This window comes from Diceros bicornis, chromosome 9, assembly GCF_020826845.1.
Source record: "Diceros bicornis minor isolate mBicDic1 chromosome 9, mDicBic1.mat.cur, whole genome shotgun sequence".
NCBI lineage: Eukaryota > Metazoa > Chordata > Mammalia > Perissodactyla > Rhinocerotidae > Diceros > Diceros bicornis.
The window spans coordinates 30,932,084-31,075,172 of NC_080748.1; the positions used below are offsets into that span (position 1 = coordinate 30,932,084).

Below are 143,089 nucleotides of genomic sequence, written 5' to 3' on the forward strand. Positions count from 1 at the left end.
GAAAACATCTTTTGCATGAAGCGAAGGCTTGATTCTTTCTATTGTCACTACCTGCCAGGATTGATCAATGAATTCCTTGTAAATACTGAGCAGACCAAGGTAGGGGTGGGTGGAGGGGGGGTTTGAAAAGCAGTGACTGTATTGGTTGAGACTTATAAACCCCTTTTTCACACCAAGTGTGTGTGGTTGAGGGAGCAATGGGGCTATAGGAAAAGTGTCAAATTTCCATGGGAATAAATAGAAACTGAAGAACTTGGATGCATCTGTAAAGGGTCTGAGGAGTCCTGCCTGTGTGTCTGACAAAGCCACGCTGTCCTCACAGTATTGGGCCGTAAGAGATGCTGGGTCTGCCTTTTGAATTAATCTAAGAATTCCCTAGATGGTCTTGCCTGCTTCAGCCTCACAACGCTGCCCCTGGTTTATCCTTCTCAACAGTAAATGTGAATCTATTATGTCCTCTTTAAAACTCTTCTGAGTTTTCCTATGGCTTGCAGGGAAAACATACAAATGAATTGGCAAGACCTCTAAAGCTAGCATCACTGGGCCTCAGGCCATCTCTCTGGCCATGCCTCAAAGCACTTCCCCTTTGTCCACTCCATTCCAGCCATGTGGGGCTGCATGGAGCCCCTGCAATGAGCCATTTTTCCTTTCATGTGTACCTATCTGTCTAAAAGGACTCTCTCACCCTATACAGGTTTTACCTGCCCTTATAACTCCTAGCAAACTTCTATTCATCCTTCAAGACCCAGTTCAAGCATTACCTCTATGTAGTTTTCCCCGACCACCAACCCCCTTCCAACAAGTGAACCAGTAGTTCCCTCCTTGCTGACACAGCTCTGTGTTCATACCTTTATTCCAGCACTTATCACATAGTGTTATAACTACTTTTCTCCAAGAGGCCAGTGGTTCTCTCCTTGATTACATAACAAAGTCATATGGGAAGATCTTTTCACAATGCCTATTCTTAGGCTGCACCCTTGAAGATTCTAATTTAGTAGGTTTGGTTTGGGGCCCAGGAATCTTTTTTTTTTTTTTTTAAGTACTCTAGGTGAATCTGATGTGCATGCCTGGTTGAGATTTATCTGAATTACTGTGAGCTCTGGGCCGTCCAGGACTGGGCCTTGTTCGTTTCTGACCCCCTGCCCATAGCAGAGTGGCACTTAGTAGGCTCTCAGTTGATAGGGAAAGAGAGGAAGAAAGAGGGAAGGGGTGGAGGGAGGAAAGGGGAGCAGGGGAGAAAAAAAGGAAAAAGCAGGGGAGTTCTAGGCTTATTGGATAAATCTCACCCTCTGCGGAAAAATACTACCAATTAATACAGGTTGTTTTATGGAAAGAAACTCCTGGTTTAGCTACAAGGACCAGATCTACCTCCCAAGAAGATATGAGCCAGAAGATAACATACACTTACAAAGAGGTACTGATGAATGTGTGGGCACAGCCAAACCATAGGAGTTATTCCTGGTCTTATAAACCCCAGTCTAAACCATCCATAGAAAATACATCAATCCGCCTCTTGAACTGACCCGTAGTACATCACCTCTCTTGTAATCTGATATCCAGCCTAAAAGATCTTCCACTTCTGTGAGTCACAAATTATTCCCCAGCCCAGCCAAGTGTTCCCAGTCTCAAACTAATTTTTCAGCAATCAGGTGCAGACCGCACGGATCAGCCCTGCCCACCCCAGAGCCACGGCCAGGATGATTTGCTCTGAGTGCAGAGATCTGCCCTCAGATGGCATCTTGTAGAAGAGGATAGGACAGATAAGAGAAGACTCCAGAGTGGGATCGGAAAGAAATCTTTCCCACCTCTCGAGAAATTTTCCAGCTGCAAGACAAGTGCCATCATTTTCCTCTGTACTGAATACGAGGATTCGGCTAAGCACTGCGCAAAACCAGCCCCCCAGGGCTGCCAGGCTCCGGCAAAAACAGATCTTTCTCAACTTGTGAGATCACTTGTTCACACACCTGGTTTTCATAATCATTGCACAACAGACCTCAGGATTTTAGCAGCCAAGATGCCCAGTATAATGAGCCTGGTCAGAGCTGACTGGAATTACTAACGACTGGGGGTTTTTGTTTTTAAATATATGCCCCAGTTAGGGAAGGAAAACTCATTGTGCAGGGCACAGCATTGCAAGCACAAGACGTGACATGAGGAAGAGTTATGGCTGCAGCCACCACAACGCGACTCTGCTTTGGGGCCCTGCCAGATTCCCATAAAACCCTCCTCTTCCTGGAGTCTACACCATGCACTCTTATGTCATCAATTTAAGAGGCTTTTATGAGATGCCAGAGCGTGTTACTTAAAGCATTCCCATTTATTTTGCCTTTCTTTATGTTTTTATTACATAGAATTTGAATTAAATCCATTTGGCAAAGTTTTAGAGTGGAGGGAGGCGGGGGTACGTCAGGAGGAAAGGAATTTGTTAGAGAAGGGAGAGCTCCCTTAGACCTAGGTGAGGGAACAGAAGAGGCCTCGGGGTGAGAAGTGCGCCCTCCCCCCAGTTTGGTGAGATATGGAAAGTCCTTCCCTCCCTCCTACAACCTGTGGTCATTTTTCTAAAGGCAACCTCTGCTCTCCATTGTTCTGTTCAAAACTCTCCAATGACATCACATTACCCTCAGAATAAAACCCAGGTTCCACATTTGATATTTCTCATCACCTAAGATCTGCCCTCAATCTGCCTCTACAACTGATTTAGGTTCTTTCCTCTTCTTACTTCTCACTCTCCAGCTAAACATGAACTGCTTCCTGCTGATCCTCCCACTCACCAGCCTTCAAATCCTACCCGAAGGTCAAGGTTCAGACAAAATATCACCTCAGCCTCAACATTTCACATAATCCTTCTGGAAGTAAGTGGTTGGTTCCTTCTCTGAATGCCTGTGGCATTTTATTTGTACTTCTTTGTGACAATGATCACTTTTTATCTTGATTTCTACAGTGCATGCTTCTTTTTTTTTTCAAAATCGTAAGTCTAGAACAACAGCTACCTGAATGTTCTATCTTGGACTCACTCTCAGCACGTAGTACAATGACTTGAACATCAGAGGAATCCAATTAACACCTGTTGAATGGCTGTGTATATGCTGGCCCCAAAAAGCAATTCCAGAATTAAGAAGCATTTGCCACTTACCTATAAATGGGTCTTAAGTGTTTGTTTTAGAGGCTGCTCCCAGAATCACATACCAACACCCCCCCCCGCCCCCGCAAAAAAAAGCAGGCCTGGCAATCACACGAACTAGCCTCATGGATCCATTGGTCAGCCCCACTCCAAGCCAGAGCCATGGCCAGGCTGACTGGCTCTGACGTCAGAGATCTGCACTCGGACGGCATCTTGTAGATGATTATTAAATACCAGGATTGGGTTCATCTGGTCGCAATAAAGAGGATCCTACTCAGCCAGCGCTATTAAAACAGAATTCATCCTGAGGATCCATAAGGAGCTGTAATCAGGCCAAGCCCCCTGGGGACACACCTGGAGTCTGGATCTGGGGACCTTCATTCTGGCCCTTCACCTTGGTCAGACGTGGCCACACACTTCACATCTGCTTCTTTCTACTGGGCCACAGGCGGGCCCTTCCATCTAGGCAAGGTCTCCCTGTGTCCAGCCATTCCCGTGTAGCTCTTCCAACCAGCAGGGAAATGCATCGTCTCTATCTTTTTCAGTTTGAATTTCTAAGCAAAGCAATTTGATCGGTCCAGCGCATCTCTCTAAGCCAGATGACTATGGCCCTTGGGTCAGGTGCCTTCCTTGGGGTCCAGTCAGCAGAGGCAGGGGCACAGGAACACCATGCACCTGTGGGTGTGTGCACTGGAAGCTGTTGGTCAGGCAGACACAGCACACCTGTGGAGTATCAATGCCCGCCCCCCGCCGTGACCTTGCAGCGAGGGAACGGTGAGGGAGGAGGCCTCTGCTCCCTGTCACGGCAGTTAAGAGAGACGCAGTGATCAGAAGATGTGGCAGCTAATTCAGCCAGATGTCCAGGCTCTGACAGCCTGAAATGAGAGTTGACGGGGGAAAATGAAATAAGTGCAAGGGGTCCCAGACTTGTTGGGAAATAAAACTAAAAACACACACAAGGGAGAAAGAGAAAAAAATGAAGTATTTTAAACACAATAATTAACATCCAAAGCCCGAGGACAGTCTGAACTGAGTGATAAACTCAACGCCTTATTAGAACCTTAAAGAGAGTTCATTTGTTCCTCCTGTATTTTAGATTCATAGTCTATCCTGGGTCCTCATTTTTAAGGCTTTGGACATTTAAAAAGAAAAAAACACATCAGAAGCCATTGCCAGATTCACACCTAAAACCCCGAGGTTTTTGATGTTCATTGCACGTTTCGCCTCTAGAAGTGGCTAACGCCCACTCAATTCCTACCTAACAAGCCCTCCATTCTCACATCACTCACGACAGTCCGTTATAATCACAGATGGAGAGCCGCAATCAGCTGTTCAATCTGGTGACCACAAGCACTAGTTGTTTCTTTTAGCAGATTCAAGCAATCACCTCCATGTATCTCTGAGAGAAGAGTCTGCTAAGATCTGATTACGGGGCACTAACGATCACGGGTGGCCGATGGCCTCCCTCTTCCCTCCTCCCGTTGCTTCTTGCTCTTTCTCCCTTCAGGAATGCTCTGGCTGAGAGGATGAATCCAATAACGATCATAAGAACCAACATCTATTGAATGATTAATATATACCAGGCACCCTTGTAAGCACATTCCATAACTACCTCATTGAATCCTCATGACAGCCCTATGGGCGGGCACATCCATATCCCTAATTTACAGAGATGTTTTCTATTTTCAGAGGGGGCTTCAGAAGCAGAAAGCAGTTAAGTAACTTGCCCAAGGTCGCAGCCCTGGTAGGAGGATGCCACCCAGGCAGACCCACTCCAGCGTTCCTCAATCTCTCTCAGAGTTCCTCTGTTTATCGTCTATGCTCTCCTCCCAATCTAGGCTGGGGATGGAGTTGGGGGTGAAGGGGAAGGAGGGTACCAAGAGATAAAGGCACAGCACCTGCCAGGCAGGGCAGAACTTGACAAAACTTACTAGATTTGTGACGTAAAGCAAGTTACTTAACCTCTCTGTGCCTTAGTGTCCTCATGTGCAGAGGTAACAATAGCTACTTCACAAGGTTATCAGGAGGACGAACTCTTGCCTGGAACAGACGAACAGCTCGATTCATGGAAGTAGATATAAGTACGACTATCACGTTATAATTCTCCACCCCAGTGCTATCTGCAGCCCATCCCAGAAGGGCCTTGCTTCCTGGGGCAGCTGTAGTACTAGGAAGCAATCCACATGGCTGACTTCCAGAGATGCATAAGAGGGAAGCTTTCTAAGGATGGAATTTCTGGATCCACAACAAGGTAATAAAATATTCTTAGGTTGTGACATGTAATATCAGTTTAATTTGCACAACAACTTCTGAGATAATAGATGCTTTTATCCTCATTTTACAAATGGGAAAACTGAGGCACAGCAAGATTGATCAATTTGCCCAACATCAAAATTGGGTAAGTGGAAGAGACAACATTCCAACCTGGGCACTGATCAAGTAGCTACCCCATCTCAGCACGCTGAGTTGCAATGAAAAGAGCAGGGAGAGACGGGAACGTATCCTAATGGGACGTGCATTTAATCAATGGATTAATTGATTAAATTAATTAATTAAAAAAGACCCCTGTCTTTTTTTTTCCCCATCAAGCAGACCTGCTGCCTCAGCTCCTGACCCTGGCCCACCCACAGCAGGGGTGAAGCCCAGCCCTCCCTGCCCGGTGAGCACCCCTCCTGCCTGGCAGGGAGCTCCGTTTCTTATCCTCCATCCACACCCCTCCCCACACACAGGAAAGAAATGTCAGGGGAAAGAAAAATATCTTTTTTGTGGCCTGGAAGATTTAGTTTTAGGAGTTAATGCTACTTCAGCACCAAGTCAACAGAAATATGTGATGATGATGGGGTACTTATTTTGTCAATTAATTTTTAATTTCACATTTTTTATTTACTTTCTTGGGGAAAATTCTACATTCTTCTCCACCGCCCGGTGGGTGGATGTCTTGAGATCTATCTCGTGTCCCTCTTATTATTTGCACTTTTATGCTTTTTTAAAAAACATTTTTTCACTTTGTCACTCCTTGGGGCTTGCATTAAGTCCTACCACCTCAATTATCACCTCTGCAGCATTAAAATTTACACCTGAATTCCAGCCCTCACCCGGCACCTAACGGGAGTTTCTCATCTCCTTATAGCCGGGTGGGCAACACTTCCTTTCTCTTCTCTTTCCCCAGCTCTGGTGACAGAGGAAGACAAATGTGGGGAGCTTGAACCTCTGAGGTCTGGTCACAGTCCTGCGTGCAGAGCAGTAGCTTGGCTGAGATGAGTTCAATATTCGTGACTTTTAGACAGCTGAGCGCTTTTTAAACAAAAACTTGAACAGTCATTTCCATCCCTGATAAAGAATTAAACTGTATCAAAATCACATTGTTTTTATTCTTCTGATAGAAAAATCCATAGGAATTTTGCCCAGGCATTTCAAGTTGAGGCTAATTCCATTTCATGCGAAATCTCCTCCAAGATAGGAGACCATCGGCCAATCAAATTTAGGGGCTTCACCTGCCCCCACTCCTACCTGGAAAGCACATGTACTCAGTGGTCCACGACAGTGATGTGCTTTGCACTTTTCCTGTAGTGAGGGAGGAAAAGCAGAGGCCTTCCACCCCAGACCCTAGACTAATTCATTATCCAACAGATGGTGAGCACCTCCTATGTTGCAGGCAGCACGCTAGGCACAGGGGATAGAAAAGAGACCCTGTTATGGCTCTAGGAAAGAAATCAATCATACTCCTGTTTCCATCCTCTGAGTTCAAAACCAACAGAGAGATACATTCAAGAATCTGACAGATAGAGATTAAAATATCAGCTTTATTATTGGTAAAACCTGGATTGGAGACGTGGCTTAGATATGCAGCCTCCTATTATTTCCCACACGTGCCCAACCCATTACTGCAGAGCCGGACTATCACAGCCTCCCCCAAAGGGCAGAGCATGCCCAGGAAGCTGGCTGCCAGGCTGAGAGCAGATAGGCATACCCAGCTCCTCCACAGGGGTTACATCTGAAGGAGAAAGGAAGGGCAGAGCCCGACATACTGGCACCAGGCCCTTCTCCAAGCTCACCAGTTCCATACACCAGTTACTCTTCTGCAAAGAAGGAATGAGTGAGGACGATAGGAGGGCCAGGAATGTGGTTCTGGCTGAAGCCCTTCCACCTGGAAGCACGGCACCAGGGAACTAGAGATGCCCCCTACAAACACGCTCCCTCCTCCCATGGGAGAGGACAGCCCAGTGGGGAGACTGGAAAAGAATTATAAAACAATGCGATAATTGCTTTACAGAGCAGGTGGCCTCTGGGCTAAGGCCAGAAGGATGAGCAGGGCCCTTGCCAGCTGGACGTGTTGCAGAAGGACTGGGATGTGCCAAGGCTCGGAGCCTGATATAAAGCGGGTGGGCACAAGACAAGGGTGGACATGCACATGCAGGACGTGACTGAAGCGGACTCTGTCCTCTGGATCTCTAAGGACCAGCTTCCTCTACCTCCATCTCCTTTGCAGGCAAGGAATAAGGAATTGAGCACAAGACTCAGGAGGCATGTGCTCCCCGGGGCAAATACCGGCTTCCTCGGTGCCTGGTTCACGTGGGTGCTCAGCACATATTTGTCCTTTGAACTCACACATACCCCTCTGGCGGCTTTCTACTCACCCTGGAGCAGGCCACTTTTCCCTCGTGCCTATTTCTTTCAACTGCAGAGACCCCAGTCCCAGTCACCTTCTCACTTCCCTGAGCCTCTGTTGTGAACATTCCAGAAGTGATGTTTGCACAAGGCTGATGGTCTCCGAAGCACGGCTCTCTGTAAATACACAGTTTTATTATTAGAAGATGATGAATTTTTAAAATGCCAATTCTGGCCTTTTCATCGTGACAGAGTGTAACTCAAGTCTGCGTACACTTTGTTCCTTCATCAGACAACTTGCAGGTCTCACCTCTGTGCTGAGGACACGACTTTGGGCAACAATCAAGGTCACAGATGCCCAGGGGAGCCAGGGAGGTCCTATGAGTGATAGAGACTGCCTGGCCTGAGCACGGCTGCCCAACTCTTGGGAATGTTCAGGAATATAGGTTCAGCGTGGCTTGTCAAGAGAAGGTGGAAATCTGTATTTTATGTGAAATCTCCTGAATTTTAAATACTGACCTCAAATTCAAAAATTAGAAAAGGACAGTATGAAAGCCTAACAGGACACGTCTGTGGGCTGAATGTGCTCCCCTCCTGCTTCCCCTGCCAGCTGGCTTCTGATCTGTGGCAGTTCAGCCCTGATGTCAGGTTTCGGTAGCTGCACCCTATTGCCAGAAGGAGAGCTCGGGTCTCGAGGAAGTGAGCCTGGGTCACCCAGGGGAGGGCGATGTCTGTGCTGTGCATGATATTTTAAACTACTGGTTCTTAACATTTTCAGCTTTACACTAATTTTTCCTTTAATGTTTCCAGTTGGAGGGCTTGCCCTAATTAAGGCTTACGCCCTCTAGCTCTGATTCGTAGCCAGACAGGGAGTGGAGTGAGGCACGCAGAGCAGAGCCTGTGCCGCTACACAGGTCCTGGTTCAAATCCTAGTTCCACCCTTTATTGGCTGTGTGATTCGGGCAGATCACTTAACCTTTCTGGGCCTCTTCTACAAAAGAGGGATGGTCAAAATCCCTATTTCAAAGGACAACTGCAAGAGATACCACAGGTAAAGCATCAGCACCTTCTCTGGCAGAGTGACACCCCAGATATAGGGTTCCCTTCCTATAAATGCCTTCCATTCCCAACACAGAACCCCGGGGGATGTAGAAAGCCATGTGGGCAACTCTTGGGGAGAGAAAAATAAAGAGACCAGAGTCAGCTAGTATTTTGGACACATTCGTAATTCTCAGCAAGTTGCTGATCTAACTGGGAAAAAATTTGCCACATGCCTAACTGGCTTCCTCTACTAACAGGATCAAATAAGCTTTCATGACAAAGTCTGGGGCACAGAGTCCTCTTAAGCTCTTGGCGTCTGCCCTCAGGCCCTCCGTGGGTTTGGAGTGATTCTTTCTCTCCGGAGGAGATTATCTCCCTGCCTCCTCCCGGGCTTGCACCAGAGAGCTTGTGTGTGACTCTCTCCCACGGCTTATTATTCCATCTCATCTCTCAGTTGTCTGTGGATGGGTCTCTCCCCCCATTAGAATGTAAAGTGGTGGGAGGTGGGTTGGATGGCGGGCTGAGTCTCCATCTCATTCATCCTTGTATCTCCCTCTTCCTCCATCACCTACCTGCTGGCTGTGAAGTAGTGCTAAAAAAAAACCCCAAAGCAAAACAAACAAAAAAATCTCCTAATTAAGGACTAGGCCAAGAAGCATTCCTATCACAGTGCCTAAATTCTCTGCTAATCCCATTCTAGCTTTTGTCTATTGATAGTTTTCACGTCCGTTTCCACTTTACAGCTGTCAATGCTATCAACTATTACTTCACCATAGGATTGTTGTCTGTCTCCTTCCTTACCTTAGAGAATCTTTGGGTGCCTGTACAACTTTGAACATAAAACTTTGGAAGTGATGAACTGTGAGGAATAGGAAGTGAGTCTTTAAAAAAAATTTTTTATTGAGACAAAATTCACACAACACAAAATTAACCATTTTAAGTGTGTAATTCAGTGGCATTGAATACATTCACAGTGTTGTGCAACCACCACCAGTATCTAGTTCCAAAACGTTTTTATGAAAATCCTGTACGTATTAGGCAGTCACTCCCTCTATAACATACACCCCAGCCCTTGGCAACCACTGATCCATGCTCTATCTCTATAGGTTTACCCATTCTGGATATTTCGTATAAATAGAATCACATAATATGTGGCCTTTTGTGTCTGGCTTCTTTCATTTAGCACGATGTTTTCAAGGTTCGTTTAGTATCAGTACTTCATTCCTTTTTATAGCTGAGTAATATTCTACTGTATATACCACATTTTGTTTATCTAGTCATACATTGATGGACATTTGGGCTGCTTCCACCTTTTGGCTATGATGAACAATGCTGCCATGAAATTCTGTGGAGAACGGGGTGTTTTTTTGTATTCTCAGTTCAGTAGGCTTGCAATAAATATTTATTAAATAGTTGGCTGGATAGTCAAAAAATGCTTGTGAAAAAAAAACATGCCAACGCAATAGATTTTAAGCTCTAAGCTTAAAAGTTCCCATTACCTCATCTCCAACTCCAAGGAGAGCAGCTGACACTGTTTGGTGCTTGACAAATGTTATGGGTGATGACGGCGATGATCGTACGGACAATAATAATGAAGAGGAAACCAAGGATGATGTTCATTCTAGAGCTGGTTCTGGTAGTAGCACTGGGCTTCGTAGCATCACAGAGGAATTTACGATGGCAAGATTGAATACAGACAGGCAGCCTGTAGCTTAGATGTTCCTCAGCTCCTGCAGAAATCCAGCAAAAGAAAACAAGAGGCCTAAGGTTAGAAACGAACTTCGCGTTTGCCCCACACCTGCACCAAGGAGCAGTGGAACTTCCGCCTAGAGAGCAGAGCTGTGACATGTTGGGACGCTGTAGCGACAGAGACAGGCCTGCTGCAAGACGATGGGCTTCGGCCAGCTCTTTTGAGGGAAGACAGCAAGCTGCTCTGGAGCCAAAGAGAAGAGGCTGTGAATAGAATACTGACAGGCCCTGGGAAAAGAGCGATGTGGTTGCATATCAAAGAACAATCACATTGTGGGAAGAAAAATTGGTCCTACGTTGGCCTTTTCAGTGACACCTGAGCAAATCGACAGTAACTCTTTTCAAGGTGTTTGTGTAAATATAAAGTACGTCCTGGACTGTGACACATTTTGAAGTATAATGAATTGCACAGTTCTGTCGTTTGACTGCCACTTTCTGGTTGTGTGGTATGCAGCACTAGAAATAACCAATGATCCCACATTCATTTATTCATTCATTCAGCAAACATTTATACGGTAATAACTACGTGCAAGGCACTGTGCTCAGTAGTACAGGACGACTGAGAGGAGCCCATAATCCATGGAGAGATGCTATTTGGTTTCAAAGATTGAATAGGAACTCACCAGGATGGGTGTGCGCTGGGGAGGGGAAGGCATAGGACTGAAAAATCAAACTTGGGGGAAGATGGAAAGATATGACCTAGGGACAAGGTTTTTTAAAATTCAGATAATGCAATGATCAATTTAAAAATATCTGGGATGATCTATAATGGGGCAATATTTGAAGAAAGTGATTTTGGAGTAAAACATCTTTTTTACTTCTAATTTATTAAACAATGGTTACTTGCCAATGTTCTAAAAGGAACTGAAGTGATTTACAATTAAAGTTACTTATCTCAGTGTAAGAGAGAACCCCGTTAACTAAGTGGCAGCAGAGGCTGTTGGCAGCCCACTGGCCTCACTGGCCCTGCACTCAGGTGGTTCCTATTGCCCCGTCTACAGCTCTGCCCGAGGGCTTGCTCAGGGGGCTCAGCCTGCTGGAAATGCCAGGAGGTAACTCCTCAGCAGCCCTCAGCCAACGGCAGAAGAAAGCTGGAGGATAAATATCCCAACTTCCTCAGGTGGGGTGACTCTGATATGCATTCTACACTGTCTTCCAGAAGCCCCCAGCAGGACGGGGCCCCAACTGCCCACAGTAGCGTCTTGCTCATTAATGCACTCTGTATTGGCTTCCATCTCTTCTCTCCTTCACTTCTCCATTTTCTTATGAGTGCTTCCTGGGATCACCTCCCAAAGAAACTATTTGCATGCAAATCTTTTTCTCAGGGTCTGTTTCAGGAGGAACCCAACTGTTGTGGGTTGAACTGTGTCTCCCAAAAAGATATGTTGAAGCTCTAACCTCCCCTCCCCAACCTGTGCGTGTGACCCTATTTGGAAATAGGATCTTTGCAAATGGAATCCAGTTAGGATGAGGTCATCCTGGATTAGGGTAGGCCCTAACCCAATATGACTGGTGTTCCTATAAGAGGAGGAGAAGAGTCACAGACACACACAGGCAGAATGTTATATGAAGGTGGAGGCAGAGACTGGAGTGATGCAGCCACAAGCCAAGGAACACCAAGGATTGCCAGCAGTCATGAGAAGCTAGGAGAGATGCACGGAAAGGATTTTCTCTCTCAGAACCTCCCGAAGGAAGCAATCCTGCCGACACCCGGATTTTGGACTTCTGGCCCCACGAACTGTGAGAGAATAAATTCCTGTTCCTTTAAGCCACCCAGGTTGTGGTCCTTTGTTACAGCTTTCCTAGGAAACTAATACACCAACCTATGACAGAAGTGAATGTTTCATTCTTCTGAACTTTCCAAGAGTCTGGGGCTCTTTGGTCATGTGCTTCTGAGTCCCTAACTGCAGGGGTCCACATTGTTCCTGCTCTGGGGTCAGACTGTGATGGCGGGAGAAATCAGGCAGAAAGGATGGAAGAAGGAGGCAAGTGGACTCTTCTGGAGTCCTCCTGGGTAGTGACAGCCAATGAAAATAACAATATGACCAGATATTACAAACAGAAAGGACTGGAAATGCCTGATGCTCTGTAACATTTACAGATCTTTTCTACACACATCCGCAAAACCCTACACTACATGTGACTGAGCTGGCACAGCTTGTAAATGCTAAGGCATGCTCTTTGCCATCTTTAGAAGGATCGTGGCACTAATGAAATACTGACACAAGAGATTGTATAACTTGAAAACTTGCTTATGTCAAGTTATACATCCCAAATCTCTTGGCTTTTTATATTTCTATTTGAGAAAGGAAAGAGAGAGAGACAAAGAGAGAGGGAAAGAGAAGGAAAGAGAGGGAAAGAGAGGGAAAGGAAGAAGGAAGGGAGGAAGGAAGGAAGGAAGGGAGGGAGGAAGGAAGGAAGGCAGGAAAGAAGGAGGGAAGGAAGGTAGGGACGAAAAGAAAGAAAGAAAAGAACGACACATGCAATCATTGAGCTCTTTTGAAAATTATCTTAGTCCTTTATCAAAACCCAATTCCGGAGGCCAGCCACGTGGTGGAGTGGTTAAGTTCACGTGTTCCGCTTCAGCGGCCCAGCGTTCGCTGGTTCAGATCCTGGGTGAGGGCCTACTCACCGCTCATCAAGCCGTGCTGAGGCGGTATCCCACATAGAAGAGCTACAACTCTATAACTATGATACACAACTATGTACTGGGGCTTTGGGGAGGAAAAAAAGAAAAAGAGGAAGATTGGCAACAGATGTTAGTGCAGGGCCAATCTTCCTCAAAAAAAAAAAATTCCAGTTTTCAAACCTTCAGGTGTTCCTATCTTTTTTTATCCACCTTTCTTGAGTCTGTTACCTCTTCTGTAACTTGGATATCAGCTTTCTTCTCTAAGAAATACATCTCCTTTTAAGTGTTTGACCTTGAGCCAAAAGATGGAGGAGGGAGAGAGGAAAATCAGCACAGCCTGATGAAGACACTGCAAACCCACTCCTGAGGCCGGGGAGACGCCTCGTATTTCTTTGGTAACTTTGAGTTTCCCTCCTGGACTTTCATCCCCTGGGCCAATCATCAGATACGTACCCAAACCTAAACGCAGAGAGGGCCTGTGGCTGGAAGTGGCCACACCAATTTGGAAGTCTCTTTTAAGGATTTGATCCTGCCATTCTGCAGACAAGGGTTGCCATGGTAACTCTCCAGGGGGCATTTTCAAGTAGACAGAGACATTCCAACATGCAGAGACAGTTGGTTAAGAAAATCTATCTTGACAAATGTTTGGCGTTTTAATTTGAGGCAGAGTCAGAAACTCTGCCTGCAGCTCTGAGTGATCCTCTGAGCAGGAGAAGCAAGTGATCAAAGTCATCTGTAATGTCTGTAATCAGACTGCCAGCGGGGGTGGGCTCGTGGGGCGTGGCAGGCGGGAGAGCAGGGCCTGGAAACCCTCTCTGGGAGGCCTCTCTGTAAGAAAGAGGCCCAGCTAGCTAAAGACCTTGTAAGTGCTGTTAAGAGCAGACGTCAATGATGTTGGTTCCTTCTGGAAAGGGAGACCAGCATTCTCTTTCTTTTGCTATTTAACTCTCTTATTCAATCATTCACCCTCCCCATCAACCTCCTAGAATCTTCCCACCTTTCCAGGTTCTTTTTCTCTTAGGCGACATACCATATTGGATTTTGGATTCATTTGAACATGGAGTTCAGTCCTAGCTGTGTGATCTTGTTACTTAACATCTCTGGACCATGATTTCCTCACCTGTTAAATGGAGATAGGCCAGTGGAGGATACTTGTAAACAGTAAATGAGATGATATCTGTAAATGGCTTAGCACAAAAGGAGCACTGAACATTCTAATAAATGTTGCTTCCTTCTCCTCTTATAACTTCTCTCTTTTTCTTTGTGGTCTTTGTGTAAAGAAGAGTGACTATAAGTTAGAAATAAATATGTCATCCCCCTAGTTCTGTGGGTATTTGGCTAGAGTAAAAGAGTTTGATGGTAGTTACTGTTCAAATGGAGGAGAGACTCTCACAGGATAAAGGCACGACATCCCAAAAGAGTTGGAATGGGATGAGCAGAAACATTGATGAGTCAACAAAATCTATCTGTGACCACTTCTAGTGAGTCAGGACTGCTGGGGGTGGGGGTAGGAGGAAGTACAAAAGTGTCCCCAATAGCACAATATGAATGTACTCAATGCCACTGAACTGTGCACTTAAAAATGGTAAAGATGGTAAATTTCATGTTATGAGTATTTTACCACAATTAAAAAAATGTGTCACCAGCCTGCCCAGTGGTGCAAGCGGTTAAGTGCGTGAGCTCCACTGCGGCGGTCCAGGGTTCGCTAGTTCGGATCCTGGGCGCTCACCAACACACTGCTTATAGAGCCATGCTGTGGCAGTGTCCCATATAAAGTAGAGGAAGATGGGCACGGATGTTAGCCCAGGGCCAATTGTCCTCAGCAAAAAGAGGAGGATGGGCATTAGATGTTAGCGCAGTGCTGTTCTTCCTCACCAGAAAAAAAAAAAAAAGTGTCACAAGTGATTTCCTGAGGATTTTATTCCAGGTGAAAAAAAAATAGTGCAATGAATGCATTAAACTAAGAAATAAATCTATTTAGGTTTTTCTTTACAAACAACATGGCATCCTTAAATAGGGTGAGCTCTGCAAGGAAAAAAGGCACTGTAAATTTTGAAAGCCAGTGAGAGAATGAAACGTCATTAAATGCCCAAGACAACAAACCTCTTTTCAAATCCCCTTGAACTAGGATCTTGGGCACACACAATACTGGTAAGTCTGTAGGCTACCTTTAAAATTCAGCTCTTGAGTTTCCTTCTAAATGTCTCCATATTTTACCCCGGAAGGTAAGTGAATCCACATGGAATTGCAAAGTCATGAAACCACTGTGTCTGGGATATAGCTGGGTTTGGTCAGGGCTGGAGAATATCCGAGGGCTTCTGGGTTCTCATGCTAGCCAGGCGCCCACTCCAGAGAACACAGCCTCCTCCCCAAAGAAGGCTGCTTCTCACCTAGGGGATGGGCTCCAGGGAGGCGCAGGGAAAAGTTCTGTTGTAAAGGTGCCTCAAAGGGTGGTTGTATTAAATCACCACTGAAAATGGCAAGTGCAGTAAATTATTTAATGAATCTTTCACTGCAGGGTGTCGGCTTTTGTTTTCTTCAAATTAAAAATGAGAAAAAAAGAAAGCAATTTCAGTGAGACTCTGCTCAATGTTTCTCAAGCCTGTGGAGTTTCATTCCCAGCTCTGCCTCTAGAAAAAAGCATGTCAATAACGGAGTTAGCGAGCTGAAATGAGGAAGAGCTTTCCAGGGGAGCTCTGATCCACGGCACGGGGACAGGCACCTGTGTGGCAGGGACAACTCTGCCCATCTCATACAAGGGGAAAATGGCTCCGAGTGAGTCAACAACATACAGAAGTTAACCCAGATGGTAAAATGGGAGGCCAGGAGGACTCCAGAGCCCTCCCTGCTTCCATCAAACCACAAGCGCCATTCAGCAACCTCGGAGGAGGGACCACAGCAGCATGAGGGAGAGGAGGTTTCAGTTTGGGTGGAGCAAAGAGGGGCTGGAAAGCAGCAATGAAACGCAGTGCTACTACAAAAACCCAGCAAAAACCCAGTCAAGGCCAAGCCCTAGGGGGCTTTAAGTGCTAGGGTGAGGCTCACTATCGATGTTGAGTAACTAATGGGGAGCCATTGAGGATGTGTGAGGAAGGGAGTGCTGGTGCCAGATCTTTAGGAAGGTTCCTCCAGCTGCAACCTGGGGGGCAGACCAAAATGGAAGGACTTGAGGAGAGTATCAGTGGTTGGCGGTGATGTAGGCTTCAGGGTTCGGCGTTTCTCCATTTTCTGAGTGGTTATACTCTCTCCCTTTCTGTGCAGATCTCCTCATGGGAGGAGGCAGCATAGTGAGCTGGTCATGAGCTCTACCAAGCTCTACCTCTTTGTAGCTATGCGATTTGGGACAAATTACTTTCCTCTCTGAGCTTAGTTTCCTCTTCTATAAAATGGGCATAATATTATGCGCCTCATAGGGTGACTGTGAAAGATAATGAGAAAACAGTCATTTAACCCTTGGTAGAATGTTCCATATCTATAAATGACACCTGTTAATGTCACTATTATGAATGCATGAAAGCGTTTTGCTCCTTCAATACACTTGGGCGAGCAGCTCTGATCAAAATCAAAACTGTGAAGTAAGTGAAATTAATCTTTAGTGTCCTTCCATCTCTACCATCTCAACGCCCCAAGCTCCAAAAACTCATTTGGTAGCAAAACTCCACCTGGAGTCAAGGGAGCCTAGGGATAGACTTTATCTTAGTGTGAAGACTCGTACATTTTCTGCTGAAGTGCTCATGTGTTTGATGATGGCGGCAAGGCTATGGTGCTCAGTTGTTCGGTCAAAGGCTAGTCTAGAAGTGGCTGCGAAGGTATTTTTAAGATGTAATTAACACCTGCAATCAGCGAACCTTAAATAAAGGAGATTACCCTTGATGATGTGGGTGGGCCTCTGTATTCCGTAGTTTGCTTGGCCTGCCATAACAAAATACCACTGACTGGGGGGCTGAAACAACAGACATTTATTTCTCACAGTTCTGGAGGCTGGAAGTCCAGGGGCAAGGTGCCAACAGGTTTGGTTTCTCCTGAGGCTTCTCTCCATGGCAGGCAGTTGGCAGCCTCCCCTCTGTGTCCTCACATGGCCTTTTCTCCGTGCACCCTCCCTGGTGTCACTTTCTCTTCCTATAAGGACACTAGTCATACTGGATTAGGCCCCACCCTCGTAACCTCATCTAACACTAACTATCTCTTTAGAGACCCTGTCTCCAAATACAGTCACATTGGGGGTTAAGTCTTCAACATAAGCATTTTGGGAGCACACAAGTCAGTCCATAAAAGCCTCACTCAATCAGCTGAAGGCCTTAAGAGCAAAAACTGAGGTTTCCTGAAGAAGAAGGAATTTTGCCTCAAGACTGTAACATAGAAATCCTGCCTGAGTTTCCAGCCTTCTGTCTTGCCCTGCAGGTTTTGGACTTGCCAGCCTCCATGGTCGTGTAAACCAATTCCTTAAATCAAATCTCTTTATATATATATCATATGTATGTGGTATATGATATATGACATATAATAGGATACATATATAATATGTGATATATAATAGGGTGCAGTGCCATGTGCACCTGTCTCCCGGCCATGAGGGCTCTTTGGGCCATGCTGTCCAGCAGCTGAAGGCCCAGAACCCGAGGAGGCAGGGCACCCTCCTGGAGTGAAGTGGGATTGAGGAGAATGTGGGCGGAATGGCAGTTCTCCAGAGCAGCTGGCTGAATACAAGTCCTTATTCGGTAGGGCCTGGCCCTGTGAAAGTGAGCCCCACTCGATTTCGTGGAAATGCTTTCATTTTATTTCCCTAGATAACATGTTTTCTCGGTCTTTGGTGATCGGTTCTTCCTGCCACCTTATCTCGTCCATTGGCCTTATAAATGATCTCAATTGTGACCCTGAGCTACTAATTGAGTCTGTTAAACACTGTGAGTTTTCTGCCTTCAGTGGTGCCATAGAAATCGAGGGTTTTGCTGCTAAGTGACTAATCTGTCTGAATATATTAATTATTGTATGACCTGTTAGAGCTTTGAGAACATTCTAAGAACGCCTGATAATAAAACATCTCCCTGTGATTGGTCTTTTCACAGTCAGGAGAATATCTCATACCAAATGAAAGCCTCACTCTGTGTTAGGCACATCAAAACAAGCCCTCAGAAACCGAGACTGCACGGATGTGCTATAACACATTTGTATCCGTGAGGACTGGCTAGGTTATACTGCAGTAACAAACAGCTCCCCAAACTCAGCAGCTTAAAACAACAAAAATTTCTTTCTTGTTCATGCTCCCTATCCCTAGGGGCTCTGTTCTGAGTCATCCTCATATTGGGACCCAGGCTGACAAACAGCCTCTGTCTCTGCATTTCTCATTACCGCAAAGAGGGCAAAGGGCACTCTGGGATCCCTCACACTGCGAGTAAATGCTCCGCCCAGCAGAGCAGTGCAGCCTTCCACTTACAACTCATTGGCTAGACCTGGTCACATGGCCCCAGTCCAATCACAGGGGCCGGGAAATAAAATTTTCCCATGTGCCCAGAAAGTGGAGTGCTGGGAATATTCAGTGGGTAGCATTAATAACTAATGTAATTATGTAAAACATAATGTAAAAGTACAATAATGTACTATGGTTAGTAATTTTCACATCTGTCTCTCACACCAGATTGCAGGCTCCTCAAGGCAGTGGGCTGTGTATTACTCCCTTTGTAGCCCCAAGACCCAGCAATCTTCCATAATTCCCGAAGGTGCCCAGTAAATGTTTGATGAATGACTAAATGAATATTCTTTCTCTTTTCCCCTCCATCTTGGATTTTTTTTTTTTTTGAATGAAGAGGAATGATTCCTTGGCTACATGTAGCCACCTTAGGTCTTGTCAGAGAAGTTTGGGGAACTATTTAAGATACAATCCAAAAGAGGTCCTGCTGAGGTGGCCACTCAAGGCACTGATTTCACCATCTGAATATGCCAGCCCTGCTCTATTCTGGCAACGTGTGGCCACGGTTGGATCAGGATCCTTCTTTGCAAACTTCTCTCTCTGGTCAGCCAGCGCTAGTGGCTGAAATGTCACCATTAAGAGCAGTTTAGGGGAGTTAGGGAGTGATCCCTTTTAATACTCGCCTCCTTGTTTGTGAGCCAACATATTTAAACTTTCAGAGGGGAAAGGTTGATCAAATCCTCTCCAGTGAGAGGGCACCCTCCTGAAGAACCAGAGACTATGAGAGCCTGGGAGAAGCCAATGAGTGAGAAGAGACGTCTAAGCACAGCACAGGGGTGGAAAGCATAAGTGAGGCAGCAGCTGTGAAGGTCCAAGCATCTAGGGGGCAGTTGTGGGTGGGTGCCTGGGTGGGGGGCAAGGATATGCCAGGAGGAGGCAAAGGGCACTATCCGGAAGACACAGGTCCTGATATGAATTGCGCCTCCCTCACAGTGATGTCAGGGCAGCTGTGGGCCAAGGCCATGTGCCAACAAGCAGAAGAGCACAGCCTGGAGATGTGGGGCTCCAGGGAGAGCACTGAAGGTGGGAAAGAGCAGACAGGCTGGGTTCTAACTCCAACTCCAGAACTTTCCTTGCTATGTGACCTTGGGTGTGTTCTTTATTTTCTCTGAACCTCAGTTTTTTCTTCTATCAAGTGGGACTAACCATATCAGTAAGGCTGATGTGAAGATTTAGGAGATGATACATGTTAAGTGGTAAATCACTGAGCTTGGTGCATGGAAGGTAACAACTGCTTGATAAATGTGAGCATCCTTTCATCCTTTCTCCTGCTTTAGCTTCTTCAAGCCCAACTCCTCAGACAAACACAGACAGACACACACACACACAAAGACAGAGGGCAAAGAGAAAATTCTTAGCTTTGTAAAAGTACCACTCTTACCTTTGGAGTCTTTAGACTAGTGTTTTCTGATTTTTTTGATCACAACCCAAAGTAAGAAATATGTTTCAACAAAACCACATGTGGCCTGGTGGAGGAAAATGGGTGAAAGTGTTGAACTCCACCTCACCATGCAGGAATGTAGAACATGCAGGAATCACAAACCCAACAATCCTCTCCTGTGTATCCACAGAAACTTCTCCGCAGGCAAGCTGAGGAAATAAAGGAGAATGTTCATAGCCGCACTGTTGGTAAACACCCAATCTGGAACCATCCCCATGTCCACTGGCCCTGGGGCAGTACATAAATCCTGGTGCAATCATTGGAAGAAAGCTACATGGCGGTGAAAATGAATGAACTACAGCTGCACACATCAACAGGAATAAATCTCACAAACATAACATGGAGCGAAAGAAGCAAATCCTAGAAGAATCACTATGAAGAGATCCAAGACAGGCCCAACTAAACTCTCTTTTTCCTGGTGTATATGTGAGTGGTAGAATTATAAAGAAAGCAAGGTGACATTTATCATACAAGTCAGAATTGTGGTTGCCTCTGGGCAGGGGGTCGGGAATGAGGTGAGGAGGGTCTCACAGATGGCTTCTATGGTACAGCTCTGTCCTGGCTCTCAACCACAGTGGTGGGATTCAGGTTTTGGCTTTATTCATCTATAAAATATATAAATCGTACATACGCTGCTGAGAGTTTAATGTATTTCATAATAAAAATAAAGGTAAAAAAATAAACAGAAAGAACATTTTATGTCCCACCCCAGTACATACATTTATATATCTGTGTGTGTATACACTAAAACAAAAATATCACAAAGAAAATTTCCCCTTCATTACATGAGGCATACTCATATATTTATTCCATTCTATTAGGTTCAATTCTCTTTTTTAATGCTAGATGTAAGCTACCAAACTGATTTCAAAAACCACTAGCAGATCACGACCTATAGTTTAAGAACACTGCCTTAGACTAATGATAAATACCAATATTCCACCTTGCCAAGAACAGAAAGGCTATTTGAAATATTTAGCAAAGCCCAGTGTGGCAAAGACAGCCCTTGTTCTCGGAAGAGATTTACCTCTTTTGCATTTCAACAGCAGAGCTTTTCCTCAGGGCTGCCTGTCCAGTGTGTGATTGCTGGTTATTGTACTGCAGAATCAGGCACCCTCGTCAGCTGATTCCAACAGCTGACGACAAAGAAGGCCAGATGCAACAGTTTGGGGGCTGTGTTTCTGGGGTAGAATAACAGCATTTCCAAGAGACAAACCAAAGTGTATCATCAGGAACTAAGCAATGGGAACTGTTTACAGTGCAGCAGGAAGGGAGAATTGCGGCAGCACATCTAGAGAAGGAGGAAGGCTGAGATGAAAACGGAGTGTGACAGAGCATCCCAGGGAAGGGCGTTCTGTTCCGGGGCTGTCCTGTGGTGGTTGGCATGTGACGTGGAGGGAGCGGCTTGTGAATGAAAGAGTGTTCGCTGGCCAGACAACAGAGCGGCAGTAGGAACAATCAATAGACAACCAGTGAGCACTCTTTTAGTGTCTAAATCACTCAGAACTTTCCTCTCCAGGGCTTCAGTGTTAGCATTGCTTTTAAGGTTGAGCGTGACCCCGGGTAGACCAAGCCAACTCCCATGACTCAGATTCATGTGAATCATGAGTTTGCTCTAAAGAGACCAAGCAGCTGCTCGGGGGTCTCACGCCTTTCAGGATCCCTTCAGTGAAAGCCTTGCTGTCTTCTGGCTTTCCTGAAGACTCCCAAGCTCAGCAAATGGTGACTCCCTCACAGGCTCCAGAAGCCAGATTGGCCAGATGGGGCTCCCACAGGATGCTGTCTCCAGGGACTCCAGCCCATCTAGCAAAACCCTAGATGGGCTATTTCAGATGGCCTCTGCCTTGGGCTGGTCCAGAGAGTGACGAGGGGAGGGTAGGCTCCGGCTGCTCGTAAGTCCTTTGGGACACTCTCTGTTTAAGCCTTGAAAAGATAAGTGGATGGAGCATCCAGGTGTTACTGCCGGGAGAGGTTAGAGTTAACTGCTGCCCTGTTCCTGCACTGAGCCACAAGAAGGTCGAAGCACAGATCCTGATAAATACCTGGCTGGTAGACGGGGTCAGAACCTGCGCCGTGAGCTGCCAGGAGGCAAGGAAATCATCTGGGCTCCAGATGGTCTCCGCAGTGATGCCGGGGCAGCTGGAGTCTCTCCTAATCATAGAGGTGGGTTGCCACAGGACAAGAGCAGGAATGAGAGAAAACGAGAATGAAGAAATGACAGAACTCGCAAGTTCCTCTGTTTTCTTGACAATCGTTGAAAATTTATTACCGGAATAATAAAACTTAGGTTCCCAGGTCCCGTTCATTCAGCATTCCTCTTCCTAAGTAGGAATGAGAAATGTTCTGCAACATTATTGGACTCTACGAACTCCTTATCATCCATGTGCAGAGGAGAAGACCAGCTCCCTGTGCCGTCAGTCCATACCCACTCAGGGCCTTCCTTTTCATCAGGGTATACAGGAATGCAGAAAATTAGGAACCTTCTGGCCTCTCAAAGAATCCACGAGGGAGGGTCTGCTGAGATGACACAAAATGTGTCCCCTTCGCCCCAGAAAACTGTTAATGCTACTTTGTTTGTGTTGTGGATAGAAGTGCAATATCGCAGCTGTGTGTGTGTGCGCGCGCGCACGCACGCACGTGTTTGCCCACAAATTGAAGGAGAACAAGCTTCTGAGAAAGACCAGAAACGAATGGAAACACAGTCTGTTAAGCAAATGTTGACATAATCAGGAGCCAGGTATCACCTTGCAGGGAGCCGGCTGTCGCTCAAGGGGCCCTCTCCCCAGTACGTGGGGCTCTTGGCTCTCAGCCCAGTCTCTTGATCAGCAATGCCTGCTCCTGACCTACTTTATATACGGAACTCACATATACATTTTAGATAGCCCCTAACAGGAGGATCAAGGATTGAGAACATAAATATGCCATGAAAGCTTTATGAAACAAAGACCGTGTTTCACGGTAAGTACACTCTTCTTGATAATAAGAGAAATTAAGCTGCTGTGGGTTTTTCCCATGCTACTTGTAAATGCGCCCAGAGGGTAATAAGCCATGAGCACATCCAATAACTCTAATAATTGAATAATAAATAAGCATTGACTCAAAACAGACTGTGTGAGGGAGCAATGCCAACAGGCTGGAGCAGCACCTCCGCGAGTGTCACAAAGGCAGGTTGAGACAGATCACAGAGAAGATATTAGGACTACCCTCTATAGATTTCCTGACCTTGGCATTTGTCCAGGACATGTGGCCACAAACAACTCCTAAATGCACACCTAGCACATACCACCGGCCTCCTTGCAGCTCTAAATGAGCCTGCTGAACACATGGTTGTTATAGCATGTTGTTTAGTGGGGTTAAGACAGCCACTGGCAGCTGCAGGGCAATTGCCAGGAGTACTTAGACCATCACAAAATTGGATGGACTCTGACTTCACCATCAATCAGCTTCTTCCCCGGAAAAAAAAACGTGTGTGGGGGGCGGGGCAGGGAGTTAGGTTATTGAGTTAGAAGAATTAACATAATGGAAGGAAATGAGGAACTACACAAAGTGTATGAATTCATTGCCAGATATAACTCACTTTTGGAAACATGTTCTTTTCCTTTATGATTCCTGGCGGATTTGGCCCAATGATTTGGGGCATGTCTGAGGCTCCATTTAAATCTGAGGTAAGGGAGAGTGAAGCTCCATCACTCGAGAAAGACTTACAGGCAACACACGAGTAGTGAAGGAATGGCTGGTGCATGTGATGAAATGCATAGTTCACACTTTTTGGGGGGAACTCAAGGAGGAGATGTTACCAAATTAGAGGGGCAGCATCCCTTTCCCAGGAGCTTCCATTAGGGAGGTCATGCCACCTATAATGGAAACACCCAGAACTTGCCTCTGGCCATGCTCCTTTGGACCTTGGGAGATGGAAAGGAACATGGAGCCAGCAAATTGTTGTACATTCTGTTAATGTTGTTAGCATGTCCTTCAAAGTAGTGACCAAGTACTAGGATATCATTAGAAATGGAAGACACAGTCTCTGTTTCAGTCCACAGTGTAAGACTAAACCACCAAAAACAGTTCTATGGATATACAGATATTGATCTAACAGTTCTCTGTGTTCATTTTACACACTTAGCATGGTACTCTTACACAGGGCCTTTCGTAAAGGTTGTGGCTGATCATTAGAGGAAAAGGAAGAGAAGGAGGAGGAGAAGGAGGAGGAGATGCTGATGCTGATGATGCCTTGGAATGGTCTGGTGGAATCTCTTCTGTAAAAGGCATGAATTAAACGATCTATACTAATCCTTGAAATCTATGAAAAACCACTTTACTTTCCCGTTCAGTCCAAAAATTCTATAAATATGAGTATTGTGCCTCTCAGTGCTGTGCACATAATAGTTGAATAAGAAACACCTATGGATTGATTTTACTAATTCATTTAATAGAGTGTAAGTGGAAAGACTAAGTCTGTTCCACCATCAGATAGCTTGTTAACAGTGGAGTACAAAGAGAAATTGATTAGGCAGAGTCCCAGATGGAGATCAGGTCCTTGAATAAAGAGCCCTTTGGATTCCATTGCTAAGTTCATCTTTTCTGCTGGGAGAGGAAGAGTAAGAAAGCATCAAAGTGATGATGTCAGGGATATCAGAGCCCACCCTTTTCTTAAGAAGGGAGAATCGCACACATCTATTGAACCATTAGGAGATTGAAAAATCGGCTTTTGTTTTTCTTAAAGAGCTCCAACTTCTTATTTTCTCTGTCAGTGGGAGTGAGTAAATTTTGAGTGTCTACTGTTCATTCATTCAATGATTTTTTTTTTACTGAACATCTGCTAGGTACTGTACATCATCAATGCCAAGCCAATTTAGAAACTGTCAGTGCCCTCAGGGAGCTTGTAAACTAGTAAGAGTCTGAAAAGTATTCGTTCTTTACTACAACACAAGGCAGGATAAGGTAAATGCCCTAGAGAGAAGCAAATAAAGGCTAGTAGGTGCTCTGAGGTGGTAGAGATATGGCAAGAGAAGAATCTACCATTTCCACTGTTGTGTGAGAACGGGGAGAGGGAAGAGCCATCAGAATGCTGACACCCAGCCCCCTGAAGCCTATCAGACACTGCAGGTATATGGGCAATATGTTGGCCTCCCTACTGACAGCCCCCTTCTCCCCTGATCTTGACTCACTATTTGCTACCTCTTTAAGAAACAGAGTGGCTTTTGGCCTTCTGCTTTGTGTTTCAGGATCTAGATGCCAGAGACTACTTCAAGTGGTCTTAACACTTGTGTAGTCAGGAGACTAAATCTCTGATTCCAAGTCAACAGTCCAAAAGAAGAACGGGTAACGCCATTATATGCTGACATTTCTGCAGTGTCCAGTCTGAAAAGTGCTGGCTGTTTCTAGGTTAGCTACACCAAGAGCACTCAGGGTGAAATGTCCCAGCATTATCAAGAAATAGCGTCATTTGGAGCCCTGCCATTATATACACTAAAAATACCACACCCCGTGGTCTGTCAAGGGGAAGAAAAACATCAACCTTCCTATGGAAACACATACACACCTGTCAAGGTCTCTCAGTGCTACCTTTGTTTATATTCCTGACTTCTTGTTTTTTGCCATTAACCCCAGAATCTTCTTGATGAATTTACATTAACAAACCTCAAAGAATTACAGTCTTTATGATAATTTGGGTGCAAGGGCCTCATATGGAATTAAATAACTGCTTTACCTGGCAACGGTTCCTAATCTACACTCTTTAGAAAGAGCTGTCTGGTATTGGTGTCTGCTAGGATATTCTTTTTTACAGGAGAGAGAAAATCAATCTGAGAGGTTACCATCAACTTGGATATGAAAATGCCAGTGGAGGGTGAAAAATAACAGAAATATTGCCAAGAACAATTTTCCTCCTCAAATGTCCTGATGGGCCTCAAGACTACACAGCACTCACCCTTCTAATCAAGGGTGGGCAGATCACAGGGCAGTAAATAACATCTAAGAAAGACATTTTCCCCTTATTTTTTTAATTCTATAGGTAATCATGTGCTCGACGTGGAAAAATAGAAAATACAGATACATAAAGAGATAAAACAACCAACCAAAATTCTACTACCCAGAGAAAATCCCTGTAAATATTTTAGTGTATATCCACTGCTATAGATTAAATATTTGTGTCCCCTTAAAATTCATATATTGAAATCCTAACCTCCAATGTGATGGTATTGGGAAAAGATTAGGTCATAAGGGCAGAGCCCTCATGAATGGGATTAGTGCTCTTATAAAAGAGACCCCAGAGAGCTCGCTTCTCCTTTCTGCTGTATAAGAACACAGTGAGAAGACGGCCATCTATGAATCAGGGAGGGAGCTCTCACCAGACACCGAATGTGCCGGCACCTTGATTCTGGACTTCCCAGCCTCCAGAACTGCGAGAAATAAATTTCTCTTATTTATAAGCCACCCAGTCTATGGTGTTCTGTTATAGCAGCCCGAACAGACTAAGACATCCAACAAAATTTTTCATATATTTGTGTTTAATTTTAATGGAATTAATGCTATATTTAATATTTTGTGACCTACTTTATCCCTTAATATATCATTAATATCTTTGTATATTTACATACATAAAGATATATATAAAATAAATATACAATATACAAAAATATATATATATTGTATATTATAATATATATAAAATAAAGATAAAATATCTTAATATATTTACATCTCCACTTTATTATTTTCAATGGTTAAATAATATTCTATTCTCAAGATGGACTATAATTCGTTTATTCCATTCGGTATATCATTTAGGACATTTAGACTGCTTGTAGGTTTTCAATATTAAAAGAATACCCTAATGAGTATCTTTATATCTACACTTTGCATAATTGTCTGTTGCCTTCTTAGGATAAACTCCTTAGAATGGAATTACTAGGTACATACACGTTTTTGAGGCATTTGCTATCTTTTTTCAAACTGGACTCCAGGACATTGTACTGACTTACACTTTTAGCAATAGTGTCTAAGACAGACTCTTTCCCTAGACCCATGATAGGCACCTTTTAAAATCCTGTGTATCATCTTTGCCCTTGGACTCCCAATGGGGACATGCTCCTTCCTGACAGCAGCTTACAGAGCTCTGTACCACTCGCATGCACCAAAGAAAGAAAGATGGGCAGGCAGGCGTAAACTGGAGGAATAACTGAGATAGGCTGTCAGGACACAGTGCAGTTTTGCTCAGGAGAAAGAAAAGGAGAAAAGAGCAAGTTGTCAGCCTCAGAGATGTGCAGCTTGGTTTTCTCTTTCCTTCCTTTCTGTTTTAAAAGCAGTAATACTTTCTATTTATACAGTATTGCTCTTCTGAAAAAGTTAGATTACCCCAACAAGGTTTTGGCTTTCAATCCTTTTCCAGATTCAAGTATATACCTGCGTGCTTTTACACAGATTGTTGCAGATTGTTGTACCCAATCCTCCCTGCTACCTTATTTGGCACAGGTATGATTATCCTCTTCACTATGGATTAGGACACTTGCTTAAGTGGCAGGGTAGAGTGTTGAACCTCTGGTCCCCAGTCTAGTGCTCCCTTTCAATATTTTCCTCTTTCATTTAATATTTAAGAGATTGGAATAAATACACATTAACTCTAGGATCTGTGGTAGAAATTGCCTTTTGACATAATTCCTGGTATCAACTTATGTTGTGCTTTTTCTTATTTTCTCCTAAAGAAGAGTGCAGCACAAATAAAGCAAAACTGAAATCTGGTCCCAGCTACTCTGTGGATGCCGTGTCATTAACTGCATTAATGGAACCCTATTCCTTGTGTGAGCGTCTCTTTGGGGTCATGGCTACCGACTTGTGAGGAGGCGCCAGTGTTTGGACAGTGCTCTAAGGGGCCCTGTGATGGTTAATTTTATCTGTAAACTTGGCTAGGCCATAGTACTCAGATATTTGGCCAAACATTATTCTAGATACTTCTATGAAAGTATTTTTTTCAATGAGCTTAACATTTAAATCAGCAGAATTTGAGTAAAGCAAATTACCCTCCACAATGTGGGCAGGCCTCATCCAGTCAGTTGAAGGCATTAGTAGAAAAAGACTGATCTCCCCTGAAGAAGAGGAAATTCTGCCTCCAGACTGCCTGCAGACCTGCCCTGCAGCATCGACTCTTCCCTGGGCCTCCAGTCTGCCATCCTGCCCTGTAGATTTTGAACTTGCCAGCCTCCACAATTGTGTGAGCCAATTCCTTAAAACAAATTCTCTCTCTCTCTCTCTCTCTCTACACACACACACACACACACACACACACACACACATCTTGTTGGTTTTGTTTCTCTGGAGAACCCTTTTACAGGCCATTTGCCAACTTGTGACAGAGCTTTCTGGTGAGAGTTTCTACCTTATCTAGTGTCACTTTCAAATATAAGAAGCAAGCATAGGGGAACTCTATTCCTTCCCACTTTTCAAAGACCTGGTCAAATAAGAATGATAATAATTAGTAATGTTCCAGGTACCGTGCCAAATTCCAACAACCCAACAACAGGAGGTTGGCCTTAGCACCCCCATTGACCAAAGAGGAAGCTAAGGCCTGGGGAGGCTGGGCTACCTACTCTAGCCTTGTAAATGTGACTCCAGCGAAATAATACGAGCAGCTCTAAGTGGCAAGCCTGGGGTTCAGATCCAGATTCGCCTGACTTGCTGACTCCCAAGTTCAGGCCTTTGACCTCTATGTCATCCTGCCTTGTTGTTAAAGTAGTTTGGCATTTGAAAAAAATATTCAGTCCCAACTGAGCATGCACAGGGCTCTGAATTCTCTTTACTACTGAGCAGGTGAAAACCACGCAAGGACAGTGGTTCAGGTTCTGAACACACAAAATGAGGTTCAGACGGAACGAGAGTCTTTCCCTGATCCAGTACGTCAGAGTTCTCAGTTTCTCCAGTTTGAGAAGGAATTAGATGCTCAAGATCTCCCACTGATTGTTTCCATATCTCTGTCTTCATCTCCAGCTCCAATCCCTCTCTAAGGCCCATTACACGCAGAGCTGGGCTCCAGCCCTGCTTAAATAGCCCCTGACTCAGCTCTCCCAGGCTCCCGGTGTCCCCACGGGAGCTGCCTTCTGGCCGAGTAGCCTGTTAGCTTCTCTGCTCCATGGATGAAAATATCGCTAGCACGCTCACCAGACCCACTTTTCTCTTTCCCTCCTCGCTGCCACATTCCCCTTCCTTCATCCTCTTCCTTTGCAGGTAAAAAGATCTGGAGACAGGGGCCAAGGGGAGGAGAGGAGGAGAAGGAGGAAGACCAACGCTATCCCTTTCCTCTCCTCTTCCTTCTCAAGTCCAGACACAGTAAAAACATAATAAGCATCTTTCAGCCATGTGAATAGATGCTGCTGTAACTGTCACAAGAAAACATCAATGTGTTTTAACACTCAAGGAGACAAACCTGTAAGAAAGCCCTGTCTACTGCCGTTTGGAGTCATGGAAGGGAAAATGACAATATGACAAGAGGCACTGGGCTCCTATTTGGTTCTAATATGAAAAACACCATTTGCCCTACATTGGTGACACTTCAAGTGCTATAGAAGTGTGTTCACCCAGAAAATATTCGATATTTTACAGTGTTCTTTCCTATTTTCCTGGGTAAGATTTACAGAATCATTCTGCCTCTTTATTGCTACTGTTTCCCCTTCCCCCACCCTCCGGATGCCAGAAGCAGCTGCTGTTGCCTTGGCAACATTACAGAATAAACTTGTTGCTTTTGGACCATCTGTACTCAACCTGGGCTATGTTGAGGCTGTTTGTTTCCTTTTCCTATTTGTCATCCACCAAAATTCAGACTTCACAATTCAGAGGCTGACCTTCCTGAATAGTTATATGAGGGCTAACAGAACTTCTCCTACCTATCTCAAAGTTAGAAGGGCTGGTTCATTCCTCTGGATTCGAGTCTTTGCCATAGGACCCTTAGTAAAATATACGCCTGTTGCTAGGGAGACAGGACCCCCAACACATTACAATCCAATGGGATTTGTCAGTGTTATTATAGAAAACAGAATCTCAACGGACAGAAGCACAGGGCCACCGTGCGAAAAAACAGCAGTGTTTTAAAATAATATGCTTTTTTTCCCTAACTATAGACATATTTTTACTAATATATCTATTTGGCCTTATTCCAAAAGGGATATAATGTAGTGATTATAAAGATAACATTTGTATCTTAAAATAGATTTGGAAAATAGACAATACTTATAAATCACTACCCATAGACAGTTACTATTTTTGGACATTTTTTCTTTTGTGCTGTATGTTTCTTTAAAAAATAGGATGGATTTGTTTTATAAATACAATTTTATATCCCAATTTTCCTAATTTAATATACATTGGGCATTTTTGCATGTTATAAAAATTATTTGAACTATGACTTCTCTCTCTCCTCTCCCCCATCCCTCTCTCTCTTTGCGATGTATTTGTTATTTGTTAAAGAACCCAGTCATTTTTCCTGTAGACTTTCCTACAACCTGGATTTTGCTAGTTGGATCCCATGTTGTTATTTATGTTCCTCTGTCCTCTATATTTCCTAAAAATTGGTAGCTAAATCTAGATGTTTGAACAGATTCACATTTGTTACTTTGGCATTGATCATCATTCCCCAGATCCATTATTTCATTAGGAACTTCAAAAAGGTGATATTCTTATTTTACCATCATTTCATCATTTGTTAACTGGAGTACTTCTACAAATAGAAACTTCTTGTTGACTATTTAATTATACGGAGGTACAGTTCCTAGAAGAAAGACAGGATAAATGCCTAATTTATTCCCATTGTTTGCCAGTTATCAAAAATAATGATATAAGTGCCAACAATGATCCAAAGGGAACTAATTAGTTTTTCTAGTATCATTATGAACACATAGATTTAAACATATTTGATGTGTTTTAATCCATTGCAGTTATTATTCTTAATCATGCTCCAATTGTTCCATCTTCAGCCTGTGGAAGCCTCTTCACACTGCTTTCTGAATCCTTAAGAAGACTCCAGCACTTTTTCTAGTACTTTTTTTATTGCATCCTTACTTTCTGGTGTGATGAGATGTTCCAGGCTCATCTTAAACATTTTCTGCTCCAGACCTAGAACTAACCACTTCTTCAAAAAGATCTAGTTGTTCTGTTTTTAAGTGGGAAAATTTATATAGAAACCACATTTTGGGTGTTAAGGTGCTCATTTTTAAAGATCTTTTCTGTCGACAGAATTAAGAAAGTTTGCTTTGGGCCGGCCCCGTGGCTTGGCGGTTAAGTGCGCGCGCTCTGCTGCTGGCGGCCCGGGTTCGGATCCTGGGCGCACACCGATGCACGGCTTCTCCGGCCATGCTGAGGCCGTGTCCCACATACAGCAACTAGAAGGATGTGCAGCTATGACATACAACTATCTACTGGGGCTTTGGGGGAAAAATAAATAAATAAATAAAATTATAAAAAAAAAAGTTTCCTTTTGCTCTTCCCCTTTTCCTCCTCCTCCTCCTCCTCCTCTGCCTGTTCCTTAACATAAAATACACCATTGCAATTATTGCTATTTGAATTCAAGACTACAGTATTTTTCTTTAACCTCACCAACCTTATACCTGTGGCTCCTTTCTCTTATGCCAGTGACACCAACATAATTACTCATTTGCTTCATCAACAATACACACACATGCAATTACTCCAAAACTTAGTGGTTCAAAGCAATGATAAACACTAATTATATTGCAGTTTCTATGGATCAGCAAATAAGAAGCAGCTTAGCTGTGTGGTTCTGGGTCAAAGTCTTTCATGAGATTGCAGACAAAATGTTACCCAGAGTTGCAGCTATCTTAAGGTATGACTGGGGCTGGGAGATCTGCTTCCAAGGGGGCCTACTCACACAGCTACCAAGTTTATGCTGGGTGTTGACAGAAGACTTCAGTTGCTCTCAGAAGGCTGCAGGATGGTCCTCACAGTATGATTTCTGGCTTCCCCCAAAGTGAGTTATTCAAGAGGGCAAGGTATAATTGGCAATGCCTTTGATGATCTAGCCTCAAAAATCACACGTTGTCATGTCTATCACATTCTATTGTTATAAGTGAATTACTGTGTCTGGCTCATATTCAAAGGGAGGAGAATTAGTCCCCACTCATTGGAAGGGGGATGTCAAAGATGTGCAGGCATGTTTCTTTCCACTCTCTGGCTGCAACTTGTTTACACTGCAAATGTAGAATACACTCCCCCTTTCCAAAGACTCCCCAAAAGTCTCATTCTTTTACAGCATCAGCTTAAAGTCCAGGATCTTGTTACCTAAATCAGGTCCAGGTGTGGAGGAGACACCTCAGGTATCCTAGAGTATAGCTCCTTGAGTACAGTTCCTCACAATCTGAAGACCTATGATCTAAAAAGAAGTTATTTTCCACCTCCTCACACATGTACACACACTTAACATACAATAGTGGGACAAGCATAGGATAACTACTATGAACCACCTCCCCCCCAACCCCAATCAAAATAGAGGAAAACAAGAGATATACAGCACCTCTGACCCATACCAAAATCCATCAGGGCAAATGTTGAAAGTTCCTTGACTAGGACTCAAGGCCTGAAAATGAGGCCTTAGTCCATAGCTCTCAGCTCCAGCCTCTGAGCTCTTGGTTCCACCTTCTAGATGATCCTTTCTTTTTTGTGAATGGTAGCCCATGTTTTCTGCTATAGAGTTTTCTCAGCTTGCTTTCTGCCTATAGAAGCTTCAGGGTCCAAAGGTCTCGTATCATTTTATAGAGATTTACTCCTTTCAGTCCAAGCTTGTGGTATTTCTGCCAATTTACTTCTCTTAAAAACTTGATGGATCTCCTATGATTCTTGTTGTAGCCCACTCAGACAAAACCACATTCAAAAATTCTTCCAAACTAAGCCCTTCTTGAACTTAGGCTTCTACTAACAGTCTTTTCAAAGCTTTTCATGCTTTCATTAATACTCTCAGCTTCTGTCCACTGCCCAATTCCAAAGCCACTCCTAAATTTTAAGATTTTGTTATGGCAGTGTCCTACTCTTGGTACAAATTCTATATTAGTTATCTATTGCTGCATGACAAATCATCCTAAAACTTAGTGGCTTAAAGCAACACTAAAAATTTATTATGTCACAGTTTCTGTAGGTTAGGAATTTGAGAGCAGCACAGCTGGGTAGTTCTGGCGGAGAGTTTCTCATATAGTTGCTGTAAAGAATTTGGCAGGGCTGCAGTTATCTGAAGGATTGACCAAGGCTGAGGGATCTGCTTCCAAGGTGTCTCATTGACATGGCTGGCAAGTTGGTACTGGCTGTTGGCAGAACACATTAGTTCTTTTCCATATGGGCCTCTCCAGAGGGCTAATAGAATGTTCTCATGGCATGAGGCTGGCCCCAGAGCAGGTGATCCAACAGAATAATGGAGAAATTCCAATTCCTCTGATGATCTAGCTTCAGAAGTGACACACAATCATTTCCACACTTTTCATTAGAAACAAGTCACTAATTAGAACCAAGTCACTAAGTCTGGCTCAAATTCAAGGAGAGGAGGATTAGGCTCTACTTTTTGAAGGTGATGATATACTTTTAAACCACTACAAACAGTACCACCAACAGTATAATTAATAAAAGTAGTTAAATTTTTTGAACTTTTTGTCCTTAGAGTATATCTGACTAAAGATTTATAGTCAAATTACTATGTTGCAAAAGTCACTTAAGATTGTCCTTTCTGTGTGCACATTCCACCAATCTGAAAAGCAGTTGATTTGTTTTTATGCTTTTTTGCTTTTGACTTTTGGGGATTTCTTTTTTGTCTTGTTTTATAATTTTATAAAATAATTTCAAGGTTTCAAAGTCAAACTACATAACAAGGTAGATTCAGAGAAGTCTAACTTTATCATCTGCCCCCTCCACCCACTTCCCTTCTCTCCCCAAAGTTATTTGTATGACTTTGTTTTTAGTTTTCTATTTATTTTTCTATTTTAAAAATGTAAATAACAAATAAATACATATCCCTCATTCTAAGATAAATATTTGCATGTTATGCACACTATTCCTCACATTTCTTTTTTTATCTACCAAGATAACCTGAATTCGTTTTGTAGCAGTATTTGGAGATAACTGTCATTTCTTCTTATGGCTAATAGTCACCACTATATGATGTATATAGTTTATTCAACCAGGCCCCTACAAAGGGATAATGGGGAGGTTTCTAGTCTTTTACTATTACAAATAGTGCTGCAATGAATAGCTTTAAACATACATCTTTCTAAATTTCTTCCAGAAACATATTTTTATAGCTATAATTTATTCCATGTTGTAGACAGAAGTACTTTAAATTATTTGTCTACTTCTATTGTGGACATGTAGATTCTTTCTATCTTTTCTAGTAGTAAAAATGATACAACAATGAATATCCTTGCACTTAAATCTTTGATGACATTTCTGGTTATATCATAAGAACAGATTCCTAGAAATTTAGTTAGTAGGTCAAATTTTATGAACATTTTTAGGCAGTTGGTGCATATTGTTACATTGTTTTCCAGAAAGAATCCAAAAAGTTTATACTCTCAGAGGCAGTAAATCTCAGTATCTGGCACTGGAGAGCTTTGGATTCAACCCTACCTTTAGTATTAACTAGTTGAGTGACCTGGATAAGTTAATTTTCCTGAGCCACAGCTTCGTTGTCTAGAAATGAGAAAAATAATACTTATCTCATGGGGTTGTTGTGAAGAGAAAAATAAGATATTTGACTACATATCTACTAGAGTACACAGGCCAAGTATTTAGCATAGTGCTAAATGTTTGTTATTACTACTTTAGCCTTTAAATGTTTGTTGTTATTATTTCTATCACCAGTAGATAAGAATATCAGTTTCATAGCAGATTCATCAGCATTGGATATTATTGTTTAAAAATAAAAAGTGCCGGGGCTGGCCCGGTGGCGCGGGCGGTTGGGTGCATGCGCTCCGCTGCGGCGGCCCGGGGTTCGCTGGTTCGGATCCCGGGCGCGCACCGACGCACTGCTTGGCAAGCCATGCTGTGGCGGTGTCCCATATAAAGTGGAGGAAGATGGGCACAGATGTTAGCCCAGGGCCGTCTTCCTCAGCAAAAAGAGAGGAGGATTGGCGGATGTTAGCACAGGGCTGATCTCCTCACAAAAAAAAAAATAAATAAAAAAATAAAAAAAAATAAAAAGTGCCAATTTGACATGTAAAAGATGCTATCTTCTTTTAATTTTCATTTCTTTGATTTCTGGTTCTATTGAACATTTTTCATTTATTTATTAATCTTTTTATTTCTTCTTCTATGTACTCTGTTTATATCTTTGGTCTACGTTTCTATATAATTTTAGTTCTTTAAAATGCACATACAAGAGTTCTTTATTAGGAATACAAATCTTTTGTTGTCATAATTGCTGCAAATATATCCATATTTGGGGTTTTTTCAATTTCAGTTGTTAGATGTTATTTTGACATTCAGAGTTTAACATTTTATGTAATCAAGTATTTCCCTTTGTTATTACTTCAAATAGACTTTTTAAATCTTCATGAAGTATTTCACTATTTCAAAATTCAATTATGTGCTCATCCACATGTTATTTTAGTGTTATTTGGGGCATATATCTTACATATAGAAAAATGCACTGGTCATAAGTTCACAGCCTGATATATTTCCACCAAATGGATATATTCATTGTATTAGTTTGCTAGAACTGCCATAAAAAAGTACCACAAATTGGGTGGTTTAAACAACAGAACTCTATTGTCTCATAGTTCCGGAGGCCAGAAGCCTGAGATCAAGGTGTCAGCAGGGTTGGTCCTTCTGAAGGCTGTGAGGGAGAATCTGTTCCATGCCTTTGTCCTGGCTTCTGGTGGCTTGCTGATCATCTTTGGTGTTCCTTGGCTTGTAGACATATTGCCCTAATCTCTGCCTTCATGTTCACGTGGCATTCTCCCTGTGTGCATGTCTCTGTATCCAAATTCCCCCCTTTTTTATAAGGACACCAGTCATATTGGATTAGAGCTCACACTAATGACCTCATTTTAACTTGATTACCTCTGTAATGACCCTGTTTCCAAACAAGGTCACATTCTGAGGTACTGGGAGTTAGGACTTGAGCATATCTCTTTTAGGGAAAACAATTCAACCCACACATTCATGAAACTAGAATATAGATCAAGAAACACACTACATCTAGCTTTCTGAAACCTAACTCACATCCCCTTCAGTCATAACCTCTTGTCAAGGTTACCACTCTCCAGATTTCCCGTACCATAAATTACCTTTTCTGTGTTCTTGAACTTCATATAAATGGAATCCCACAACATGTTTTCTTTTGTGTCTGGCTTCTCTACTTCAAAATTACATCTGTGAGATCTATCCATGCTATTGCATTGTTGCCTGTAGCAATATTTCTTTTTCATTTTTATGTAGTATTTAACAAAAGGAGGAAAACAATATAATTATGTTTTTGGTGTTTTTTTTTTTTTTTGGTGAGGAAGATTTGCCCTGAGCTAACATCCACTGGCAATCCTTCTCTTTTTTCGCTTGAGGAGGATCAGCCCTGAGCCAACATCTGTGCCAGTCCTCCTCTATTTTGCATTTGGGATGCCTCTACAGCATGGCTGACGAGTGGTGTATGTCCGCACCTGGGATCCAAACCTGTGAACCCTGGCAGCTAAAACAGAGCACGCAGAACTCTAACCACTCTGGCATGAGGCTGGCCCCATAATTTATGTTTTCTTTTTGATAGATACTTAGGTTGTTTCCGGTTTTTAACTGTTATAAATATGTTGCTATGAAAATCCTAGTACAAGTCTTTTGTGAGCACGTGCTCGCATCTTTGTTGGGTATATGGAGTGGAGGTTCTGGGTATTAGAACATGCATATGTTTGGCTTTACTAGACGCTCCCAAACAGTTTTCCAAAGTGGTTTCCAGCAGCGTATGAGAGTTTTGCTTGTTGCACGTCCTCATGAGCACTTCATGTGGACTTGGTCAAAAATATTTTTGATGAGGAGAAGACGATGATGATGATGATGACAATAACTTCTCATTTAAGTTATTATGAAAACCAGGCCTTGGGCTGGTCATTTTACCTATATTATCTCATTTAATCTTTAAACTCCTTTTCAAGGGAGTTATTATTAGTTTCATTTTACAGACAACAAAACTAAATGTCAGTGAGATTAAGTAATTTGGCCAAAGTAACAGTGAGTAGCAATGTAGGGTTTGAATCCAAATTTGTCTGATTACCAATCCTGGAGTCTTTCTAGCCCAGATAAAACGTAAATCTGTAAGTATACTCTGTGATGTTCACACAATGATGAAATTGCCTACCAACGCTCTTCTCAGAACATATCCCCCTCGTTAAGTCACACATGACTGTAATGAGTGGGTCCAGGGACTCATATCCTATAAAAGTATCACACTGATAAAGTTCTAAGCAGTTTAAATGTTGTCATCTTCCAGTTTTGTGCCAGTGCAATTATTTTAGAAAGTACAAAGTTTCCATTTTAATTGGTGCTTGGCTTATTTGTTTCTTAAAACATTGGTTTGGTTTTGAATTCAAGTTAAAACTTAACACCTGGGCTTTGTCCCGGTTTCAGTAAACCTGTGCATTTTTTTCCCCCACGTTTTAATCTATTGTTGGTTCAATTATCTGACCAGGTCACAGACATAGGTGTGTGTCTGCTTTGCATACATTACAACCCCAGCACTGTAGCCACAGCAGAGAGAGAGCCATTCATGAAGGAGCAATGGGCTCACACTCTGGATGCAATTCACACACTAGGCTGATCCTCACCCCAGGGGCACCGGGTCTGGGCTGACTTCTCAATAGAGAAACAGCCAAAGAAGAGAGGAGGCACAACACACTCAACTCTCCTGCTTTAGTCGCAAAGACTGGCTAAGCCATCAGATCTCGTCCCCATAAACCCTAAAACTCTCCCTGTACTGCTCAGGAGCCTTTCTTCCACTGGGTTGGTTTAGTGCCCCCGCCAGCCCCATTCTGGAGAGAGAGGGAGTGCAGTCCGAGGACTAGAATGCCCCCTGCCTGCTCCCGCACAGAAATGTGCTGCTGGCGTTCACAGAGACGAGCAAATGATGTGGTATGTGCGCTCTTAATCTCTATTTTAATGTCTCCAACAACCTAGTGGTTAATTAGCAATTTGCTGTCCACCAATATGCAAATGAATGACAAGCAAAGGCCCTCCGCATCTGTAATTATTTTGCTGATTTACAAGCCACTTTCCTCTCTGTGTAGGTTTTTCTCTGTGTGTGCATTCATGCATCAGGGATTTCATTATTTTTAGAAGCATACTCTGTGCATTTTTATGCTTTAATATTTTCAAGCTTCAATAATTACAGTATTATGGATCTATATATATTTTTTTTTCCCTCAACTCCAAATGTATTTATTTTTTAGGGATTCTTTTCTTTGATAAAGAGTGGAGAGTAAGATTTATCAAGGGGCTGAAATCCAAATGGCAGAGAGAGTCAGAGCGCAAGATTGAAGGATGCACGTTTCTGCTGCTGCCAAATCCTTATCTGGAATCGGAGGAGTCTTGTAATATTTGATTTTCTCCCAAGCAGCTCTGGCGAGTCGAGCCACAATTTGTGTTATCCATCTGCCTACTTTGGAGCAGGGTGTTTTACTATTTGGCCATTTAAATGCTTTACGTTTTTGCCAGAGCATTAAGAAAGGCTTTCATGTTAAATTAAGTCAATTAATAAATGGAGACACATTAAGCAATCAATTTTGTCAGCCTATCTCCCCAGCATTATGTATGGTTGGCTGTAATCACAAGATAAATGCAATGTGCTGATCTATGGTAATGTTCAATAATACATTCTCCGCCAGGCTCAATTCATCAGGGAGTTTCGGTAGGGGAGGCATTTGTTATTGGCTGTCTCTGCACCTCAAGGATAACATTTCTGTCCTTTTGATTGGCCGCCTCACTGCTGCAAGATTCTAACCGTCTTATTTTGATGATGAATATGAAGGCATGCTAAGCCAGGCTGGAGCGGAGTGTCTCAGAGGCTGCGCTCCTTCCAGAGCCCAAGGACTTACAGCTTCCTTCGCTGCTCCCTGTGCCAACACCACCCCCAAAAGTTGTGATGCTTTTCTTCACCCAGTGCTTTGGGGCTGTGTTAGATCTCATTCACCTCCGCTTTCAGCACTACAAGGCTAAACGGGTTTTCTCCGCCGCTGGGCAACTTGTCTGCGTCGTAAACCCCACGCACAACCTAAAGGTGAGTTGCTCTAGGTCATTTTATATTCACGCTGCTCAGGTTCAACTCCTTTCTCCGGGGGCGTCAGTGACTCGCCCTCGCGCGTGGGGCTCCTGGCAATGGCTCGTTCGCTGATACTAGGACGGTGTTTGGTACCCGGAGAGGTTGTCTCGCTGATCCTCTCTCTCTAGGTGGCTTGGCTCTCAGTGACTGTGTTGTTTCTCTGACTGGCAAGAACAACTAGAGCGATAGTCTAGTTGCTTTCCCTCAAGCTGTCAGCCTAAGAGTGGGGTGGGGGTCAGAAGGGAGGGTGGTGGAGGGAGCAGGGGGCATCCTCCTCTCTTTCCCAAATATTCGTGGGCAAGTGTTCAGGAGACAGGATTTGAAAAGTTACCCAAATTGTAGTCTGTCCCGTGTGTTTGGAAAGGCAGGCAAACACATGGATTTTGTAAGCCCCTTCTGGCTGCCGCTGAAGTAGCTACCGGCTACAGGACCCCCCAGACACGGGACCTGGGAGTTGGCCAAAGGGCTCTTTCTGCAAAGTGTTTTCCCTTGTGCTCGGGCTCGGCGTGTGTGTGTGTGTGTGTGTGTGTGTGTGTGTGTGTGTGTGTGTGTGTGACAGAGAGAGAGATGTGTCAGGAGGAGTTTTTCTTCTTTCGTTACTGGGAGCTGGACGCGCGCCCCTTGCACCGAAGACAGGAGGAGGCAGATTTGCTTCAATTGTGTAATAACGAACCCGGCTGGGAGCTGGGGCTGCCCGAATCACCGCAGGCGGCTGCGGTGCTGTGTTGCTGTGGCCGCCAGCTGCGCCCCTGGCGCCGCCGCCTCTGCATTTGTGCCTTCAGGTCAATGCCCTTTAAGAGAACAGCCAAAATAGGGGATCCGGGAGGACCGCTACGCATCACAGCCAAGACTGATGGGAAAATGAATGAAGAGCCACTGGCTAGGGGTGCTGCGGAAGAGGGGAAGGCGGGGCTGGGAGTGGGGGCGGCTGGAACTCCCCAAATGTGAAACTCTGAGCCCCCTTGGCTCTGTACTAAAATAAATGATGGACTCCTTGGGAGTTGCTTTCCTATCCTCCTCACTATACCCAGGGCTGAGTGACCGAGGAAGGGCATGTTTGCAGCCTGAGTGCCGGAACAGTCTCTGGGAGGACAGATCTGTCATTCTGGCCACTGCCATTAGACAGCAAGAGTATTGCTTGCTGCTCATCACTTTATAAACTCCTTAAAGAGTCAGACTGTCCTCAGCTGGAGCCCTGCAGGTCAGCCCTGATGGGTGCCTCCATCAATTCCTGGAAGTTCCTGGAGGGACAGGTGCCTGGCATCCCTGGGGCCATATGCCAAGGCCAGTCCTGGGCAGAGGGGTGATGGACTGCTCTGGGGCCGTTGTGGTGCACTCTAACTAGGAGCTGGCTTTCTGTGATACCCAAGCTGTGACTACACCACCTCACTCAACCACTCTCGCTCTCCCTCTCTCTCTCCCTTCCCCCTCATTTCACTACTTCTTTTTCCCTTCAAGTCTTAGTTTTATAAATGAGAATTCACCACCAGTCATCCTTGGCAAAGTGAGTGTATGATGTACATATTAAAATATGATTCTGAATTCCGTTTTATGACCACTTTTGAGACCACACTCAGACTCCCATTATTTTGTCACTTGATATTAGTTAGTTCCTCGTGGCAAGAAATTTTGCTTACTCCTGTTTTGCATTTTAATACAAATTGTTTATGAGACGGTGTTTCCAAAGTTTGAATTTATATGGTTCACTGACTGCAGCTGATGATGGAGGGGGAGAGGGGTGCTCAGATCTTGGTATGGGGAGGGGGGAAAGCATCCGGGTACATTTTTCAGTGATGTCGGCCTGAATATTGACAAGTAGTCCTGCTGCTTGGACCCAGGAGTCCAGAGTCAGGGTTGGGGCTCCCTGGATCAGCTCTGACTGGCTGTGTGACCTCAAATGACTCAACCCCTCGAGCTTTCCCTTTCTCACCTCCCAAACGGATGCACAAGTCTCTATTCTGCCTCCTCCATGGCTCTGTGAGACTGAAAAGAGATGCTAGCGGTGGATGTGCTTTATAACATTCTCCTACAAAAAATACGTTATTGCACATAATTTATAGGGTTCCATTAGGAGCTTCAAAAGTTGTCACTTAACAGCCTCCAGCCAACTTAGAAACAATATAAGCAGTAACACAGGAGACATATGCTCTGAGAGGCTAATTTCCATGGCTCACTTTTTCACATACATTCTCATTTGGCTTTTCATTTCCCATTAAAAAAAAAACTACTTAGAGATTTTGCACAGATGAGCATCATCTCAGGTAAACAAAGCAAGTTGAGTGCTGCTAATGCTGCCAGGGGGTGCAACAGGGCACACAGGATTCACAGAGGCTGTGCCAGGCTGAGAGAGACCTCTGCAGTTCAGCCACCTCTGTGGAGTTCTCGACAAGTGCCACGTGCTTGCCCAGGGTCCAGGTGGCCCATCGGGCAAGTTTTACCTGCTTCTCAAACCTGAGGGCTAACAGCTCCTTGCAGAGCTTTTAAACGAACAATTCTACAGGAGCATTGCTGCCCCCATCACTTATATTCAAAAGTGCATGAAACCTCAAGAGAATAGTGTTCCTTCTAAGCATTAATTTCCACAGACAGACCACGGAAATATGCCTTGGATGTAATAAGCTGTGATCCACATAGCGGGAAAAATTCTTTTTTAAAAGAAAAGAAAAAAGCTGTGGCAATGTTAACCCAGAATAGCTATTGATCTGTGGTGCTTCCCTGCACTTTGTATGATAGGCTGGTATAGGCAATGGTGACCAAGCACAGAGAGACTGCAGCCTTGCTTTCAATTTTCTAGGTTGTATGTAGCTACAAAGAGGGCTGGGAAGCCTATGTTTTTCTATGTGGAGCATTTCTGCACTTTTTCCTTTCCCAGGCTTTCCTGAGAATGCTAACAGTATTTTAGGACCTGAGGCAAGTGCTAAGTTATAATCAAAATTCACTTATTGAGCAGAGAAAATCATGTATTTACTATGCTTCTATAGGTCACCTTCATTCTCAATCTTATTATGGCAATTATTCAGTAACCTGGGATTCCTTCAAGCAAGCTGATGCCTTTCCTTCTAAAAGGAAAGCAGAAGCCTTCCAGGGAATGCAGACACCCTGGTTAAAGCCTTAAGCCTATCCTAGTTAAAAGGGGTGTTTAGAGTAGCTGGCCTGGAACACGAGAGACCTCCACTTTAAGCAAGTGCCAGGCAGGGGACAAATCCATAGCAGAGCCCTCTCCGCGGAGGGCAAATGACACTCCATGTTTCCCTGTGTCTGCCTCTACCTGTCAGATGGCTGCTTGCACAGATTAGAGTTCCAGATGATGCCCCCCACTTCTCCTTCCCACCCTGTGAAAAGTGACCACCAAGGAGCCAGTGTCCTTGGCTTGCTGCCCTCTGCGTCTTAATTCACAGAGGTTACTGCAACGTGGCCAGCGGCCTTCAGCCTGGCCCTGGGGAGGGCTCCGGCTCCCGGTCCTGATTCAGCACTCCTTTCTCCCTCCTAGCCTTTGCTTGTTTCTAAACCAGGAAAGCCTTTCTCTCCTGGCTCCTCTCTCATCGGCACTAGCCGCTTCTATAATGCCCTGCCCTGGGCAGTCAGTCCTCCGTTCTGCCCCATCTCCAGAGGTGCCCTTCGAGGGGTGGGCTGGCCAGTCCCTGCACCAGACCTCTCCAGGAAAGGGTCTGTAGTGGCAGCAGAGCCCTTCTGGGTCAGTCCTCAGCGCTTCCCAAGCAGACAGCAGCTGAGCTGAGGCTGGCTGGACGACTTCCTTCTCTTAACCACAGCCCTTGATAAACCAGTTTCTGAAAGAAGACCAGCAAAATGTTTTCTAGCAAATTTCCGAAAGGCTCTTGCTAGCTCCAGCGTCATTGCTGAGACCCCCAGTGCCTTCCCCAGCATCCAGACCTGAGAGTGCGAGGCTATTCACGCCTCCATCCAGTCATCCCAGAGCTCTTCTTTACTGTAACCCATTAACCTTGGGCTTACAGACAAACACACACACACACACACACACACACACACACACACTAGGTGGGAGGGGCATATGAGATAATAATGGCTTAATTTAAGTGCCTGACAGACATTAAATCTAAAATTAGGGCATTTAGTACAATTACTTGAAGCATCCACAAGCCTTTCATTCTAAGACCCACCTGTGTGGATGAATGTGTTAAGTGATAGTGGGGATGGGGCGGGGGTCCTACATGGAGGAGGAGGGGCATCATCAAAGGAGAGAACCGAGGAGAGATGTGTGGCACAGCCAAACATCGCCTCTACGGATTACGGGATAATCTTTGGAAATCCTGTGCCCGCTCTGGGGCTTTCACTAGCTCTGCCTGACACAGCACAGCAGGCAGCTGAGTGAGAGCTAAGGACCTGGACATTGTTTTTAGAGATTTAAAGGTGGCCTTTGGAGTGTTCAACCTGAATACCTATTTTAAAGCAGTTAAAGGCTTCCGACAAGATTGTTTAATAGCTGGTGTGTGGGTCACTCAGCTCTTATTGACATAGCTGCCTCTGAGGGTCCCATCCCCAGTCCTCTGGAAATTTTACCATCTTCCTTCTGCTGCCCAGGCTTGGGCCTCTTCACAGCTCATTAGCACCTTAGAGGGGCGGGCAAAGGATAGGCAGGGCTGAACCCAGTGGTGCTCACTCCGTGAGATTTATTCTAAAGGCTTTCCCTTGCAGCCTCTTCCAGGCCTTGAGTCTCTGTGAATATTGTATGACACTGGATTCCACAGGCACAGAGCAGTCATGTGGCTTTTCTGGCTAATGGTGATTGCAAATGAGGCTCCTGAGTCACATAACTGGAGGCCCGAGCCCGGAGCAGTCATTTGGTTACCTGTGCGCTGGTGATGGAGTTGTAGAGGAGGCTAACGCGGTGCTGGGACGAGGTGAGCCGATTACCTCTGCACTGCATTTGTCCAGCAGCCTCGAAGCAAAGTCTGTGGAACTCCCTTAACCAAGACCCCTCAAGCTACAGGAACTGTTTGGCAGAAATTAGAAAACAGATACTAAAAGCTTTCTTTGAAATCCACAGAGAGGCCAGAGCTATTTGGCTGGCTTTCCTGGGGTAAGGCAGAATATTTTTCTAGCAATTAATAATAAGGAAAAAAATTTACTGTCTGTGGAGGTATTTTACTCTTAGCAAAGTCATCTTGACTCAACCAGCAATGTTCCTCCAAGGGGAAAGTTGACCACTAAATGTCATGTGGAAGGGGTCAACCTGGAGGATGGAGAATGTTGTCCCACGGGGGTCTGTGGCTCAGGGAATGATGGGGAGAATGTCAGAACTGTGAGGTTAAACCTTCTTGTTTTACAGAGGAGGAAACTGAGGCCAGAGAGAGCACGCGACTTGTATTAATTCCCTATGGCTGCTGTAACAAAGTACCACAAAGTGGGAGGCTTAAAATCAGAGAAATGTACTCTCTCACAGTTCAGGAGGCTAGAAGTCCAAAATCAAGGCATCAGCAGGGCCATGCTCCCTCCAAGTCTCCAGGGAAGAATCTGTTCTTTGCCTCTTCCAGCTTTTGAGGTCTCCATGTGTTCCTCGGCTAGTGGCCACACCCCTCCAATCTCTGCCTCTGTGGTCACACTGCCTCCTTCTCTTCTCTGTGTGTCTTCTCCTTTGCGTGTCTATCTTATAAGGATACATGTAACTACGTTTAGGGCCCACCTGGATAATCCAGGGTAAGCTTCTCCTCACAAGAGCCTTAAATTAATCACACCTTTGAGCCTATAATAGTCACTCCTTTGCCATATAAGGTAATATTCACAGGTTCCAGGCATTAGGATGTGAACATGTCTTTTCAACCCACTACATGACTTTTGCAAAGTCAGTCTATTTAGTGACAGAATTGGAACCAGAAGTAAGGTCTCCCAATGTCAGAAGGATATGCCCTGCACTGCCCCAGGCTGCCTTCAAATTAGCCCAAACTCAATATCCCTTGCTTGGGTGCATGCTGTGGGAACAGAAGATTGCAGGAACCCCCTTCCTGTGCCCCATCAGCCTGGCCTGGGCCAGCAGTATGACGCCATGGGCTGCACCACACCATCTACCATCTCACCTTCACCAGACTCACATTTCCTTAGCAAATCGGAACCTCTACACCATCATCCTCCCTTAATCCTCTCCCCCCCATAAATCTTTCCTTTTCTTTTATGAATTCTTTTAAAAATAATACAATTAACATAAATGCATACACATCATATTTTAAAAATCAAATAATAAAAAGATACAAAGTCAAAAGCATCAAGCTTTATATTTTGCCCTTGATGCATATTTTATAAATCCACCAGATCAATGTGGGGAGGAGCAGTGGGCATAGAGAAAAAATATGGGCTTTGGAGGAGACAGGCCTGAATTCAAATCCAGACTGTGCCACTTGCTGATGTGTGACCTTGAACAAATAACTTAGCCTCTCAGAGGCTCCATATCCTCACCTACAACAAGGAGGAAAGAATGCCCCCTTTCTCTGCTGGCAGTAGGGATTAAATGAGCTCACACAAGGAAAATGTCTGCCCGAGAGGAGCGAGTCAGTAAATACCAGCAGTTATTGTCACCACAGTCCCACCTGGCTGTCTTTCTCCTCCTTCCCTCCCTCTCTGCAAGCTTCCGCGCTTGCTGTTTCTTGGTAGTTGTGAATCGCCCTTGGCCTTGAAGAGAATTTTGAATAGCACAACTTCTTGCCTTATGTAAAAGTCAGATTTGTCCCTAATGCTTAGCTTCAAAGAAAGCACTGAACTCTGCTTGGGTTCTGAGCCCAGAAGTCCAATGGGAGAGGGGCTGGGTCTTGGGAGGACACAGGTGCCCAGGGTGGGACAGGGGCTGAATGAGCTGGATCTTCTGTCATTCACAGAGCCAGGAGCTGCGCAGATAAGTCCCCTTCTCCACCCCTCTTGACACTTGCCCCTCATGACTTATGCATGACCTCTTTTTATTAGCAACAGCTGAGTAAGCATGTGGGTAAGTAGCTCTGCGAGTGGCATCTGATCCAGAGGGTTTGGATGTGAGGCTGAGTGGCACCACTGAGAGATTCAGCGGGGTAGGTAGAGGTAGATGGGCAAAACCTGCTTGCTCCCTGGGATACTGGGCATTTTCCCTCTGCCCTTCAGTTCATTCTGCCTTGAGGAAGTAGCTTCCTCTGAGTGGGGCAGGGATGGAGGGGGTGGATGCTCAATCAAGGCTGCAGCCCCTGGAATTGAGGGAGGGCAAGACAGATGCTCTGACCTTTCTGAGCCAAGAAAGAATTCCTGGATCGTACTGTCCTCAGAGAATTTTGAAAGCACTGAGCTAGACCATAAGCCTGAATCCCCTGCTCTCCAACCTGAGTTTCTATACACATACACACACACACACACACACACACACACACACACTCTCACACACACAACCGACGACAATTCTGAGATGCCAACCTGTTTGGACCCCGAGTGGTCTCTGAATAGCAGAACTAGATCAGAGACACAAAGTCCAGTGGATCCCCAGCGCTATGGAGAAAAGAATGGAGATGAACAAGACCCTTTTCCCCAGCCTAGTCTGTGCCTGACAGCTCCAGTCTCAGGAAAGAGATAAAGGGAGAAAGCAGTGTTGGGAAAGAAAAGAGTAACATTCTAGTTGAGGCCCTAGAGTATGGGTTTGAGAGACAGATCTGGGTTTGAATCCAATGCCGTCACTTTCCTTGAGTAAGCTCTTGGACCTCCCTGAGCCTGCGTTTCCGCAACTGTGAAATGGTTGTTGTGAAGACGAAATCATATGATGTACATAAAGTGCTTAGTACAGCACCTAGCACATAATAAATACTCCATAAATGGTAGCTGCCATTACTATTAAGATAGTCCCCTAGAGATGGTACCTGATGTACAAGAAGTGACCAAGGTTCTTTTGCCCAATGTTTATGGGTAACCAAACTTCTCTTACTCCAATCAGATGAGGGGAAGGGTGAGTAGTAAGAGGACCCATCTGTTGAGTGACCAAGATTTTGAAGGTTTAAGCTAAGATAACCAGAGCGATGCTCTAGTTCCTGGTCCTGGTCTAACAGATGAGGCCCAAAGGGGCGAAGTGATTTGCCCAAGGTCACAGTTGATGAGGGGCAGAGTCCACTGCTCTATCCGTACCACCACACTGATGGGGGGTGGGGCATTGGTTAAGGACACCGTCTCTCTAATGTGACTCATGGCATGCTATACATCTTCCCAGAGGTCCTTGTCCTCAGGAATTTGCCAGGGTGTAAACCAGCTAGGCAACAGTGGGGCGTTAAAAAGGCAGATGTTCCTTGTGTCTCTAATCCTGGCACAAATACATAGCAAGGGACCAGGATGAGGCTCCAAACGAAGTCACCAAAGCCACGAAGCCATAACCCCAGACTTTCAAAGAGCAGGAAGGATCAAGTTCTGCTACAAAAGGCTACATTTTCATCTTGACTATGGTCCAGGATGAAAGCACCATCAGAAAACAGATCTGAAATCAGCCTAATGTTTTTAGCCTAAGAACAGGGTCCTCGTGGATAATTTAGAATTGCGGTCTAACTGGACATGTCAGTTTTATTTGCAAGATGCTGTATCTCTTAATAATTTCTTGGTCCTTTAATGTATTTTTAATCAAGAATCCATGATTACAAGGGAGCTGCGTGCTGCAGGGCTGTCTCCAGCCGTGGCACTGGGAACTCCAGCCAGGAGAGGGTGGTCTGTGGAAGGGGCAGGGCCAGGCTCCCCAGGACAAAACCGGAGAGTGTCCTCCATGGAGGAGAAAGGCCACTGCAGACCGTGTTTGGAGAGGGAAGACAAGGTTAGCCCAGCATTAGGAAGGCCCCACAGAGATGGAACCAAGTTCAGATCAACAACAGATTTTACAAAAGACTGGCCAGCAAGTCTAGCCATCTGCCCAACTTTGTAGTCAGATGCCATGGTCCCTCAGATCTAACTCGTATGACCTCACTAAGGACGCGCCAGGAAGTTGGAAGAAAGTAGCCACTGGGAACCTCAGGTTCCTTTTCTACAAATTAGAGGTGTACTGTGACTTATACTAAGCTAAGCCAGCTACACATCCTGAAACTCTCAGACAATAGTTTTCTAGAGTCCCAGTTATGCACACAATAATAACAATAATGATAAGAACAACCACAAAATGGCTACCACTTATTGAAAGCATGCTATGACCAGGAACTGTGTTAAATGCTATGCTTTTAATTCTCACTAGGAAGTGGCATATTATTATCATTCTCCATTATACAGAATAGCAAAGCAGAAAAAGGTGAAAGAGCTTACTCAATGTCACACAGCTCTTTTTAAATTAAAATCCTTTGCTTCTAAGCACTTCTTGATAAGTCATCCCTTAGCGTTCTCTTTTCACAGCAAACGACTGAGCCACCTTGCTTGGCCATAGGACCAATATTGAGTGTATTACATTTCATTTAAAAATATTGAGCTGGGATCCTGTCTTATTCACGCTTGTGTGCATGTGCCTCGCACACACACACACAGATGCTTCAGCTCGTGGTGGGCGGTCCTGGGAGGCATTCTCTAGGCTTCCCTATGCTGCCTGGTGCAATCACACCCTGGTGGCCTACAGCAGCGACCTTGCTCCCTTCCTCCTGCTCCTTGGAGTCACCTCCCAAATAAACTACTGCATCCAAACTTTTATCTCCGGCTCTGCTTTTTGGGAACCCAAATTAAGCCTACATGTGTGTACATGTTTTTTTATTAGCTGATGTTCAGTGAGCACTTACTAAGTGCCAAGTGCTGTGCTAAGTTGATTTACCTGAGTTGCCTTTTTTTAAATCCCTGGAACAGTGCCGTCAGTCTAGCCCCAAATTGCACAGGAGGAAGAAGAGGCACAGAGAGATTAAGCAACTCGGCCAAGGACACATCCAGTGAGTGGGAAAGTTTAGCTGGTCCTTTTAACCTCTGTGTTAGGCTGTCTCTCCCTCTTGATCACAGAATTGGTTATCTGGAAGCTTCTACAAAGAGCCCAACTCTCCAAATTCAGGCTTAATAAAAATTATGATTGGCATAAAATACTGGAGGAAAATCTTTGCAACAATGTTACCTAAATGTCCAACTCAAAATTATCTGGCAGAAAAGGCAATTTGTGTGCTCCATGACCACTTTTTAAAAATGGGTTTCGTGATTTGCCGGGTCTGAAACTAGCACTGACCCCCTAATCTGGGACATATGATTGTCTTGTCAATACCTGACTTGTTTCTCAATGACAGTGGGAGCTGGTTGACCACATCAGAAATGCAAACGCTCTCTAAGCATTGGGATACCATTAAACAGGCCGCTTTTTCTCTGAGAAAGGAAGAAAAGACGAAATCTTTTTTTTTTTTATTGATGTTTTAATGGTTTCTAACATTGTGAAATTTTGGGTTGTACATTTTTGTTTGTCCATCACCCCATATATGACTCCCTTCACCCCTTGTGCCCACCCCCCACCCCCACTGCCCGGGTAACCACAGTCCAGTTTTCTCTGTCCATGTGTTGGTTTATATTCCACATATGAGTGAGATCATACAGTGTTTGTCTTTCTCTTTCTGGCTTATTTCACTTAACATAATACGCTCCAGGCCCATCCATGTTGTTGCAAATGGGACCATTTTTTTTTTTTTTTTTAAAGATTTTATTTATTTATTTTTTTCCCCTTAAAGCCCCAGTAGGTAGTTGTATGTCATAGCTGCACATTCTTCTAGTTGCTGTATGTGGGACACGGCCTCAGCATGGCCGGAGAAGCGGTGTGTCGGTGCGCGCCCGGGATGCGAACCCGGGCCGCCAGCAGCGGAGCGCGCGCACTTAACCGCTAGGCCACGGGGCCGGCCCAAGACGAAATCTTTTTATACAAAAGCAAAAATGTCCTTTAAGAGAGTGTGGCTCTTACCATGTCATGCCTGTTCTCTGAGAGAGCCACAGGCCTTTGAAATTTCCTTTCTCATTAGCAGCCATATTTTATTACAATTTATTTTTTTCTAAAATCAAGGAGATACGAAATTTTAATGACCATTTTCTAGCTAATTTAAGTCGGCCTCTACCTTGATTTCTGGGAAACCCTTCCTCTAACGCCCTTCAAACATCTTCTCTTTCCAAAACTCCTGTGGGAAGAACTGAGGGAGGGAGGCGTCAGGTGAGAGGAAGTGGAGTGATGTTTGCCAGCTTTGTTTCCAGGGTGCAAGCTGGAGCACTGCGGGACAGGGTTTACGCTGGCTTTAGAGAGCGTGAGGGAAACACTCGGCCAGGAGCTGTGGAGGGGAAGTCACCAAAGTGAACCCCAGAGTCACCTCATCCAGCAGCCCTGGCGTCTGGGAAAAGTCACAGAGGGCTGCAGAGGACTCACAGGGGACACTGAAGGGAAAGGAATTCTATGAGGAAAGTGCCTCAGACATGAGCCATGCGCCATCACAACCATTCCCAGTCCCCCACGACCCTGCTCATCACAGCGCCCCTCAGGCGATGCCCTGGAGGGCCCTCTGCCGCCCCCTGCCCTGCCTGGCCTCCCCAGAAGCAGGAGGGCGGTTGAACACATTAAGAAGCTGCCTCATTGAAGCCAAAGAGATACATCTGTTTATGGTAATTAAATCAATGCCAGTTGGACCCTTCTCAGCTGCTTACTGAAGCGAGTGCCAGATACATGAGGCTCTCCAAGAATCCGGGAGAAATGGGAGGCGGGAAGTCGAGCTTCCAGGCACTTACCCCCCACTCGTCGAAAATACTTGGACGAGGACTTTTCCTCAGAACCAAGAGGCCAAGCTTTTATCTGCAGTCTGGCTCGGGTCCCTCCGCGCCTTGAGCAAGCCATTTAACCTGGGCTTCTCCATCTGTCAGGTGAGAAGGTGACACTTGCGCTGCGCCTCCCTCCGAGGTGACCTTGGTGCACAGAGATAAGTCCTTACCATTGACCTTATCTACACGCTGCCTCTTTTCAAAAGGGGTTTGAGACAATTTATGACAAATAGTGGAGTGATGGAGTCAATAAAGTGGAAGTAAAATGGAGAATGCAAGTAGTTAATTGGATGAGCTCAACCACTTACCGTGGGTGATAGAAATTTAGTAGAAAGGTTAAATTTCACAGAGGTATTTTAAACCGTATCCAGTATTTTCACCGTAAGCATCTTCGCCGCAAGCATTTTCACCGCATAACTAAATGGCCTTAAGGCAATTTTGCCGTAAAAGATAAAATAACTGATGGACAGTTTGGTATCAACTGGTTGACTGGTTTCATTTCTCCATTGACGCAGTACTCGCATTGTTATCTTATATAAGTCTTAGCTCCACGTTTCCCATGGAACTTGGGAACATCTGTCAATGGACATGTGGCAATATGCCAGGAACAAACAGTGCAGAAGGCTTTTCTTCTTACGCAATACAAAGCTCAGTTAGAAACATGCAGCCCAGTATTTGGAAACTGATGCCTCTCTTAATGAAAGGAAGAAATGTTAGCAAAAAAAGAAAAAGTGCGATGGATGCCGAACGAGGAGATTAATCAACAAGCAAAAAAAGAAAAAAAAATGCTAGGAGTGGAAGACTTTGAAGACAAATGATAGATACAAGCAACTCACAAAATAAAAACTGTTATTTGTGAGGTATTGCCAAGAAGCCACACACATTTTATTTTTATTTATTTATTTATTTATTTATTTAAATTTTTATTTATTTATTTTTCCCCCAAAGCCCCAGTAGACAGTTGTATGTCATAGCTGCACATCCTTCTAGTTGCTGTATGTGGGACGCGGCCTCAGCCTGGCTGGACAAGCGGTGCATCGGTGCGCGCCCGGGATGCGAACCCGGGCCACCAGCAGCGGAGTGCGTGCACTTAACCGCTAAGCCACGGGGCCAGCCCTACACACATTTTAAATGTATTCAGATATTTTGTATTTCACAATAGTCTTTTTAATTTTGTTACTCATTTTTCATGTTTCTTTATGTCCTTTTTAATGTCCCTCTTTTATTTTTTGTTATTTTATGGCAAAATTGCCTTATGGCCAATTACGCGGTGAAAATGTTTGTGGCAAAAATTCTTGCGGCAAAGATGTCTACAGCAAAGCTGCTTATGACGAAAATACCTAGAATCATTTTAAGCACCTCTCAGTGTCCTGGAAAGATCATGGCCATTGCACTCAGATGTGGCTTCAAATTTAGTTCTGATATTCATAACTGTGTGACCCTTGGCAAGTTACTTAACCACTCTGAGCTTTGTTTTCCTCATCTATAATAAGACATACAATGTGAAGTTAATGGAGGATTAAATGTGACAAATATATGCAAAGCACCTAGACCAGCACCAGGCACATAGTAGGGCTCTCGTAAACACTGATTTCTTTTTTTGGTCCTTCCTTCCCTTTTTTAAAAATTTTTTTCCATGTTAAATAAGCAAGTCTCCAGGAAACACTTCTGACGTTATTTGAATAGGGGGTTGGAGGGGAATCTCTGGGAATGAGAAAGAGTTTGAAATTATGAAAGGAAGAGAACCTTGTCATGCAGGGAAGAGACAAATTTTCAAGATGGAGAGTGACTCAGTTAACTTATCCAAAGTCACCAGATGAATCTTTTAAATTCTCTGCATCTTATTTTCATTATCTGGGTATGGAATTAATTAGATGGGTTCCCTCACATACCTCAGATCTCCCAAAGGGGTCTGGGAGTAGAATGGGAACACTGGGAGGATGTGGTTTCCACATGAAGCTGGGAAGACCAGGGACGGGGCCATCGTTATGGAGGGCCAGGGGCACAACTGCAGACAGACGTGAAGTTTCACAACAGCAGGATGGCTAGGCGGTCCAAATGGCGCTAGAACCTGCCGTTCTGGGACAGCAGATGTCTGCACATTTCCCACTAACCAATTAGAGAATAAAGATGACAGATGCAATCCCCTCCTACTCTCTGAGGTCACGTGGGTATGTCCAAGCGGACAGGATGTGGTTTCTGCAAAGAGACAACCAGCAAAATTCCAGGCAACTGGTTAGCATCAGTGACGTGCAGCAGCAGGAAGCAGCCCATGCCGCCTCCTCTCTGAAGCCTTTCCTGATAACCCCCGTTCTCCCCAGGGAGAACCAAACTCTTCCCTGTCTCACTGATCCCTGTATTGATTTTACTCACAGCCCTCAGACTCTTTCACTGTATGCAGTCATTTGATATCTGTGTCCCTATCAGACAGTGAGTCCCTCAAGGGCTCTGTGTCCCCAGGCCGAGCAGAAAGGACTGTCACATAGTAGGTGCTTAGTAAATGTGGGTCTAATTAATACATGGAAGGCTCAAGACTAAGAAAAAGACAAGGAAGTGGGAGAACTGAGCAGGTTATCAAGAAAGAGGCTTAAGAACAGGGAAAGAGATGAAGCCTGTCTCTGGAAGCCTGCTCTAAGCTAGAAACTCGGAATGAGGAGGACAGTTAGGTTACAAGGCCAGAGCAGGACAAGCAGTGAGACTTGGTCCCAACTCCCCCAGATCCCTCCTGCCTGAAGACAGTGTTGGGTTCCTGAGCCTGGGCTGGGTCTGGGTTCATGGTTGGAGTCAAGGATATGGGAAAGTGCAGTGTAATGCTAAGTGTTGGACTGGGGAGCCATACAACCTGCGTTCAGTTACTGCCTCCATGGCTATCGGCCCTATGACTTTGGACTTGCAACTTAGCTTTCTTTATGCCTCAGTTTTCCCATCTGTAAAACGGGAATAATAAAACTACCTGCCTCCTAGGGTTGTTGTGAGGACCAAATGAGTCAAGGCAGTAAAGTGCTTGGAACAGTGCTTGGCACAGAGTACATTCTATATGGGTGTCAGCTATTATTATTGCCATTGTTGTTGTTGTTATTATCATTGGCAGATGTGAGGAGGGCACACTTAGTCCATAGGTCCTGACGGTGATGCAGTGAAAGGAGAAAGAGGAATCTAGTGGGTTCTGCCTCCATCGCCTGTATTAAATCTGCTCTCACTTTAACTGGGTAGGAGTCAATCATCTGAAGGTTAGTTCTCTACACGCTGTTGAGAAATGTTTTAAGTTCCACTTTTTGAGAGTCACCACCACAATGGTGCCAAAGGCTGACCTTTATAAAAACGTGGGTTTGGAATCGGTTTGCTGATACCTTCAAATCAGGGGGCTTTGTGGCTTAGGGGATAGAGGAGACCAGTCTTTCTCTTTCTGTCTTTGTAGCCTATCCTGTGGCCTCTCAGACCTAAAGGGGACAGAAGAACATTAAAAGCTCCTTTAGTTGTTGGAGGACAGTTTCTGTTTGTTTCTCAACACACACTTATAAAGCACTTACTATGTGCCAAATACACTGTTCTACTTACAAATATTAACTCACTTAGTCCTCAAAATAACCCTGTGAAATAGAGCAATTACTATCACTACTTACAGGTGAGGAATGAGGCACAGAGAGGGTAAGCAGCGTGCTCACAGCCGTGAGTGGTGAGCGAGCTGTGGAGCCAGGATCGTGGGTGAACTCAGGAGCCGGGCCCAGAGCTCCTCCTGCGTCTGCTGTTGGGCCACCTGTCCAGAAGGCCTAAGTTTGGGTAAGTGCACAAGAAGGGAAGCAGGCCTCTCCCAGCCCCTGGTGGGTTGAGCTGCCTGCCTATCCCAGGGTCTCCCACTCAGAGCAGCCCTCTCCTGCCTTCCCTGCTGGAAGGGGAATCCCACAGAACCCACTGGATTTCCAGGACTGCCTCTGGATGGCCCAGCTTCAGAAGGGAGGTTTTGCGCCCCACAGATACTGAGCTGAGAACCTAAGGGGACAGCTCCCACGAGGACGAGGACAAGGACACCGTCTACCAGCCATGGGCTCTGAGCTCCCAGGGAGCACTGCCCTGTGACCTGAGACCTCTCCACCACCTCTTCCCCTTGGTTTTCCATCACCTCTCAGATAGTCCCCGGTCTCAGAACACGTAGGGCTCGGGGCCTGGGGGGCTTCCTCTCTCTTCCCCAGGGAGCCCAGTGGATGTCAATAAACAGGTCTGTGTGATTACCGGGCCTTCACAATCAGACAGCCTTTTCTTTCCCCCGATAGAGATAAATGTTGATAACTCAACGATGATGAAAACATTGCAAAGTGCCAAGCACAGCATGTTCAGTTACAAAAGCCAGGAATAATTGCTTCAGCCTTGCTGCTAAGAAAACCAGTTGTTGAGTCCAGGATAATTCTAGTAAGAAATTGGCATTCGGGGATTAATTGTTTAGAATGTAATGACTGCTACAACCCAAACTAATGAGCACAGAAGGCAGTTTCCAATTTGAATTTCAGGAATGAAATAGCCTTTGCCAGGCTGGCTGGTACAAAAAAAAGAGAATAGAAGGGCTTTTTTTTTTTTTTATCTTGGTACTGATTGGGTGAAAAATAAGCAAGCATTTTGGAAGAACAGCTTCTGAGAAGACTAGCCAAAAGTTTGTGCAGATGCCTCAGGAAAACTCTTGATTGATTATCAAAAGCCTGGCTGAGCTCTTCCCAGAGGCCCCGAGCAGGTTTGGGGGCAGCAAGGCGGGGTGAGTCATCACAGTGCTGCGGGAGAGGGGACGAGTGCTGGGCATGGAGTCAGACCTGGCCCTGACACTTCAGCTCCGACCTTCAGCCGGTCACCTCTCCTTTCTAAATCTGTCTCCTCCTGTAAAACCAGGATGCATAGCAGTACTTACCCTGCCAACCTCAACAGCTTATTGTGAGGATCAAATGAGAAAATATCTGGCAAAGTGCTCTGCGATCTTTAAATCACAATGTCGGTGGAGAGTATTATTTGGATAAATTACACCTTTCTCATCCTTTTATTTGTTTACTTAGTCCTGCCTTGTTCTAAAAACAACTCAAGGCAACCTGCCTATTTTTTTCTAATTTCTTGCAGAGCTATGAGCACCACGTAGCATAACTGTCATGGCAAGCAGTGGTTCAGTGCCAGAAAAGACCCAGGATGGCTTGCTGGGGCCACTGGACAGGAGCCTGAGGGCCCTGAAGAGAGTAGATCCCTTGCCAGGTCTTCAGAGCACTGAAGGACCTATGGATAATGGGTGAGGGGGAAAACAAGATGGAATAGCCCTTTCATTCCTGTGCCTATTTATTGAGTTCCTGCTTTGAGCATATATTTATTTATTGAGAGCCTGCCATGGTGAGTGGTGCTGTATTGGAGAGATTAACAGGACCCTTACAAGACACATACTTAACAGGTACCTCATGGGAGAGGGCCCAAATTCTTCACCAGTTTCCCAGTTCTTATCCAGTTTCCTCCCATCTCTGTCCCTTAGCTGGCCTTGGTAATAGAGATGCTGAACAGGATTCCCCTGAATTCTTTCAACTAACTGAAGGCATGCTCATTGAAGTCCCACCACACATGAGGACTCCCCAGATCGCCTGCCAGCCTTGAGTGGTCAGAGTAGGTTCTGCGAGAGGATTTAGAACTAAGGATCTTAGGATAAAGGCAAAGTCAACAGAAAATCAAGTACTGGCCGAGGATGTGGAGAAACTGGAAACCTTGTGCACTATTGGTGAGAATATGAAATGGTGCAGCTGCTGTATAAGACAGTATGGAGGTTCCTCAAAAATTTTAACACAGATTTACCATATGACCCAGCAATTCCACTTCTGAGTATATACCACAAAGAATTGGAAATGGGCTGAAACAGGTATTTGTATACCAATGTTCATTGCAGCATTATTCACAACAGCCAAAAGGTGGAAACAGCCCAAGTGTCCATCAACAGAAGAATGAATAAGAAAAATGTAGTCTATACATACAACAGACTATTATTCAGCCATAAAAAGGAATAAAATTCTGATACATGCTACAATATGGATGAACCTTGAAAATATGATGCTAAGTAAAATAAGCCAGACATAGAAGGACAAATATTGTATGATTCCACTTATATGAAATATCTCAAATAGGCAAGTTCATAGAGACAAAAAGTAGATTAGAGGTTACCAGGGGCTGAGGGGAAGGGGAAATGGGAAGTTACTGCTTAATGGTCACAGTTTCTGTTTGGGGTGATGAATAAGTTCTGGAAATAGATAGTGGTGGTGGTTGCACAACATTGTGAATGTAATTAATGCTGCTGACTTGTACACTTAAAAATACTAAAAATGGCAAATTTTGTGTTACAAATATTTTATCATATAAAAAAACATATACTTCACTCCAAAAAAGGCAAAGTCCCTGAACAAAGCTGGGCAAGGCAAGGCCCTTACTTACCCGGGTGGCTTTGCTCTGTGCCTCTCTCCTGCTCGTTCTCCAGCCACCTGGGGCTGGTTCACCTTCCTGTTCACCTTGTGCTCTCCCACCACTGGCCTTTGGAATGCTCCTCCACCTACCTAAAGCAAGCCTTTCCAGAACCCCCAGTCTAAGTCAGGGTCCTCGGTTATATGTTCTCAAAGACCCAGGCTCCTTCTCTTCAAAGTACACACCTCCAGTGGTGGTTTATCTGGCTGATGTCTGACTCCCCCATGAGACATAAACGCTGTGAAAACAGGAACCGTGTCCGTTTAATCTCTCCACTATAGCACCTCTGCCCACAGTAGGCCCTCGGTAAATAAATATATGCTGGATGAAGAAACACGTGAACAAATGAGCAACTCCATCTTCTTTTTTCCCATCTCTCCTCCATCATCTCTATCCCATTGTTCATTATCCACAGCACTTACATCTGTCTGAAATAATTTGACATATTTATTTCTTTATGTATCTATGGTGTCTCTGCCTTCTAATTAGAATGTAAACCCCTTGAGAACAGGGACTTTTTCTGCCTTGCCCCCTGCAGTACCCCCAGTATATCACAGTGCCTGGTGTATTGTAGGGCTTAATAGATATCTATTAAATCAATGAATACACAGACCACCTTCGTCAACTCCTGCCTAGATTACCTTCTACTCGATTTCATTGTCTCCATATGAAAGCCAGACTCATATGTCTACAAATGTGCATTTGTCCATGTCCCACTTCTGCTTTAAACCTTCAGTGCTCCCACTAGGCCTGGAGGTAAGGTCCATGTTCCTGTTGGAGCACGCACTGGCCTCTCCTGACACTGCCCACATTGCTGTTCAAACATCCCACACTGGAGGGCTCTGAGCTCACTACATAGACCATTCTTAACTCGTGCTGTTCTCTCTCCCCCAAATACCCTTCTCTGCTTCTCTATCTGGTTAGTACTTTCTCACCCTTCAAGACTGCTCAGATGTCATCTCCTTCCAGGACCCCTTCCCTAAACCTCTTGTGTGCATTTCTATCATGATACAAAACTGTTAACTGCTGGGCTCTCCCACTAAACTTGAGACCCTGGAGAGCTGGGAGCAAGTTCCATTCATCTAGGTACATGGCTCATTGCCTGGCATATGGCAAGCACTCAGTGAAGAGGAGTTTCACCAAACTGCAGTCTTCAGAGTGAATTTGAGGATGAAGAGAAATGATCTCAATTCTGTGGAACCACCATTAGACCAGACAAGAGGGCATCCTGAGCCCTGGGTTCTGCAGGTCCCACCTGGCCCTCCTTGGGCTGTGCCTCACTCTGTGGGGTGAGGAATCTGCAGCCCCGAGTGAATGGTGCTACCTGGAGCTCAAACCTTCTCTTCTAGTCCTCTCTCTGGTAATCCAAAGCTTGTCTTCTGCAAATCTGTTCTCCCAAGGGTGCACCATGCCACTGGCATGCGTGCCCCTAGGCCTGGCAGGTAGTCAAGACTTCCTCTTTGTGGAGACTATGGACAGAACTTAGATGCGCAGGCTGGGGTGACCAGATACATACATCAGGTATGGGATGGAGCCAGAGATGGGAAGGAAAGCAGGGTGGACTGTCTAGCCTGGAGTCATGGATGACTCTCTCTCCACCACCATGTTCCAGAACTCCAAGGGGTCTGAGCTCTCTAAATTCAAGACTGGCCTTCTAACATGCTATGAAGATATTTCTTTATCAAGATGGGAAGAAATAATGTATTTTATTTAACGGTCTGTTGGGTTAGCTTGTATCTCTGAAACATCTAGACAAATGATCTGTGGGCCTCTGTTTGACCCTTGTTCCGGGTCTTGCTAATGTTAGGGATGGGCCTGCACCTCAGCCAGACAGGAAGGAAGTCCTCCTCGCCAGGAGAGGAGGATTGTGGGATACGCTTCTCATATCCTGACCACAGAAGCCTCCAAAAATACAGCGAAATTGCTACTCTAAATCGTGTGTGTGTATGTGTGTGTATAAATATATATGATTTATTAGTAGGCCTGAGAGAGAGAAGTGCCTCGTGGTCTTCTCTGGGGAAAAAAATGCAGGAAGGGAAACAAACAAGATTGTTTTGCCTCAAACTAATTGATGGAGATAGCTGTCATTAAAGGGGTTACCTGGAGGGAAGGGCAGGGGGGACTGACTGGGAAGGGGCATGACAGAAGCTTCCAGGATGCTAGAAGTGTTCTCTCTCTTGATCTGGGTCACGCACGTGTTAAAATTCACCAGGCTGCACACTTGAGATTAGTGCATTTTACACACAAGTGGTTTTTGGAGTCAGCTTGGGCTTGCCGGCTCTATGCCCTTGAGCAAGCTACTTATCCACTTAAACCTCAATTGATTCAATGCACAGCAGGCGAGACCAACATGTCTACCTCGCAGCGCTGCGGGAGAGGTGGAAGGAGCCAGTGCTCCACCCGTGGGGGTTCTTTATCATATGAGCTACTTTAACTACTGTTGAGTTAGCTATGGAGAGTGTTGCTTATTAAAATGCTCGAAACTTTGAAATGTACGAATTTTTTTTAAGGTACTGTTTTTCTAAATGCAACGAAGTGAGTTAGTTCTATCCAAAACTCTCCTCTCTTCTAACTATGCTGTTAATACCACTCGTTTTCATGACTGATTTCTTTTAAACTGCACTTGGGTGTAGGTGTCGACTTTTCTGCATGGTCAGCAGGTTTCCCCTTCACCATCAGGCATTAAATGTGACCGGAATTCAATCCTAAAGGAAACCAGAGCCCGCTGTTGAAACTGGCTTATTGAAAAAGGCCTTTATTGCTCTCGTGGTGGACTTGACCTTAGGCCCCCATGAGAGGCCTGGTCCTGGCTGCCTTTGATTCCTTATGGTAATGTCCCAGCTCTAATCTACTTCCACTCAGAAGCTCAGCGGGGGTGGAGAGGAGATTTCCACTGTTCTTATGTTAGGTAAGCTGGGATAGCAGTTTTTGAGTCTCACGAAATATTGAATATGCCTTCCCTATTATAGTGCTGTTAAATCATGCTGTTCTCTAAATTCAACTTCAAAGGGGAAGTGGGCTTCAACAGAGAGTCCTAGAGGCTTCAAGAGTAGCATTTGTACATTCATCAAACCTTTACCTGGTGTTTGCCAGGGACAAGGGACCATCCTAGATACCATAGGACAAAAATAAAGAGGCTCTTGGCCCTCAAAGAGCTTAACTGGCAATTCCCTAGATGAGGCATTGGGAACGTGAACTTCAGCCATGGAGAAGGACATGTGCCCAACCTCGACACAGTATGAGTCAGGCAAGGACACTCAAGAGGGGAAGGGCAGGAGAAGGGACCTGAACAGAGCACTCCTGTAGGCCAGGCATAGTGGGGCTGCTTTGCTTATGATATCTCATTTAGTCATCCCAACAACCCTGCAAAGCAGTTATTATTACTCTCATTTTACAGATGAGGAAACTGAGGTTCAGAGAAGCTAAGACATTGCCCAAAGTCACAAAGTTTGTAAGTGGACTGGCTACCTAATTTGTGGGGCACAGTGCAAAGTGAAAATACGAGCCCCTGTGTTAAAAAATTAAGAATTTCATGGTAGCGACAGTAATGTGTTAAATCAAGCATGAGACTCTTCTAAGCATGGGGCCCTGCACAGCTGCACAGGTTGGATACCCATGGAGCCAGCCTTGAGTGGAGGAGCTACAAAGAATTGTGGAAGCATAGAGGACGCAGGGAGGGACTAATCTTGGTTGGAAAGATTGATAAAATGAAAGGCATTATTTATAGAGGTGGCAGTGAACTGGGAGGGGAATATCACTTTTGTTTCATATAGTTGACACAAGACTACCCTGCTGACACTTTTTAGCCAGAATAAGATGTACCATGAGCTTCAATATCTCCTGAAGCCTATGGGACTTATGAGTCTGTCCTGGGAGTAAGCTGCCAGTTCTTGGTTTCATTCTCTGCTGTCTGGAACTTTCTCAATTCCTCAGAGAACTCTGTGACCTTCTGGACCAGTTCCAGGCCTGGACTGGACATGCCTTTATAGTTCCCTATCAGTTAGGAATAAGATAAGTTGCAAACAACAGAATAATCAAGCATCAGTGGCTTGAACAAATATAGGTTTATTTTTCTCGCAAAACAAAGTCTAGGAGTAGACAGTTTCTAGCATTAGTTCAGGTTCTCAAAATGTCACTATTGGCCTCTCTGTGACTCTCTTACCCTTTCCGTCAGGGTGTCACCTCATAGTTGCAAGATGCTTGCTGCAGCTCCAGCCATCTTGACTGCATTCAAGACAAATAGAAGGGGAAAGGGTGACACTATGCCCAAAAGAGAAAGCAAAAACTTTCTTAGAATCCCCACCCCTAAATTATGGTCCTTAAGTTTCACTGACCAGAGCTGTCACACAGTCACACAGAACTGCCAAGAAGGGCTGGGAAAACAAAGAGCAATGATTGGCTCAGACCTTGAAGTGGCCACTAAGCCGCCACAACCCAAACTGAAGTACTATTAGCCAATGAAAAAAGGGAACTGGTATTGAGGAGGCACTTAGGACTCTTGGTGACTCTGTGGACTAATCTAGTGGCCTGAGTTCATCCCAGTCCACAAGTATGTCTGCCAGAAAGAATCCTAGGGGACTCTCAGGTCATAGTTGGCCTGGGTGTCAATCTGTAGGTGCCTGTTACCCCAGGAGAATGAGGAGCTGGCACGTCTGCAGCCCATGGCCTGTGGCCCCATGTCACTTCATCTCCTCCCTTTAAGGTACTTACAACTCACATAGAGGGTTTAGGTCTTTCTGAGCATGTCCTTCTCCTGTGGGACTATAAACTCCTAGAGTAAATCCATGTTCAATTTGAAGAAATATATTTAATGATGTCAACTGTGTTAGGAGCTGTGATTGTGTTACAATCCATTGACGTGTAATAAAGGCTGCAACACAGAGCTGAGGAGAGTGATGAGAGAAAGTGCAGAGTGCCTGCAGTAACATAGCTCGGAGAGTCAGAGGGCTTGCAGAGAAGGCTATTGATTGACCCATTGATCCATCGATCCATCCATCCACCCATCCATCCATCCATCCATTCACTCAAATATTTATCTAGTACCTGTTACATGCCAAGCATCGTGCTAGGCTCTGCGGACGTATTAGTGAATGAGATAGACAGGTCTCTGATTTCATGGGGTTGATCTCAATCTAGTTCGGGGAAGAAGGAAAAAAAAAAAAAACAAGAAAATAAACAAATATATCAGATGATGTTAGATCCTTCACAGAGAATTAAAAGAAGCTTCTGTGGACCCAGGAAAGCCTTCTCTAAAAAAGTGGCACATGAGCTGGAATCCAAATGAAAACAACATTCCCAGGACCAGCCCTGCAAGACTCAGGGGAAACGCCTTCCGGGCAGAGGTTAAGGCGAAACCAAGGAACAAAGCTACAGAGCTGGGGTGCTAAGGTCCAGGGGGAGGAAGGCAGGACCTCTGAGTGTTGAGGGTCCTGGGCTTCATCTACAGTGTGAGGAGCCCTGGAGGAAAGCTGGGTCTTAGAGGATGAGTCCAGAGGATGAGCCCTGTCTTAGAGGAGGGAGCGGGAGGACGGGCCATCCCGTGGACAAAGCAGGTAACGACAAAGGCCCAGCGGTCGTGTGTGGCTGGAGCAGGTGTGACATGGGGGAGGGGGAGAGTCCACCTAGACACAAAGGGTCTTTGAGAAGGGACCTTGCCCTTAACCCTTGGGAACTCGCTGATGGAGCAGGTGGAGAGGTGTCTCTAGTATGTTAGCAGCGAGGACCGCCTGAGGGAGACAGCTGGCCGGCAGGAGAGCACTTAGAGGCGTTGCAATATTCAGCAAAGAACTGACCAAGACCCACACCAAGGAGGCGGCTGGGTGGCGGGAAACAGAGCCCATCTGGGAGATGAGTAGGAGGTAGAAGCATGACCGGACTTTCATCTTTGGTCGCTCCGAAGGGCCTACCTGGTACCTTACCTCTTGCAGGTGTGCACTAATGTTTGTGGAATGAATGAAGAGATGATGCATCGGCTCAGAAGCCTAGGAAAGCAGCAAGAGGGGAAATGGTTGCAGCAACAGAAAGTGCTGCCTCCTACATCACATCTTGTTCACCAAGATGTTTCATAAAAGACACCAAGTTTTTTATTTTCCCCTACTGTTACCTTTAGCGGGAAAGTGAGCTGGGAGAAGTGGGTAATCCAGAGCACTGATTTACAAAGGGGTGAAAAGGTCAATTCAGATTTAATGCCCTCCCCCATGAGGTGATGCTAAGCGCATCCCCCAGCTGGCTGGGAGCTGGGCTCCTGGCTTTGGTGAAATCTGTTTGCCTTCGGGTGTTTTATGGCAAAGAGTGCAGTGGGAAGCTCCAGTGTGGAGGCCGCCATCCCTCCCTGCCTTTTTTCTGTCATCTTCATTCCCATTTATTAATGGGATGCTCCCAGAGTCGAGATAATGATTTAAAAGCTCTAATTTTGTTACATTCTGAAGCCTATCTGCCATCAAGGCTGATTGTAATGAGATTTGGGAAGGAGCTGGGCTCTTAGTTGGGGTCAATTCATCTCTGGGAGAAAGTGCTACCATCAAAGCGCCCGGGAATTATTAGCACTTAGAGGACCGCTGAAGAGACCTATTAATGTGAGATGCTCGGGGAGTCCTGAAGTGTGAGGTGCAATTATATTTCTTATTTATTTCCCCTGGCTTCATATTTAAGGGTGAAGAAAAGAGGGGTGGGTAGGAGCTCATGAAAATCAATACATATTTATTAAGCACCTATAATACTGTCATACCACCTCGCTTTTGCATTACGTTCCAGTACTCACGAATGCGAACACTTCAGCCCTATTAGGTCTCTCCCTTGCTTCTCAGCCCTGGAGGCAGCAGAGGACAGCTTGTTTTTCTGGCTTTGTTTTTTAATAAATGCGGAACCTAAGGCTCAGAGGGAATACGTCCCTTTGTCTAATAAGTGGTAGAGCAGGTTTTAAATTTGAATTTTGCATTTCTGGTGCACTGGTTTTATAAATAAATCCCATCACTTTCTTCATGTGCTAGGCTCTATGTGATGCCGTCTGGGGGTCCAGAGAAATTTAGCACATGGTCTCTTCTCTAATAGTGGTTCCCAACTCTGCCTGTGTGTTAGACTTGTCTAAGAAGAGTCTTAAAAAAATGCAGAAAACTGGGTCCTACCCCCATTGATTCTGCTTTAATTAGATAAGGTCAGGCCCAGACCCTTTGAGCTTAGAGTAATGGGAGAGAGAAGGAAGAATATGGTATGAGACAGTGGAGCAGTGTGGGGGCCGTGGTCACTCCATTATTATTTGTATTATTAGCAACGCTTTCTTGACAGCAACATCAGGCAGGTCCCCTGCCTGCTGCCGGGCCTATCACATTCAATCCTAACAACTCTTTGAGCAGAAAACATTGTTGACACTTTTAGGAAACTTAATATGGCAAATAAAGGGTTTGGAATTAATAGGAATTGACTTCGAAACCAAGTTCTGCCGGTTTCTATTTGTGCAATTTCCAACAAGTCACTTAAACCCCTTTAAGTCAAATTTGCCTAGTTTGTAAAATGGGATGTAAAAGTTTGCCCTAGTTTATAGTGTGTGAAGATCAAACGGAAGAAAGTGTATCTTTGAACTGTTACAGTTTACTATGTGAACCGTAAAAACATTGTCCCACTGGTACTACAGAGGAGAAAACTGAGGCTCAGAGCTGGTGAGCAATTTGCCCAAGGTCACGGGTTGCAGCCTCCTTTTGATACAAATCAGCATCACCCCCTATACTGTAGGGCCTATAGGACCAAACCACCAGATGAACACCTTCACAGAACCTGCATGCCCTGAAGGCATTTACCTCTTTGGACCTCTGTCTTAAAGGAAAGGTAGGATAACGCTGGGTGGAGAGAAGCAAGAAAGGCTTCCTAGTGTCTTTGGATAGAGAAAGTCTGAGACCAAAATGTCTCCAGTGCTTGGGGAATCACAGAGGAGACCAAGCTCTCTAGGGCCAAGAGTTTACATTCAGATAATTGGAGAATTTTAAAGCTGGAAGGCATTTCAATTGTAAGTTCCACGAAAGGAAAGAAAACTGGAAAAACTCCAGGAGTGGAATGAAAACTTAAGGTTTCTAAAGTAGTGGCTATAAAAAGACTTGCCTGGAAAACTAGGGCAGACTCGCCTTGCCTATGGGAGCACTGAGGATCAGCCGGAATAGTGGACAAGTACTTTAAAAATTCTGAAGCGGAGGTTCTCAGCACTGGCTGCAAATTAGAATCGCCTGGAGAGCTTTCACAAAACTCCAGAATTGGGGTCCCCACCCCAGGCTGATTAAGTCAACACTCAGGAGGTGGAGCCAGGCAGTAAATGCTCCCCAGGCAATTCAATTGTGCAGACAGAGCTGAGAAACTGCCCCTCCGAAGCATCATGCAAATATTTGAGTTGTAATTATGCAAGTAGACCCAGGACTGTTATGGAATAGGGTGCCCACCTTCCTCTCAGGTTCAAATAAGAGCCAACAGCTTTAATCTACAGCAGAAAGACCAGTTAAACCTAAGGAGGGGTTCTATCTGGGAAGGAAGATTAAAAGAGTCTCTAGGGGGCTTGCAACTCTCTAGGATGACCCAAGCGTAGCTGTCTATTTAGGGCCATGTGACCTCCAGTCTTCATTTGCTCCTTAATAAAGGAAATAAACAGAACTGCACGAAGGTAATATTTAAGGCTGGGACTGGAGGCAATGGGGGCAGCTTTAAAACCAGCTCCTCCTGTTTCAGAATGAGGATGAGTTTCTATCTCCCCAGCCTGCTGCACACCCAGCTCCCACCCAATAAATATGTCATCTGTACTGAGGATATTTTCTCTTTTAAAAGTAACATTTTTCTGATTGTTTAAAAAATACACATTCATTTTCAAAATTTGGAAATGAAAAATATAAGAAATTTATGGAGGCCGGCCCTGTGGCGCAGCGGTTAAGTGCGGGTGCTCTGCTTCGGCGGCGCAGGGTTTGCAGGTTCAGATCCTGGGTGCCGATCAATGCACCGCCTGTCAAGCCATGCTGTGGCAGCGTCCCATATAAAGTAGAGGAAGATGGGCACGGATGTTAGCCCAGGGCCAGTCTTCCTCAGCAAAAAAGAGGAGGATTGGCATCAGATGTTAGCTCAGGGCTGATCTTTCTCACAAAAAAAATAAAAATAAAAAATAAAAAATTTAAACCACCCATAATCTCATGGCCCGGATGCAATCATTTTTAATATTAATATTATTTTTGCCTTTTTTCCTAGTCCTTATATATATTTGGTAACGAAAACGTTAGCTCACTTTTTCATGGCATTGATCACTCACGTAATAATTCAGAGTTGAACCTTAGATCAAAAAAGATTAAAATTCAAATGCAATTTATTTAATTACAAGATAAGTCCTTTTAGAGCAACATGTTTTCACATGATCCAACATGCTGCCTACTATACTTTGAAAAAATAATGAGTGGTTACTGGGGAAATATATTCACCTCTAAGAAATTTACACTGGAGCTGAAGAACAAGTACCCAAATCACATTCTAGAAAGATTGCAATTTTTCTGCTCATTGTTCCCAAATTATGGGATCAGATCTTATACAGGTCTGGATTGAGACCCCAATGTCTTCAGAAAAGGCCCTGTCACAGCAGCTGAGCAGGTCTCAGGGCTAGTTCTGTGGAGCATGGGCTGATAGCTCCAGGAGCCAGACTTCCCTGCGATGCCCTGGGTCCCACGTGTCACTTGCAGTGGGGGACACAGGCCCCAAGAGCAGAGGCACGTAGCCCAAGCTAGGAAAACACAGGTATGAGGCATTCGCTGTAACCGCTGCTGATGGCCCTCATAAATCACTCCACGTGCTTCCCCGGCCCTCAGCCCTGCTTCATGTACGGTGGTGCTGAAAGATAAAGAACCAGAAATCAATCTGGCACGTGAAAACAGAACCTCCCATATTTCACACCAAACATTTGTTCTTGTTCTCTCTCCCCACCCAACTTGCTGAGCAGCAACCCCCCACACTCTCACTGATTATCAGCCCAATAATCGAGAATAGGTATGTCCCGGGGGCCATATCTAGGTGATGATATAATTAAGAGGGCCACGGAGCCATTTAAATAACACTTGCTGGTAGTTTGCATCTTCGTTATGGTTAATTAGGACGACAGTTAAAATTCCCTCCCGGCATTTTCCACTTTGAAGTCTAATTGTTCTTATGGCACCCTCGTTTTCTGACTGCCTACTATGCGTCAGGCACTGTAGTAGGTCATGAGGCAATTTGGTCCAGGCCCTCAAAGAACCGATGATTTGGTTGGGGAGACAAGAAATCAAATAAATGTAACACACTGTGATTGGGCTATTAATACCCATATTTGTGTCCCAGGGCCACTGTAACAAAGTACCACAAGTTAGGTGGCTTTAACAGCAGAAATTTATTATCTATGGTTCTGGAGGCTAGAAGGCCCAAATCAAAGTGTGGGCAGGGTTGCTCCTCCTGAGGGCTGTGAAGCTGTCTCTCCTAGCTTCTGGTGGCCCCAGGAGTTCCTTGGCTTGTGGATGGAGTTCTCCCTGTGTCTTCACATTGTCTTTTCTCTGGATGTGTCTGTCTCTGTGCCCAAAATTCCCCTTTTGATAAGAACATCAGACATTGGATTAGAGCCCACCCCAACAACCTCATTTTAACTTGATCATCTGCAAAGACCCTATTTCCAAATAAGGTCACATGAACAGATACTGTGGGTTAGGACTTCAACATCTTTTTTGGGGACATGATTCAACCCACAATGGTACCTATATATACGCACAAAGCACAGATAAGGGAACAGCAGATGGTGGTGGGAGAGTCTGGGGAGGAGAGGGGAAGATGACGTTCCAGGAAGAGGGAATATTACGTGCGAAGGCCCAGAGGGTCAGTACCAGCCTTATAGAAAATAAGACGGCAGCAGCAGGCTAGGAACAACCCCACGGCTGAGCTGTTCCCTGGTGAGGCTGCTCCAAGGACCCCAGAACCTGGAGGAGGAGGGCAACGAGAAGCCCTGGGTGACCAGAGACTCTCGCAGAAGAGGCCTGGGCAGAGTCTGTTCTCTGCAGGAGGGTATTTAGGATGTTGGCAGAGAAGGAGGGGGAAGCGGTGGGGCGGGAAAATGCTGCTCAGAAGTGCTCTGGAATTGCCCTTCCTATGAGGAAGTTCCCACTGTGGGCCACCAGGGCACAGTCACCCTGGGACCCTTGGGAGACGATATGGAACACACCTCAGAGCTGTCCCGTCAAGAAGGAGGAATCTGGCTAGTTTTCCCCCAATTTCTTCTCCTCCTTTGTCAGGAGCTGCCCCTGGGGCAGAGTCGCAGTCGCTTGCAGTAGGAAGGCGTCTGCGTGTTCGGGAAGGGTGAGTGCCCAGGGGATGCGAGCCGGACATCTGCAGCGTCTGCTGCAATGTGTTTGATGAGCACACAGTCTTCCCACACGTGCAGGAGACATCAGCAGGTGCACAGGGGCGAAAGGAGGGGTTCGGGGCTCCGACAGACCTCGGGTCATATTCTCACCTCTAAAATGGGAATAGCAATGCTGCCTGACTCATGGGACAGTTAGGAAGAATAAATATATATAATATTAATATGAAATGATGTCTGTATTAAATATTTACATATACTATATTCATTAAAGTGCTTACAATATTCCAGACACTATTTTCAGTGCATTGCGTAAAAACTCATTTAATCCTCAGTAATACTAAATGGCCAATGGTATTATTATTCCTCTTTTGCTACGAGGAAATCAAGGCACTAGCTAGTAGGTAGCAGAGATGGGATTTGGTTACTTAGTGCAAATTCCTAACCATTATGTAGTACAGGTACTGCATCTTTTTAATAAAATAATATTACCCGATTCAGTGAAACAATTGCCTGGTTGGTAATAAGCACTCCACATTCTATTATTGCTATTGTTGTTATTGTTCCTCGCTGTTACCGGCAGGCACAGCAGTGATGGTAGACACTCCTTCTCCATGTTAGTCGTACTCTGAGCCATCTGCTCAAGGCACACTGGATTGGCTGTCCCAGAGCAGGTATGAAACAGTAAAATGCCACCCAAAGTGAAGAGAGCCCCTTGCTGCATGCACGTGATGCCAGAGAGCAGCTCCACCAGCCGTCACATCTCCCTGGGCAGGTGAAGGTGAGCCGTGCACTATTACCGCTGGACCTTGAGCAAGTGTAACTACAGGGCGCGGCCCAAAATGCGGCTGTCCTGAGGGCTCTGTTGACGTTTACATTCGGATGAATGCCGCTCCTCAGGGATTTTATAACTCAGCTGTTCTAACTTGTAACAAGACTTTTAAAAATAGATGCTTATGCATAATTTTCCAGTCCACATGTTAGTGGACATAAGTGGCTATAAGCACCTCTCCTTTTGCTGGGATAATGACAGGTTTCACTGGGTAAACCTCACTTCATTGTCTTTATTCCAGTCAGTCATCAGGATCCTAAGGAGAAGAGCCCAGCAGAAACAGGGCCCCAGACTGCCTGATTGCAGGGCACCATTCTCTATAGCCTTTGAGCAGGGAGGGGCGGGGCCCCCTGGAGTTGTGCAGTGCAGTGGCACAGAACAGACACAAGTGAGAAGCACTTCAACTGCAGCTCCTTCTGGTCTCATCAAGGTCCTGCAGGGTGGTAAAGCAGAAGGGCCCAGCCCGGCTGCCTGGGCTTCAGTCCTGCCTCCAACCACCTGTGTGAACCTGGGCAATGAAGTTAAGTGTTTCTGTGCCTCAGTTTCCTCATCTCCAGAACGAGGTTGATGTTGATTCCTAACTCAGGGCTTTGCCATGAGAAGTAAATGAGAAGGTGCATGTAACATGCTTAATGTGCAGCCTGGCTCCTGGAAAACGTTGCATAAATAGTATCTGTTGTCATTTTTATTACAAGGATTCCCCCATACTGCCATGTCACCTTAACGGCCTCTGTGACAGACGAAGAGACCAACTCCCAGGAAATTAATTGACTTATCTAGACTCTAGAGTCTCATTACAGGCTGGGGCAAGAACGGAATTTGGGGTTGTTTTCTTCCTACCAAGCCCTCTGAGATCATAGCGTGAGGTCTGTAATCAGCAGTAAAAGCCAGAAAGCACCGTCTTTCTGCTGGGTAAGATGTAACCCTTTCAAATGAATCAGGCAACCTAAAGGTGCCAGGGCTCATCCAGTGTGTTAGTCAGGGTTCTCCAGAGAGCGGAACCAATAGGATTTATCCATCTACCTACCTATGTATAGAAAGAGGGAGAGAGATTTATTTTAAGGAATTGGCTCACATGATTGTGAGAGCTGGCAAGTCCAAAAATCTGCAATGCAAGTGGCAGGTGGAGACTCAGGGAAGAGTTGCTACTGCAGCTCAAGTCTGAAGGCAGACTGCAAGCACAATTTCCTCTTCCTCAGGGGATGTCAGTCTGTTTCCTCTTAAGGCCTTCAACTGATTGGATGAGGCCCACCCACAATATGGAGGGTAATCTGCTCTACTCAAAGTCTATCGATTTAAACGTAATCTCATCCAAAAAATACCTTCACAGCAACATCTAGACTGCTGTTTGACCATATATCTGGGTACCTTTTAAGTTGACACATAAAATTAGCCATCACATCCAGAAAGATGAAATGCTCAGTACAGCCCCTCCCCAGCAAGCACTCACAGTGATTGATTTTTATTTCTGCTGGATCTTCGTGGGAAAACAAACTCATGACTTCCCCCAGCAGCCCAGAAGGATCTGAGCAGCATGGATGGTGGGGAGGAGCCGAGATCTGGGTATGTGAGAGAGAATGAAGCCTACGGATGTGGCATTATCTTTGCGTGTGCTGCTCCCTGTGCCCTGAGCCTGCTCCCCTGTTTCTCTTCAATGCGCAGTTCTCATTCATTCTCTGAGAGGCCACTTCTGGGAATACTTCCCCGCTACCCTGAGATAGTGTTAGTTTTCCTCTTAAATATCCCGTGGACCCAGCGACTACACCACGCCAGGGCACTTCTCCTGGGTGAGGTAATTGCTGGTTACTTGTCAGTTTCTCCCACTGAACCGGCAGCTCCCTGGGGACTATACTCCAAAACCACTTCTTGAATGGATGGGTGAGCATTATAGAATGCATGTTTCTGTTGACCCAAAATTCACGTATTGAAACCCTAGCCTCCAGTGGGGTGATATTAGGAGGTAGAGCATTTGGGAGGGGTAATTAGGTTTAGATGAGGTTATGAGGGTGGGGCCCCTATAATGGGACTAGTGTCCTGCTTATAAGAAGACAGAGACTAGAGGTCCCTCCTCCGTGTGAGGATACAACAGAAGGTGGCCATCTGCAAACCAGGGAGAGGGCTCTCACCAGACACCGGATCTGCTGGCACCTTGATCTTGGAATTCCCAGCCTCCAGCACTGTGAGAAATAACCTGTTGTTTAAGCCACTCAGTCTATGATATTCTGTTACAGCAGCCTGAACTAAGACAGATGAGTGAAAGACAGAATGAATGACTGTAAGGCTAGGCAGGAAGGGCTTGTCATGACAAAGTGGCCAAAGGGGCCTCGATGCAGGACCCCAGGAACAATGTTCTCCAGTGTCTTAGTCCATTCAGGCTGCTATAACAAAGTACCACAGACTGGACATCTTTTTTACTGTTCACAGATCTGAAAGCTGGAAGCCCAAGATCAGGGTGCCAACATGATCAGGTGAGGGCCCTTTTCTGGATCATGTATCCTTACATAGTGAAGGGCAAGGGAGCTCTCTGGAGCCTCTTCCATAGGGCACTAATCCCATTCATGACGGTTCCATCCGCACGACTTAAGCGCCTCTCAAAGGCCCCACCTCCTAATACCACCACACAGGCATTAGGGTTTCAACACACGAATTTGGGGTGGGTGTAGACATTTAGATCATAGCATCCAGGTTTCCCTGCACCAAGTCCAGGGCTTTTCCTCTTGCTCCCTACGCTGTGGAAGCCAAATAGCCCCCTTCCCACCCTCGCCCTCTCCCCATCTCAGCTGCATGAGAGCATCATGGAGCAAAGAGCTGAGGCCAGCAGGGTGCCAGGACCCCGTCCTGGGGCAGGCTCACCACGTTCCTGCTGGGTCTGGCCAACCTGCTTCCGACTGCGTATGGTGCCGACAGCGAGAGCTGGACACCGTCTCACTTCCCAGCCGCCCCCGATGGGAGCCTGGAAGGCCTGAGTGGACCTCAGTATGCTCGCTTCCTTCCGCTCCTTAGGACTGACTGTGGCCTCACACTTGCAGCCCAGGAGCAGCTCAGCGTCTTTATTTGCTGCCTGCACTTGTGCCTGTGAGGACACCTAAAACTTTCCCTCATCGTGTTAACTCCCTGTGCGTGTCATCTGCAAAGGCTTTGTGCCACGAGGGCGTCAGATAATCCTAGGGAATTCCTGTTTACTAGTGATGGGACCTCAGGCTTCATTCTCAGTTCTCAGCAAAAGCTGCCTCCCCTGTGTGCTCTTTGGTGTGGTGATGTATATGTATACCCGTATGTGTCAGAGAAAAGCATGGTATTCAGAAAGCTGTACCCCAGGCTCCTAGTGATTCTATGTCATGATAATAATCATTATAATCATTATAATATTAGCCATCTGCTGCTCCGGAATGCCTGTGAGGATTAATGGATGCTGTTAACGAAGTGCGTGAGTCCTTGGGGAAAGATCTTTAGCAAGCACTATTTTTAACCTCTTTCAGGTGAAAAAAAAAAGGATAAATTAGAAATGGGACCACATCCTGGCCAGCACCCTGCCATGTCCCAGCCGTGTGGCCTTAGGCCAGTCATGTAACCTCTCTGACTCTGCTTCCTCGTCCATAAAACGGGCTCACAGGGCTTGTCTGTCCTCTCCCCTGGGGTTTGGGTGAGGACGAAAGGAAACTGTGTAAGTGGACTCCCATGAAAAGTAGCAAGTTTGGGACATATTCTCAAGCTTGACCCTGCATTATCAACCCTCAGGCCAAGTTTCTGCATCAAACAGCTTGAGGATCCACTGGCGGGGTATCCACCCCAGGAGAGGAAGGCCCTGGGGGTCCTAGGGAAGAGACATGGGAGTGAGTGACAATGAAAGCAGTTATCTTCTGTCCCACACTGTAACTTCAGAGCCCTGGGATCCTGAGGTGGTGTCCTGAGACAAAAAAGAAAATGTTAGGGGGCGGCCCACTGGCTTGGCGGTTAAGTTCATGCGCTCCGCTTTGGTGGCCCGGGGTTCACAGGTTCAGATCCTGGGCACGGACCGACTCACTGCTTGTCAGGCCATGCTGTGGTGATGTCCCACATAAAGTAGAGGAAGATGGGCACGGACGTTAGCCCAGGGCCAATCTTCCTCACCAAAAAGAGGAGGATTGGCAATAGATGTTAGCTCAGGGCTAATCTTCCTCACAAAGAAAAGAAAAGAAAAGAAAAGAAAAGAAAAGAAGATGTTACTCATAAGGTTTCATTTAGAAGGCATTAAAAGTGCTTTTCCAGAACATCCTATTACCTATCAACAAAGCCTAATTACAGAGTTTTCAAAATCTAGTTAGGCTGAAAACAGTCAATTCTCTTGGGAAAAGTTCATTGCCCCCATCATGACCAGAGTACCAACTACTACCACACTTCACCACCTCCAGCTAGTCCTGCCTCGCTAAGTTCAGAGAAGAATCATCATCATCATCATCATCATCATCATCATCGCCACCAACACTGATTAGCAACTACTCTGTCCCAGGCAATGTGCTAAGTGCAATGTGCTCTTTTAATTCTTAAAATCACCCTATGACAGAAGTTCTATTATTGTCCTAACTTTACAGATGAAACTCAGAGAGGTTAAGTAACTTTCCCCAGGTTGCATAGTGAATGAGCAGCTGAACCAGGACTCAAACCCATGTCTCCAAAGCTTATTCTCTTAACTTCCTCCCTCCTTTACCTCTCTCAGGCATAATGGAATAATTCTTCAACCATATTCCCATGGAAGCCAACTAGAAGGATAGGGGCATGCAAGCTGTGCATTCTCTTTCTCTCCGACTCTGCCTGATTTCTGGAAACTCTGCTCCAGGCCCTTTCAGGTGCTGCCCACGCAGACTCGCACTCTAACTAAAAGGTCCATGGAGACAATGAACGGGAGGGTCCAGGGGGAGTTTGTTGCTTCATGTCCCCAGAGCCACCTGTAACTGAATCAGCAGGGACAATGCACAGCTCAATTTTAGCAGTAGAATCTGTTCAAAATCATAATTCTTGTCGAGTATCAATTCTAGACTCCACCAGTCACACGAGTATAGCAGCACATGGTTTCCCCAAGGGTTTGCCTCTGACTACAAGCCCAGGAGTGGGGAAACCAGCTAGCTCCGGGCAAATGCACTGGGCCAGAACTCCAGTCCTGCGCTGGTCCCTGTCGCAGCATTTTTCTGTTTCCAGGGAGTGGTTTGCTCCGATTCCAGGGCACATCAATACCCCACGTCCAAGGCACCAAACACCCGCTGCTGGAAGCAGTTTGAAAAATGCCTCCCAGATTTTAAATACCCAGAGTGGTTCATAGCATCACTACATCAGCCCGACAAAACAAGCAAGAGTCGAGATAGATGAGGGCTCCTGGGGCAAACCATTCCTCACCCAGGTGGGAAAGCTGACTCCGGTGTGAAGCAGACGTTCATCCATCCATTCAGCCGACTAGCCATTGTGGAGCATCCACGATGCATGCAGGATAGGGCTGGGCCTGCTTGTCCCGCGTCTCCCTTGGAAGGTGGAGGTGGGATTGAGCAACCGGAGGACGCTGGTGTCTCTTGGGGGAGGACGCAGCGCTCAGTTTCCTGGGAGGGTCCAGAACGTTGGCTTAGACTGTGATCTAAGCTGAAGGTTTCTCAGCTACTCTTGCTGAACCATGCCTTCAGCTTGTCGCCCCAGGACCCTGCGCTGGTTCGGGAAATTTGGGTGCTATGAGTCAGTACTAGCTTAAACAGGGAGCCCATGGCTGAGTGACAGCCCTGGGTCCAGGCTGCTGATAGGAGGAATTCTAAATGGAAGTTGTTTTTGTTTTCTTTTTGCTTTGTTTCACTTCTCTCTGTTTCTATCTCTGTCTCTCTCCTCCCTCCCATACATTATTTAAAAAATAAAATTTTGCTAATTATAAAACAAGTACATGCTCTATAAGGATGCTTGTAAAATATAGACAACCAAGGAAAAAAATGTCTATAATCCTATCCAGAGATAACCACGATTAACATTCTGGTGTTTGTGCCGCCAGTAAATTTTTAATGCAATATGTTTGATTGCATTTTTTTGTAAGAACAACATTAAATAGCATTATGCATATACGGTCTTACGTGGCTTTTTTTTTTAAGGTAATATATTGTAAACATTTTACAAGGTCAGTATGAAGGTGGGATCCTCTTGGGTAAGTACTTTGGGGACCTCTCTTATTTGCATTGTGGCTGCAACTTTCCTGGCAGTCCTGAAGCAGCTGATTCTGCCCGTGATCCAGAGTCACGCCTGGCAATTTCTCTATGAGGCACAGCTCTCAACCCCCAAATACACAATCTATCTGGGGCATTTGTTACAACATCCAGAGATTCTCATTCTGCAGATCTGCAGGCACAAAAAACATGTCTGGTACTTGTAATGATTTCCAAACCATAGTCTATAAATTTCCAGGGTAGCCTTAAGTGTGGAACAGCAATTATGGAGTCCATTTAAAGGTCTCAGTTCTATGGAGCCCCCAACAACCGCACTGCCCCCACCCGAACTCCCAGCAGCTCAGCCAATTACCTTAAGGCAGCAGCCACTGAGAGGTCAGAGGTTATGCAGGGCAGCCTTAGGATTTATGTCCACTTCAGGACTCATTGACCCTCATCGACTTCTTTTATGAGCCAGGACCAGGCAGGGACTATCAATATTGTTACAACAGGGTTGGAAGCCCACTCATTCACCATGTGGGATATGCCACTGAAGGCGTAAACAGTTGGCTTCAAAGGCTCCTTGCTTAACTAAGCTCTTTCAGATGAGACATGGTACAAATCTTAAACATAGTCACACTTTGAGATGTGCAATAAATGCAGCATTCTTTTCTCTATAACTGAATTTAATATATATTTTGAGTTCATCAAGAGTGGAATCTTAATCTTAACCAAGTTGGAGATTCCCCACTTTTGCTTAGAATTTGTGTCCAAGTTTTGAGGGGCCTGTGAAGTGATGCTCTGGTAGATGTTTAACAATTAGCTCTCCAAGGGGAAAAAGTATGCATATACATATATATATAAGTTTATTATAAATTTTACTGCTGTAAAGGATGTGTGACACAATTTTAAATAATAAAATATACAATATTCTTAATTTTAAATTCCGTATAGCCACACAGAATGCCTTCAGTGGTTTTGCTGAACTCTCGTGCCCATTTCCAACCTATGGTTACTATTCAATCATCATTCGGTAAAATCAGATTACAATGAGAAGTCATCACACCATTGATGAATGTATGTAATTTCCATATGAATGTTGGTGATATTTTCTTTTATGTTAACAAGATAAAAGTGAAACAGCAAAGGTAGATAGAGTCATGCACTGCATAATGACCTTTTGGTAATTGACAAACTGTATACACCACTGTAGTCCCATAAGATTAGTACCATATAGCCTAGGTGTGTGGTAGGCTATACCACCTAGGTTTGTCTAAGTACACCGTGTCATGTTCGCTCAAGGACGAGATCGCCTAATGATGCATTTCTCAGAACGTATCCCCGTCGTTAAGTAACATGTGACCCTATCAGAGTATCACTCACTCGTCAATGATGTGAATGACTTCTTGGCTGAATCAGATAATAATTTTAGAATAATAAAAGAAAATTCCCTCAATTTTTTGTGCTGTTTAGCACAAAGTAACAGCTACATACATGACACAGTTTTAAGTTTAATTTGCCTTATTAACATTTTCTCTATCACTTTCTTCAGTCTACTCTAGACAATCAAAAAAACAGGAAATCAAGCCGTGTTTTGTAGCATTTGCCAATTTCCGTGGTGTAAATACTCGCACTCTGGCTAATTTCAAGCTACCAACATCATATTGTCCATGATGTTGGGAAGAGACACTTATCATTATTTAGTATTTCCACCCTATAGATAAAGATACAAATACAGATTTATAAATATGTAAATAACCTCAAGAACACATATGATGCTAAGTGAAATAAGTCAGAGGGAGAAGGTCAAATACCATATGATCTCACTCAAAAGTAAAAGATAAAAAACAACAACAAACAATCATGTAGAGACAGAGAAGGATAGGTGGTTACCAGAGGGAAAGGGGGAAGGAATGAGGGCACAAGGGATGATTAGGCACATGTGTTTGGTGATGGATTGTAATTAGTCTTTGGGTGGTGTACATGATGTAATCTATGCAGAAATAGAAGTATAATGATGTACACCTGAAATTTATACAATGTTATAAACCAATATTACTACAATAAAAAAACACGTATAACAGTAAAATAATTATGAAATGATGATTTTTGAGTATTATTACCTTTGTTTTTAGTATAATTGATCTAATTGTCAGTTTATATAATTTAATTTTAATAATGGCCGTGTTTTAACAATCAGCTCACAAAATTCCTGAAACTTGAACAATTAGCTCTTGTGAGCTGATACAAACTGGGTCTATGTGCTGTCATGGTTGGATTTGCTGGGCATTCTTTCTAGCTGTTGTCATCTGTCTATACTGACACCCACTAAGAGTTCTTGCTGCCTTCAGTTCTCTGGTCATTGGTCCAAGCAGGTCACTGCTGTGTCTTGACATCTCTATACACACTGTCTTCTCCAGGTCCATAAGCTCTCTCTCAGCTCACTTCTATGCCCTTCCGGATGAATGGGGATGCAGATATTAAAATTCATTAGGAAAGTTGGGAGATTCTTTAATGATATGTAATGCTAACTTTCTGCTCTACTAAACATACCAAATAGACTCATATATATTTGAGTCTATTTTTGGATACTGTGCTGTTCCATTGATGTGCTTGTTTTTTCATGCACCAGAATCACACTGTTTTCAATACTGTAACTTTATTCTGTGTTTTACAATTTGGTCGACTAGTCTCTTTCACTATTATTCATTTTTCAGTGGTATTCTGACTAGTGTGTTTATTTTTTTATATCAACTTTTAAAATCAACTTGTTTAATTGTGTTTTTTAACCTATTGGCATATTTATTATGATTCTGTTAAATTTATAAAATGTCAACATATTTATAATAGCAAACCATCCTATTCATGAATCGATTATACTTTTTATTTATTCAACTCTTTGTGTTCTTCAGTAACATTTTAAACTTTTTTCTTATAGCTCGTGAATGTTTCCTATAAAATTTGTTCCTAGGTATTATTTTTAATGTGCAAAACTAGTTTGTGTTTGAATATATGAAAATTACTAATTAATATTTATTAAACTTGTGCTTTTCTGAATTCTTTGATTTTTATAATTTTCCAGTTGATCCTCTCCTCTCCAAATTTTTATACCTCTTATTTTTTTCTCCTATCAAATTGCACTGGCTACTTCCTGTGGAACATTAAATAATAATAGTCAGCGAACATTTTTTCTTTTGAGGAAGACTGGTCCTGAGCTAACATCTGTTGCCAATCTTTCTCTTTTTCTTTTTTCTTTTTTTCTCCCCAAAGCCCCCAGTACATAGTTGTATATTCTAGTTGTAGGTCCTTCTAGTTCTTCTGTCCGGGACACCACCTCAGCATGGCTTGATGAGTGGTGAGTAGGTCAGCACCCAGGATCCAAACCGGTGAACCCCAGGCTGCAGAAGCAGAATGCATGAACTTAACCACTGTGCCACTGGGGTTGGCCCCTCAGTGAACATTCTTGATTTGTTCCAGGTTTCAGTAATGCTTCCAGGTTTGCTCAATATAAATTATGACAGCCTACTTGTTAAGAAAGTTTCTCTTAGTCCTATTTTTTGTAACAGTTTTATTGAGATACAATTCACATACATTTTAAGTGTATAATTCGGTTGGTTTTCATATCTTCACAGAGTTGTACAACCATCACCACTAGCTAGTTTTAGAAAATTTTCATCACCCCCAAAAGAAACCCCATATCCATTAGCAGTCATTCTCATCCTCCCCTCTCCCAGCCCCTGGCAACCACTAATCTACTTTTTGTCTCTATGGATATGCCTATTCTGGACATTTCATACAAATGGAATCATACAATACTTGTCTTTTGTGACTGGCTTCTTTCACTTTGCATAATGTTTTCAAAGGTTATCCATATTGCAACATGTATTAATACACTACATTTACCCATTTATCAGTTGATGGGCATTTGGGTTTTTTCCAATCTTTGGCTATTATGAATAATACTGCTTTGAACATTCGTGTAAACGTTTTTGTGTAGACGTAAGTTTTCATTTCTCTAGAAGTGGATTATAAGATAATTCTACGTTTAACCTTCTGAGGAACTGCCAGAATGTCTTCCAAAGCAGCTGCACCATTTTATATTTCCACCAGCAGTATATGAGTGTTCCAATTTCTCCGTATCCTCACCAACACTTCTTATCCGTCTTTTTTTTTTGGGGGGGGTGAGGAAGACTGGCCCTGAGCCAACATCTGTTGCCAATCTTTCCTCTTTTTGCTGAGGAAGATTGTCCCTGAGCTAACATCTGTGCCAATCTTCCTCTATTTTGTATGTGGGACACCACCACAGCATGGCTTGATGAGCTGTGCGGTGGTCCACGCCCAGGATCTGAACCTGTAAACCCTGGGCCGCTGAAGTGGAGCACACAAACTTAACCACCACGCCACCTGGCCGGCCCCTATCTGTCTTTTTTGTTTTAGTCATCCTAGGGGGTGTTGAATTGGTATCTCACTGTGGTTTTGAATTGCACTTCTCTAAGAGCTAATGACATTGAGCATGTTTTCATGTGTTTATTGGCCGTTTATATATCTTCTTTTGAGAAATGCATATTCAAATTCTTCCATTTTTTAATTGGGTTATTGTCTTTTTGTTGTTGAGTTGTAAGAGTTTTTATGTATTCTGGATCCCTTATTGGATATATGATTTGCATATATTTTCTCTCATTTTTCACTGTATCAAATGTCTTTTCAACATGAAGGAAGATATTATGTAATTCTTTTTGATCTATTTATATGGTGAATCATGTTAATAGCTTTCTAAATATTGAACCATCCTTGCATTCCTTCCCAGCCAAGGGATATTATTCTTTCAATATGCTGCTGCTGTACTCTATTTGCTACCATTTTATTTAGAATTTTATATCAATATGCATAAGTGAGATTAGTATATAGTTTTCTTTTTGTGTTATCTTCATTAAATTTTATTATTAATATTATGCAATTTTCTAAAAATAAGATTTCCTTTTGGTCTGATAACAACTTAAGTAGGATAAGGATCATCTGTTTGGTAAAGATCTGGTAGAATTCCCCTATGAAACTATCTGGCCTGGTGGTTGCATCTTGGGAGGGTTGTGGGAGGGGAGCAACAATGTTCTCTATTGCTTCTTAGCAATCGCTGTGTTTAGATTTTCTATGTCTCCTGGGATTACTTTTCTTAATTCATCTTTTCTAGGGAAAGCATACATATATTTGCATAGGCTGGAGCAACATAGTGTTTTATAATTTCTACAAATTTCCTCTCTGAGCTGATTCTCATTTCATATTTTTACACTGTCCTTAAGTAATGACTCAAGTTGTTCTTTGGGGGAAAGGAGACCTCTCTGGGAGTCCCACCCTTGCTCATTAGCCCCAGTGGAACAATTTAAATGTGAAACAAGAAGTTAGATCCTGCTCGGCAAACCCAGATTCTCCATGCGGGAGACTTGGTGCCTGTTCACCTAGTCAATAGCTATTTTCCTCTCCTTCTTATCCCGTTCTCTTTGAGTGATTCCCTGAAGAAACCTACAGTAATCTAGACTTGGTGAGTAGTTTATGCCTAAATTTGAATAAGATCTGTAGTTAGTTAAGAGTATTGTACCAATTTTATTTTCCTGATTTTGATCATTGCATGATGGTTATACAAGATGTTAGCATTAGGTGAAGGTGGATGAACCTTACATGGGAAATCTCTGTACTATTTTTGCAACTTTTCTCTAAGTCTAAAATTAGTTCAAAATTAAAAGATAATTTGAAAAATACCTGATATTGTACATAAAACTTGAATCTACAACTTTAAAGCTTAAGAGAGAGTACTTGCAATGTAAAAGGAGTCTTTGCTTTTTAGAAATAGGTTTGTTTTTATTAATATGTATTTATAGCAATGTTAATATATTAATAGTAGTAACAGTAATAATAAACTCACTTAAATAAAATATAAAGTGATTGCATTTTTAAAAATATAATTTGTAAAACCATTCTATTTGGAGAAGTTCCAACCACAATTTACTTTTTAGGACTCAATCAGTTTTCAGTGGACTATATGCATCTATACAAAGGGATTGTATGTGATTGAATAAAAATATGCATTTTGTAACTGCTACTAAACTTATATGCCTCGTCACATCCCACACACCTACCTGGTGATATTTTAATTAGAAATTTGTATGAACCTCTTCACGATCCCCCTTAAAATCCTTTAGTGACCCACCAAAGTCCTCATGACAAGACCCAAACTCCTCAGCAGGGCATACATAGCTTGGAGGCCTCTTCTGTGTCATTTCTCCTCACCCCTACCCACCTTGACCTTGACCACCTTGACCTCCCAGGATTGCTGAACTGTTTGCAGCCTTCAACTCTGTTGCACATGTCCTTGCTTTTCGTCTACCTCAATGCCCTTTCCTTCTCCCCACAGCATGCCTTTTGACAACGTAGACCCAACTTGTCCTTCAAGGCTCGGCTCAGCTGTCACCTCCTCCATGAGACTTTCCCTGGCCAGATGTCTCTCGTTGTTTCTCCTCTGCTCCCACAGCACCTTGGGCTTACTTCTACCATAGCACTGACTACATCTGTATTGTAGCTGTCTGTTTTCCAGCCTGTCCCTCCATCAGACTGTGCTCTCTTTAGGGGGCAGACACTAGGTTTTTTTTATCATCAGGATCTATCACAGTTCCTGCCACATGGAAGATGGTTGATAAAGTTTGATGAATGAATGAATAAAACTAAATCCACAGACTCAGGCGTGTCAACAGACCCTGCTTGTTCACCTGCTATATGCCCAGCAGGGACCTGAGCAAGACAGAGTTGTATAAAGTGCAGCCCTCACTTTCCAACTAGTTAGAAGATTAAGTCACTCCTGCCCATACCCTACTGAGCAGCTTTTATGGTCCACGGCAGCTTCAATCCAGAACTCCTTGTTCCACCTTCTTTAGCCTGCCTAATGCATATTAATTTGGGATGGCAACATGCTGAATGCAGAACTGGAGCTAGCTGGGCGCTTTCATGAGGCTCACCAAGGCCTCTGATCTCTGTTTTAGAATATTGCGTTATCCCAGAGTATCCCCACTGCCTATCCCAAGACATAAACTGTGGCTCCTAGAGATAGCAAATGTGGCTCCCCCATCTAGTATATGCATATCTTTGCTGAGAATTATTCTAATAATCCAGAAGCTTTTCCCACTCTGCTTTCTGCCCAGGAACCATACTCCAAGATCCAAAAGAAGGGTTAACTTAATAGTTCCTTCTCTGGCTCACCCACCTTGCTCTATAACCTCACCACCTCCATCATAAGGTCAAGGCCAGGTGGTGGGAAGAAACTGGACCATGGGGAAAACTGTCACCCTGCCACTTTATTGAATTTTTTTACTCTTTGTACTAATTTTCTGGTTGGTTCTCTTGTGTGATGTCCCAATCTCTATGAAGAGCATTATCCCCCACTGCTACCTGCGTCTTCCAGAGTCAGCACGGACAGGCAGACTCTCCATCAAAATTCAGCCTCACTGCCCTTAATGTCCTCACCAGCTGGCCTAGACCAATGCCTGGAATGTAGAGAATATCAGTCAGCAAATGTTATTGACTGGGTGACGAATGCACCTGACCTTACCTATATTCAGGATTACAGGATACACTAGATATGAAAATACTTTTAATAATGCTAGTGATAGTTTGAGGTAATAGTTCTTCACTGGAAAGATGGCATAAGAATGAATAATGTAATTTGTTATTAAATATCTACTGAGCCCTTGCTACATGAAAGGCTCTAGACACACATTTCCATTATAATTTTTAGTCACTAATATTAGAAGGCATGTCATATTCAATACAGCCTTTGTATCATGGTCATATATCCAGTATATGGAACCAATCAAAATTGTTGTGAAACCCCCTGCCATCTCTCCCAACCCCATCTTGCTTTCAAAACTCTAGGTTATCTGGTTGCATCTTTCCTGCCCAGCCTTACTTCTCATTATTCTGCTGAGGCCTCACCAGTCCATGAAAAGACTAGCTCCTCACCATGCTCAAGCTGTTCCCCATCCTCCGGGAGTACTCTCCTCTCATCCCTCCACCACTCAGCTCTCATCCATTGTTTCTGGCCCACTTCAAAGGTTACTCCGTACACAAGCCTTTTCCTACATCTCAAGCCATTTGGTACTGAAGGGAACGCAGCCTGCGTCACTCCATGTACACTTATATTGCAGAAACATATGGCTCTACACATGGCAGGTGTTGGTGAGCTCTCTGATGGCCAAAATAACAACATCTATGGCCATGTCCCCCTTAACACGTCACACTGTGTCCAGCATATTCTAGTTGCTCTATAGGCATGTGTTGATTGATAAGGACCCTAGGGGAAAGTGGCCCTGAACCTACAGTCAAAAGTGGACACAGGCAGAGTCTGTCCTTCTCATGGGATGATTGTGGAAGGGAGGCCCCATCCCCCTCCCCACCGTGAACATGGCGCCAGGAGAGGTCACCCACAAAGACGATGTTCTATGGAAACTTTCACCAAGACCCTTAATTTCTCGTGTTAAAACAACAAACGAGGTGATCCCAGCACAATCTCTAATAGGTAGCATGGGTCAACAATTATTCATTTGTACCACTGCTTTTCGCATGACGGGCTGAGATGAAAATTTTTCCTCTTCCTGGCAAGAGCTATAAATTAGTTTTATGCTACTGTTAAACCCAGAGGCAAAAAAGGGAAAGGATTGGAAGTGGGGGAGGGTCAGCAAATAAGGCCTGACTGCTTCCAACGACAAAGCTACTCTCTGACCGTCTGGACAAGGGAGGAGGAGGCAACAGACGACAGGGAGATCGGGCCAGAAAAGAAGTTGATGCGGAGTCTCTGAGATAAGACAGTGAACACTTTGAGAGTCTGAACTGGATCTTATTTTTCTTTTTATCCCCAATATCTGGCAGATTTGCTGAATGAATGAACAAATAAAATGTTGGATGTGTGCAGCAACTGTTTCTCTCTTAGCCAGATCTGAATGAAACCACTTATGCCACATCCACATGAGTTCTCTAGGAGTGCTCCAAGGCCAATGGAGCTGAGAAAAACGATGGTATTAATCAACATTTTTTTGACATGTATTGTTCCATAAGCTATTAAGAAAAAAATAGCTTATAAGACTATACATATAATATTTAGGTATTTATGTCTAAAAGCCATTGAAAAAAGTACACAGAAAAATGTTAATAATGGTACTTGTCAGTGTGGTGTCATTCTGAGTTTATTCTTTTCTTTATACGAGGCAGAATTTTCTAAAATTTTTGTAATGAGAATATGTTCCTTTCTAATCAGAAAAAAAAAAAAATGTTAAAAAAGAAAATCCACCATCAATCCATAGTGATCTGTACTAGGGAAAGAGAACAGCGGTGTAGATCATCTAGAAGATGGGAAAAGTCACCCGTGCTTGACTTTGGAACGTGCTACGTACATTTTTTTCCCCAGAAGATTTATCTTCCTAATTATACTTTGCTCTTTACCTAATATTAGGATTAGTTCTAAGTCTCTGTGCTCCCTTGCCAACTAATGAGCTGAACTGGATGGCAGGAAAAAGTCAGTTTGGGATGAAATGAAATAGGAGCTGCAGATAATCCACAGGCGGATAATTGAGCTTTGGCTCTCACACAGAGAGCAGGCAGCAAGCCCTGGGGGGCTCGGTTCAGTGCTCTGAAGCCAGACTCCTGAGGATCAAAACCCCACTTCACTACTGCTAACTCTGAAGTCTTGGGAAAGACCCTGTCTTTTCTCTGCTCTAGTTTCTAGTATGCAAACTGCTAGTGATAATAGTCTCCACCGTATGGAGCCTGGAGGAGGATTAAATGAGATGATGCGTGTAATGTGCTTGGCGTAGGCCCCCAGCAGGTGTGGGCCATGACAATTACGTGTGTTGGGCATGCCCTTCCATGATTTGCATCCATATAATACTTTCTTCCAAATGAATTTCACCATTTAAAACACATTTTAACGTTAATCTTCCTCTCATCCTCCAGGAGAGGGGCAGGTATCATCATTCTCATTTTACAGTCATAGAAACTAAGGCCCGGAAACGTGAAAGAGTTGCTCTTGGTTTTATAAAGAGTGGAAGAACTGGGACCCCCATCTCAGTTCTCCCTGAGCCCGCATTGCCATGTGTCCCTGTCCCTCCCTATCACACACAGGGTTGGGTTTGACTCTGCCTCTGTTCCCTTTCTTAGTCAACACAAGGAAATTTAAGTTTCATCCTGAGGCCTACCCATAAAGATCTGTGAAGATTAGCCAGGGAATGACTGTTAAGTGCTTGGCCAAGATCAAATGCTATGGAAATGCCGAGTTCTAGTAATGGGGAGAAACTGAAGAGACTTCAGTTCATTTGACCCCTTGTCATGAGGGTGGTACATTAGCAGGGCTGGGATAGAGGACTTGTCATTTCTGTGTTTTATGGAGGAAGGCTTTAGTGCCATTATCAACTTATCTTCCTTCTGAAATATTCTCCAATATTAGATTCATGGAAAAATTTTTTGGCAGCGGTGGAATGGGGAGAAGGATAATGTCCTTCCAAACTCCCCTTCCTTTACAGGTAATTTATACCCTTAGAGTAGATTACAGCTCCTTCCTCATCTCCCTTCCAAGGCACCTTCTCCTCCTTCTTACCTTCCCTCCCCTCCCACTGGGTTCGATTTTAAGAGAAGAGAAAGCAGAAAGGACAGGGCAGTTTGCACTCAGACCTACGCAAGACACTGGACAGGATCCCCCCGGACCATTTTCCTACAAATCCCTCCCTGACCCCTGAAAGCATTTGTTCTCCCTACTAGAAAAGTTAGCTCCATGAAGACACCGAACATGTTTGCTTCGTTCACCATTTTATCCCCGGCACCTCCCACAGCACATAGTAACTGCTCAATGTATGTTTGTTGAATGAATAAGTGAGTGAATGAATGAATGAATTCACTATGTAATAGCAGAATGGTACAGAAATCAATGAATGCTGCTGAAGAGGGTGATATTTGTCTTTTGTTTGTGTATTACTACTTAAAACTAAGAGGAGGAAGCTGCTTCTAAATTCTGAACATGAGAACCCAATTAAACTAAACAGTCAGAAATTATGGGCAGTCATAAAAAATGGAGAATTTATTAAATAAAGCTAAGCGCTCTCCAAAAAATGAATCTAAACACTGTGAACAAAAGAAGATAAACCAAATTCTCACTCTGTGCTTAAAAATTCCCTCAGAGCTATGCTTGCCTCCTGCTCCTCCTAGGAAGTCGGTCTGTGTTACCAAGCTCTGCCTGGGCATGGGGACTCCGTACAACTGACAAATCAAGTCGTTATCTTGTGGAATTGGGCAGCCCTATGACCTCCATTATGAAGTTACCGTGAAACCTGCAAGGGCTGGAGGTTGTTAAAGAATCAGAGAGTTACAAGGAATGTCTGAGGTTATTAAAAACCATTTATTTGATTCCAAAAGGGATGCCCAGCAGGGTATAAGTGGGCAGGGAAGAGCTGGTCCAGCCCCTCGCTCCTCAATGTGTGGTCTGTGACATTCCCGGAGCTGGTTGGGAACACAGAATCTCAGCCCCAGCCCAGACCTGCTGAGTCACTCTGCATCTTCACACGATGCCCAGACAACTCGTGCGCACACTGCAGTGTTCAAGTTCACCCGTCTAGCTGGCTCTTAGTGGAGTAGTGAAAGGAGAGTTTAGCTGCTTGTGAAACTGCAAGGACGTTATGGGAGATTATAGAAATGCGGGGCATAAAATCAGTGCTTTGGATCAGTCGAAGCCTTGCATGTGCCTTCCTTTCTACAACATCCCCTGATAGCGCGGGGAATAGAGGAGAGAGAGGAAGCAAGGCCGCCCCCGGGTGATCCTAGAGGTGACCCAGGCTGCAGGATTGTTCAGGTTGCAGCAATCCTAGCCTGCAGATGGCTGAGTTGGAGCCCAGGGACTTAATCTCCTTCCCCTTGGGCCAGTTTGGGATGCTTGTAGAAAGTGAGCACTCTCCAATGGGGGAAATGTGAACAAAACAGGATCAATGTTGAAAAGTAGTCATGGTGCATTCTGAAAAGAAATACACTTATGGGGACAATTTCAATTGCCTTGAAGTGCATTGGGCTAATTATCTTAGTAGACACTAATAAACGTGTTCCTTAGAGACACACGGTGTCTGTAATAACTCAAAGATGAATATTGGATGAATGAGTTATTAGGGACTGGCCAGACTGCTAACCTCCCAAGCCCAGGGGGCAGCAATTCTCCCTTCTGCCTCCCCATGTCTTCCCCCCAAGCCTAAGATTTTTATTAAATATGTACCCAGCTATTGGGCAAGCTTTAGAGTCAATAAAACACCTGCCCCCACCCCGCTTATGAGAATTTACTGGAGCTGTCAGCAGCTTTTCATGGCTGTGCTGTCCCTCAACTTGGGGCGAGGAGAGCCTCGTGGCAGAGAGAGAGGAAGCCATTTATTTAGCCAGGCACTTGCCCTAAGTCAGGGGTTGGCCTCCTCTAACCCCGTGACACACCGTGGTAACCCGTAATCTAGTCTCAGAGAGGAGCCTTCTGCCCCTAGGGCCAAAGCACTAGGCCTTCGCCACTCCAGGCATCACTGCCTTTCCTCAGGGCTTCCAGGCCCTGCGTCTCCCCGAGAGTGTCACCCACGACTCCACCTTCTAAGCCCACAGGACTCACTCTCCCTGGACTCCCAGGGCCTGCCCCTGCTGTGACTCTCATTCCCAACCTCCAATCCCCCTAGCTGTTAGTATCACAGGCAACCAGTGGGTCAAATGAGCACCAGGGAAAATGAAAGAAAAGGCTTTCTAGGATTCTTCCTTAAGCCCCACACAATATGCTGTGGACAGATTTTTGGGACCTCTCTCCCTGGTCTATCAGGCAAATCTAGCAAGCAAACTGCATAGGCTTTAAGTCAGTACAATAAAATCCATGCTGTATGGTGAAGCAGCCGTGCAGGCCATCTTCAGCCTGTGTCAAAATGACCTCGCAACCCCACACCTCATGACTGAAGACGCCAGCTGGACAGATCCACCACAGGAAAAGATAAAGGGGAACCTTGCTCTCACATTTCCCAGCAGCATGTCTTAGAGATTGAGGGAATAATTAACGACCCTGGTCCTTGCCTCCCTCCACACATAGATAACGTTGGCATCTCTGAACTTGTTTGATGTATAACCAAGAAATTCTTGTTTATGGTGCCTTCACCTTATCATCTAGAGAAAAGCCCAGATGTACTCTATCCCTTTTTGTTTTGACGTATATGAAACCTAGTTGTAAGATTTTTTTCTTTTCCTCTTCCCTGCACGTACAGTTTGTGAAAGAGACATAAGCTGCACTTAACCTCACACATCTCGGAGCAGTTCCATCAGAGCGCACTGTTGAACTGCTTTCCCAGGGTTCCAACTCCTCACGTTGATTGTTGAATGAACTCCTTCAGTAATATCACCTAGACTCTTTCAGCCGACAATGCCCATCTAACAGTGACCTGGAGACAATGGCCACACATCCCCATTCCCCTCTCTTTCTTTTCTTGTTGTTGTTTCGTGTATAGCATGCAATGAAGTACACAAATCTTTAGCATCTATCTCAATGGATTGTTACATATATCTACATCCACAGAACCACCAGCTAGATCAAGAGTTACAATATTTCGAGCGCCGCAGAGGATCTCTCATTTCCCTTTCCAGTCAACATGCCCCCATGCAAAAATAATCACCGTTCAAGCCTCTGTCACCATAGATCAGTTTTGACTATTTTTGACCTTCGTACAAATAGAGTTATTAAGTATATACTCTTCTGTGTCTAGCTTTTCTTTATTCAACATGTTTTTGAAATTTGTCCATGTTGCTGTGCGTAGCAGTAGTTCATTCTTTTGTTATAGCTGTGTAGCATTCCATTGTCTGAATTTACCACAACGTATCCATTTAAAGGACAGTTACGTGGCTTTTAGATTTAGGGCTCTTATGAATTATATGTATTCATGTATATGTTTTTTGATCACATAACACTCATTTCTGTCAGGTGTTGAATATAACTATTAAGGGTCTGAGATTTTAATTGGCTTTCAGGCTCACAAAGTAGGCTGCCCAAGTTTCCTGGATGCTGGTGGAAGGCACGAGACTCCTGGGTCAGAGACAAAGAGCAGTTTCTTACCCACAGCAATAGCAACAGCCAGAGTATTTGCATTTTTGCACCAGTTCCTCGAGACACAATTCCCATAGCATAATTCAGAGAGGGCCAAATGATGCCTACACACACAGTAGGTTGCATTACAAAGACTTAGGAACCCGAATCTTTTATAATGGACAGTAAGCATGCCTGCCCTTAGCTCTGGAGGGAGATATGAACTCTGTGTCCCAAGGCTGTAAGCAAATCTGCCCTTTGCTCCAGAGAGGGAAACTCTCTCTATATTTTAAGGCTGTTCACCATACAAACATCCTTGAAAAGATAGTCTGGAGCAGAGGACGTTCAGTGCCTTGCTTGCTAGATGTGCAGAAATGCAAGAGACCAACGGAGAATTGTTCCCCAACAGGTGTGTGCCCCGGCGTGGAATTGCTGAGTTCTGTGTACAGAGCTGGGATACATTTAGCTTTAGTAGATACTGCCAAAAAATTTCCCAAAGTGATTGTACCAATTTATACTCCCATTAGCAGTGTATGAGGTTTCAATTGCTCCACATCCTTGCCAACATTTGGTATCATTGATCTGTTTCATTTAAGCCATCCTGGTATGGCTGTGCCTTTGTTTTTCCAGGGACTCCTCCATATAGCAGGGCTGCTTAGACGTTATTTATAACGATGGTTCAAATCAACATGAATATTATTGCCATTATTAAATTTTCACTTGTCAACTATATATTAATAGCCATATGCCAAGTGAGTTATGGGCAGTGAGTCTGAGGCTCTGGGGAAGGAGAAACATGCGCAGGGCAGACTTGGCTCAGGAAACACATTTTAGAGATACAGCAGGTGGAGGTGGTTCCTAAGCAGAGAGGGCTGGGCTTAAGCGAAGGCACCGTCTATGCAATGCCGCTCGGACCCTGCCCCCATGGTTTCATACAACGTACTTCATGTCTCCTTCAGTCTTCCCTTCAGCCCTATGAGATATGATAATTCCCATTTCATAGATGAAGAAAATGAAGCATAGAGAGGTTAATTAATGAGTTCACCGTCTCACTGCTTTTAGTAGCAAAGCCAGGATTCATACCCAAGTGGGTTTGACTTCAAAAATATTTTCTTTCTACTCTGCACCACTGTCTTTCCATCTACTCTTGGTCAAATGACACAGTTCCTATTTTAAGGACAGGCTTATAGGAAGGTCTAATTTGCTAAAGATGACTATTTGGGAATTAAGTCTGCTGTTGGAAGATGGTGTTTTTTGTGAAATGACCTAGTTCTCTGCTCTAGATTTGTTCATCTCTGGTGTTAGGACATGGGTATTGAGTCAAAGGACTATAGGTCACACACATGCCTGTATGTAGACATGGCGTTTGCTGACTGTGAGGCTATTCCCAGTCTCAATCATCCAGGCAAGAGGCAAATCCTGGGACCGGCCTGGTGGCGTAGCAGTTAAGTGCATGCGCTCCGCTTCGGCGGCCCGGGGTTCGCGGGTTTGGATCCTGGGGGCACACAGACACACCACTTGTCAAGTCATGCTGTGGTGGCGTCCCATATAAAGTGGAGGAAGATGGGCACGGATGTTAGCCCAGGGCCGGTCTTCCTCAGCAAAAAGAGGAGAATTGACATAGGATGTTAGCTCAGGGCTAATCTTCCTCACAAAAAAAAAAGAGGCAAATCCTCAGGTAGGAATCCAGAACTCCAAGCAGAGGTCCTAGGCAGGCAGAGGGAACCCCCACTCCTCTCAAAACCTTGCATCTTGGGTCTAGAAGACTTAGAAGATAGCAGGTGTGCAGGCATGAATTCATCAGCGGTGTGAGATTTGGAGACAGACTGGGAGCCAGGATGGGACAGGCCTAATGTTTCACATGGTAAGCTAGCCTGACCCTAAGCACTGGTTTTAAAGTCCGGTCAGAGTGAGCTCAGGATTGCTTCTGCTTCATTTCACTCTGAATTTGCAAAGAAGCAGTTCAAAGATACACCCAGAATCAGAGACACGAGTGAATGCTGCTCTCCGGGACCTCCCTAATTCCTTACAGACACCAGAAGTGCCATGGTCTCAGCAGCCAGTCTGTGAGAAATCCACCAGGTCAGAGTTGCTCAAAACTCTGATGGGGAGACCCGGGGCAGGGGGCTGGGAATGGAGGAAGTCACATCAACATTCCGGTGACATGCACACTTTATGCAGGTCCTCTAAGATGGAAAAGTTTAAGACCCAAAGGAATTTATCCCGTCTTTAAAAGAAAAGGTGTTCAGCTCTTTTAGGTACCAGATAATATTCTAGAGATACAGCAGTGAGCATAACCAAGGTCCTAGTCCAAGAAACAGCAGGGAAGACAGAAAGTACACAGATAAATATATGACCTACACTCTATATATGCTGTAATATGTATTATAATCCTATAGTGTTGATAAATGCTATCAAATAAGATAAAGCAAGGAAAGGAGATTGAGAGGTTTTTTTTTTTAATAGGTAAGTGAAGGAGATCATCAGAGTGGAGGTCACTGTAGAGCAGAGATGTGAATGAAGTGTGAGAGTAAGCCACATGGATATCTAGTGGTGTACTAAGCAGAAGGAATAGACTGTGCAAAGGCCCTGTGGCAGGTGTAGATGGCATGTTCAAAGACCAGCAAGAGGCCAATGTGCTTAGAGCAGAGTGAGCAAGGAGGGTGGGGGGTGAAAAAAAGTTGAGGGCAAGAGTTAGACAGCCGCCACAATGTGTTGGTTCTTGATGGCCATGATAGGGAGTTTGGGCTTCACTCTGAGTCTGGTGGAAAACCATTAAAATATTTAGTGAGAAAAGTTACAGTCTGTATGAGGGCAAGAATGGATGCAGGAAGACTCATTTATTCGTTTCCTAGAACTGCCATACAAATTACCACAAACTTGGTGGCTCAAAATCACAGAAATTTATTCTCACACAGTTCTGGAGTCCAAAATTCCAAAATCAAAGTGTCAACAGGGCCACACTCCCTCTGAAGGCTCTAGGGGAGAATCCGTCCTTACTTCTGGTTCTGGTGGCTCCAGGCATTCCTTGGCTTGTGGCCACATTATTCTAATCTCTACCTCCATCTTCACACAGCCTTTTCTTCTGTGACTGTGTCTTCTCCTCTTTCTGTCTCTTCTAGGAACACTTGTCATTGGATTTAGGGCCTATCTGGATAATCCTGGAAGATGTCATCTTGAGATCCTGAACTTATTTACATCTGCAAAGATGCTTTTCTCAAATAAAGTCACATTCACAGGTTCTAGGGGTTAGCAAGGGGACATATCTTTTGGGGGCCACCTTTCAACCCACTACAACTAGCTAGGAGGCTATCGTAGTAGCCCAGATGGGCGATGAGGGTGACCTGCCTTAGGGTGGTGGCTGTCAGATGGTGAGAAGGGCATGGATTGTGTTGCAGTGATAAGTCAACAGGGAGGAGTCATTCCTTCATCCTCTCCACAAATATGTGTTGGGTGCCTGCCATGTTCCAAGCACTACGTGCACTGGTGATACAGCAGGTATCAGATGCAATTCTCACCCACCTGGAGCTCACGTCACAGTCCAGCAGGAAAACTGGACGTTGAGTAAGTGTGTTGCGTGTTGTTAAGGAACAGACCTGACCTAGTCACAGTAAAGAACACCTGAAGGAGGAATACAACTCAGCCAGGCCAAAGGCCTCTCTGGGACTAGGGGATGGGGAGGCTGGAGAGTTCTGGCAGAGAGAGCTGAATTTGCGAAGTTTCTGGTGATGATATCTTCGAATAACCAGGCGAACAAAGATGGCATGTGGCCTTGGGGCAGCCTGGCCATCAGAATATCTCAGACCACCCAGGACACACCTCTGCCCACTCATAGCCCGCTGACACATCTGCTTCTGCAGTTTGCATTCCCATATGTAACCATTTTTAGCAACCCACCCCCTCTCTAAGGTTACGGGCACTGCCTCCTACCATAGTGACCCCTGACACACGAGCAACGCTGTTGCCCGCAACCTGAGGTTGTCCAGACTGGCTGAGGTTGTGCTCCCAGCATGCTAGGCACACCTTCCTTGAGTCACTCCCACGGTGATGAAGTTATCCCACAGAGATGCTCATAGTTAATGGAGCTTCAATTAATTAAATTTTAACCTTTAAACTGCTCACACAGGCACCAGGTTTCACTTGCCAATTGCGGATATAAAAGTCTGACTACAAAAAAAGTTGCTTTTAAGAAAAAGTCTTTCATCCACAAGATTCATAAAACTCATTGGCATGCTCAAAACCTCACGGATGAAAGGCAGAGCCGAAGGATAAATGAACATGGAGCAGCATTCCTCTACCATGTGGTTTGACTGCAGGCCTGCCCCGAACATTTGCAGGCCTCAAGGCAAACATGCAAATGCAAGTCCACATACTGTACGTCTAAATACTTAAAAGTAAAAATTAAGGTAAGAGGCTCTTAAAATACATTCTACCCTCCTACCTTAATGATTATCTCTTCATAATAATCTAGATGGCCACAGCCCCCAGCCAATGATCCGTCTCACTTTTTCCTAATCAGGCTTAATCCTGCATGGTAATGAGTCTCATGCAAAGGCAAATGGACACCCCAGCCCACACATCCAAGCTCTGCTCACATCTCCCCAAAATAGTCACCACTGGCCACACCTCACATCTAATGGTTCACCTTCTAGATGATGGATCCTAGAAATAGCACAGGCTGCAGGAAGCTGACTCAGAGCCTTTGGGTAGGGAATTCTAGGATCCCAGATATCTGGAGTGTGGTCTAGAAGGGCCAGTTCAGGAGCTCTGTGTGGGTACAACCCATTAGCACCTCATCCCTTGGGGAGGGGTATAGCTAGAGGAGAGCCAATTATCTTTGGATTGGATTGAAGTTACTTCCTGGTGATTGTTAGCAGAAAATGACTAAGGACACATGGGTGTATCCAGCCCCTCCTTAGGTCAATGGTCCTGCCAAGACGCAGGAGGATAAAGTGGGTCTAGATCAATCTAGGATGTGGACAGATTTCCTGGGTTGGTTCAGCAGATTGTCCTTCCCAAACAACCTGTGAGCAGCAACCTGCTATTGATAAAGGGAATGCCTCAGGCTTGAGTAATCTGGTAAAAAGTAAGAGGAAAGAAAGTACTTCTCTGGCATGAGAAGTTTCTTCTTCAAAACTTTTATTTTACTTCCCATGATAGCAGCTGAGCATGCGCCAGCGCCCTCCTCCTGGTCAGAGCCCAGTGCATGTTCTGTGGCCCATCACCATCAGGTTCTGGGTGAGGAGCTGCCAGGAGACCTTCCTGATGAGCCCACAGCTGTGGACATACCCGCACACACACACACACGCACACACACACACACACTTCTAAGGAAGGGTAGAGGACAGAGCCTCCAGCGGAAGACGAACATCCTTTCCATGGATATGGTTCAGAACAGGGTTCTGTATATGAATCATTCATTCATTCATTCATTCAAGCAATAAATACTTACTGAGAGTTGACTAGATGCCAGACACCGCAAAGTGCTGGCTTTGCCCATCAGTGGGCTTGGCGCTGGGCAAACTAAACACAGCCCGTGCCCTCAATGACTTCCAACCTAGTTGAGGAGAGAAGGCCACGAACCAGTGATCTTCAATAAGAATTGAAATAGTAGTGAATTGTATGGACCCATCTTAACTGCTGCTTCACTTCGCCGGTTAGGGAAGAAGGCAGCATCCCCATCTTACCGGGGCTGATGATCTCAAACAGACAATACCATTGGGACCATGGCTGACACACCTGAACTATATAAAAGACAAGAACCAGCATGGTCCTCATATATGAAGTTGTTGCTAATGCACTGATGAGTGCTACAAATATGTGTCAAGGCTCTATTTGCGTGTCAGCACTGTGCTAGCAGTGAGGACATGTGAACAATGAGTCTCCATCCTGAAGGCAGATCAACAGACAGGAAACTATTCATGTATAAATCACCTAAACTGGGCAGCCAAGGGCTAGGATCTAGGAACTAAAGAAGGGCCATGGGAGCTTGAGGACTAAGTCATATTTTTGGTTTTCACAATGTCATCCACACAGTCCTTCCCAGCCCCTCACATAGCCAGGGACTATAATATTTATAAGATGACCAGCTTGGTCAAGAGGCTTTTGACACCATAGGACAGGTGCATATGCTGACATCTGTATGGACCCCTTTTGTTGTTTTTCACCCGTGGGCCTTGGTTTTAAGTTTTGTCCACCAAAATTTTCATTTACCTCTTTTTACAGTAATACTCATTTCCTTCTTTTTAAATTAATTAATGGCATAGATAGCCCAAGACTCAAGGCTTCTGTGTGTTTGCTAACCAATGACTCCTCACTGAATTTACGTAATTTTGATCACCAGCAAAGACACTGTGTATGCAGTGATATATCAGAGGCAAGGTCCTGATACTCTGAGACATGGCATCAGACCACCACAAGTCCTTGACTCAGTGGCCAGATACAGGAATATTTAGGGAATAAGCTTCCGGGCCCGTCCCTAAAGTGAAACATCTCTCTGAAATATTTTAACCAATCTTCACAGCTTGAAAACCACGGAGTTCATCAAGGAGAGTCCATTTCTAGCATCTGTTACACTGATTAACAAACTACTAATTTCACCAATGAAAACCTCTGCAGAAATGTTAATTAGCAGCATCTGGTGTGGCTCAGAAATATGGATACTAATTGAGGCATTGTAGTCGTCATCTCTGGAGTATGGCCTTCCCGGTAAAATGTTAGGTGATCACCTCGAAGTGTGAATTCGTGATTAGGGAATTGACAGCCCCTGGAGTGTAGGTTAAAAATGTACACATTTATATCACATTCTCTCCACTAAAGTATTTTAAAGAAAATTATAGACATTATCATGCTGTCCACATGAAGATCTCATCCATCTGTGTACCAAGTATAAGTGAGTCTGGGGGAAAAGGAGCATGAGATACGTTGTCTAATGAAAATGTTCTATCCTAGATCATAAAAGCCCCATTATTGTTTTCTATCTCCACTTAACTTATTTCTTAACTGTTTGGAAGCATCCCAGCATCCTCCTGGGTTTTGCGTGCACGCGTACAGTCATGCTAGGTTTTGAGGAAGAGAGGTAGACAGCCAGCACATCCCAGGAAAATGGAATGGGCAACCCTCAGCCTTCAGCCTTGACTGTCCTTCCCAGAAACAGCAAGAATTTTTAAACACTACAGAGTAGGACCTGAGAGCAGTTACAATTGTTCTCTCTTCTTAGCAGACCTGATTCCCAACTTGGTTCAGGCCTTGACTTTATCCCAATACTCCGATACCTGCCCTGAAATGTTACCCCCCAAACTCCTGCACCTGCTCTTCCTCCCTGTGTGTGATAGGTATTGATAGCATCACTGCCTCTCCCGTTCCCCAGCTCTGAAAATCCCACTTAATTAACTCTCGCAAATAAGGGCATGAGCAAACTCAAAGCAAACGCCTGTCATTTGAAATTGGGTGCAAACCCTCCTTCGGCTGAAATGCATCGGCATGGCGATGTTCCTGGAAGCAAGTTGAAGGGCAGAGCGGCCCTCTAAGTGGGCTTACTGACCACGGGGAGCAGATGCTGGGGAAAGGGCCACGTGATTTTCCGGGGGCAGGTTTCCTCTTTAGAGGCCAGGATTTGGAGGGATAGCCATTACCAACCATGGGAGTGTGGCTGATCAAATTAAGGAAGGCGTTTTTAAATTCAATTACACCCTCAGTGGAAATGGTCTCACTAATGCATGGGGAAAAAATTATACCCAGTCCATAAAGCCTAACATTTCTAAACCCAATTTTGTGCATTATTCTAAAGGTTAATTCAAGATCTCTCTTCCAAATGGGAAGCTAAATACAGCCAATGGGAGGAAGGCATCCGCTGACTGACTGAGGGGTTTATCAGTCTGTAAGAGTTCATTAGTTTTAATTAGTGTAATCACTAATGTTGCATTAACAGTTTAGTGAAGGAAAGTAATTACTCACACATCCACTGTATTAGATGGGAAGATTAGAATTCATTTTCCAAAACGATTAGCATTTTGCCAATTAAAAGAATTCCTCTCCCTGCCGGCAGCCCTGTGACCTGGCTCACCCAAAGATCGTTCAAATGAAACATATTTTGCATCAGAAGATGAAGCAGGGAGAAATGAAGAATTAAGGCTGTGTTTATTCTTAGCACCTTCTTGGGGCACAGCAAGTGCACGGGGTTTGATGAGTTTATAATGTCTCACTCTATTTGCATAGTCATTCACATCAGTCACTTGGATATACTCCCAGCTGCTTTGTTACCCCACAGCAACTGAAAAATGAAAAGGCTAGTGGAAGATGAGGTCCAAGGAAGCAATGGGAGAGTCTAGGGGGAATGACCATTGCTAGGGTCCAATCGCTAAACAAGGGCCGGGACTTGCAACTGGCCCCGTCCTGAGTGCCAGCTTAGAAGGCTTTGCTGGGGCTGCTCACAGGAGCTGCCTAAAGCATGAAGCTGTGCCTCTTGGGCCCTCGTGCTGACTTCCACTGAGCACCGGGTGTCATCTTGGTGCCTAAGCTCAGATGACTTAGGCAGTATGGTCTGACTGCTCTCCAGCACCGCGACCCACCTCCTCTCCATCTCCACCAGGTCATCCATTTACCAGCCATTTGGAACTTGTCATTTTTTAAACATCCCATGTCCTATCATACCCGGCTCCTTCAAACCTGCTATTCACTCATCAGCAAACCTTTGGCCTATTCTGTTAGAGCATTCACCCTTCATCCTTTGCCCAGTGTAAATGTCACTTCACACTGACTAGAATAGCTACCTCTCCCACTTTGTACTCTCAGAGCCCCACTGCATCCTGCATTTTTGCATTCTATTACAATATTTTACATAATCATAGTGAGCGAGCTACTGAGGCAGGAACAAGGAGCTTACCTTGTTCAGTATCTTCAGCCCCTTGCACATGTTAGATGCTGTACACACTTTTGTCGACTGGCTTAATGAATTATAGGCATCTATCTATCACCCCCACCCCCTCCATCAGCCTCATCAAATCTCAGCCTAGAAGGCCCAGCAGGGTTAGATCAACGAACATTGAAGAGGGGGGAATTGAAACACTTGCATACAGGTAAGCACTCCTTCTTCGGCTGTGCCATTTCCAAAGGGCACCTCACCCAGCACCATTTTCGAAAGGAGCCAATCCTTGCTGACTGCATCTCTGGGCTCCTTTCTGGTAGGTGTCTGATCGGGTTTAGCCAATGGGAGGCACTGGCGGAAGTTTGGAGGGAGGGAAGAAAAGAAGGTCAAGGTATTTCTTCCCCATGCCCTCCTTACTTTAATTTCACATCTCTGATACTAGCTGCACAGAACAGGATGGAGAGGATGGAAAATAGATCTGAAAAAGGGCATGTGGAGAATAACTAGCCCAGAGGCCATTTCCGAGATGGGAAGTTCAGGATGTTCTGTCGTCATGAGTCAGTGTTGAGACAGGAGGCCCAGGTCAAATGCGATGTTGGGGTCTACAGGCTCTTACCTGTGCTTAGCCAAGAGTGCTACCCAGGAGCAAAGGTCAGCTGACCAGGACAGACACGGGTAGGCATGGACAGAGGCAGAAGGCCACCAGAAGTCTTCACTCAAAACCACATCTAAATGGAAATGCCATCTTGATGTAATGCTTGGTGTGGTCCTTAAAGCTGTTTGACAGGCATCATTTGATTTGATCCCCTAACAACCCTCGAGATAAATATTTTGCTGATGGGGAAACTGACTTAATCAAGGCTGCTGGACAGATAAACAGTGAAACAGTCCAGGTTCTGCTGACATCCAGCCTGTGATCTTCCTAGTCTATGATGTATGTCAGCTTTAACTGATCTGGGCTCCATTCCCAGCTCCACCCCTTATGAGCTGTGTGACCTTGGGCAAGTGACTCAACCTCTCTGTGTGTCAGTTTCTTCATCTGTAAGACACAGGTATAATATGTTTCTCTGGTGATTGTTGTACAGACTAAGTGAGAGAGAGGGGCTTCTCAGGGGCTGACAGCACGTGGGGCTTTCCACAGGTGGCCAAGACCAGGTCCTCTTGAACTTAGCAGAAGAGGCTGACTTTCTGCCGGGCCGAGACAGCTGGAAGGACCTGGAAGGGGCCTTGCACCTGGCTGACAGAATATGTGGGCCTGGGATTCTTCTGCAATCCCAAGGGATGGGAGGAACCCTCCCCCCTCACCCACTGACTAAATGGTACACGCTACCAGCAGGCAGGTGGGAACTCAGCCAGATTTAATTTTTTTTTTAAAGGAAATTGATCTTTTCTGTGAAAAATTAAATGAAATAATTATGCAAAAAATACCTACTTTCCACAGTGCCTAACACTTAGTAGATGCTACATACTCGTTAGTTCCCTCCCCTATATTTAACACTAAAGGGTAAGTCAGACTCATCACTAGCAGGATTCTGGAACACGGCCTGTTCCTTCGTGGGCCTGGTGGATGTGCAGGATGGGTGACAGCAGGCTGCCCAGTAGCTGTCATCAGGAGCAGGGCAGGAACTACTGGAAGGCCCTGTAGCTCCACTCCAGGTCTGCTGCACTCCTTGGGGAACGCAGCTAACAGCTCCAGAGCAGAGCTAGGCTGGCCCCACTTGCCTCCAGGTCACCTGCACCACAGGGTGACCATCCCAGCACACCACGTGGGTGGGTGTGTGGGTGTGTGTGTGTGTCCCCTACATGCACTAAACAGAGAGAAGCTAGCCAGGCCTCCGTTGTTAGCCACCCTCTGAGCCCAGGAGATAGAAACTGGCAGCGGTGCTGGTGAGTGTGAATGACAGACCTTTGCCCTCGTCCTCTGTACGCTGGAAATGAACCAAAGGGAGGTGAGAAGACAAGTGCCCAAAGGCACCTGCCGTCCAGAAAGGCCTTGGAGAGCTAGGGCACAACACTCTCTACCTGAGGGCGGAGAGCGGCTGCCACGTGTTGGCCTCATGCCTGGAGCGCCCTGCAGTGCAGCCACCTCCACAGCGCAGCCTACATCCTGCAGGCTAATTAAAGAAAAAAAGAACTCGAACTCAAGGAACAGAGGGGGGAGCTGGAGGCAGGCACGACGGGGTGGGGGTGGGGGATGCTGCTGTGTTCAGAGCCAGGAGGCGTGAAAATGAATCCCAGGCTTTCCACGAGCTTTGCAACCTCTGGCATGTTACTACGGGAGCCTGTTTCTTCAACTGAAAAACATGAATCACAGTCCTCTTGTCACAGGGAGGACCCTTGTGAAAACCACAATTAATTACATGCATAGTAATGTCTGTACCACCCACACCAAGAAACTCCGTGTTTATTTTGCTCACAGCTGTACCCCGAGTGCCCGCAGGGTTTGGCCATAGCAGGTACTGGATAAATGTTTGCTGATATCTGATCAGAAGGTGCTGTCGGCTCCTGGTGTTGTGAGGGCATTTGTGGGCAAACTGCCCTGAAGAACAAAAGGTCAGGAGAGTCTCGGGGTGGAGGCCGTCTGGTGGTGAGCCCCTGGGGAGGCTGCTCCGGAGCAGAGAGCCAGGCACAGGGCAGAGGTGTGCCTGGTGGGCGGCAGTCCCCGGAGGCACAGGTGAGACTTCAACCCCAGGAAAGGTGGCCCAATAGCACATAATCAGCTCTGTGTCCCACCAGTTGCCTGAGGACCCAGGAGAAGGGCACCCAACAGCACAACCTTTGACAAATGGGCACTCACTGAAGTTTTGTTTTAAAAGTAATAGTAATGATAAAATAGGGAAAAAAATCCATTGACCTTCATTGCCTGCAAAAAAAACCAACAGAATCAAAAAAGAAAAAAAAATTGATTTTTCTGTTTTTTATGACTAATGACCATAATAATGCATGTTATTTGAGGGGGGAAATTGCCTATTTGCTTGAGTATCTTATTAAAGAATCAGAAAGGCATAAATATTGCATTTTCTTGGACTGAGTTTTCAGAATCTCAACCACCCAAGACATCCACTGTGTCCCTCATTTTTTTTTTAATGTCCTATAGAATTTGAAAAATCTCTTCTTGCAGAAGGAATCTTTTGAAGGAGCTTCTATTTTTAATTGGGTAAATTTAGATTCTATACTGAGAAGAAATGACATGGAGAAGACTGACAATGTTTCAGCATCTAAATTTGGCACAACATTCCAAACATTTAATTTTGTCTCAGAAAAATATTTGTCAAAACAGATAATAACAAGTGTTGGCAAAGATGTGGAGAAATTGGAACCCTCTTCTATGGCTAATGGGAATGTACAAACGGGGCTGTCACTTTGGAAAACAGTCCAGCAGTTCTCCTCATTTTTTTCTCTTTTTTGCTGAGGAAGATTTGCCCTGAGCTAACATCTGTGCCAACGTTCCTCCATTTTGTATGTGGGTCACCGCCACAGCATGGCCACTGACAAGTGGTATAGGCCTGCACCTGGGAACCGAATCTGGGCCGCTGAAGCAGAGCGCGCCAAACTTAACCACTAAGCCACAGGTCCAGCCCCTCTTCTCATTTTTTAAGAAATACAACTTTCAGGCCGGCCCCATGGCTTAGTGGTTAAGTGAGTGCACTCCGCTGCTGGCGGCCTGGGTTCGGATCCTGGGCACGCACCGACGCACTGCTTCTCCGGCCATGCTGAGGCCGCATCCCACATACAGCAACTAGAAGGACGTGCAGCTATGACATACAACTATCTACTGGGCCTTTGGGGGAAAAATAAATAAAATTAAAAAAAAAAAAAAAAAAGAAATACAACTTTCTCTACCTGCACTGGAGAGTCTGGTTTTAACACCTTGAACGCCAGGGGGTCTCAGGCGGGCTAAGAGCTTGGCCTCACGCCCACTAACATTCTTCTCTTTCTCCTACAGTATGTGTCCAGCCGCCGTGCCGTCACTCAGAGTGTGCCAGAGCAAGGCAGCTTCCCCCCTCACCACCTCACCCACCACCACCGCCACCACCGCCCCCACCATCACCTCCGCCACCACACCCGCCCCCACCACCTCCACCACCAGGAGGCAGGGCTGCACACTGCCCAGGTGACGCCCTGCATATGCCCCTTGTTCTCCTGCCAGTGGGAAGGCCACCTGGAGGTGGTGGTGCCCCACCTGCAGCAGATGCACAGGGTTGACATCCTGCAGGGAGCTGAGATAGTCTTCCTGGCCACGGACATGCACCTCCCAGCGCCAGCCGACTGGATCATCATGCACTCCTGCCTCGGCCACCACTTTCTGCTGGTGCTTAGGAAACAGGAGAGGCACGAGGGCCACCCCCAGTTCTTCGCCACCATGATGCTGATCGGGACCCCCACCCAGGCCGACTGCTTCACCTACCGCCTGGAGCTCAACAGAAACCATCGGCGTCTCAAATGGGAGGCTACTCCCCGGTCTGTCCTTGAGTGCGTGGACTCGGTGATCACCGATGGGGACTGCCTCGTCCTCAACACCTCGCTGGCCCAGCTCTTCTCCGACAATGGCAGCCTCGCCATCGGAATCGCCATCACTGCCACAGAGGTCTGCTCTTCAGAAGCTGAGATGTGAAGCAAGAGGCCACGGGACGCTCACACACAGCTACCCCTCCACCAGGAAACTCTGCCTGTGCCCCTTGGATCTCCGAATGCCAGGACTCCGGACTCCTTTTTATTCTTCTCCCTCCTTCCTTCCTTCCTGCCTTCCTTCCTTCCTTTCTTTTTTTGTCTCAGGTACTTTGTGGTATTTAGTATTTGTTTGCCGTGGGCATTATATTACGTAAACACCCTGTGATTCCCGGTCTTGGTGTGATGTTTGTCCTGATTTGTTGGTATAGTTTTACAGAACATTTTAAATCAGATTCAATCAGAATGGTTATTTCTTGCCACCCCCATTCCCTTCTTCACTGCTTCCAAAGTGAGCAAAAGCCGTGGAGACCACGAAGCAGACTGCTGGAGTTGAAAGGAGACTTAGCATGCAAATCATTTCTTCCTTCTCTTTTCGGTCTCTCTCAGAGGAAGCTAGCTCTGAAATGGGTGAGGACAGCAGGTTGGGGAAGGGGACCTGGCCAGCTCAGAGATATATTTCAGACCAACCAGACACAACTCTGACACCTTCCCAGGAACCTCAGGGTCAGAACTAAGCTGTCTGGACATGAGGAGATGGCGTGTCATCAGAAGCCAGGACACTGGGCTGGAGGTGCCATCACGCAAGGAGTCCTCCAGGTTGATCCTGGGGCTCGGGGGAGGGGGTAGATGTTGACCCCTCTGTTGGCGGGCTGTCAGGGGCTTGCTCTCAACCTGTGCCATCTTTCCCTGCTCTGGAATCAAGGTCCTCAAGTTTTGGGTGCTTTCTCGAAAACCTCTTTGCCCACTGTTGAGCAAGTAGTAGGAAAAGGTAGGCAAGATGCAGGGGAAGAGAAGCAACTGAAAAAACAAAAGATAAAATTAATCTCCCGCCTCTGGGAGGGCGTTCTCTCCTCAGAGAGTTTTATTATCAAGTTGTAAAATCCATCCATCCTTTCACAAGGGTGGAGTATTTTTGTATCATGCGAAGAACCCACTTTGCTCTTGATACCTCATAAACCAGAACCACGACTCAGCGTCAAACACAAGGAACTCGGAGGGTGGGACCTCAGGTCAGAGGTCACTCATGCACCTGGGAGGGTCCCCTTTCCTTTCCTTGTTTTCTAAAGTGCTCCGAGGGCCCCATTCAGCCCACAGACGTTACCACTGGGTCAACTCTGTATTCAGCACCCTGTCTCGGTGTGAATGAAAAGGCAATGAAAATCCATCTTGCCTCTGCGTAGGCTGCTTTCTCGTATTTCATTGTCAGAACAATTCAACAACTTCTTGAGGAAGCCTCTCGTGTATTTGAAGAAAGTAAGCATGTTTAGCCGGCTTTGTCTCTTCTGTTCAAAGAGGCAAATACATGTAAGCCTTCCCAGCAGGCCCTTTTCTCCCTCTTTTTGCCGTTTTTGTCCTCCCCTTGGCCACTCTCTGGTCACTGAGAAGCACGGCACCCAAATCCCACACAACACTCATTAGAATCCAGAGGGTCTTTTGCCAACCAGATGTGCTCTCTGCCTCGTTCCCTCGCCTCAGCCATCTTGGCCGGATCCTGGCAGGCCTCTAAATAAGTATTTAGTTTCAGGCAGCTTGCCCTGGCTGGCCATCAGCAATCTTTTCCCCACCGAAAATAACTGTTCCTGAAACACAACACCCTTCCCCCAACAACCAGGTAATCCTCTAGCTGCCTATGCTGCCAACCCACCCCCAAGCACCAGAAGGGTGGTGCCTTCAATAGAAGATTTCATAATGCAGCCCTTCTAGTCACACAGTAATTGCTAGGACCCTGGGGCTGAGCTGTCTTTGGGTTAGAGCCCAAAGGGGACCAATAAACACCATGTCACTGACAGAGGCAAATGTCAGATCTGTAGTCCCAAGGAAGGGCTGTAACCTGCTTGATCTGTCAGAACATCCTACCAGGGCACCAGCTCTCCCTTGGAACCGCACAGACGGCCAGGGAACAAGCTGAGGCTGGTTGGCCAGCGCTGGGAGAGATGGCTCCCTTGGATCCTTACTTCATCCCCAGGCCCTTCCCCAGAACCAAAGACCTCCTTGCCTGTAAGTCTGACACCTCTGGAAGCCACAGTTCCTCCCCTGGTTTCTGATACCCAATCACTTTACAAACATTTATGTAGCATCACAGGTGCCCCAGACAAATAAGCAAACATAACCTCAGTAAGCATATAATTATGTTTCACAGGACCTTAGGCTCCTGCAAACATCACCTCTGCCTTCTTGTTGTGCCACATTACCTGAGCCAAAGAGGGAATAACTTCAGGCTATTATTATTGCACACAAGAATGAATTATGAGTAAGTGATCCCAGATGGGAACTGGTATTTTTGGTTCCTAGAAACCTTTAGAATAAGGAGTGGAAATGTGTTGTTTTTGTCCATCTATAGTGCTCCCAAGAAGGCCTTCCTGTCCCCATGAGAAGAATCGGAGAAAAAGGAGCAAACTAAAAACAATGAATGGGGAATAGAAAATGGTACCAAAAAAGTGTGTCATATTGAGCTTTATAGTCACAAAGGGCTCCCCCATTTGAGTCTCAGGTTAATCCTCATCAGCATCCTCAATATACTAAAAAAATAGAAGTTCAGAGACATAAAATGACCTTCCCAAGGTCACATATCAAATGGTTGGGACCACGACTAGAACCTTGCCAACGAACGCAAACTTGGTGTTCTTAAACTAGGAAAATGGACCCAAGATATTCAGCAATGTTCCTGCCACATCAGTGGACTCTGGGCCTGAGGGTCAGCTGGGTCTTCTTTCTGTGATACTTGGGGGAGCAGGGAGAGAGAGACTAGAGCGGATTTGCTTTTAGAGGCATCTCAGCTTGAAGAACTGGTCAACCTGCAAAGACGGGGGTGGGGGGATGCAGGAACCGGTATGTGGAGTCTTCAGTGCCCTCAGGCCCTTTCTGTACCCCATCACCCACTCCAGGCTCCCCATTCTTAGATTCCCAGGAGTCTGTCCAGTGAAGATCTCTGGGATCTGGTTGCCTCATTCAGTCCTCGGTGCTCACTTAATGACTCGTCCTCTAAGGAGTATTTGCATTTTAAAAGTGGGCCTAGGGAGATAGTAGCATTTACAGCAAGAAATGAGTTACCAGTATTTGCACCTCACACATCTGTGAGAATGACTTTTTCAGGAGTTGTAGACATTCCTCCCCTTGAGGCTGAGCCTACATCAATGGTCGATGCTGAAATGGAGGTCAGGCCATACAACGAAGATTGTCTTTAACCATCGATCTCTGCATGGACTTGCATCTGGGATAGATCCCATCACTACCTGTGGCTACTGTGAATATTTAGAAATGGATCAGGTTAATAATAATAGTACTCACGGCTACCATTATTGAGGGTTTACTATGTGACCCAGTGGGCTAAGTAGTTTGAATATATTGTCTCATTTAATCCCCATAACAACCTTATGAAGCTGGTACTATTGTTGTACCCATAAGAAACTTAAGCTAGGAGAGGTTAGACACTTGTTTAAGGTCACACAGCTAGCAAACGGTAGAGCTGGGCCTGGAACCCAGCACGTCTAGCTCCAAAGTTCAGGCTTCTAATCAATGTCAACTATGTCATTTCTATGAATTCATGGACTCAAGGCTCAGAAGGACCCAGTAATAAATTCTGAATGGCATAGAGCCCTATTAGTACTTTAGTACTAAAATTGCCCTTTCATTTCCACTTTTTCTTCCTCTTTTCCCAGCCCGAGACAGAGTGGTGTGCTGGAGCTAGCTTGTATACCTGTTGATAAATTTCTTAAGGAATTTTGCAAGCTGATTGTTAAGCACAGCCATTATTAAAAATTCAATTATATAAATTTACAGTTAAATAAGTTATATTAAAAACAAAGGTAATAAATACTCAAAACTCACTAGTTCCTATTTTTTTCACAAATACTTTTTATTTCTGTGCTCTTGAAGTTATTTACATCTATCACATCTATATGGTGAACATACTGTATAATAATGTGCCACAGTGCATCTCCCAACTCCACGTTTAGTGACATCATGGTAATAACTTGAAATTGGTCATGATGGTAGTAGTTACATGGAAACTGGCAAGTGCTATAAGCCAGAGAGCTTCCCCCCTTCAGAGAACTAGTTGTTGAACATTTACCAGCACACCACTGCCTAGACATCTCTGATGCACACAGTGGGGTGGGGAGAGGGGACTTTGGAAGGAGAGGCAAGATCCTGGTGGCCACCCTGACAGGGACACAGATGACAGCCATGCCAGCCAAACAGCAAGTTTTTGGCAAAAGATAAACTGTTCTGGAGAAGAGACTCTGAGGCAGATTCTATGCAGCTTCAGGGACATTCCCTGCCCTTCTCTAGACACCCTCTATTGCTGTTAGCGTGAGAAGTTCTATCTAATGACTTTCATGGAAAAATCACAACTCCACAAAACCAGCCTATTGGCTATCCCAGTCCAAACAGTAAAACCAAGCTCTACAAAACTGGAATCTCCTATTACGTGTTGTCATAGGCCATCTTTCTTACCTCTACATGTAGACCAAAATTTAATCTAAAGAAATATTTTGCTTAAAGAGACTGGAAATATCCAACATCTGAGAAGGGCACAGTGAGCAGTGGTTTCAAACATCACATAAATGTGTGACCACAGGGGTGGGACCCTTACATAGCACAAAGCTGAGGGACAGGAGAGGGAACCAGTCAAGGGATGTCACACAAAGAACAGAGCCAAGAGCCTTGCTTTCCCCCAACTCTGGCTACTTCACATCATTGCAATCTGACAAGGACTCTGTTCACCATCCGTGGCCCACCCAGACCAATACTCTTTCTAAATTAAGGGCATGGTTCCTGCTAGGATAAAAGTCACAGGAAGCACCAGGCTGAGTGCCTTGAAGCAGGCAGAGTCTCCAGGGTCAACAGTGAATCAGTTACTCTGATCTTCGTGGTTTCAGTGTAAGGGGTGGAGGAAGTGAGACGTGCTGAAGCTTCCACTTGCATCCAATTTCTGGGGGAAGGGGAAGGGATTGTGGACTGGACAAGAAAGACTCATGCTTTGATTAAAGTTCAACTACAAATAGCATCAATAGCAGAGTCTCCTAGTAGCTTGTTAGACCTTCAGATGATTTGTTCTGAAGATTTCCTTTTAGAATTGGTGAATTCTCTGTTGTGTTAACCTGGAGAATGGCAGCCAAGAAAAACTCCACTGAAAAGAGATCTGTTGTAGATAAGCATTGATTTTTCCCCAAATCAAGTTATCACATGAGTTACCCACATGGGTTAGAGTTTGTCTTTTCCAATATTGTATGAAAATGTTTTACCTTGAGTAATATACTATAAATACTCCCCTCCCTTTTGTAACATTTTTTTAGGGTATTGAGATAAGAAAGAGAAGGGAAATTAAGAATCATTTTACTTAACCTGAATTGATGTATATATAATTTTCTAGGCTTTCTTATGATGTTAAAGACAACAGGAAGAGGCAAACTTATAATGGTACCTTATCTCTACCCTGTCTCCCTTGAAAAATGTCATTAAATTGCATTTGATATTGTTTCCTTGAACCCTTTGGAGTTGTTTCTTGTTGTTGTTGTCGGGTTTTTTCCTCCCCACAGGCTATTGTGCAACATGAGGGAATAGAAATGATAGACTACAAGGGAAAGTGCAATTATCAGAAATTCGCCAGCTGCCACATTTTGACTTATGTTTCATTATCTTCCTCCCCTTTTCATTTTTGCCTCTATTTTAAAGTCATAATTGGATGTAAGGAAGAAAGTGCTACTGGAGGTAAATAAAAACCCTGGCAACTAATTTGTCCCCAGTACTATTTCAGCATATGGTGCTACCCTGAGAAGAGAGACCAAAGCCTCTCTCACTGGATTGCAAAGAAAGAGACAGGCCTTCACCCCCCTTCCTCCCAGTGCCCCTTATCTCAGCTCTCCTCAGCCTCCGCCTGACAACAGTGTCCCTGAAATTTACTTCTGGACCTATCAGATCAGTTGTCAAAGGAGCTTTCATGGTTTGATTCTTTAATTTCAGGCCACTGTTAGTTACTCACAAAATCAGGATTGAGCAAGGGTTCTAATCCTATTGCCTGTCAATTCATTTTAACCTCTCTCTTCTTGCCTGCCTCCTTATTCCCAGAACCTGTTTCCTGCTCTCACAAAGGTTTATAGAAAGTGCCTTGAATTGATCTGAGTGATCAAAACTGACCGCACGGCCAGCATGAATATTCATGGGCCAGGTTACTTTTCAGTTAGTTGTCATCTCTTGGGACAATTTTGCACCCCACAGTGTCCCAGATATTTGCCTTTTCCCTCATAATCCCCTCAAAGATGCACAGTAAGTTTGCTGAGTGCTAGAGAGAGACTTAGCTGAAAGAAGGGAGAAACTGACCCTCCTGAAATCCAGCAGGGGAGGGAGGCCCACCCCAGAACCTACTCGGGGATCTAGGATTTTAGTTCCCAAACTTTAGTGTGCTTAAGAATTATCAAGAGAACTTGATTTCTGGGCCCCAGCACCAGAGAGTCTGATTCAGGAAGTCCAAACTGGAACCCAGGATTCTGATTTTTAACACTCTCCCCCACGAGATTCTGTTGGGAGTATTTAGCTGACCATTAGATTCTCAAATCCACAGCTGAGCACACTGGTGAGAAAAGGAGCCACAGAAAACAAAGGAGCAGATAAAGTCACCTGAAGACAGGTGGTCCTTCTGCAAGAGGGAGGAAGGCAGGAAAGGAGGTGATGGGAAGTGGCCATAGTTACATTCTGATGGAAAAGCGGGAAGCACTTAAATGGAGACCAAAAGGAATAGCAGAGGGGAATTGGGTAGCAGTTCTCTGTAACCAGAGAGTAGAGGAAACTCTATTCTTCTGTCATAGGCAGGAGGCCAGAGCTCATCAGGCAAGACCCATGAGCAGGGCTGGCTGACAGAGGCCAGCGTGGAAGGGCCCCCAGTGCTGAGTGTCACAGAGTGACAATCCCCGCAGTCTGGTGCTGATGAAGGGACTGTGTAAATCTTCCCCGTGAGCACAGAAGGGGCTCATCCTGTAAATCCCTGCCAGGTCAGGATGATAATTCATGTTTAAATCTCTGCCCCCAGCCCCGACAGCAAGTTACCTAGCAAATCCCCAGGGAGGCATTTATTTATCCTGCAAATCTCCCTGGGATGCCTAAGCAGGGGTCACCATTTCAGGGCCCTCAGTGGGCAACGTGAATTATCAGGTCACTTTCTGAGACAGCTCAGAGTTAAGCCCCATGTAAGCCTTGTCTATGGGGTGAGAGAGAGGGAAATTGCTGAACTAGTTCCTTATTAGCCTAGAGGTAGACAAGATATACTCTGCACACCCTCTGCAAGGGGGCCGATAGGAAAAGCATCTATAAGGATCAAAGTTGGGGGCTTGGATTACCACCCAGCCAGGAGGTAATTGAATCTTCCACGCTCTCTGCCTCTTCCGGGGTTCTAACTCAAATTTCATTAATACACAGGAGACAGACATTTCTTGCTTTTGAGATCAGACTTTACAGACAATTCTGGGAATTACAGATTTAAAAAATAAAACACAATCAAACAAGACATCAAGCATCCCAATACATCGAAGTGCTTCTAGGTGGTTCAAAAGGTCCTGCTTCCTGCAAACAATGACCAAGGGTCAAGGCGGGTGGGTAAAACCCAAGGACAGTCTCATGAATGCCTGTGTCCACTCCTAAGCATCTAGCTCTGCTCCTCTACCATTCCAGGAAAGGTGCTCTGTAGAAAAGGAGAGTCAGAAAAACCATTCTCATGGGGCTGGTTTAGGGAAGTGGCCACACCCTGAGAGTGAGGCTCCGTTGGGGAAGGGGCTCTAGAGGGGAGGGCAGAGAATAGGCCTGCTTAATAAACTACAAGGCTCCCAGTTAAATTTGGATTTCAGATAAACAACAACAATAAAAATTTTAGTGTAAGTATATCTTGTGCAATATTTGGGACATAGTTATACTAAAATAGTATTCATTGTTTATCTGAAATTCAAATTTAACCGAGTGTCCTGTGTTTTTATTTGCTAAATCTGGCAAACCTAGGAGGAAGGAATCCATCAAGTGCATTCATTTTATTGTGGGTACAGGTTGCTATTCGTCGCAAGCACTCAGGATGGGAGTCCTCCCACCCCCCACCCCCAACCCCCTACCCCCCCCACCTCCTCCACACCCCACACCCCCTAACCCACCTACTACCCTTGCTAACTTTGCTGCTAATCTGGGGGGCCAAGTATGTGGCCAATTCCTTCTGGCTACAGGGCTGGTACGGCCTTTTCCCCTAGGCCCTGCCACCACATCCATGGTGGGCCTGTTTTCTGGTTGGACACTGGTGGGCTGGAACTTGCCTCTGCTTCTTAATAAGACCAGAATGTCTTGAGATCTCAGAGTCTCAGTGACATTTGGGCAGAGGGAAGCCATGGCAATTTAGAAATAGCCCCAAGTCTTTGCGCACCATTAAGAAGAGCATTTCAAGACAGAATGTATGGGTGCCTTTAGCCTGAGCACCAAAATATTATTGAATGCCTACCGTATGTTGGACTTGCTAGAGGATACAAGAGGAGGAGAAGATCTGGCCCTTGCCCTCAAAGAACATCTCAGCGTATTCAAGGATACAAAATAAATGCACTTAAACATGCATGGAGCCACTGTCAAGTGGCCCTGCAGTTCCCAAGCAGCAGCCCAGTAGCAGGCGTTGGATTGCTTTGCACGCATCCACAGATTTGGCCATTAAGGAGACAATGAGCACAAATGGATTTAGACCATTTATTATTTACAGCAATAAGAACATTTTGGTCCAGGTTCCCTGAGCCCCAATTCCAATAGGACAATGCAACGAGGGCTGGGTATTCCTGCACACAGAGTGGGGGTGCATTCCAGGAAAGGAATCCTGAGACTAGGAGACTCTGATCATACATGGGGTTGCTAGCAAAGCTGCCCATCCTCCCCTCTGGAGAGAGAGATTATTTTTATTCCCCTGGAATGTAAGCAAATCTGTTTGAGGAGGGAATACCTCTATCTTTACTATCCAGGAAGATAAATAATGTCTCCATGCTTACATTAACATTCCTTTTAAAAGATAGTCCCAGGGCAAATTGGCTCTTCACGCCTAGATGTGTAGAAACGTGACAGATTCAAAGACAATTGTCTCCCAACAGCTACACACAGCCTTACATGAGGAAGAGTTAATGAAACAATTAAGATTTTAACTGGCATGGTTTGAGGAAGAGTTTGATGGCTGCTAATATGGTTAAAGAATGCTCCATGGATGAAGAAGTATGTGAAGTCTTCCCTAAAGAACTTGTAAATAATGTCCAAGACTACCAGCCAATTTTATCCGGTAAAACAGGGGATAAACAGAAAATAAATATTTTAGGTTTTGCAGACCATATGCCCTCTATGACAACTATTCAGTTCTGCCATTGAAGGGTGAAAGCAGCCATTGACAATCCGTAAACGAGTGAGTACGGCTGTGTTCCAATAAAACATTTTTTTGTTTTGTTTTTGGTGAGGAAGATGGGCTCTGAGCTAACATCTACGCCAATCTTCCTCTACTTTTTGTATGCGGGACGCCACCACAGCGTGGCTTGATGAGCAGTGTGTAGGTCCGCACCCGGGATCTGAACCTGCGAACCCTGGGCTGCCGAAACGGAGCACGCAAACTTTACTATGCTACAGGGCCAGCCCCCCGATAAAACTTTATTTACAAAAACGGCAGCAGACTGGATTTGTCCCACAGGCTATAGTTCGTCAACTCCTGCACTAGAACATACAACAATTAACATTCAAACAGATGCAATGGGACAACCAATTGTTGGAAAAGGTAGGAGGGATTCATTCAAGAGGAAGAGAGTTGGAAGAAGAAGAACCCAATAATGAAAAGAGTAATAGAGGAAATATGTACACTAGGTAATTCCTAGAGTCCTTTATCATTCTGAAATTCCATACTTGTTTAGGGATTCGGTAGAGTAACCATAACTTATCTAGGCATTTTGAGCTTTCTCCCAAATATAAGAATGAAGTTAGAGTCCTGTTGGAATCTTAACCTATGTATTCCTCTCTGAGATTCTAGAAGAACTAGAAGATTCTAGAAGAGCTAAATGATTCTAGAGGGCCACAGAGAGCCTTACTCATATGATATCTCCTAGGTTCCCTGAAATAAATGATGAAGGGGACTTTAAATCTGATGGTCAGTGACTTGTCCCTACCACCGGGATTAAGGCTTCATTACATGAGGCGGAGTGCATCGATGGAGAATTCTGCAAGTAACTTCCCTGAGGCAGAAGACAGCCAAAATATGAGGGTTCTGTCTTGGGAAATCCAGTCTGTCATAAGAGATAAAGACTTTGGAATATGATAGTGTGTGGTGCTGCTCAAATATCCTTTTTCCCTAGTGTGTTAAGACGTCCCTGGGATTTGTTTTAGTTAGGTGTGGTAAGACAACAGACATGAAGACAACTGCCTTTGAAAGCAAAGTTTATTAGTTACAATTCCCAGGGCAGGGGGGAGGGGGGATACACCATGCCACACAGGGCCACACAAGGAAGCACTGGGGTCAATCAGGAGGCAGAAGGAACGAAGGGAAAGCATCATGGGCAAAAGCTTTTACTGTGGTTTTCGCAGGAAGGAATGAGTGAGGCAGAGTAAACACAGGTTTAGGACTGGGTATTTGAATCACTTCTGGCTCCAGGCTACAATGATGGTCTCTAATTTTTCCTGTATTCGGCCCTGGGGTGATTTAGGGCAGGGGACAGTGTCCCACTGTAGGAGTCTGATAGAAGGGGAAGGAGGGGTGGGGTATGGATTCAGGGTTGGTTGGTTTGCATACCGAGGGCATGCTCACAGGCAAGTTGTTTGTTATCTCTAGGAATTCACTAACCTTGGAAGGGGCAGTCCTTCCCCAGTTCCTCAAGGCCCCAAGATGTAAAAGCATCACAAAACATAGAAAATAAAACACATGATTAATACACCCAGCCCCTGGAAAATTTTCTTCTACATGTCTGGACAGAAGAAACCATAGCCTAAAAGAGTTTTGATCTCTTGGAGAAGGTCATATGGGCTGAAAGAGCTGTGATCTTTGTGGAAAATTCTACCTTCGCACTTGGGTGGCTACTGCAGAAGCCGTGGCGTGAGGCCCAGACTGAGGCAGTGGGAGCAGCAGAGCTTAGAGAGAGACAACAGCCTTTCAAGAGGACTGCAGTTCGTAACAAAAAGTTGTTCAGCCTGTGTGAATTTGCCCTCTGGAGTTGTGCAGTGCGCAATCTGCACAGCTGTACACAGGGGCCCTGAGTGTGAACCACCCAGGACACACAGGAAAGGGGGAGTATACCAGTCAAGATTTTTAGTTATGGACAATAAAATCTACTTTAGCTAGTTTAAGTAGAAAATATATTACGAAGTTCACAGGAGGGCCAGAGAGAGTCACACAGCCAGGGACAGAGCAGCCAGAGAAAACACCTAGCTACGTCACAGAACTCTTCTAGAAGAAAACCACTCCTGTTGCCTTCTGCTGCTCGACACCTTGATGCTAGGGCCCAGACATTAGGGTCAGAAACTGCTACAGCTGCCCCAGAAGAGGGAAGGGTAGCCGAACATGCCACGCCAAAATATGACTTTAGGAGTTCAGGACATGCCACCCCAAAATACATTGCTTTGGTAAATTGATTGTTTTGAGCTGTAGGCACTTAAAGAACAGTAAATGCAGGGAGAGGCTTTCTGTGCACTCCCCTTATCTGCCTAAAGACAGATCCTCCAAAAGGAACTCAGTTGTCACAGATCCCCTCTGGGGGAGTTTCATCAACCAGGGAGATGGACTCTCGTCACAGGACAGGAGACTACAAGTCGACACCACACTCAGACAAACTGTCACAAACTATCAGACCTCCCATCTATTCTTTTAAGAGCCCACTCATTTTTCCTAAAAATCATTTACTCTCCCCTAAAAGGCCTACATCCTCGTCCCCTTTTCCTATTAAGATGGTATTTAAGCCTGAATTCTGAAGCCACCTCTTGGGGTTACTCATTTTTCCTGGGTGTCTCCCATATATATGTGAGGTATACATGTTAATAAACTCCTGTTTGTTTTTCTCTTGTTAATCTGTGTTTTATTACAGGGACCTCAGCTAAGAACTCAGAGGGGGAGAGGGAAAACTATTTTTCCTCCCCTCCAAGAGCCAGATGTTCTTGCCACCACGCTTACCAGAAAATCAAACCCCTAAATCATGTGAGGAATCCTAAAGACCAGGGAAACTGGGAAGGATAGGTCTTAGCTTTCAGGCTCTTTGCTCAGGAAGGCAAACTGAAAAGAATTGGAATCTGCGATAAGCGAATCAACTTTTGCTGTCTGTCGCAGTAAAGAATGAGAGACTCAGAGTTCCAGGAACAAAACTGGGGATGAGAAGAACCTACCACTGGGATTACCATCTGAGTTCTGGACCATCCCCATGCTGGTGTGGGCTGGAGAACAAAGGGTGAATAATTTTAAGTAAGAAGCACCAAGCCCTTTAAGTAGACTGCATTTTGCCAATAGACCTATTCCTGAAACAATGAACTAAATCACATGCTAAGTGCCACATATAATATTTATCACTGAAAGAATCCCATTGTGGATCCTTTTGCAAAGTGAATAACCGTCCTTCTATATTTCTTTCATGTGAAACTGGATTTAATATATTGAGCTTTCTTGAATCAAGGTATACCATCCCCTTGGAGCCTTTAAAAGAACAGAACATCACAAATCTCATGAAAGGAGGCCATAAAAAGTCACAGTTTTGACATAACAGGCATGACATAACTGCAAATGGAAACTGGCAACTGTCAGTGCCATCGTTAAGCTCCCTGCCTTCCAAATTAAGAGCTGGAACTCATCAGCTTGGACATGGAGGGAAGGATCTGTGTGACCCTAACACCTGGCTGTGTCCACTTAGTGGCTGAAGTCCTCTGAGTATCAACTGGAATGTAGCTGATGGGCCCCACACCCACATGTGGGCTATAAATACTCACCGAGGTGCTGCACGGCAGGCACAGGTACTTAATGCTCTCATAAAACGCAGCTCACAGATGGTAATTAACACCTCATACTGTCCCCACTGTGCAAAGCAGAATTGCTACGGTGGCAGCAACTCTGATTTCTGATTTCTTATTTTTAATTTTTGCCCAGAGAGCTGGAGGCCAAAAGCTGCACATTATGAAAGATTTCTCTGCCAGCTCACTCAAGTCTCAGCTCATAATGGAGATTGGTTCTTGTTAATAGATTCATGTACTCGTTCCCCAGTGCCTTGTCAAATAATAGCAGTCAAAGCAATAAGAGAGGAGTCCACACTCACACATATCTCACAAGTGCAACAGTAAGGAGGGGGTTTGTTTATTACCCCGTCTGGAGCAGAATCAAATTATTTGTGGACCATTTAGATGCAAATGTGTCATTCATTTAGCAAACATGCTGCATATGCAGACAATTTAGCCAAACAATGGATCTATAAGGACATCCCCACTAATGTTCACATATCAACTGTGCCTTTTCAAAGGGGATTTGGATTTTCTCTGAATTGATCAAACTTGACAAGTAATTTCTACCTAATGTTCAGGCTATCCTCTTCTCTCTTCACCATTTGCAGGTGAGAAATCCTATTTTCTGCTGGTGACGAGGTAATACAAAAGGCTACAGAGGCAGGTTAAGGAAGAGAAGGAGATTTTGCGCCCACGACTGTGTCGCCATAGAAAATAAAACCATTCTGAAGGATCTATTTTGTTTGGTTGCTTTGCAATGACAAAACATTTCCATTCCACACATGCCCCATCCCCCAACCCATTTATGCTTCCTGAGCTGCTGCAGGAGAGGAAGCTGTGAAGAAATCTAAGCCATCTATGTACAAAGAGAGAGAGCGTTCGCGCACACCCGCTCTGAAGAATGTCTCATCCCTGCCCGGGAATTGTAAAAGAGCCACTGCTGTTCCAACAACTCTCAGAATCAATGAAAACCATATTAGGGAAAAAGACACCAAATTTGAAAACTCGCCCTATCCTGGAGTTTATTATCAAAATGTCAGCTTGATTCAGTTGTATTAAACAATTGGGTGAATGGGAGAAAGGTAGGTAATAAGCCAGCAGGTCAGAGATGTAAAACAGAATTAGATGAATGTTTCTACCGCAGGCTTAGAGGGAGGGGCTGTGCTGCCTTTGAGTGAGCTTCGAAGATCAGCCTCTAAGGATTCTAATCTCATGACTAAAATCTACGTGGTGGTCTGTACTGGTGCAATGTGGGTGACTTTTTTTTAAAAAAATCACATTTTTCTTTGTCCATTCCAAATGGAGAAATACCTGTGATCTGCCCACTGTCTCCTCAAGGAGCCTTAGCCCAAGAGAAGCCTCCATCGATGCCAGCAGATTCTTTGGCCTGGTCATTGGAAAACAACAATTAAATTGCCAACCTATCCTCTAACTAGGTTACCTCCTGTTTTACTGGAAAGCCAGACAATGCCTAGATTCAACGGACAATGATAAAGCGGCAATGATGCGACTAGGAACACTGGGCTAGATGCCTTTTAAATTTCTTAGGGAAAAAAAAAAATTCTTGCTATTGTTTTTGTTAATTTAACAAATTTTATAAAACTAGGCTAGGGTGTAATTCTCTAAGTTCTAAATACAACTCACGCCAAATGAATTGTAATTCGCCCTCATCTATCCCTACCTGTACTTCTCCATCCACCTCTACACACACACACACACACACACACACACACACACACACACCCCCTGTATCCACACTCACTTCCCACTCCCTACTCTTTGCAACAATCCAGACTCTTAAACCTGCTGCTTCTACTTCATTAACCTCTAATGCCTTCCTTTTCTGTGTTCCAGCTTCATCCATCACAACTCCCTACCTCGGCTCTCTCACGTCACAAGCTACCGCCTTATTGCCAAATTCAGTGGCCTCTTCTCAGCTTTGTTTTACTCAAACTCTCTGCCACACTTGGTGTTGCGGATGCTCACGGATTTCTATGAAATTCCCCAGCACTACACAGAGAGTTCCACTAGGTACCTCAAACTCAGTTTACCCAAGGTCAATATTGACCTGCATCCTCTACCTACATGGGGGCACCTCCAAAAACCTTCCATTCTTCTTGAGTTCCCAGCACTCTCCTCTCAGTCACCTGGACTAGAAACCCCAGAGGCATCTTAAACCCTTCCCTTTTCCTCACCTGGCTTTTCCAGTCTACCTTGGCATCCTCCTAAGTCTTCTCCTACATCATTGGTTCTCCAAGACTTGTCCTGCATTTCAGAAAATCACATCACAAATGGCAGTATCACTCAAGGTATTCAAATTACCCCATAAACTACTCCACATTATATTACATTGTATTTGCAAGTTGTCACCTTCACAGTGGTCTTAGTGTGACTGAAAATATCTGACTGCTTCATGTTGAAATGCATGTTATTTGATTGTAAGTGACTTTCTTTATGTTTCTCCTTTATATAACACTTAGTGTATTATAATTTGTAAAATTACGAGAGCAGGTTGATTGTATTATTTATGAACGTCATTTCAGATGGGGTTGATAAATACTGCTCTCTCTTAGAGCCTGTATTTAATCTTTCCTTCCCAGGCCCACTGCTTCTTTCCAAATTCTTATCTAGATGCTAAAATTATCATGCGACCCCTACCTCATTGTCTGTATCTCCAGCTTCTTGCCTCTCCAGTCCTCCTTTTGCACTGCCAGAAAGATGATCATCATATAGCACACATCAGACCATGTCACTCTCCTCCCTCAAAGTCTTCAATGGCTCCCTACTGTCTCGAGAGGCACTTCTAACTTTTGAACATGGCATGTAAAGCCATCGTGATGGGGTCACTACTACCCTTCAAGCTGTGTCCCTCCACATGTCCCACCAAACACTCTATGCTTCAGTAACTGGGGTGCATTTACTCCTGGAGACCTTTGTTTATGTTGTTCTCTTTCTCTCCTATCAAGACAATAGTGGCCTCCAAGCTTCAGTACAAGGGTCACTCCTCAGGAAACTCTTCCTGCCCCAGATCCCCCACTCCTCCTGAGTGCTTGACTTAAGCCCCTTAGAGCAGCCAGTTCATCCCTCCTTATACTGCAGTTTATTGTTCACATACATCTCCCCTAATGTGTGTGTCCCCTGAGCCAGGACAGTTTCATTTATCTTGCATCCCCCTAGCACTTTGACATAGCGTGTGCCCAAGAAACACTTATTGAGTTCAGTTGAAAGAGCAAATCTTGCTAGAGCTCGAAGTATTTCTGGAGAAAGATCAGTTAGGTGAGACTGAGGGGAGAGAAGTTCTCATAGCCCTATTAACCAAGCTAAATTCAGTGCTTAGAGCTCTGCCAGGAAGGGCCTCAGAAACTTCCATCCTGTTATTTTAATTGAAATTAAAAGCACACATCAATAAAACAACGAGGAGTAAATGCAGCATTTTCTTAAAAGCCCATACTGCAATGCCATTTCGACTTCCAGAACTCTGCTCCATAGCAACCCTACCACCATCACTGTTTCTGCCAGGAAGTGCCTCCCAGTGGTACTGCTGAAGTCAGGGTGACTCTACTGCCAATGTTCTTCCGGCTAAGAGTGGGACCCCCACTACTCATTAGCGGTTTGGGCCAGGGGCACCCCCGGGGGGAAACGCTCCCTGCAGTCGGGTCTAGCCAACAGTGATGCATAAGCGTCTGCAGTGCCCAGTGCGTGGCACTGCCATTCACCACTTTGTGGGCCTCCACGGTCACCTAACCCCAGTCCGGATCCTTCCCAGGGCACAGTCTCCTTTCCCTTCTGTCTCTGTTGGCTCTATCCACCTGGCCCACTTTGATCCTGCTTTCTCTGTCATCCTCATTTCACCCATCTTCCTCTCACTCTCTGTTCTCCTGCAACTCTGACCATCTTTCAGGCCCTGGGACTTGCACGGCACCCTCTCTCTTCAGGGTCTTCATGCTGTTGCCTCTGCCTGCAATGCTCTCCCTCCTGCCCACTCACCTCCATTTACCTGGATAATTCCCACTTTTCCTCATGCCTTAGGGAGGCCTTTCCAGACACCTCCAAGTCTAAGGCTCAGGCTAAGCCAAACCCCTCTGCTGCGAGCTCCCTGCATCCTGTCTCTCCGTAACTCTCATCACACTTGTAGTATAGTAGTCCCCCCTTATCCATGGTTTCATTTTCCACAGTTTCACTTACTAGCAATCAACCAGGGTCCAAAAACATTAAATGAAAAATTCCAGAAATAAACGATTCATAAGTTTTAAATTACCTGCTGTTCTGAGTAATACGATGAAATCTCATGCTGTCCTGATCCAACCCACTGCCTCCTGCTCCAGAATTGAATCATCCCTTTGTCCAGCATTTCCATACTGTATCTTCTACCCGCCTGTTAGTCACTTAGTAGCCTCTTGGTTATCAGATCGACTGTAGCAGTATCACAGTGCTTGTGTTCAAGTAACCCTTATTTTATTTAATAATAGCCCCAAAGCATAAGAGTAGTGACGCTGGCAATTCAGATATACCAAAGAGAAGCCTTAAAGTGCTTCTGTTAAGTTAAAAGGTGAAAGTTCTCAACTTAATAAGGAAAGAAAAAAAATTGTGTGCTGAGGTTGCTGAGATCTATGGTAACTGTTATTACAGTAGATTTTTTCTGTTATAATTGTTCTATTTTATTATTAGCTATTATTGTTAACCTCTTACTGTGCCTAATTTATAAATTAAACTGTATCATAGGTATGTATGTATAGGAAAAAACATAGTATGTATAGGGTTCAGTACTATCTGTAGTTTCAGGCACCCACTGGGAATCTTGGAATGTATCCCAGGTGGATAAGGGGGGACTACTGTGTCTTGTTTTGTGTTTGTCTTCTGAGATCTGTGTCTGTTCAACGTAGCGAACCCAGGGCCCAACACAGGGTCTGGCACACAACAGAAAATCAATAACTATTTGCTGAATTGAAATGAGTTGCCTGACTGGGTGGGTCTGCATATTTCATGTGAACGTCTACAACATGCCAGCCATTGTTCCCAAAGGGTTGGAGAACAGCCCAGAACAAGGCAGGCAGAATCTCTGCTGTTACAGGTCTTACATTACAATGGGAGGAGATAGCTTAAAAAAAGACAAAAACAGATGGAAAAAGGAATATGATTACATCCAATAGTGATGTTTTTGAAAAGGTTAACATCCTCTTTCTCCATTAACCTGTTTAGGTTGCCAAAGTTACATAAGATCCAACTCCCTTGAAGCCTATGATCACCAAATATTTTTTTATCAGGGCCATCAAGTGATTCTGACTCTTGGCGACCCTGTGGACAGCAGAGCGGAACCCTGCCCGGTCTTTTTGCGCCATCCTCTCACCTTCCAGCAATGTATCAGACAGCGCTCTGCTGCTAGTCATAGGGATTTCATGGCCAATTTTTTCGGAAGTGGGTGGCCAGGTCCTTCTTCTTAGTCTGTCTAGTCTGGAAGCTCTGCTGAAACCTGCCCACCATGTCATCACCCAATACCTGAACAAAATTAGGGTGATGTTAGCAGGGAAGAAGCAAGACAGATGGCCTTTGGTGGACAGCCACAGTGTCTGCCACCTTCCCCCATGCTGGACTCCTCTCTCCTGTCATCTTTGTCTATATCACAGCTCCATCTCAGGTCCTCTTCGATTCCAGTTATTCACAAATGACTGTTTCTATTTGTGAGCAGAAAGGCAGGGACATCACTTCAACCCTGCACACAGCCCAGCATATAGGAGGAACTCAATTAATATTTGCTGCTACTTTTGATAAAACTGAATTTGAAGGCTACGGTGCAAAAGGTTAAGTACAAAGAAATAGAGAGCACAAATACCAACCTGACTTTTGCAAACTCTGAAAAAATAATTCCACGTGATTCACCTTTTGGCCTTTCAGATAGTGCCTACTGGGTCCTTGTCAGCAGATTCAGTGATTGGCTGGTGTGACATTGGTACAATTCTGTTGTCACTCAGCTCTCCTAGCTCTTTGGTTTACTGCGTTTTCTCTCCATGCATAGACCCAAACCCACCACCTATGTTGATAATAACCTCCTCTGGGGCCTACCAAGGACATGTCCCCTACTCATGTGGGTTTGGGAATGCTGCAGTCACTGTGGAAGCTAGTGAATATGGCTCCACACAAGCTGTCACCATTCCTATATAAGTCAGAGCCTAGCCTGGGAGATTGGGGACATCCAGAATATGAGGCAAGGCAGGGTGGGCAACTTTTCAAGAATGTAACATCAAGTTGTCCTATTCCTCTGTCATGGGAGAGGGGGGACAACATAGAGAAAGGAGAGGGAGAAAGAGTGCCAGTTATTAACACTCAAAGGGGTAGGGGTGCAATGGGAGAGATGAGAGAGGTGGTGAATTGGGGAAAGAGAGAGAGAGGAGAGAATTAGACCAGATCAGTGCTTCTCAAGCTTTAGGGTACCCAGGAATCGCCTGAGAATTTTGTAAAAATGCAGGTCCTGATTCCATAGGGCTGGATAGAGTCTCAGATTCTGCATTTCTGACAAGCGTCCAGGTGATACTGGTACTGCTGGGCCTCAGACCACACACTGTGTAATAAAGAATGAGATGATTTCTAAGGCTGCTTCCACACTGGGAATGAGCCTATGATTCCCTGAAGGATTGAAACTAGGGTGACCACACTGACTCGTGGGTGCTGGGAAGAGGAGTCTCTATTCACTATGGCCATATGCCCAGACAAAAGGGGAGATTCTGGTGCTAGATAAGGAGAGAACAGATTTAGGAGATAACCACCGCCTCTGCCACACTAGCACTGAATCATTACTTACTGTGTGCTAAGCACTGGGCTTGGTACTTTATTTGCAAAGCATGACCTATAAAATGAGCTCTCTTATTATTCCCATTTTATAGGAAACTGAGGCTTACTTAGCAAGGCTTAAGTAATTTGCCCAAAGTCACCCAGCTTGAAAATGACCAAATTAGACTTTAACACAGTAGGGCTGAGCCCAGAGCCATAGTGTGTAATCACTTTGCCATGGCCACGTGACATGAATTTAAATGAGGACTCCATCTCCTCCTGGCTGTGTTCTTTTGAGCATACACTGAGTGCTTTATAACAGCATCTATTATTATTACCATAATTATTAAAATTATTGAGACCATGAGGAAATGCCTGTGGGATTTAGAAAGCAGGAGGAGAAAGACAGGATCATTGGGATGCTATGGAACCTCCTGGCCAGAATTAAACCTCTGCTCATGGAAAGCCCTGAACCGAGAAGTATAGCCCCCATTCTCTTGCCAGGAGTCAGTCATTCCTCCTCTTGAAGCATCAGACACCCAATAGGGCAGCGCCACGTGGGGCAAAAATTGACCTCAACCTTAGAGCCATCATTTTCATCCCATGCATCTACAAGGGATGGGACACATTTCCTGTTGCAGAAAGAGGACCAGAAAGATATGACTGCTCAGCAGCTGGTCAGCTCATGCAGGACAACATGGGCAAGGCCTTGCATTGCAGGTAGCAGTGGATTAGAGAAGACCTTGCAAGTTGGCACAGGACCAGGAATAGGATGCGGAGAGTGAGGCATTCACTTTGGGAGCAAAATTTAAGGAGATGACAAAAATCGGTAATCAAGATAAATAATATTTTAAGGCAATATTTTTTAAAAAATCAAAATTGATGCCAAAAAAATTCATGATGAAAAAAATATCAGAATTGTAAATAAAAACCAGATCTGCCCCTGCACTTTGCACAGCCCTGAGAATGAGTTCCTCATCCAGCCTGATTAGCTGGGCATGGACAAGAGACTCAGTCCCCAATATCTGGTGTAGGGACAAAAAGAGGAGGTATGGTTCCCACCCTTCAGGAGTTTGCAGGTTTACCCTGCTGAAATTAGGGAGTAGTCATAACAATGCAATTGCTTGCTGGGCCAAAGGGGGTTGGAGCAATATTTATGGAGGACAAAACGTCAGTATTGGTCAAAACCCTTCAAAATTGCATTTTAACTCAGCAGTTCCACTTCTGGGAATTTATCTTAAGGAAATAATAAGAGATATGTGCAAAGACATCATCGCTGCACAGTTTATACAAGAGAAATCTTATAAGCCACTTAAATGGCCAAAAATAAGGAATTGGTTTTAAAATAATAACAAGATATCCACTTAATAAAATACTATTTTGCCATTTAAAATGATGCTGTAGAAAAATTGTTAATGATCTGAGAAAAAGTTCATAGCACACTGTCAAGTGAAGAAGTAACTGAATATGTATATATGAAAACTGTCGCTAAAGAGCTAAAAACAATTACCTTTGGAGGCAGCAGAATATATGGTAGTTTATATTATATTCTGTATTATCAACATTTGCTAGAATGAATTGCTCTTATAATCATATCTTAGCATACTCTATTATTTTAAGAAGCAAGGGCCTATTTACAGACTAGAGCCCTGAGAGAAAGGAGATGCATGTAGAATTATGACCCTAGTAGTAGAAGAGCCAGTCAAGTGTGGTGGTCAAAGAGAGACGCGGGGAGAGCATTCCAGGGCAGGTGATGGGCACAGGCAGCAGAGGGGACGGCCAGGCTGGCTGGAGTAGGGGAGGTGCCCAGCTAGGTATGGTGGCCTCAATCATACTTGAGGCAGAGGGACAGCGACACACACAGCCAAGAGTGGAGGAAAGATTTGTTGGATTTGGAGCAGGAAATAGCTGACTACCTGGCTGCCAATTCCAGAAATCCTTGATAATCCTAGATCCTGTGCACAAAGGATCCAGTGACCTGTTCCATCAGAGATGGAAGGAGCCACAAGCATAATTCACAGGCCGTGATGAAAGTTCCAGCAGCATCTCTGGATTAAAACTGCAAATCCACAACTCTCCATCTAATCCCGTGGTGAAAAGGGAAGATTAGCACAAATCGCAGCCCTGATAACTCCTCTATCCCTTTAAGTTGCATGTAAAATTTCAGGCATCTCCCTGGAGACCCCAAGCTGGGCCATTGCCATTGCTCTCCCACTAATTGGAAAACTATAATAGGAAAGTAAACATTGCCGATTCTGTAATAACCTGAATAATGGAGAAGCCTGCCTTGTGCTCCCTGATTACTCTATTGGTTTACTAAATATACTTGCATGGCTTGAAAATATGAATGATGGGGGCTATTGTAAGCCCTTGATGTCACTGTATTTTTCATTATATTAAAACAATAACATTGGTACTGGGGGAGATCATTTGGTCCAGAAAACCTTCGGACTCCTGCGGGCTGGGATGGAGGCTTTGCAAATTTCAATGACTCCCTCTGGGGGCATAAAGACATGCAGCTTTCTTTGCCCACAACTGAATCATTAAACCACAGCGGGAGGAGGAGGCAGCATGAGCACAGGTGCCTTTGTGAGCCTGTCGCTTCTTCCTCCTTTTTCGTTCCAAACCATTTCACATATGGCGTCTGCAGTGTCTTAGGAGGCTATGGCTGTGGGCAGAGAAGGCGAGGGGGAGTCCAAGGAGCAGGGAGGGGTTGGAGCACCTCCATGCAGGAATGGACGATGCCTCTCCTGTTCCCAACCTGGTCACAAGGTCCAGAGAGCTGTGCAGTGGCCGTAGCCTGCCTGCTGCACCTCGGGAAGACCCAGGCACCACCACCATGCCGTGGAAGAAACTGCATTTCCAGCCCTGGGCGGCCATTATCAGTCAAATGACAACTCAGGGACACAACGACCCCTAATGCAGAATCCACTGATTTCCTAACTGAAATCAGTTTTCCCAGAACTGTCTCTAAGGCTCTCCTGCATTTATTGCTGAGTTCTACAGAGTTAGTAAGGTGTAGGAATGCAACAGTGGTGTGCAAACTACTGTCAGTATGTTTACTCTAGTTCAGTCATTTTGCATTGCTTTTTCTTGCAATAACTGCACAAAAGTACTAAAACATTCCAGGGCTATTAAAATAGTGGGCAATATTAATGGAAATATAAGAGAGTGATATGCTTTTAAAAGTATCTGATTCAACACACTCAGGAAAGACATCAATGAAATTTTAATGAGAAGTCAGCTTGCAGTAATTTTACAAGTAATGATTATCTTCATTCCAAAAACTGTTTGAATAACTGTCCCCACAGTGACGCACATAGTTAGAGAGATAGGTGTTACTAAGAAAACCGGTCCACAAATAGGCCACGATGGTTATTTTTGCATAAGAGTGACAGAGGTGTTAACCATGAAGCTGTCTAAGCCTTGACACAAAGGAATACATTTTTTAATGGGTTCCTAATTTGAGATAAAAGTACAGGCGCCCTTTCAGGTGGAACAAAGGAAGATGCCTCTGACAAACGCAAAGCAAATTTCCATGGCACGGGATATTGCAGGGATACCATGTTCCTTTACCCAGAATAGGCACTGGACAATGAGCCACACTTGAACTGCAGAGAGTGATCAGACCCAGGAATAAACCAGGAGCCACCTGGCAAGGTGTACCTTAGCCTGCAAGTGAGAAGAGAGGCAATGCTGAAGGATGGAGTATAGCAGGAGAGGAGGAGGAAGGGGACGCTGCTGAACAAGTGGATGGCGGCCCTTGGCATTGCCCTTCATTTGGCCTAATCCCCAAGGCCATCCCATTTTGTAAAACCCTGCATATTGAGCCTGCACAAATTTTTTAGGAAGATGTTTTTCCAAATGTATGGCAATTCTCTTTCACATCTTGATAACAGCTAAGGCTTATTAGAGCAGTCTTTCTCAAGTTTTAATAAGCATATGAATCACCTGGGGACCTTGTTAAAATGCAGATTTTGATTTGGTCTGTCTGGGCTGTGGCCCAAGACGCCTGCATGACTAACAAGTTCATCAGTGATGTGGATGCTCCTGGTCCATGGACCATACTTTGAGGAGCAATGTTACAGTGTTACCTTAGCCAGGCACTGTTACAGGTGCTTTATGCATAGCATTTACCTACCATAACAAACCTCATAGGTAGGTACCATTATTTTTCTCTCCTTTTGTAAATAGAGAAATTCAAGCACAGAATGATTATGTAACTTGCCTAGGGTCATAGAGCCAAAATAAGGAATAAAGCCAGGATTTGACCTCTGGCATTTGGGTGCCAAAGTCTGGGCCTCTTTGACAGCTGACTTTTAAAAATCAGGCTTCATTCTTACAGATACAATTCCTTGTACACCCCACCCCACTACGAAGCCATAGGTACGAGTTCAGCTTTCTGCCTGTAGACGTTTCTTCAACACATTTGTTTGACAATATTTATTGAACAAGTGTTTTGAGTCAGGCCCTGGGCTAAGCTCTAAGTTGGTAGAAAGCAGGCCCCGCCTAAGGGAGCTGGGGAAGGCAGGTGGGAATTGGGACAAGTGAGCTGGAATGCAGAGTGGCCCACCCTGCGATCACAATATGCACCACTATTCTTGCATTTCCAACAAGGACATAGCGAGGTTATTGTTTTCCTCTTCCTAAGGTGGAAGGGAAGGGAAGAAGAAGGAAACTAAGATTCCTTTCAAATGTCTAATACGTGATAGGCTTTGTACCTACATTAACTCATTTAACCCTCACATCAACCTGAATTATAGGTGATATTTTCCCCACTTTAAAGCTGTATCAGATTCTGTCCAAGGTCACAGAGCTAGCCAAGTGGGAGCTGGCATTGAACTGACCTATAACTGACTCCAAAGTTAGTATTTTTCCCATATGCCATTGTTCTAGTTATGTGCTGCTACAGAACTACCCCAAAACTTAGTGGCATAAAACAACACCCATTTGATTGTGCTCAAGGATTCCATAGGTCAGGAATTCGGAAAGGGCACGGTTGTTCCACGACGTCGGGAGGACTCACTTCCAAGGGGGCTTCTTCACTCACAGATCTGGTGCCTGGGTCGGGAAGGCTTAAGGATGAGTTTGTCCAGCTGGGACTGTCATTTGGAGTGCCTCCATGTGGCTTCTCCAGTACGGCAGTCTCGGGATAGTCAGACTCTTTACGATGACGTCTAATGACCTAACTTGGGAAGTCACAGAGCATTGCTTCACCTTTCCCTATTTGTACTCCGTGGTCACAGAGCCCCCCTAGATTCAAGGGAGGGGACACAGATCCCATCTCTCAATGGGAGATACGTCAAAGAACTGTGACCAGGTTTTAAAACCACCACAATCATTTTCACCCAGAGGAACCACCCTCCTATGTAGCCTTGCCTTTTGGAGCCACATGGAAGACTTTTAATAACTCAACCCATGAGGACATCAACCAGTACAATATGGGTCTATTGGCCTCCACCCAAAAGGGTGAGTTACTGAGTGGCAATTACTGGCAGTTACTGAGAAGATGTCAATAGGGTGAGCTCACCTCTAATCCACCCTGTGCGAGCACTCTAAAGACCGTATTCATAGGGAATCACAGAATGGGCACTGACCCCAGATTCTCCCCCATTAACACTCAGCACTGCTGTTGAGTGATATTGCAGAGGATATTACCGATGAGCAGAAATAGCTTCTGATCTATTCACATCTTTCTGGGATCCGCCTCCTCACCACAGCAGCAGCAGCTCCTAGATCACGTATGATGGGATAAAAGCTTTCACATCAGGCTCACATAAACCAAACCAAGAAGGCTTTGGTTTCCAAGGGATACTTACAGTGGGGACCCTTGGCCACCGATAAGGAGATTCTCTCAACCTCTATTTAGGATAGGGTCTCCTTCCACCCTCCTCGGAACTTCAGATCACAAACCCCATGACTTTGAAAGCCTGACAAGGAGTCAGATGTAGCCGTTCACCATTCACTATGGCTGACAGGTAAGAGCATAGATAATAATTGACGGAGAATTGATTAGGCAGGAAGCCATTTAATCAATCTGAGCAGGTGCTGCTGACTGCCCATACAGAGTTCAATCAGGAAGAAACAGCAGGTGAGAAATGCCTCCTTTACTCGTTCTCAAACTGTTAGTGTTTTTCCCTCCACTCGACGTGGATTTGTGTTGAGTTTGGCTTAACAACCTCAGTTCTAATACTTAGGGCCTCCAACAAAATGAAATCCTTCCTTCCTTCACAATTTACTGGATAGTCTAGGCTCTAGGAAAACATCAGTGAACAAAACAGGCAAAAATGCCTGCCCAGCTTTCATGCTGGTTGGGAAAAGATAAGACCAATAATCATAACAGACAAGTAATTTATACATTACGCTAAAATGTGGAAATGCTATGGGAAAATTGGGGCTGGCTAAGAAGATTATGTTTGCCGATGGGATGGTGAAATTTTAAATTGAGTGGGGAGGGAGGGAATCACTGTGAAGATGGTATTTGAGCAGAGACATGAAGAAAGCAAGGGAGTTATCCACGGGGCACATTAAAAAAAAAAGTATTTCAGGCAGAGAGAACAGTCACCTCCTGGGGGAGGGGGGAGGGGGCGCTTGGCATGACTGTGGAACAGCAAGGAGGCCAATGTCACTGGGGCACATTGAGCAAGAAGTAGTTGCAAATAAGGTCACAGAGGTATGGAAGGGCCCAATTATGGATTTTGTCTTTTATGCTGGGAGAAATAGGAAGAGAAGGAATTATAAGGGTTTTTAGGAGCACGGTGGCATAATCCAACTTAAGTTTTTGGAGGATTACCCTGGCTGCTGTATTGAGAATAGACTAGAGGGGAACCAAAGAGAGCACCTATGAGGCCATTACAGAAGCACAGGAGAGAAGTCATGGTGTCCAAGACCAGGGTGGTCTCAGTGCAGGTGCTGAGATGAGATCAGATTCTGGATGTATTTTGAAGAAAGAGTGAACAGAATTTACTGCAGATGGGATGTGGGAGGCAAGAAGAAGGGTGGCATAAAAGGTGACTCCAAAGTTTTAGACCCGAGCATCTGGAAGCATGGGATTTCCATGACCCAAGCTGGGCAAGAATGTAAGTGAGAAGAATGGAGAGCAGAAGATGAGGAGTTCTGTTTGGGGTGTGTTGAGTTAGAGATGTCCACTAGACATCCAAAAGGAGGTGTCAAGGGGGTAGTTAGATGGTGTGAGCATTAACTTTTGGAGGAACCACCTGAGAAGCAGCCATTTCCGGTGTAATGCCTGGATGTTCGCAGGTGACTGCCAGCAGGAGCAGCTTTCCCTACAGATATGAAGGCATTGATCAAAATAAGATTGCAAGTCTAAGGTCAATCAATCAATCAGCACACATTTTCTGGGCACCTGCCATGTGGCTGCACTGTTCTAGGCACATGAGAGATGGCGCAGGAGATTCTAACATGGATGCTTCCTTTAAGATGTCTTTAAACACCCAGCTGAACGGCCACTTGAGCTGCACCCAAATCAATGAATTCATAGATATCCATAAGAGCATAGATTATGTGCTGGGCACCGGAGGTAACGCACAGAAATGCTAAGACACAGCCAAGAGAATCATCTATAGTCAGCAGGGAAAGACATAAGCCTGTGAAAATTTAAGGAGAAATCTATGAAAAGTCACAAAAAAGTCAATGAACTAATGTAAGATAAAAGTAGGAAAATTCCCAGCAAATGACCTCTTACTCAGGATGCTTATTGGGAATTTGAGCACAAAATTGGGAAAGTGGGTACCTGCCTGGATATCAGGAAGCTCTCTGCCCATGGTCAGGGGAACACTCTACCTCCAGTTTTCATAAGGCTTCAGAGGTGTGAGGCTTCTCTTTGCTGATAATGGAGGTTAGGAATCATTTCATATGTGCACCCTAAGTAAATGGTTTTCAAATATCAATGTTTTGAGAACTTGTAAAAGTTCAGAGTCCTGGACCACATCTCCAGGGATTTTGATTCATTAGATTATTTTCAGGCAGGTGGTGCTTGGCTCTAATAACCCATCACTGCAGCCACAGATGGGAACGAGCAGGAAAGTTGCCAAGTCCCCCAAAATTAGATTTGGGGAGGAGGCAGTCCACAGAATTTAAGGGTTCTTTGCTTTGGTAGCGATCGCTGATTCTGGTTGATTTACTGATTTACTCATAACTCATAAGTCTCTATTTCGACCACATACTGTTGTCATACTTTTCCCTCTAATGAAAGAGAAAACAAGAAATATGGTTTAAATCCATTTTCTGGAAAATGCAGTGGAGTGTTTTCACCCAGCACTGCTTCATGTTTCTCTTCAATAATGAAGGAATAAAAGTAACCACTTTAGGGGCCGGCCCGGTGGCGCAAGCAGTTAAGTGCACCCCGCGCTGATTGCCTGGGATTGGCCGGTTCGGATCTCAGGCGTGCATGGACGCACTGCTTGGCAAGCCATGCTGTGGCTGCGTCCCATATAAAGTGGAGAAAGATGGGCACGGGTGTTAGCCCAGGGCCAGTCTTCCTCAGCAAAAAAAGAGGAGGATTGGCAGATGTTAGCACAGGGCTGATCTTCCTCAAAAAAATTTAAAAAGTAACCACTTTGGTTGGATTCTCTTCCCTTGCTGCTTTTGACACATTTGGGTGCTGTAATTTTTAAAATCAGGCTGCTTACATTCAATAACATGACAATATCAGCCCCACCCCAGCCCTGGCTACTTTGACATCTCTCTCCTTGAAAGGTCTTTTTACTAGTGATCTCTATTTATTTATTGACCTCCTAAATATGAACCACAAGTTACAATATTTCAGCCATGATTCTTTGAAGGGGAGGTGGTGACAAGTTCACGTACACATGTATCTCCTGGGCTCCAAGTATCGAACTAAGCAGAATCCTATGGGTTCATTGCCACAATAACCCTACTACGGTTCCTAACATGTCAGAATCAAAGACAAGGTCATGGCAGCCTAGTGCTTTCCTTTTTTTATGTCGGTCTAGACACAAACAGAGACAAACTTCTTGAGCAGTTGTTCACTTGAGTTTTTTTAGTTTACAAAGGATGAAGGAACAGATCTGCCCCAAATTACAGGCTAACAAGTGGTGCCACTAAAATTTGAAGCGAGATCTGTATAACTCCAACATCAATACCCTTTCCTCTTTTTTCTTGTGGAGAACACACCAAGATCAACCACGTTTGCAATTCAGCCTTTTCTTCACAATCAGTCAAACTGAGAAGTAGTGACAGGTCTCTCACCTCCTCTGCTCTAGCTCAATCCAGAATCAAATTGGATGGCAAATCCCTGTGTGCTGAGGAGCTGCATTTCACACACACCAGACAAAATTCAATGATTCTATTGCATGAGGGGTAGGGAAGAAGTGCCACAGAACCCCCTCTAATGAACACACAATCAGTGCATGGCACATCAAATGTTTATGAATATATTCTTATTTTTCACTCTTTGTAATCACAGTTGCACTCAACCCTGTAAATCACCACAAATAAAAGCTGCCCTGAAGCATTGCGTCGCGCCAAGTTAACAGCCTCAGATCACAATCCTGGGACCTGACAGGCGGACCGGGGATGCAGGAAGGAGGGAAGCAGAGAAAAATGGATGAAGCAGTCACTGAAATCAGGAAAACAACTAGCTAGATTGAGTGCTTTCTAATCTAATACGTTTAAAGTCAGGCTCAATAAAGTTTGGCACTGATCCCTGTTCACTGTGCTACCAAGAACTCAGCAGATTCTGATTAGTATATTGGGCACTTTCCAAAATCTTCTTTCTCACAACCGTTCAGACTGAGCTACATGGAGCTCGTTAATGCTGTTTGCCAACTATTGCTTGTTCCCCAGCCCTTTGGGCACACGTTAGGATTGCACTTCCTGGTCTCCTGTGGTTGGGTGGGGCCATGAGACCAGTTTTGGCCCATGAATTATGTGTTTCTTCCAGGTAGAACCTATAACGGGAGATGCAAGAACTTCCAGGGCATTCTTTTCCTCTGGCATGGCAACCACCAACATCAAGATGGTGGCTGCTCTGTTATCATGGGTGCTTGAATGACTGCTACAAGTAGAGACCTCTTGGCAACCTTGGATAGGCATTTAACATGTGAGTATCTGTCTACATGCCCATGTATCATGCATGAAAAATAGACCTTTATCATTTTAAGCCACTGAGATTTGGGAGTTTTTATTATTGAACATACTCTAGCCTATCCTGATTAATTCAGCAACCAAGGTTTTGACCCAAGAACAAGAAAGGACACTGGGAGCTTTGAGATTACAGGAAGCCTCTGCTGGCATCACATTTGAGGAATTATGCATCCCTAAGACTTTTGGTGTTCCATGAGGACCTCTACTTCTGGAAAGTTGCAATATGAAGACCCTAAAACCCTGTTAAGGCTATTGTTGAGTTTAAGGACCCTCTCGTGATTCTCGAGAGTATGACTTTCAGTACTGATATATGCCACAACTCCCTATAGAGATACTCAGTAGGCATTGAGAAGTCTACAGTTTGCACTGGGAAAAAGTAACTAGCTGGAGCAAAGATAGCATTGCCCTTCCATCTGTGCTCTCCACTTTAACATGGCATTGGGATTATGAGAATGCACTCTGGGACTGCATACTTGGGTTCAAATCCCAGCTCCATCATTTACTAGCTGCATAACCTATGGGCAAATTGCTTAATCTCAGTTGTTTTCATCTCTGAAAAGGAAGTGATAATACTACCTATCTCATAGTGTTGTGGTAAAGAATTAACGAATAAGTATAAGTAAAGAGCTTGGAACAGAGCCTGGCACATAGTAAGTATCAGCTATTAATATTATTGATTTAGTGTTAATACTATAATTAATCCATTTTTTCCAGCCATCAGTGAGTATCCTTTTTTTTTATTAGACATGTAAATCTGAGTAAGCACATAAAGAACTTTTCCTGGCTGTAAAAAATATTTCAAGTGAAAATGCAGATTTTAAATATATTTTAAAGGTGCTCTATGATTCACAAAGCCAATACTCGCTATTTGCTATTGGCTATAGCTGGCTATTATTCTTGGCTCTAGACACCATCATTTTAAGAGGTCTCCTTGCTGCATTGTATTTGCAGTCCCCAATTCTGTAGGACATACTGAGATGTTCAGATCTTTTGAGATGGAGACAATTTTTAACTTCTGATTGGACTCAGTGCTCCATTTCATTCAATGACCATGGGTCTAAGAGCTGTCAAGGGAAACTCAAGGGACAACCAAATGGTGGGTTGACGTTTTTCAGGTAACATTCAGTCCCACTCGACTTTCCAAGTATCTGTCGCCAAAGCACCTAATACACTTTGGAGGAACTCCCAGAGCTCCGCGTGCTCACAAACACCATGCACTTGAGAACATCAAGCTCCACTTGCTAGCCCTCCAGCTGCTCTCCGAGGTGCTAGGGACCTGCCACATGGACTCAAAATGTGGAGCACTGGCAGCCCCATCTGTGGTGGGAAGTTTTGGCAGAAAATCATCACTGCATCCCCTGTCCCACTCAACTTTTCTGGTACTGGTCTCTCACCCAAATGTGAGTCTGCTCCATGAGTTACGGTAAAAAAGGAAGAAAATAAATTAACCCTTATTTCATCCCTGGAAAGTTTAGGACAGTTCTGTTTACTTATTTATTTTTTAAATCAGATTGATTGAGGTAAAATTTATATCCAGTAGCATTTACCCTTTTTAGGTATACACAGCTCTCTTGTTTTTAATACGTAGACTCAGAGAATTCTTCTCCAGGAGTCCTCATGAGAATGTCAGGGAATCCACTCAGGGCCACAAATACAGCTCAGATCTCTGACTTCTGGACTTGCATTTTCCCCCTTGGAGCCCCCAAACAAGCGATAAAAACCACTTTTGAACACTTACAAGAGCCTATAAGCTCCGTTTTTCTATTAGGCCCTGAGAGACGGAAATGGTAACTTTCAACTCAGCAGTCATATATATACAGGCATACCTCAGAGATACTGTGGGTTCAGTTCCAGACCACTTCAATAAAGCTAATATCACAATAAAGCAAGTTACACAAATTTTTTGGTTTTCCAGTGCATAGAAAAGTTATGTTTATACTGTACTGTAGTGTATTAAGTGTTCAATAGCATTATGTCTAAAAACATAATGTACATACCTTAATTAAAAAATACTTTATTGCTAAAAAATGCTAACCATCATCTGAGCCTTCAGCAAGTCATAATCTTTTTGCTGGTGGAGGGTTTTATAAAAACACAATATCTGTGAAGCACAATAAAGCAAAGCACAATAAAATGAGGTATGCCTGTATGTATTAATAATGCCTTTTTATTTTCTATATTTCTGATGCTTTGACATCTGGGGCCTTGCTGAGCCTGGAAGGACTGCCTCTCCCAGGGCTAGTCAATTCCTAGAGATAGTAAATGACTTGCTTTCAAGGGTGCATTTTATGTGCAAACTAACCAATCCAAAGCCCATACCCCCACCACCTCCTCTACTGGGATCTCACACACCGAGCCACTATTCCCCTGTCCTAATAACCCCAGTGCCAGGTACCAGACAACTGGGATAGCACCTGTACCCCAGAGCCTGCTGAAATTATTTAAAGTAGCCAATCCTAGGCTACTTTACTTACCCTGCCTTGCCTTGCGTTTCCTGCAGAAACTATGTTAAAGGCTCTTGTCCACATTTTCTCTTTGCTCCCTCTGCCTCCTGACCGACACTGGCACTTTCCCATGTGGCCCTGCATGGCATGGCAGGCCCCCTCCTCTTGGGAACTGTAAGTAACAAACTATCTTTTCAGTGGTGGTCTCTCCTGATCCGTCAGCCTCACCACACCTAAATAATAATAAAATCTACATTTTAAAACAATATAGATCCACAAGTTATAGACATTTTACAAGGTAGGTGTCCAACTGACTACTTGACGAGCTCTTACCAAGAGGCTTGTCGATGATTACCTCGATGCTCTGCAATAACGGCTGCACGCCTGACACGTGGGCCAATTCTGACCCTCAGTCACAGTGCCATTAAAAATATAAACCGCTTAGGAAATGCTTATGTGAAAGTTAACATAAAATTCATTCAATCAGATATTTTCTGAGTATCTGCTATAAACCAGGTAGTACCAAAGATTCAAGGAAGAATAAGTTGTGGTCCAGACGTCCAAGAGCTTCCAGTATAAAAACATTAGTAACCATCCATCACCTTATATTCTATAGCGTGCAACGACAGTCATCATGCTCCTGGCCTTCTAGCTGTCGTGTCATAAGAGGTGGGGGAGGGGAGCTCGGGAACTCAAGCAACAAGGCGGCCAGAAAGGAGGCTAAAGGTATCGGCAAACATAAAAAATGACCTTCTGCTCCGTGAAAACCTTCCCTTGCTTTCTGAACCTCAGCCTTTGGCCTGCCCTGTTACCTCAGTTTGTTAGTTTTTTCCCTCATACTTCCAGGAATTTTTTATTTCTAAAAAAAGAATGTGGCTTGTCTTCTGGGTGATGTACTGCAAGATTTGATACATCTGCCTCCCACTCCTTAGCTAAGCAAGAAATGGAGTCAAGCCAAAACAGACTGCTGGCCCAGAAGACAGTCATACCAGAAGAGGCATCCCCATTGGGATGTTCCAGTGAAGGGCAGTGTTGGCCAAGGAGGGCTTGCTGGTCGTAACTGTTTATCAAATATTCCCACCTCTCCACATTAAGTCACAAGAAAGGATTGCCCCTATTGGCTCCCTGTGGTTGAATGGAGCCATGTGACCTGTTCTATACAATGAGTTGTAAGCAGAAGCAATGTGTGTTAGTCATTTCTAGACTAAGCACATATTGTTGAAGGGAGACCTCAGAACTACACTGTCCAATACGGCAGCCACTAGCCACTTGTGGTTATTGAGCACTTGAAGTGTGGCTAGTCCAAACTGAGACGTGCTGTAAGTGTAAAATATTCACACTGGATTACAAAGAGTTAGTAGCTTAAAAAAGTATACATAAAAATGCATGAACACATTTCATATTGATTATATGCTGAAATTATAATATCAGGTTAAATAAAATGTTATTAAAATTATATTCATCTTAATCATCTTCATTTTGCCTTGTTAATGTGGCTACTAGAAAATTTGAACTCACATATGTAGCTCGTATTATATTTCTGTTGGACGGCACTGCCCTAGAGCTTTTTTCTCCCTCTGCTACAGCAATTGGGAATGTGCTAGATAAGGTTACTTCTGACGGTCAGGGTCCTGGGGTGGGAATGACAATGATGTGGAAAGAGCCCTCCACCTAACCTCAAAAGACACAGTATAAACAAGAAATAAACCTTTTATTAGTCAAACAACTGAGTTGGGTTTGTTCATTACTGCGGCATGCCCCAGTCTATTCTAACTGAGATGAGAAGGATGAAGACACTAGGAGCCAGTCTGGGTGGAGGTGAGGCAAGACATATAGTAGGAAAAGGACACAGAGGAATAGATGTTCCTTATGTCATGACCTTGTTTATGATAGTTTCTGCGAGCACACACCTCTCTATTTCCTATGGAAGAGGAGCCAGGACATGAAATGCTTTTTTTGCCCAGTGACACATCAGACCACCAGTGTCAGAGGAGGCTGCACTGGGCTCATAAAGAACTTGACTTGCAGCAATAGTTGATGCTGGGGGTTTTAGCTTGACTGCATAGCTCCCGTGCATGCTGACATGTTTTCTCCCCATCCCTGCCCATGGAACCACTTCTGGTGTTTTACTTCTAGGGCTGACAATCACCATAATGCTTCAATCGACCTGCATCTCTTGAGAATATTCAGGACTCATGGTGATAGTACAGAAAAAATAATCCTGGGTTGAATGGCTAGAGGGAATTCTGTAAAAGGGTGCAATGCAAGGGTGGATTTAGCCATTTAGTCTTCAATGAACACTGAGGAAGGGGGATCCTACAGTCCTGTTGTAAAGGAAGTGTGAGTGGTGTCTCTGAAGATGAGCTCACCAAGAATCAGAAATCCAGACTCCTCTACCATTCACCTATCTGCACCCTCCCTCATTCGCCACTCACTTCCATTGTGAGTGTTTTGGTTATAACGGAATATTTAATTAACAGTGGTTTAAAATAGGGATTTATCGGGCCAGCCCCAGTGGTTAAGTTCAGTGAGCTCCACTTCGGCGGCCCAGGTTCAGTTCCCAGGTACAGACCTACACCACTTGTCTGTCAGTGGCCATGCTGTGGCCACAGCTCACATACGAAAAGAGCAAGATTGGCAGCAAATGTTAGCTCAGGGTGAATCTTCCTCAGCAAAATAAATAAATAAATAAATAAAATAAAATAGGGACTTGTCTTTCTCCCACAGCAAGAAGCTCAGGGGTAGTCATTCCAGGGCCAGTGTAGCAATTCAACAAGGTCATTAAGGACACAGGCTCCACTCACCTTTCCTTCTACCTTCCTAAGCAGATTGGCGTGTTGCCTCATGGTTGTAAGATGGCTGATTTAGCTCCAGCATCATGTCCACCTTCAAGACAGGAAGAAGAGGAAAAGGGGAGGAGCTAGCTTCAGTCCTATCCCTGTGGTACAAAAAGTGGGGCAGATGCCCAGACCTTACACTTGGGGAAGGGGCATGCTTGAGAGAGAGGTATGGGGGAGATATACCTTCTTCTCCTGAGTCCATGGGCCTAGACTCGGGGTTTCATCAGCTGGGAAGAACAGTCACTGTTTTGAAATATTTCTGCTCAGAGGGGTCTCCCTTTTGCTATACACACAAAAGCACTATTTATGCCAGTGGCCTTGGGCCTACCAGCCTAGGTTGAAGGGCCTCTGGTCCATTCTGTTCCAGGCATGCCCCTAGCCAGGTGTTTGGAACAGTTTGGGAAACACTGCCTTAGGGATTAGAGTGTGTAGCCCACGATGGGTGGTCCCATCCCCAGCCCCATGCTAATCCTTGCCTCTTTCCCACACCGTCACCACCACCAGCAGCACCATCCAAAAATACAACAGGTTCTTACCTATCCTTATGGCAGCTGATTGGCTGTTCATCTCCACCAAAATCTTGGCAGATAATGACCAAACATCATGCCCCTGGAGCACCTGACATTTACAGGCTCCCGTGGGAGTATCAAAAGCTTTTCCTAGAGCTCGAGGGCCATGGAGAGTCACAGGCCTGAAAATGACAGAAGAGGTTGCTCTCTGGAGGCAGCCTGTCTTGCTCCCTGCAATCTCGCTGCTGGTTCCAGTTCCGGGGGCCAGGTGGATTTTCCACCACTCCTGACTGAGAGAGAAGCTGCGCCTGTTCAATCACGACAACTCTCACAAGTGGCATCTCTGGCTGGGTAAATTGCCTGCAGCAAAAAGAGCTGGTGTTAATTTAGTGCTCACTTCTCATCAGCTGAAATGTTTTTATTTTAGGAGGGAATTGGCGAGCCATAATTATTATTGATCTCTATGACAGCAATCAGAGAAAGCTTTCGTGTACCCTCAAAAGAGCAGGACCAGAAATAGATGCAGTGTCTTTCGTGGCCAATCAGAGCTTCTTCTTGCTCTAAATTGATTTTATAGCTGATTTGCCATTTAAAGAAAAAAGCTGAAGTTGTATATAGTGAATTTGGATGCCCTAATCCCTCCCCCGCCAGTATTTATTGAGCCTTCGCTGAGGCCCCAGGTATAGTCTTAGAGAATGTCTTACCTGACTTTTAACAGATGGATGTTAATGGGATATTTATTTACAGAGTAAAATTAAATTGGAGCTGCATCTTAATGCACAATTTACATAATCAGCTTTGTTCTGAACTGATGAGCTGTTTTCAATAGCACTTGGGACCTTTCAGTCACAGCTGCCTCAAAGCTGCAGCCACTGAGAATGGAGATTAAACAATTTCCTAAAGCTAGAAGTCTTGATGAGGATCTATTATGCCATCCTGGAGACCTCATAATTTCTCTAGACACTGGCATGGGATCAAAGATCCATGTTAGCTGCTTGCCATAATTCGGGATCAAAAGAAAGATGTTCAATTTGCATTTGGAAACCATTACAGTCATAGATAATCTCCATGCTCACCCTCACTTCTAAAAAGTTTATGGCATTTCTATATTCATAATGCCTCACACTCCAAACAACACGCATAATTACCAACGTGCCACACCATGTGCTCGGGGATCCTGGAGGGAGTCTTTCTAATGATGAATTTCATTGTAATACCTGTGCACATAACACTGGTCTCCAGGGAGAGCGGATCACAGGCAACACAGGTTCAGAGCCTGGAGGGGTACAGGGAGGAAATGCTCAAGGGGAGAGCCAGGTTGGCAAAACTGGATCCTTAATAATGAACTGTTATCTCCTTATCCCCACCCCAGCCCAGAGGGCAGTGCATTGACCAAATGCTTCCTGTCCTGCCAACCCATCTGATCTTGACCATTCCCTTGGCAAAGAGCATTGCTCCTGAGAGAAGTCATAACAAACACTTCCTGAATACTCAAGCTCTTTAAGTTTGCTTTGTTTAATCCTCCCAACAGCTGTAAGAGATAGCAACTATCATTGCCCCATCACCTTTTACAGATGAGAAAACCAAGCCCTAGAGAAGTTAAGTAACTAGCCCCAAATCCCCCAGTGAATTAAATGGACTAACTAGAATCTGAACCCAATTTGTTTGGCTCCAGAACACAAAGGGCTTACCCACTATGCTCTATACAGTCTCACTGAGCAAATATGCATGCACAGTCCTATTAGCAGAGCTGAAGTTCCCATTTATTAATAGAAATCAAAAGAGGCTTAAAATGAGACTTCCATTCCCCAGGGCTATATTTGCTAACCTTGGTTCTTTCATTGGGCAAACACATAAAATCCTTAAAGGGAAGGTTGATTTAAATTATTCATTCATTCATTCATTCATTTATTCATTACAATAGGCTTGTAAACTATAGTTAAGATATAATAGAAAGGTCAAATCCATACTCAGGGAGCGAGCAAAGTACATCATCGGGATCTCTACAAATTTGGGATTTTGTGATATCAACTGGTTGTCTAAATAAACACCAATTCTAACAGAAAGGTTTGTAAACATGAAACATATTCCTAAAATCCACTGAGCTCGTTAGAGACAACCAGATGTGGTAGAGGAAACACTCACCTGGGAGTTAGAGGTCTATAGACTCTTCCACTCATTAGACATGTGACCCTCAGCTCGTGGACCCATGTTTCATGATGGGATAAAAGGCTATTGACAGACTGTTCGTGAATACAAGCCCAACTCAATTCCACTGCAGACTCCCCACTTGCTCTGGGATGATCCAGAAACACACAGATGAGAGCAGGAAGATGGTCAGTTTTCCTATGGAGTTCAGGAAGGTGAGCCCAGCGTAAATATGATGCAAAATTAGGAGCGTCAAACTCTGCCTTCAACTCCCTAACTTCTCACTCAGGGTGCCCTTTCATGGGTTCAGTCTATTGGGGGCCCAAGGTTTTCAACTAGACACAATCCAGTCCTTTACCCTGTAGTGCCCCATGTCGCAGACCATTCCTGCCTCTCATTGCTTTACTAAATTTACCCTTGTCTGTCCCCTTCCCCCAGGACCCTGCTCTCTACCCTATATAAATGGGCACTAAATGTTCAGGTGACGTGTCTCAGAGATATTTTACTTTTTAATGGGGCCCTCTAGAGGTATAGTGCTTAAATTTCAATTGTGTTTCTAAATAGTGGCAATTTTAGGGCAAGGCAGCAGATTGGGAGAGAGATGACCACTATAATGGGTTGAATGGTGGCCCAAAAAAGAGATGTCCATATTCTAACCCCTAGAAACTGTGAAGGTGACCTTATTTGAAAAAGCGTCTTTGTAGATATAATTATGTTAGGATCTCAGGATGAGATCCTGGATTACCCAGATGAGACCTAAATCCAATGACAAGTGTCCTTATAAGAAACAGAAGACACAGATACAAAGGAGAACACTATGTGAAGATGGAGGCAGAGAGTGGAGTGTTGCAACTACAAGCCAAGGAATGCCCGGAGCCACCAGAAGCTGGAAGGGACAAGGAAGGATTCTCCCCTTGAGCCTTCAGAGATTAGACATGCTCTTGGGGAGCTGACTGTCTCCCAGGCTGCAGCCTAGTGTTCTTTGTGGCAACTTTCCCCACCAATCCCACATACCTACATTGGGAAGAAGGTGAGGAAGAAATGCCAATATTCTTGAGACCCCAGATTGGGACGGTAGATCATGAGGAAAACTCAAAGGAATAAAATCTATAGTGCCAGGACATGATTAAGAGAGAATGTCACAATTTCCTAAAATATTGGAGAAAAGTTTAACACGACAAAGAAGAGTGATAGAATAAAGAAATAATGAAATTAAAATGAGAAAACAAATACTTGGATGAATTTGTGACTGCAAGAACTAAAATTAGTCTGCAAAATGATTTCTATAGGTAGATGATGGAAGACTTGTCACTCAGAAAATTTAAAGCTAAATCATTCTGCAGGATACAAATAGGAAAAGTGAAATGCATTACCCGGGCCATTATTCAAATAATTCCAAAAGAAAAGAGAACTACTCTTTGGAGTAAAACAGTTCTCTCATCTGAAAAATCTGCATTTGATCTTTGTGCAGATCCAATTTGCCTGGAAATTGCTTGTCTACTTCTTTGAATAAACCCAGATGTTTTAATGCATTCAACTTTCCTAGAGGTACCTAGTCAAGGTTAGGAAAACATCCTCTGCCATCAGGACAATCAAACTACTATACCATTTCAGGAGACTCCAAGGTCTGACTTCTGGAGACCAAAGGTCTCTCTCTAGGTGCTCTGAGACGTCGAATGCAGGTGGATGTTGTGGGCAGACCCCATGGCTCCTGTGCAGCCCCATCTCTAACCTGCAGCTTCATCTCCCTCCACCCCCCTCACCCACACAACAGGGCAGACCATTCTGAGGGCTACAAAGTGGTTGCTTGAATGAGCCCATTTCTGTGGGGCTACCTAACCAAACTCCTTGGG

At 44.7% G+C, this 143,089-nt stretch overlaps 1 protein-coding gene and 1 long non-coding RNA gene across 2 annotated transcripts; one reads left to right on the forward strand and one right to left on the reverse strand.

Annotated features, from left to right (window-relative positions):
- The first annotated feature begins 39,143 nt into the window (after positions 1-39,143).
- Positions 39,144-103,398, forward strand: SIAH3 (siah E3 ubiquitin protein ligase family member 3). The gene is made up of 2 exons (XM_058547692.1): positions 39,144-39,293; positions 102,730-103,398. Exons 1-2 carry the CDS (start codon positions 39,159-39,161, stop codon positions 103,396-103,398), a joined length of 804 nt encoding a protein of 267 aa, XP_058403675.1. The 5' UTR covers positions 39,144-39,158.
- Positions 103,399-135,774: 32,376 nt separating this feature from the next.
- Positions 135,775-139,230, reverse strand: LOC131409941 (uncharacterized). The gene is made up of 3 exons (XR_009221085.1): positions 139,116-139,230; positions 138,544-138,625; positions 135,775-135,972 (listed from the first exon to the last, which is right to left on the reverse strand). It is a non-coding gene; the product is annotated as an uncharacterized LOC131409941 (long non-coding RNA).
- Positions 139,231-143,089: the final 3,859 nt, after the last annotated feature.

What these genes read in the sequence shown, in the direction of transcription:
- SIAH3 (XM_058547692.1), top strand. Translation starts at nt 39,159, where the DNA reads ATGCTTTTCTTCACCCAGTGCTTTGGGGCTGTGTTAGATCTCATTCAC. An exon ending in ACCCCACGCACAACCTAAAG is followed by an intron (nt 39,294 to 102,729) that starts GTGAGTTGCTCT and finishes TTTCTCCTACAG; the next exon opens with TATGTGTCCAGCCGCCGTGC.